This window comes from Meles meles, chromosome 4 (assembly GCF_922984935.1).
Source record: "Meles meles chromosome 4, mMelMel3.1 paternal haplotype, whole genome shotgun sequence".
Taxonomy (NCBI): domain Eukaryota; kingdom Metazoa; phylum Chordata; class Mammalia; order Carnivora; family Mustelidae; genus Meles; species Meles meles.
In genome coordinates, this window is record NC_060069.1 from 161,728,924 (window position 1) to 161,847,539 (window position 118,616).

Here is a 118,616-nt window from a genome sequence, read left to right on the forward strand (position 1 = left end):
CTCCAAGTTCAAGGCCCAGGACGACAAAGTGACAGGAAGGCATCAGCGCCCCCGCAGGAGCGCGGTTCCAGGAACAGATCCCATCCCCAACACTGTTATAAAACCACTGGTTTCACCAGGTGAGCTCCCAGGGGCCCTGCCTAAGCCACCTGGGTCTGGAGACTTTGAAGAGGTAAGTGCCTTTGGATGAAGGGCAAGACGAGGGCCCCCTTTCAACAGCTTACTTCGAAGTTGCTGTTCCCACCTGGGGCCTTCTGTCAAGAGGGTCGGGGCTTCAGTCAAAATCAGCACGAGGAGAGTCCTCGTTCCTCCCACACCTGGGGGCCCCACCTGGGTCTAGGACCTTCCCTCCCAGCGCCTTCATTCATTCTCTCGCGAGCATCCCCCACGGTTTCTGGAGCTGAGGCAGCCCCTTGCCGCCCACACAAGTTCTCACGGGAACATCCTTCCGACTATGTCCGGCTTTCCGCAGGTTCTGCTTTCTGCCCCAGCCAGGGGACAGGGGCGTCTGGTCTGTCCAGGCCCTTCACCGAACGCTGCACAGAGCGGCATCTCCACGGCCCCTGAACGCCACAGCAGAAGGCTAACTCCTGCCACTGCGGGGCAGGGAGCCTGGAATGTTCCGCAGCCACGGTCCTAGAGCCGGGAGCAGGGCAGCTCCCGCTGGGTACCCCTCCTCCTCACCTCTGCATCTGGGTGGCTGGGCCCTGAGATCCCAGCACCCCTGGCCGGCTCACCAAACGTCAGGGCACATGGATACGGGGCTTCCACGATTAAGCAATGGATAGTGGGTGACGGGAGCCAGCTTCCCGCTGTGGGAGCTGGGGCGGGTGCATGGGCAAGAGGAGGGGCCGGAAAGGTTATTCCGTGCAGTTACTAGCGGGTGAGAGTTGAAGATGCCGGTGTGATCACATCTGGCTACAGACACAGGGGTTGTGGGTCTGTGTCTACACTTGGGTCAGGACACACACATGTATTTTCTTGGTCTGTCAGCGCAGACAGCCCAGAAGCAATGAGCACAGCCAGCCCGGGACGGGGTCTCAGACCATCCCGCAGGCCAAGGCACCAGGGCTCCTGGGAAAAGGCCGATGCAGGAATTGGGCAGGAATTATGCAAGGCGAGCTGAGCCTCTTGTGGTACGGAAAGTGAGGAGAACGGAGAAGAGAGAGGGATGGAGGGAGAAAGGAGGAAAGGAAGGAAGGAAAGGAGGGAGGGAGACAAGGGGAGAGGGAGGGAGGGAGGAAAAGGGAGGAAGGGAGGAAAACGGAAAAGCTTGTGTAGAGAATGTCCAAGGGGCCCAGGAGCCTATTGAAAGAGCTGCCGGTGACCAAAACTGGAACAATTTGAGCAAGAAAATAAAGCAGCATTGGATTATAACCTACAAAATAGAGTGAATTATCCAGGAGTCCACACAGATGAGCATAAGTGGTTGAATAACCCTCCATGCAGCGGCGAAGAGACAAACTTCCCATGCAGAAGAATTCAGAGTGACGCACAGGGCACAGAGTGACATGTGGACGCACGGGGCGCATAGCCCACTCTCCTTCCTCGGGGACGGGCACAGTGACCTCCTCCCAAGGAGGATGCCAAGGGAGGGAAAGTGGGGTGTCTGACGGACACACCGCAGCCAGGGGACCGACTCCGCTGACGGTGACAGGGCGTGCGGACCTAAAGCGATCCAAATCGCCGGTCACCTCTGGCTGCCCTCCCCCAACCCGCACCCAGGCCACCCACGAGAAAAACATCAGACCGATCTCAGTTACGGGGCAAAACAGCTGGCCAGCCCTCCTCTGACCGGTCACGGTCACCGGAATCTGGGAAAGTCTGAGACACCATCCCAGCCAAGAGGTGCCTCCGGAGAAAGGTGACGGGATCTCCGGTGCCTTCCAGGGATCCCGGAGCAGATCAAGGATATCAGGAAAACGCGATAAAACAAAGTGAAACCAAAACACGACAATCCAGCCAGGCTCGAAGCTGCGTCAAGAACGTGCTGGATACTGGTTCTCTGACCACGACCAGGGCATCGTGCTGCAGGGGGGACACTGGTCATGTGGAGGCTGGCGTGGGCTGTGCAAGAATTCTGTGTACTGCCTTTGCCGAGTCTCTGGAAGCCTCAAAGAGTTCTGCCAGAAAGACTAATTTCTAAACTGTAATGAGCATATTAAGCTTGTGAGTCATGGATTGTCCTGCACGGCCGCGGCCAGTGACCCAGATCCTTCGGTCGGGGCACCCGGGTCCCACTGCGGTGACTCATGCTGGGTCGCGAGTGGCCTCTGGAGCCCGTGTCTCACCCAGTTCTGGGGGCCACCCTCCCCACGGGTCATGAGGCTGGCGGGACGTGAGCGGTGGGCCGCCAGCCAGCCGTGGCTCTGGCCGCGGAGCGGGAGGGGGCGTGGGGAGAGCCCGTAGGCGGAACAGGGACAGACAGACAGACAGACGCACATAGACTGCACCCCGGATCTATTTGCATCCACCCCTGGATGCTTAGTTATGAGTCAGCGCATTCCTTGTCTTCACACACGTTCCTCTGAGCTGAGATCCTGTCCCTTGCAAACGCCAGGGTCCTGGTCTGCTGCGGACGTCACGCTGTGCCCCCGACGCGACGTCTCAGCCTCTGCGAGGTCCTGAGCTTCAGAACGGGAAGAAATTGGGGCGCCACATCTTGCATCATCAAACAATGGAATTTTTTTTTCTAAAGATTTTATTTATTTATGTGACACAGAGAGAGAGAGACAGAGCACACAAGCAAGGGGACCGTCAGGCAGAGGGAGAGGGAGAAGCAGGCTCCCCACGGAGCAGGGAGCCTGACACGGGGCTCGATCTCAGGACGCAGGATCTTGTCCCGAGATGAAGGCAGATGCTTCACCTACGGAGACACCCCGGGCCCCAGACAACTGAAATTTTGGTGGAGCCCCTCCTAGATGAGAAGCCCAAACGTATTTCCTTCCAAAGCACCAAGCTTCCCTGCACCCAGCGGCGGAACACCCTTGCTCACACCCTGCTTGTCGCGCCCCCGAGGGCCCCCAGGAGACAGTGTGAGGCTCTGTGGGCTGCGGGATCTATTCAAGCGAGGGAGGGGGCGGTGAGTCTCTGTGCGAACGCCAGTGACACCCTAGGTGTGCTCTAGCCGGGCAGCGACAGAGTTACTCCCACGTGAATGTCACACAAGGGTGGCCCGCTGGTCTCCAGGGAGACAGCCTTGGGAAACGGCGGCCTTGCACGCACCCAGGCGTCCCTGCGGGTCTATGGCTGATGCGACAGAGGACCGGCTCCGGTCCAGAAAGGCGGAAGGCGTGGTGGAGATGGGAAGCCCATGCCAGGCCCCGGGGGGTTCCCACTGAAGACGGCAGCCAGGGACCGGGGGCGCCCCTCCCCTCCCGGCAGCCGGGCACGACTTGGGGGTCGTCTCCGGGACAACGCCGACGGCCCTAAAGGGGGAGCAGAAATTTTCCGTCGTGTTCAACGTGCTGTAAGGAGGCATCTTGAGCTGCTCTTGGACCTTGGCTCCGGAGAGGGGTTGGGGGGACCCACAACTGCCATGACAACAGCGACCCGTGCTTGTCGGACAGAAGACGAGCCTCCCAGAGCCTGTGCGCCGCGGGCTCGATTCTCCTCGTGCCTTCGGAAGCACGAAGCAGCAGGACGAGGGAGGAGAAAGGCATGGACGGGGTCGTGCTGCGTGTGACGGGGTGCTTTCCACACCTGTCCCCTCGAATCCTGGCAAAGGCCCTGTGAGCCCATTTTATAGACCAGTAAACTGAGGCTTAGGAAGCGTAAGCAACTTGTCCGGTGTTGCCCGGTGAGGAAGAGCTGGGTTCTGGCCCCAGCAGGCCAGTCCCCGGGACCCACTGGCCCAGCTGCTACATGGGTCAGCCCGGCCCCTGTGCACTCAGGTCGGCTTGTGTCCCCGTCACTCTGAGCGCTCCACAGCTTTTGCTCCTTCGGAGGCTTTCCTTGCACCAGGAATAAAATCCCCAGTTCCGCACCCTCAGCCTGCTCTATCCCTCCCTGCCTGTTCCTCTGCCCCCCACCACCTCCCCGCCCCAGCACGGGCTGCCTCTGCCTTTCCCAGCCGCTGCTCCCCTCCTTTCTGACAAGTCTCCTCCTTCACTTGATTCATGTCTCTGCTCAAATGTCATCTCCTCCGTGATGACTTCCCTGACCACGCATCTACAATAACAGCCCAAGGAATTCTCCGCCTTCTTTCTGCGCCTTTTTATTTTTTTCTTCTAATTTTACAGGTCTCATCTCTGCCCTGGCATTGTACGTTGATTTACATGACAGGCATAATGGTACTGTTTTCTCTTGTCTATCTCCTTACCAGAATATAAGTCCCACTTGGGGTATGTTTGGGGTATGTTTCCCCACCAGAATAGAAGTCTCAGGTTGGTAGAAATTTGCAAGTCTCATTAGAGCTTTCGGCAAGCCTCTCTGCAAACCTCCCTGGAGAGAGTTTATTGTGTGCCTATGTGCAGGACGAGGGTCGGGGAGAAGGAGTTGCTGCTCTGGCTTACGTATCTTCCTCGTCTGTCTTCCCATGAGCTCATTAGAGCACAGGGCTGGCCCCACAGATCTCTGCCCCAACCCCGCTCCAGACCCGCAGCTCCCGGCTCCTGGCCCCCAGCGTCACCCTGTCGCATGCACAGTGAGCTTTGTTTGCTCTCGGACCCAGAGGCTGGAAGGCCTGGTAGGTCCTGCCTGTCCACCTGCTTCATGGTTGGCCTTCGTGAAGCTCTGGTCAGAGACAGGCCATCTAAAGCTCATTTTTCCAAACGCTGGTAAACCCTTCTGATTCCCTCCGTCTCCCACCTCACCTAATTTCTCAGAAGGAGCGTCTGAAAATCTCCAGGCTCTTCCGGTCTACACTGATGAAGAAAAGTGCTCTCCTTCACTGACGAGTGTGACGGCGGAGGTGAGCATGGGCCAGACCCAGCAACAGACTCGAGGTCCTAGACAGAATGTCGAAGCCTCTCCCCAGTGGCCAGGGAAAGGAAAGCAGACGTCTAACGGCTGCTGGGTCCAACGGAGTTTGGGGGAGCCGATCAGAAGGAAGTGGGAGACCGAAGAGGCAGGACGAGTTCTGGGGTGTGATCAGCTTCCTCTGGCAGGGGTGACCCCAGCCCAGTCGCAGTTTGGGGAGTCACAGACCAGAGGACCTCCCTGAGGGAAGTGGCCAATGGCGCTGGGGTCCCTCACTGTCCCTGGGGTCTCCAAGCTTCACCCAAATCATTTAAATAAGCAAATACCAGCAAAGGCTCCACTGTTAAGGAAGAAGAAAGGGGCAGGATTTTCCCGAGACTCTCCGGGAGCCTCTGTGTTGGAGGGCGGGCTCCTGGGGTTAACCCACTTGCCTTCTGGGGAAGGTGTAGCAGAACTGGGCTGGAAGGAACCGCGTCCTCTCCCTGCTGGAGGGTCCAGAGGCCCCTCCCCTTTCAGCCTCACAAATCCCTGTTTTGGGCCACGTAAGAGGGAGAGGGCGGCTCTCAGGGGAACCTCCCTCTCGGAGCCGGCCGGCACTTAGGAGACTAATCCCAGACCTGCGAGAGGCACGGCCACGGTCGAACTCAGAGTTCACGGGAGGCTTTCCTCCACCAAAGTACGTACCAGCCCCGACCCCCCAAACTATTAGCACTGGGTATGTTTTTAACATATTCCAAGGTGTCGTGGAAGCCACCCAAAATGAAGAGGACAGGACTGTCCTCCCTAAGAACCATTAGGAGGAGTGCTGTTCCGCGGGACTGCCAGGATCCGCAAATCGAGGCCGGAGAGGAACAAGCAAGGACAGGTTTGCATCACAATGAGGCCTCCGTGCCCTGTTTCTGGAAATGACATCATCAGTCCACCGGGCTCCACTAGCCACGACACACTCACTACTGAGTTAGCGTGGGCCCAGACGTCACTTGGCTGCTCGATCAGCCTGGACCCTGACTTCAAATCCGCAGCCACCCCGCACAGTCCCCGTGGGAGCTGCTGGAGGCAGGGGCTGCTGAAGGCAGACTCAGATGCCCACCACACTCTCCCAGAACCTGCGCCGGGGCCCAACACAAAGAGACCTCCCCGCTGGGCTGGCATCCGTGGGCGGCCACCTCCCCTCCCTGCCCAAGGACCTCAGGGGATGGGGGAATGAGATGATGGCAGAAATGAGGGCTGGCTGGTCAGCGGAGACCTCCGGCAGGGACTGGGCCCCGAATACCAAGCCCTCACTCACCCCATGTCCACCCATCGAGAACCTCCTCCTGTTTTCGACTTTTCTGACGATGCTGGTCTCTGCTGTTCTCACGCAGTTAACGTCACTCTGTGAACCGGAATGAGCTCACCACTCTGCCCGCGACCCGATCGTGGAAACACAGTCTCGAGAGGGTCGGGATCATTCCCTTCCTAATGGGCTTGGAGGCCCCAACAGCGGGCACAGGGTGGTCACGCTCATACCAGAGCTCGGAGCCCCTCGAGGTGGACCCGCCTGAGGGACCGGCCGAGATCACTCAAAAGCATTACCAGGTGAAGGCCAGCAGGGGTTCGAAGGGTGGAGAGTGGCCACGGTCAGCACTGGCCCACGCAGCAGACCGGGAAAGTGAGGGGACACTTCAAGCCTCCACGGACAGCTGGAACGTCTGCCCAGCAACCCTGCGCGGGGGACAGGTGAGGGCGCCCTGACCAGCCCCTATGTTTGCCCTCCAGCTGAGCTGGCCCCCAAGCCGCCGGGCTCTGCACCTCTTGGCCGTGGTGTGTCTGGGGCTCCGGCCCGGCTGGATGGATGGGAACCAAGTTCACCGGCGACTGGAGGTGTAAGGCCTTCCGGGGTCAGCACGAGGCAGCCCTTTGCTCCCCAGAAAGGCCGCCGTCGCCCAAGGCGGCGGGCAGGGCACGGCTGGCTCTCACTGCTGTTTTAATGCCAATTAAGGCCTGTTCAAACTTCGGCACGGGCCACACGCAGCAGGAAGGTCGGCTGCTACATCCGGACGCATCCTTCATGGAACATTGTTTGACCGTCCCCTGGCTCCAGGTGGAGGGCCAGCCCCTGTCGGAAAGACCCCCGAGACTCAGTCTTTCCTTCCCAGGGTCGTGAACCAGCGGAGAAGTGGTAGGTCCAGGCGCCATACGAGCAGCAGCAAGGCCGCTCTCCCTAACAGGACAGCGGTGTGGCCCGCGCCCCTACTGCGCGCCAGGCCCCGGGTGGGCGGCTTCTCACAGCTTAGCCTGTGCTCCCAGGGAATCTCCAGGACGCGCTGAGTCGGTGCTGTCCCCCCCATTCGGTCAGGGAGGACGTGGAGGCTCAGGGCAGCACACGAATTGTTCAGGGCCCCACAGGGGATCCCAGACGAGTGCTGGGACTCAGGGCCCCCAGGGAGGTGCTCCCCACCCTGCTCCAGAGGTCGGGGGTTCAGGGACGCCGGCCCTGTGTAGGTGATCTTAATGGATCTTAAAAAAGAGGTGATCCGGGGAGGAGAGGGGAAGGGACAACCTTCTCAATGAGAAAAGGTGCAAAGTCACAGACGTGAGAGCGAGATCTGGTGTCTCCTCGGGGATGTGGACGGGGAGGGGCAGGGCAGACGGAAGATGCCGGGTGTGGCATCTGGGAGGTGAGAAAAGGTCCCCACGGAGGCCAGCAGGGGAAGTGGCAGCAGCAGAGTGGCCGGCAGGGAAGCTGCAGGGGCCATGAGCAGGGGAAAGAGGAGAGGGGCCAGGACCCCTGGCACGAGGCTGCTACATGGGCCACGAGGGAGGAAGCCCGGGGGCCCGGCTCCAGCCAGCTTCCCCCAGAGACCGTCACCGTCCGGGAGGCGGGGAAGCAGTGTAGCTCCACCCCACACTGTAAAACCACGGCTCCCAGCACGGTGTTTGCAAACCAGACACAGCCTCTCCTACAGCCCTTCTGAGAAAGTGGGGGAGCACTGATTGCCCACGCTCACCGGGCGTCACCTGAATGCCGGCTTCTCGTTTCCAATTTCATGGCAAAAGTAATAGTGTAGAATAAAAAAAAAAAAAAAAAAAAATGTTCTGAGAAAGAAAATGCCTAGAATCCTCCCCCACCCCCTCTCCAAACCAGCGCAGCCCTGTGGCGGTTTTCACAGCGCAAGCCTGGTGGGCCAGCTCTGAGCAGGAGAGGCTGGTTCCGACCACGCTGGCGTCCAGCTCCAGCCACACAGACGGGCCACAGGCAGGAACGAGCGCTCCGTGTGTGAATGTGGCTGTGTACTCTCTTGTGATCATCATTGCCGTGTCAGAATTTCCCCTCCCCCCACGAAGGCGCCACAATTACTTAGCCGGCACCGATCTTTGCAAATATAGGCCATTTCTTTCTTTATTTTAAAAAAAATTGCTTTATTATAAATGATGCTTCTTCTCTAAGCTGAGAGGAGACCCAGAGTGCCTACGGGAAGACTGGGGGGGGGCCTGATTGCATCAACGGGTCAGCGGAAGCCCCGTTATAAAGACACTGCGAGTAAAGTTGAAAGATGAGCCACTGACCTGGCGGAAATGCTTGTAAGGTATCTAGGGGACCGGGAGCTGCCCTCCTTTGCACGGAAGGAGCTGGAAAACATCAGCAATAAAAAAGATTTGGGGATGCCTGGGTGGCTCGGTCAGTGAAGCGTCCGCCTTGGGGTCAAGTTGGGATGGAGCCCCGCGCTGGGCTCCCCCGCTCAGTGCGGCGTGGGCTGAAGATTCCCTCTCTCCTCCCTCTGCCCTTCCTGCTTGAGCCTTCCCTCTCTCTCTTTCTCTCTCTTTCGAATAAATAAATAACCTTCTAAAAACATACAAGATGTTGCTTCTCTTTTTAGATTGGAAAATATAAACAGAATTAGGGCTATCTTGTTTTGTTTGCTCGCTGACGGTGGGTTGGGGGGAGACAAACCTTGGTATAACCGTCCAGAGGGCAGCTCGGCAAACTAAGAAATGTGAGTGTGCCCTGCCCCAGAAATCTCACTTCCGAGATCCAGGGCTACAGAATAAGGAGTCCCTACGAGTCCCCACGAGGACGGCCGGCACGCTGCTCACAACCGCACGACGCCGGGAGACCGCAACGCGCCCCCCACCCCGCACAGGGAGCCGGTAACAGGGAAGACTTTTGCGTGCGCACGGGGGCCACAGGGCGAGGATTCAGAACGGGGTGCATCACCGTGTCCCGATCTGGGCGGGACTCTGCCTTTCCCACCGCAGCGTTGGAAATACTTACAACTGGTCTTAATTTTGTAATTACCAAAGCCACAAAAAGAAACAAGTCCGCGTGGGTGTAAACCAGACCGCGATGGCTCCGGCCGCGCCCGGCTCCTCTCCCCCCCCCCCCGCCACAGCTGGGGGCAGATCCTTCCTCCAACTCTTGGTGCCTGTGGCAAGCAGCTTCCCCAGGGGTCGGAGCACCTTGTGGGGTGTCCCTTCGTGATGCGGGTATGAAACGGGCCGATCCCTGTGACAGGCAGCGTCAGAGCAGCTTACCGATTTTACCCCCGCGCCGGGGTCCAACCTCCCTTTATAAGACCCGCTGGGGGCCGTGTATACAGTTGGCTCTAACACTCTGTGCTTGTTGCATACGCTCCTGTTGTGCCCTCCGCCCCACCCCTGGTCGGGAAGAAGAATTGTCATAGGAAGAATTGTCACAGGGTCCTTCTCAGAGCTGTCACCGAGAGCACCAGGTCGACGGACGAGCGAGCAGGCGGAAGGATGCTCTCGGGACAGGAAAGGGTCAGCGGCAGGTGCAGGGAGCCCGCGCCAAGTGCCCGGCCGAGCCACTCTGGACACGCGTCTGCTTCTGCGGCTGGGTACGTCCTGGGCTTCCTGGCAGTGCCCTGACCTTCCCTCTGAAGCCCCGCCTCCGGCTGGAGGCCGCCCACCCTGCAGAGCCCCCAGGGCCCTGTCCTCCTCCTCTAGCGCCTTTGCAGCTCCAGGAGCTCCTTCCTCTCTTCCCCCTCCCCTATGAGGTTCAGGCGGGATCTCACACGCGGACGTCCCAGGCTCCCCGTGACCTCTCTGGGGGCTGCGTGAGCTCCGAATTCCCACAACCCTCTGGGGCCTCCTGTTCTGCCCAGGCTCCTCATCCTGCCCCCAGCCCCCAGCCCAGAGGCAGAGGCAGGCGTGTCTTTCCTTTTCGTCCTGATTCTGGGAACTTACGTGGGCCCCATTCCCGGTGGCCACGCCGGCGTCAGGAGTTCAGGTCAAGGACACCACGGAGCCCCTGACGGATCTGGTGCAGGGACAGGGAGAGCTGGCTCCCCAGATGGCACCCCGGGGGCTGTCCAGGTTGAAGGAGCCCGAGTTCAGACAGGACCACACGACCTGGGAAGGAAGAAGAGCAAACGGCGGAAATAACGTGAGCCTAAGCCAGGAGCAGAGGAAAGCTCTGAGAATCGGCCACGCTGAGTGCAGAATCCAGCCCCTTCACGCGGCTGTGGTCCAGCCCCCGGCTCTCTTGGGAAACGCCACTGCGGCAGTGTCCTCGTGGCTGTCCCTCCCACAGCCCTGCCACCCAGCAGCGGGATGATGCTGTCAAAACACCAGCACGGGGGGGGGGGGGGGGAGGCCCCATTCCTCCCCTGCTCCGCCACCCGTGGGGCTAACATCCAGGACAGTGACATTGGGTCACTCGCATGGTCCAGGCGGGGGCCTCCCTACCCCCACCTCACTCCCACGGCGGGCCCCCTCCCTCCCCTCCCCCTCCCCCCTCCAGCTGAACCAGCCCCCTGTGCCAGGGGCCTTGGCCTGCAGGTTCTTCACCGTTTGCTAGAAGGTTCTTTCCTTCTGGGCTCCTGTGTGCTCTGCCTGGTGGGCTCTTTCCTACGTCAGCTCCCCGCACGCCGCATTTGGGATCTCCTTCCCCGGTGACTTTTCTGCTTGGCACCCGTTATGAGCTAACACCCTACAGGCTACACGCACGCGTCCCATCTTGTCTGTCTCCCCGTGCAACGCCAGCCCCCAGCCCGAGATTCGGTGTGTTCTCCCCTGAGGCCCGGACACGCAGTAAGGATTGTGCCGCCGCCGAGGGCCAGAACCCCCGGCCCGCGCGGGGATGAGGCAAAGGCAGGTGCCCCGCTTTGGGGCAGCTGCCGAAGTCTCACAAACAGGATCTGCAGCCGTCCCCGTCCATCGCACACTCACGGGAGTGATGACTCTTCCGAGCAAGGAGGCCTGACCCTGGTGATCCCAGCCCCGCGTGCTCCCAAAAGGGGTGCGCAGCTCTGCAGAGCAGCACGCGGCGTGAGGACGCGGGGCCTGCCAGGGCGCCAGAAGGAGACGACTGGAGCGGGCCGTCAGATGCAGATGAAACGCGGGGAATAAGTAAGTCCCGGGCTAACGAGCCCTCTGCTGGGTGGTGAGACTTCCACGGCAGCCCGACTGATCCGTCACTGGCTTAGGCCCAAACATCAAAACCTTCGACAACAACATTCAACCCTAATCACTGCGGTCGCTCCAATTTTCTGGGGACACGTTATCACAGTTGTGAGTCAAGTGGCCGAGTATAACCATCCCAACTGAGGCTGCCCCCATCTCGAAGGTCCCCATGTCACTTCTTAAGCAAGTCTCTTGGTGCCCAGGCTCTGACGTGGCCCCTTCCCTGGGCTGGAGGGAGGGCAAAGCCATCGTCGTTCTTTGAGAGCTGACCCCCGCTCCCGGAGCAGGCTGTGGACATGACATGACACGCGCTGGACTGTCCAAAGGCCGAGGAAGGACTCGTCCCGTAAAGATGAGGAGGCCCGTCTTCCCCAGGGCTCCAGCCTGGCCGGTGCTCCCGGTGGCCTGGAGGACTCTGGAGAGCCTGGGCACCGGGGTGGGGGGAGGCCGGATGGCCAGGGAAGGGAAGGGCAATGACTGTCCTGGCCCGGGAGAGCTCAGAGGGAGGGAGGGAGGAGCCAGTGTGCACCAGGCGCTCTCTCAATACACAAAACCCAGACATTCAACAGATGGAAAGCAGTGGCTTGGAATTCACAGAGAATGGAACAATCAGCGCATTCTCTGGCTGGATGGACACTCGCTTCCAAAAGCAACAGGCACTTGGAGCCACTCAGCACTGACCAGCCCTCCCCCCCATCTTGTTCCCACTGGGAGATCCCAGAATCGGGAGCTGATGCGGAGCAGCCGGCACGGCAATCTACAGGTCACCAACGGCCTGAAATCCCTTCTTTCCCTCCTGCTTTTCCCATACTGCCTGCAGCAATTAACGAGGTGGGGGGAGGGTGGGCAGAGCCGGCTGAACCGAGCCAGAGCTGATGGCTGGGTAATCCTCTCTCCCGCTCCATTAAGGACAGAAATAAAATTGCCATTTCAGCTCTGGGTGCAGCTGGAAAGAGGCTGTCATTCCCAGAATGTACAGAAAACTTAGGGGAAGGATGCACATGAATGAGAAGCAACTTTTCCCATTTCCTAGTCAGATTAAAGGAGGATGGCCATCACGGCAGGGAGAGGCTGAGCCTCGGGGAGCTGTCTAATGCCCAGCGGTCCCGGATTTGGTTAACGACCCCCGACCCCCCGTAGCTCAGGGCCCCCAAGCGCCCCCCCCCCAGCTTGATTAGCCCCCTGGGGCAAAGGAGTCACGCTGAGCAACTGTCCTTGTGGGAAGGTGACCGGCCCGCAGCCAGACGGGGTCGCTCTGGGGATTTCTGGGCGGTGGGTGGGGAGGGGCGCGGACCAACTCGGCAGCCGGAGGGGTCCGTCGCTGCGGGCGCCTGCCCAGAGGTCACTTCGGATAGGCTTGACACTTGGCCCGGTCCCCCAGCGCCGGAGCCAAACGGAAGAGGGGGTGTGCCCTGGTGCGGGAAGGGAGGAGGGGGAAGAGGGAAGGGAGCGGAGGAGGGGGGAAGAGGAGGGACAGGGAGGGAGGGAGGGGCGGGAGGGCAACCGCGGCGGAGGGAGGCGGGCGGGGCCGCGCGGGGGGCGGAGCCGGGGGCCGCGCGGGGGGCGGAGCCGGCGGCCGCGCGCTCCAGAGGCGGCGGCCGGGCGCACGGGAGCGGCGGGGGGCGCTGGTTGGCTGGTCTCCGCCGTCCCCGCGCCGCCGCCCCCTCCCGCCTCCCACGGCCCGCCCTCCCCGCGGCGGCTGGCGTCGGGAAAGTCCGGCGAAAGTCCGAGCGCAGCGGCGGGGCGATGGGGTCCGGCTCGTCCAGCTACCGGCCCAAGGCCATCTACTTGGACATCGATGGGCGCATCCAGAAGGTAGCTCCTCCCCAGCCCCCGCACCGCGGCCGCCGGCCACCCCGCGTCCCCCCGCCCGGCGCCCGCGCCCTCCCCCGGCCCAGCCCCCGGTCCGCGCCGGACCCCCGCCGTGCGATCCCGCTGGGCGCCCCCTCCGGGGACGGCGCCGTTGGGGAGGGGGTCGCCGGGGCTGGGGGGGGGACCTGGCGGCGGGGGGCGGCCGGGGTGGGGGCCGTCGTCTGCGCGTCCGCGCGTCCCGGGTCCGGGCTGCAGCCTCCGGCAACTTCGGCTGGGGGCGGGGGGCTCTGCGGAGCTGCTGTCCCCGCGCGCCCCTCCCCCCGTGGGAAGGGGCGACCCGCAAGGGGGTATTTTTTGCCCTTCATGGGCAGAGCTCTCTGTAACAAATCTCATCAGGCCGAGTTTGTGTGTTCAGAGGCCGGTGCATGAAGCCCTTCATTTCCCTCTGACCGACCCCGCAGCGGGGTCCCCGGCTGCCCTGCTGGTCGGGGTCCCCCTCCCCCCCGCGGACACGGTGACCGAGGCTCGGAGGGGGACCAAGTCCGCCGCGCCGCCCCCACCCCTAGGCACTGACAGTACTTCCTGGCCAGCGGGGAGCAGGTGCGGGGGGCGGGGCTTGGGGAGAAGGGGCTGTGCCCCGCAGCACCCCTAGCCCCACCGCCCGTGTACCCCCTGGGCAGATGGTCAGCTCTGACCGCGGAGGGGGACCTCAAGGCTGCTCTGCCTCCTGGGCCCACAGACAGACTGAGGGACAGGCTGGCCCAGCCCTGGGCCCCTCTGCCCCTCTCTGGAGGCACGAATCCCTCCAGATGTCCACTGTCCCTAACCAGCTTGACTCTCATAGCAGGGGCCTCCGGAGCAGACCCCCTTTGTTCCCGTCCCCTCCCTTTCTGAGCCCCTGGCCTGAGTCCAGAGCGCCCTGGACCCAGGCTTCTGATTGGCAGAGAGGAACAATAAGAGAGCGGCTTGGAGGGGGCATTTAGCTCCTTCTGTACCTCCCCCCCCAGGAGAACAGCCATAGTGAGGCATCTCTCCCCGCTCCCTAACTTCAGCTGGACATTTCAGGGAAGCTCCCACCTCTCCCCTTGCTCTTCTCAAGGACCCCCCACCCCTTGCTGGGAAGCCAGGGAGGGATCCCCCAGCCAGTCACGGAGGAAGCTTGGGGTCAGAGGACGCTTGGGGTCGGGGTGGGGGGAGGCTCCAGAGATCTCTGGGGTGCCTCTGCTGGCCCATAGCCTTGCCAGAAGCCAGCCTCACTCTCGCCATCCCCGGCTCCATCCCAAGAAGTGAGAACCCCCTTCCCCCACCATCACTGGGTTAATAGAATCAGAGAGTGGGGAGCTGGCTGTCAAGCCTCTCCCTTCCTCAGGGCTGGGCAGTTGGTCAGCGGCAGATGGAGAACTGGACCCCGGTCCCCGGACTTCCAGGACTCGGCACCTGTGACCGAACTGGAATTTAACATCCCCTCAAAGGCAGGAAGGACCCTCCGTGCCATCCGTCCCGCACAGTGTACACACGCACGTACAAACGTGCCCACATGTGTGCACATGCGTGTTCACACACGACGCGTGCCTGAAATCGTGTGTGCACGCGTACACGCACAGAGGCACACACGCACACGAGACACACACACAGGCACAGGCCTGCCTCGTGCCAGCACACACATGCGTGCAAACGCGCACACACCCTCCTACCACACCGGAAGAGAGTCTCCAAGATTGGCCTTCGTCCCCCTTTTGAAAGAGGCGAGATGAGATGCCGCCACCGGGTCGGAAGCGACAGCTGCTTCCCGAGAACTTCCCCAAGGTCCCCCCGAGAAGCTGGATTGGAAGTGGGCAAGGAGCAGAAGAGAGGCACCAGAGGGCGGGAGGTGAGCGCCAGGCTGGGGTGTAGAAGGCGACACCCCTGAGGTTGGGGTGACCCTGGAAGAACGGCCCCGGAGGCGCACCTGCATTCGGGGCGGAGGCCGTGGCCTCGGGAGGGGCCACATCTCCTGCCAAGTGCTGGCGTCCCCATTCTCTGTGGTCTCGTGCAAGTCCCCGGGCGGCTCTGGGCTGGCCCCGTCATCTGTAAAGGGGGACGGCGGTCGCTGCTTTTATAGGTTGTCCTGAGAAGGACACGAGACCGTATGACCAGAGTGTGGGGGACACAGGGTGGGCATCGTGCACAAGTCCCTCTCTCTGTCCGCGAGTGGCCTTTTGCTGATACAGACGGCGGGGAGAGGGGTGCAGGTAGGCTGCGGTCTCGAAGCCTCGCCCATGGCCACAACACCCGCCAGTGGCTCTTGACCTTGCTCTGTGCCCTCCTTCTCTGCTGTTGACGCTGCTGGAGCCTCAGAGCTGGACTCTTCGCCCTGGCTGGGAGCCGAGGCGTCTGGGGTTTGCAGGCAGGGGCTGGAAAAGGACCGCGGGGCACGGACCTCACACCCAGCAGCGTGGTGGGGACCACAGATGTCTCCGCTGAGAGCATTCGCAGCATCGTGCTCTGTCGCCTGTCGCCGCACTTTCTTTCCTTAAGGTCCCGGGCACTGCTCTGTCTCCCTCTTATCCTTCCGAGCGCTTCTCCCAGGAGGGTCACAGACACAGACCCCTGTGGCTTCCGAGGGGCGGGCAGGCGCGCTGGGGCGGGGGAGGGGCTGAGCCCCCGCTTTGTCTCCCCTGCGCTCTGCCCCTCCAGGAACCCTGTTCTTGGGCACCCCACGCTCCCCCCACGAGGGCACAGGTTGGGGGGACAGTGACTGCTGCGGGTGTCTTGTGCTCCAGCCAAGCTTGGGGCAACGGTTCCGCGTCATCCGAGGGGAGGCGGCCAGCCCGGTCTGAGGACGTGCTTGGGGTGATGACACAGAGGCGTCCGGGGCCTTGGAGAAGCCACTGCAGCTGCCGGATAGTGAGTTCGCTGCTTTCAGACGGGAAGAAGACTCGAGACAACTCGCCGGCCAGCCCAGGGTGGCACAGTGCAGGACCGGCAGTGGGGTTTGGGGGATCCATCTCCCGCCTGCGGGCTTCCCTTCAGCGGCTTGCAGAGGGGGCCGGAGGGCAGAGGAGGCTTCCTGTCCGAGTCTGTGCCTCCCAGGGTCCCCACAAAGCAGCAGAGAGCTGTGCGGCTGCCCCCGTGGCCTGGGCGAGGTCCCCGGTCTCTGTGTAAGCTGGGGATGCCCTCAGTGCTTTCCGTCATAGAATCGGCTGGACAGGACCGTGTGAACGCGACACCCACGACTCTGTTCCACAGAGCGACGGGCTCACAGATAGCAAACCACGGCCATGGCAGGGCGTCCGGTGACGGACAGAAGGACACGGCAGGCCCCGCTGGTGGAGCAGGGCTGTGATGCCAGAAGTGGGGGGCTTGAGGAATAGGCTTCACTTTCCTTGGTGAAGACTGGCTTTGGGGGGCCCCGGGTGGGGGGAGGCTGGCCTCGGGGTGACCCAGGTAGGGAATTGCTGGATGGCCAAGGGGACAGTCTCACTCATCCCCACACACCTGTCCCCTTCATGCCTCCTCCCTTGCCCCTGTTGGAGGAGGAGGGAATGCGAGCCGGGGCCCCCAAAGCAGGATGGCTGGGGACCCCCCGCACCAGAAGCCTCTTCTCTAGAAGCTGCTGCTTCTCCTCTTTGCCCCAAAGGTTTGCTTTTTTCTGTCCTCCACTGGCCCTGGCCTCAGTGCCTCTCCTTTCTCCCGCTCGCCCATGGTACCTCCGGAAAGAGGATGCACTCAGCTGGGATGTCCCGGGGAGGCCAGGGCGATGCCCTAGGCCTTGGAGAGGTGGAGGGGCCCTGCCTGCTACCACGTCCAGGTGCGAGTTCGCCGTCTTTCCAGTGAAGAGGAGGGAGGGGTTTCACCTGACCTGGGCCTGGCTTTGGGCTGGGGCCGCGGAGAAGCCGCATCTGGGCGAGGACAGTCTCCCAGGGAGCCGGTGTCCACGCTGCCTGGGCCCGCTGAGCCGGGATTCCGGGCCCCTGGTTCCTCCCCAGGCTCCTGCAGGGCTCAGACCACGGTTTTCCTCTGTGGCCGGGCCCTCCCCTCTCCCCCACCCACCCTTGGAGTTCAGGCCTCTGCAGCCCAGCCAGCCGCCTCCCTCCCTCCCTCCCACCTGCCTCCCTCTGTCCCCGCCGGCTCCAGCCCTGAGCCCTCCCAGGGACTCCAGGCTCCTCTGCCTTCGTTGCTTTCCTTGGCGCAGACATGAGCTGCCCGCTCTTCTGTTTTCTGTTTTTGAAAGAAGGGGTACAGCTGCCCCTGTCTTGTCCCTTGTGGTCGGCATGGCAGGACCTTGAGTCCCCCCGAATCACAGGCACCTTTCCCCTCCCCGGAAAATACGTCTGTCCTGCCACCTGGCAAAGCCCGGTGACAATTTCCTTTCCCTTTAAGATGTGTGCACCTGCTCCATCCACGCTCCAAGCTGGCAGAGCCCGCCAGCGGGCGGGGCGGGGGGGCAGTCTCCCTGGGCTTGCGCAGGGCTGACCCCCTGGCCAGGCAGACTCATGGCACGTGCCCTGGGCTCGGGCGCTTCTGTTAACCCCGAGTCCCTGCCGGGCAACAGAGACTCCCCTCGGCCGTCCCCTCTGGTCCAGCACCTTCTGTGTGTCTTCCTTTAAGTGTTAGTGGCCTGAGATGTTCATGCGGGGACTGAAATGGTGACAGACGCTAATGGCAAGGCAGGGAGGTTTGGAGGGGGGAGTCATCCGACACCGTCTTGGTTTCCCGTGTAAAAGCAGAGGTGGTCTGTGGAGACGGGGAAGGCATTCTGCCCCCAGCCCCCAGCTCACCACGGCTCACTACGACCATCCGTCTGTCTCCTGCTGGGTCAGAGCTGGGAGGCGAGGCTCGACGGGAACTCGAACCCCATGTGTTCAGCCTCTTCCTCAACAGCAGATCAGCCCCACGGCCTGCGCGCGGGTGTCGTACAAACAGAAACCCTTGGAAACACAGCCTCTCCGAACTCTACCCGGCCCCGGGCGCTGAGAAGTCAGGGCCTGCCGGCCCAGTTCCCAACATCTGGAGGCCCCGGGAGGGGTGTGGCTGAACCCCACTGATGTCATCGGGATTCACAGATGACGACACGGAGGTCTCGCAGGCTGCACGCAGCTCCTGTCTTGGAGGGGTGGCCACGCGGAGTGGGGAGGGACAGACAGCCCCGCAGGTCCAGCTCTGTCCCTTGACAGCTCGGAGGCCCAAGGGAAGTCACCTTGTCCTCGGTAAAGTGGGGACGGCAGTGACGCCCCCATCGGGTGACCACAGACGTCGCTGACTATTGTGCAAAGTGCCCGGGGCGAGCCGGCGACGTGGGGGGCTGGGTCAGCACGTCGTGCGTGTAGGCCTTGCTCCCTGCCTCCCCTGGGACACTGTGGAGGGAGCTGAGGCAGCCCGTCCTGTCCCTGGTTCCCATCCTGCGAGCCCACTGCAAGCCGGAACTAAGGCCACAGGCCCCCAGGTCCCACTGTCCGGGACCCTTCGTCTCCAACTTGGCAGAGGCGGCTGGAAACAGGACCCCGGGAGCCCTGAGCCGGGAGGACCGGCAGCCTCCCCAGGGCTGCTGGGGGGTGCGGGCTGCCTGGCGTCAGACACGGGCAGAGTGCAGCTCTGGGCGTCAGGGAAGAGAAGCAAGAGCAGACGAAGGGCGCAGTGTCCCCGTCACACAGCTGACAGGAGCCGACCCCAGATGAAAGAGGAAACGCCCTCGGCAGAGCGGCTGACCGCAGAGCCAGACGCTGGGAGCCCGGGACGCGGCCCCGCGGTCAGACAGCGGGCCTGGGCGCACAGGGAGCCTTGGCCACGGAGGCTGGCCCCGTACCCCTGTCCCGGCTCTGCTGCCCCCGAGGCCCTTCCCACGGCAGAAGGCACAAGGCACAAGGCTGAGCCACTCAGTCCCCTGCTTCCGGGTCACAGACGGCCCAGCGGGTGGTGCTCCTGGGAACTGGAGGGGGTCTTGCGCTCGAAAGGATACGAGGGCACCCGGAGGACACGAAGGGACCCCCAGGCAGGCACCTGGGCAAGACAGCAGTAGCTCAACAGCAGGTCCCGCCCCAGGGAAGGACGCCCCCCTGCATCTTGGCTTCCCGCTCAGCCGCGCGGTGATGAAATGAGAGCTGGCCACCGAGCTGTCACGTCCCGGCCCAGCATCGCCCCCGTCCCTGGAAGCACGTGCCCCGGCCTGGGGAGACGGCCTGACGCTCGCTGCCCGGCTTCGGACGGGTGAGATGGGTCCGCCGGCCCTCGCTCAGCTCGCGGTCTGCTCTCCGTCTGGATGCTGAGTGTCTGCATCTCCAGGTTCTGACCCAGGAAAACATCCCCTACAATACGGTGCACAAAGACCCAGCCGCAAGACCGTGCAAAGCACATGCGTGTCTCCCTGGCGTGTGTGGTGCCCGGGCTGGCCGTGGGCCCGGTATGAGCGGCACTCAGCTTTCGGCTCGCTCCCTACAACCATCTCCACCGTCACCTCGACTGCCCCCAGCCCAGCCCACGCGTCCCCCCACCTCCGCCACGGCTCCCGTCTGCTCCCGGGACCCTGAGCCGAAGCCCACTGGGAGCCCCGGTCCGACAGGCACTCACAGCCCTGCTGAAAAGCCGCCCAAGAAGATTACGGTAGAGCCCGAACGTCTGTGCCCGTTGGACTTAGACAATGCCCGCGTAACTGTTTTTTAATCATAACAAAATACACATAAACGTTGTCGCCTTAACCCTTTCCAGGTTCCGTGGCGCTGAGCACCCTCCTTGTGCAGCCCCCACCGTGCATCCCGAGTCCGTCTTCTCGGACTGAAACTCTGTCCCCAGTCACCACGAGCTCCCCTGGCCCCTCCCCAGCGGCTGGCGCCCACAGGCTCCTCTCTGTCCCTGTGGGTCCCTCCCGTGAGTGGGTCCCACGGCGTTTGTCCTGTGGCTGGCGTATTTCACTGGGCGGGGTGTCCTCAAGCTTCGTCCACGTCGTGGCACGGGGTGGCTTCCTTTTTGAGCCTGAATCCTGCTCCATGGTGTGTCTTCTCCACGTTCTGTTTATCTGCCCACCCTCCGCGAACCCCTTCATCGTCGGGAAATCTCAGTCGTTCCCCGTCTTGTTTCCTCAGGGGCAAAGCCTGGGTCTAGGGCATCGGGTACGTTCCTGTGTTTTCGGAATAGCTCTCCTCTCCCTCGAGCCCTCCGCGGTTTCCTGGTCGCGGCCACATGAATCCAGGGACTCGGGTGTGGTGTGGCTTGGGAAGTGGGACACGTCCGGGCGGGACAGTGAACTGCTCAGGAAGGCGGCTGCCCCTCGGCTCCAGGGACCCCGCGGCCGCGAACCGGCAGCGGGACGTCACGGTCGAGAGCGCGGACTCGGGGGCAAGTGCGTCTGCCTTTGAGGCTGGTCTCATGTAGGCAAGTTCCTTACGCGCCTCAGTGACTCCGTCTGTGACGTGGGTGACGGGAGCACCTCCCCGATGCGGTCGTTCTCGCGAAATGTGTAAATGTGCCTCCAGTGCGGGAACAGGCCCGGTATGAGGCAAAAGCTGCCTGAAGTCCTTGGTATTTTTATCTTTTCGTTCATAATTGTTTATTCGCGTCGTGGCTACAAGGCAGTCAGAGCTCCGTGTCTTGTTGGGAGAGCCTGACGGAGACCCCCGGCTTGGCGCTCTGGGTGCAAGTGGCCCCGGGGCAGCCGGCCGTCGGTCCCGGCAGTGGCCCCGTGTCGAGGCACGCCCCGTGACACACAGGGCCACCCCAGCCGCCGGTGCTCCCCCTCTGTGATACCACACTCCCCCCGGGGTAGCCCCAGGTCCGCCCTCCTTCTCACGGGTGCTTCCATTTCTCCTCCGTTCCAGAGCTGCAGCCCTGGGGACCGCAGGGAGAGGGGCGGGCGGTGGGGTGTGGGTGAACCGGGACCACCAGCCCGGCCTGCACGCCCGCACTCCGTGCACGAGGGCCCCGCTGCAGACTCAGCTGTTCTGCTAGAGAGGGCGGTCGTGATGCCCATAGCTCCTAGCGCTGATTTTGCTGTCGGAGGGAGACATCCGGTGCAGTGTGTGGCGAGCCGCTATCCTCGTTGCCACGTTTGCCACTGGACTTCTGGCCGCACCCCCCGCAAAGATCCTTGGCCCCCGGGGTGCAGCCTCGGGGAGCTGCTCAGCCCTGGGGGAAACGGAGGGCTGGGTGCTTTGGGGAAACAAAGTCAGAGGCCTCCCGTGGAATGGCAGGAGGTGGCAGGAGTTCGCACAGACTCTCTCCGTTGAGCCCGATCGCGGCCGCCCTGCATCAGCAAAGGGAGGGGCCGGGTCGCCGTGATGGGAGTCCTGAGGGCTGGTCACACACCGGGCTGATGTGTTTTGCAAGCAGTTCATGGAGCCTGGTGATTCAGCCTCTTTATCCTTGTAGCTTCTGCCTTTAGGGAATGCTTTTTAAAAACTTGGATAGCCTTACAAATAACAGAGAAAGAGCCCCACGGCTGACATTATCATCTAGAGATCTTCAATGATGTTGATTTGCGTTTGCAACAGCAGGAGCCCGGGGCTTGCGTGGGGAAGGGCTGACCGTGGACCCGGGGCTGACCGTGGACCCGCCGTGGGGCGTGGCCACCGGCCAGGATGGAGCAGCCGTTTCGGGGGGGCGTGGGGAGCAGCCCGCGGACCGATTTCGCTCAGAGCTATGCTCTGTAAACGTCGCGCAGGGAAAAGTGGAGGGAAAAGTGAGCCCTGGTGGAAGGGGTGCATGACCTCTGAGACCGCTCACTGGGGCCTCCGCAGGCTGCCCCGTCCGGCCGGCACAATCACAGAGCGTCCGGAGGTCAGGGCAGACACCGGAGGGGCTGGAAGGGCGATCCCAGCCCTGGCCAATGAGGCCTGGCCCATTGGGAGCCCCTAAGACTCCACACTCTCTCGGGGCCGCCCAGATGCGTGACCGTGTATCCGATCCCATTTTGTGGGTGTCGTTTGGAAGGCTGTGTCCCAGATCGCGGAGGTGGGGGACGGCATCTGTCCCCAGCGGCAGAGCCGGCCTGGAGTGGTCCAAGGAGCCGGGGTCCAGGGTCCAGAGGGCCTCCCAGAGCACAGCAGTGCATGGGAAAGTGTAGGAGCTGAGAATTTCCCCCACGGGTAGTTCTGGAAGCCGGGCTGGGTGGTGCCGGGCGGAAAAGGTGAAGGAAATGGGTGCCAGCCTCGGGGAGCCACGTGGACATGAGCGGGTGGCGTCTGGACGTCGGCGGGGCGCACAGCCCTCACAGGAGGAGGCGCTGAGAATGACAGGTCCCTCCAGGGGTGGGGGACCCTGGCTCTCCTGGGTGCTGTGCGGAAGCCGTCGAGGCTGCAGGCTGGAGGCCAGGCCTCCCAGAGCACGCCACTCCCCCCGCCCCGCATCCCGGCCCCCTGCCCCCACCCCCCCGGGGCTGGATCTCTGATGCGGCCTCAGCCCCTGCAGTGAGCCCTCAGCTCAGTCCTCCCAAGGGACAGAGCTGGCGGCCGGAGAGGCCACTCTACAGCGGAGGCAGGTCCGGGCCCCAGAGGAGCCCTTCAAGGTGCCTCCCGCCCCCACCTGCCCCTCCTAAGGGGTCCAGGCTTGGCTTCTGGAGGAAAGAGCCAGGGGCAGATGGTTTCTGCCCACCGCTGTGAGCCCCAGGCATCAGACTAAAGAGCGAGCCCACACGCAGGTCTGGGCTCGGCATGGCTGGGGAGACACAGCCCCAATCTGAGGTTACATCCCGGTGACATGCCACCCCCGAAGTCCAACAGCCTTGAGCAGAACCCTGACCTTTGGAGGGACTGCGGCAGCTCTGCAGGAGGCCCGCGAGGCTTCAGCCTGGCGGGTAGAGGCCAGCCCCAAGGGACACGGTGCAGCATGCGGAGGCCACAGGGAGGCCACAGCAGCCGTCGCGGTGACAGGCACGCCGCCGACTTGGACTCCAGGCCCCCTCGCCCACACTCAGACACTTCTTTTCTGGCAGGAAACTCAGTTCCATTTTTCTAACAAAACTTCATGTCAATAAAAAGGAAAGGAAAAAGAGGCCGGGGAGGCAGGAAAGACAGACTTCTCCGCTCCCCGCAGCCCTGAACTGCCCACCTTCTCCCACGTCTCGGATTTCCATGTCCTCGGCTACGGGTCGCCAGGTGGCTGTGTGAGGACCACGGGCCTGCTGCCCACGCTGGCCCACGCTGGCCCACGCGCTGCCACCACCGTGTCCGTCCCCGGCCTGTGACTGCTGCAGGATGAGGTGTCCCTGTCCCAACCCCCAAACTTCTGGGGCTATCGCCGTCCTTTCAAAGGGCATCTAAGGTTACTGTACCGGGATGTGTCACGAGAGAGAACTTTGGATAAAAGCTTGCCCCTCCCCCCGCTTGCCTTGCTCATGCACTTGGCACAAAGCGGCCGTGGAAAGCGAGCAGTGCGGGGGGAGTGTTAATGGTCGCGGTAACAGGAGGGAGTGGGTTCACTTCCCAGGTCTGCGGCGGGGAGGTGGGCGGAAGGACATGGGAGCGTCACAGCTCGTCCCGGGCGCTCAGCTCGCGGTGTGGATCCGGGTTTCACGCGTGTGCAGACCCAGCGTGGGCCTCGAGAAGGTTGGGTGGTGAATGATTTCCAAGGTTACTTGAAGACGCTCGGACAAGGGGATAGTGCCGACGCGTGGTTGCCTCGGGGGAGAAGTCGCAGTCCCCTGTGTAATCCCGGGAAAGGAGGCTCAAGTGGGAAGATGCTCCAGCCTTCCCCAAAGCCTCGACGGCTTCTCCTGGAAGCGCCCCAAGGCCCAAGTTGCCCAGAATCCTCGGAGTCCAGCCCTCACCCAGCCTCAGGGCCAGCACCTGCCCATCAGCCAAGGCCTCTGCGGCCGCCCATTGGCCTGTACCAAGGACCCCCAGGAAGGACCAGCTCCTACCCCAGCCCTGCCTCAGCTGCACACTGGGGCTCCCCTGTGTCCTTCCTGCCGGGAAAAAGGACAGGAGCCGCGGTGCTCACTTTCCAAGGTGCCAGAGCTTGGGGTCTCCGCTGCAGAGGGTTTTCCTGCCTCCCAGGCTAGGTCTCCCCCAAGTCTCGTCACCCGCCATCACCCCTTTGGCCTTGCCCATCACAGCTGAGGGTTGCGTGCTGGGGTTTCCTGGGGGTGGTCCTCCCCAGCACGCCCTCCTCTCCGCGGCCGCTCCCCCCTGGGCATGAAGAAGCCTGGACCCTGGGACGGGCCTCAGTGGCCCACACTCGGCCCCTGGTAAAGGAGAGACCTTGGCGGGAGGGGCGCAGGGTAGAGGGGAGAGCCACGTGGGGGCCAACGCAGGGGGAAATGCAAGGGTCGCACATGGACAGCGGCCTCCAATTTGAGCGGGATCTCAAGAAGTAGACCCAGCCGAAACCAGAGAGACCCCTCCGGAGATGTCCTCGCTGGAAGCGGTCCTCGGAAGGGAGCACCACGTGCACGCACGTCTTACCCTTTCTGCGGTCCCCTCCTTGCATGTTCAGTCCCCTGCGATCCATCCTCTGTAACCAGGGAGAGTGACCTCAGACGGCAGAAGCAGAAAAACAACAGCGATCCAGAAGAGCGACAGGATCGGCCCTGACAAGCGGGATCCATGCGGGGGAGGCCTCGGACCGTCGCAGACGCAGGCACGGGCACATTGGCCCCAAGATGCCGTTGAGCTGGGGCAGCCCGGGGCCTGAGCTGGAGGGCTGTTTGCACAGTCTGCGTAGCTGTGTCCCGGGTGCTGCTAATGAGCGTGGCCAGCCGGGACGGGAACTCCCCTGCGTGGCCACACTGTTCTTCCCCAGCCTCCCTGCCCTCCCCCCCCCCCCCCCCGCTCTAGCCCAAGGCCACATCCGCTCTACAGGGGGACAAGGGGATGGGCCTCCCGTCCACGATCCATCCCCCCAGCCCCGCCCGGCGTGTGCTCCCGGCCGTAGACGCACTCCGTGCCTCACGCAAGTTCAAGGATTCCCGTCCCTGCGAAGAGCCCAGCCTGAGCGTAGAGGCCAGGGCTGCGTCCGTCCCCGGGCTGCCGCAGTGCATTCCCGCTCTCGGCACGACTGCAAACAGCACCGATGTACGCTCTCGAAGCTCTGGAGGCCAGAGTCCAGGATCCACTGAAACCAAGTGGTTGGCAAAGCCTCGCTGCCCTGGGGCTCCTGGGGGGCAGCCGTTTCTGGCTCTCTGGCTCCCGGGGCCCGTCTGCACACGCTGGCTCGTGGCCACACCGCTCAGGTGCCTTGTCTTCCGTGCCGCCATACGATCCTGTGACTTCATTAAGGCGCGCCCCGCCGCGATCGGGGCTCATCTCACCCCAGGATCCTTGATCTCATCAAGTCTGCAGAGACGTGGCCCCGTAAGGCAGAGAACGGTGTCATCCTGCAGGCTTCTGGCCTCACGTCCTGTCCCCAAGCCTCCTCCCGTACTGGCCAGCAGGATCGTGGGTCTGGAGCAGGGGTGCAGCACAGGGAGGGGACGGCCGCTTCCCTTCACCGGCAGTCCGGTGCACCTTGCTCTGCGGCCTTCCGTCCCCACAGGACGGGTCACTTCTGCCTTCGTTCGTGTGCACGCTGCTGCCACCGCACCCCCTGCCTGCCGGCGGCCACACACCACAAGCAGGGGCGTACCTGTCTCTCTCCTCCCACAACAGACCTCGCTGTTCGTCCAGATGGAGTGAGCTCCTGCCGTGCTGGGCGGCTGTGCCTCCCAGACCCTTTGGCCTCATAGACATTTGCCGAGGCGCTCCCGTGTGCCGGAGCGGACAGACAACGCCGTAGCTCGCTCGCCCCCCACGCCCTGCCCCGCCATCATCTCGTTGGCCCGGATGGGCAGCCGGGTTCGCGTCTGGCCCCGCTCTACGCCACTCATGTGACCCGATGCTCAGATTCCAGATCTGTGACTCAGGGTTAGCGCCAGCCCAGCAGACCTCCGGACGGTGCCCACGATGTCCCAGGTGCCGCTCTGAGGATTTTATGGGACGACCAGCGTCTGCCGCGTGTTGCAGGCACGGAGAGTGTGCGGCAAAGAATTTGCCCGCAGCCCCGGGCTGTGGGCACTCGAGCATTTCCAGTCTACAACAGGACTTCTCTTCTCGAAGATTTTACTTATTGACTTGAGAGAGAGAGCGCAAGCGCAGGCATGCGAGGGGGAGGGGCAGAGGGAGAGAAAGAATCCTCAAGCAGCTCCATGCCCACCGAGGAGCCCGATACGGGGCTCGATCTCACAACCTTGAGATTGTGACCTGAGCCGAAATCATGCATCTGGGGCTTCACCGACGGAGCCCGCTGGGCGCCCCCGGGGCTTCTCTTTGGAAGAATGTGTGCGGTGAGTCTGCCCGTAGTAAGCAATGGCGGCTTCTTCTATTATTTCATGTTCTTTCACACACTGACCAGAAAGATACCTCCTGACTCGGAAAGGGAAATGATGCCTAATGCAGAGTTTATCTGAGCGATCGCCTGCCTGGCGGTGAACTGTAGTCGTCCTGACTGTGGGGTTATCCTTCCCTGCTCTAGACAAGGAGCAGCACGGCGTGAGCCATATGCTCAGGCGTACGTGTCTGTGAAATTCAGAATAGAGGAGAACAGACACACTGCCGACACGCATAGGAGGAGAGCGACGTGGCCAGCCGACGGTCTTGGCCTTATTTAAGTCACGCGGTTATTTCCTCAGTATTTAAAAACATAAAAGGTGGGATTTTGGTCTTGCTCTCTGCTTAGCCTGTCTTCTGTATTAAACTTATAATTCTTGGGCACGGATAAGCCAACGGGAATTTGCCTTTCACTCCCCCAAAGACAGAAAAGTGACGGATCTGCGGATGCATTGTACGTTGGCCGTTCTCTGGGCTGACCGGGTTGAGTTCTAACTCCCGAAGCTGGAATGTGGGATCCAGGAGCCAGAGTGAAAATTCTCTGGTTTGTTTCCAGGGCAGACAAAGTCTTATACGAGCTTACAGAAGTATAGGTAAGACCTTGGTAGACTACAGAAGCTACAGAAGACGAATCACGGCTTGGTCAACAAAAGATAAGGAATTGGAACTGCTTATTTTCCTCTGGGAAGGGAGCCTAAGTCAATATCCGCTCCAAGTACGCCATCAGAAATATCAGCCATCGGAAAACAAGGCAAACAATGCATACGTCATTATGGGCAAGGGACCTGCCTCCCACGCGGACCTCCTGCAGCTCTCCTGGCGGCACAGCCTCCGTCTCTGGGCTTAGAGCCGGTGCGGGGGGGTCTGAGTTTACGTGTGGGTCCACACCGACCGGACCAGGCCAGCTTCTTCACTCTCTGCGACAGGAGTGATGGTGACACCAAGCTTATGAGGTTCTTATGAGGACCCTAGGTCACAGGGTTCGGAGGGCCTTTGGCTCAGGTTCTGTCTGGCCCAAGCGTAGACTCAGTCCTGTTAGGCGGCGGTGGTGGTGCGGTGATGCTGGCGATGGCGGAGATGGTGCTGCTGGTGGGGGAGGTCCCGGTGCAGGTCCCGGTGCAGGTCCCGGTGCAGGTCCGGTGCAGGTCCCGGTGCAGGTCCCGGTGCAGGTCCGGTGCAGGTCCGGTGCAGGTCCCGGTGCAGGTCCCGGTGCAGGTCCGGTGCAGGTCCCGGTGCAGGTCCGGTGCAGGTCCCGGTGCAGGTCCCGGTGCAGGTCCCGGTGCAGGTCCCGGTGCAGGTCCGGTGCAGGTCCCGGTGGAGGCGGTGATGGCGGCGCCGGCGTCTTAGCGTGACCTAAACCAGCAGACTTCAGCCTCAGCTCATGGGCGCGGGAGGATGTTTGGGCGCCGTCGCTCCCCCAATGGACAGATCCCGGGCTCCATGGGATGCAGAGGAACTGCCCAGAGTTCTGCCCGCGGGGCCTCCTCTTCCAAAGACTTCCTTCCACGTTTAACGGAAGAGAAAACTAACGCAGGGAAATCCCAGGGATCACTGGGTCTATCAAAGTATTTTTTTTAACTCCTACCTGCTGATTCTGGTAACTGATTAGTAGATATTTGAGTAGCTCCGACCCCATTTTTGTTGCAGTTTGGATGTAGCTGACTGTGGTTGATGACCAACACGGGGATATCGGTTAGAGCAATGGGGCTGCGTTGTGACAGCGTTCCCCAGATGACGCACCCTTCGGCTGTCCTCTACTGAAACAGGAATGCCGACGTGTTGGAGTCAGGGCTGGGTGCCCTCGATGCCTCTTGCTGGTGAAAACGGCCTTAAAGGGGTCGAGGAGGAGCCTCCCCATCTCCTTCCCCAGGGAAGGGTTTCAAGGAACCCGTCCCGTAACCAGAGGGGCTGCACAACTTCGCACGTCGTGCGCACCAGGCCCTCTGTGTCATTAACGAACCCTCTGAACACTCCACAGGCAAGGCGCCCTATTTCTCCTTTTGCAGGAGAATCAGAGCCTTGGAGCGGTTCAGCAATCTGCCCCAGGCTGAGCTGGTAAAAGGAGAGGCTGGAGGTGAACTCACATCTCTGACTCTTCCCTGCTCACCCCTCTGCCCTGCCCGTGCCTGGAGCAGTGCACAACACCAGAGGCCAGCCAGGGGTGACCCAGGGGTTGTGAGACAGCTGGAATGGCAGAGGCTCCAGACAAAGCAGGACCTGCCGATTCAGAAGGAGCCCGCTGAGAGCAGCCACTAACCCAGCTGTCTGTCCCCGTTGACAGCCCTCCTCTGCCCTATAGCCTGAAGAATTAGTGCTCTGATTTGCACCACGTGGGCAGCTGAACTCATTCCCCCCACGAAATCTCACGAGCAACCCTAATATGAGGTTAGATAAAGAGTTAGTGACGTGTTTGTTCTAGAAGTTCAGATCAATAGCGCCCACTGAAGAATTAACAGAAACGGGGAGGGTCCTTGCGTGAGCTCCACAGCTGGAACTGGGAGCTCGGAGTGGCAGCTGCCGGCTCATGGGCTCAGCCTCCGTTGGCTTCACTTCGGGTTTTGGTCCCCAGAAGGTTGCCTGGAGGCCAGGACTCGGTCTTAGGACAGCAGTCGTTGGGCAACCTCGCAGGTACCAGCCGAGCAGGCCTGACACCAAAGATAATGTATCCCCCCTCCAATCGCTGATTGGAGGTCATTAGACCTAAGAGTTTGCTTTGTAATGATGTCCAAAGGCATCTCAGCCAGGCTACTTAAAGGAGATCTGGGTCCCTGGGGACCAGGACCCTGTCCCAACCCCCTGCACTCCAGCATGGGCCCCTTCACAAGTCTGCCCTGGCTTCCCCACCTGAGCCGCCCTCAGCCCACCTGCTGGCCCAGACCCCTCGGGGCCCCTGCCCAGGCTCAGTGCAGCCTCCTGAGAGAGGGGCCCAGGCCCCCACACCCGGCCTGGTCACCAGAACCCTCAGTTCAGCAGGGTCTTGAGGATGGGTGGACCTGAGGGGCGTTCTCATCAGGTCTGGAGCTCGGAAATTCTTTGCCTGGAAATCCCGGCCCGTGGGGAGTGAGGCCTAGCGGCATGCGTCAGGCCCTCAGAGCACCTGTCAGGGAGGGACCCCCCTTCCCACCCTCTCCCTGTTGTTTGCCACTGCCAGTCCCCCCCGCCCCAGGGTCACGGTTAGGACTGGTGCACCCGTGGCCAGCCCAGAGGCCTGGACCCCCTCCCGCCCCGCTCCATCCCAGGAGGCACCGGGCCTCGTCTCTGCTCCGGATTCCTCCTCCGCCACCCCCACACTGTCTCTGCGACCCCCCACTTCCCTGATGTTCTCCTGGGGCCTCCCCCTTCCTCCCCAGCCCCCCACCCCTAGCTGAGTGCTATTTAAATTCTGGGTTTTGTCCTCTGGTTAATTTCCTCATCTGCTTGGCTTAACGCCAAAGAATATTCTTTCCGAACAAAAAATGGTAAATGTTTTCTCTCTCCACAAAGAATTTTATGTAAATGCCGCACAGCATGCTAGGAGGGAACAAACGTTCATCAGCCAGTTCTGTGATCAGGGACCGACCTCAGCCTCCAGATCCAGATAACGTCTCGTGCTTATGAAGGTCCTGCACATTCATTGTCGAATATTTTGAAAAATGCAGAGTACATAAAAAGAAAAAACAAAAAGAATCCAGGCATCTCGGGACCTCTCCTGCGTTCTGGTGTGTGCGCACACGTGCGTGCGTGTGTATGTGTGTGCCTGCGAGCAGCTCTCTTCTACATGATTTTTTATCCCGATCCTTTCACTCAGTGTCACGTCGGCAAGTACTTTCCAACGGAGCATTCGGGAGTCTTCAAAAACACGGTTTTAATGCCAGAATAATGTTCCATCATGGACACGTCCTAAGATGTAATCATTCCGCCGTTGGTAGGATGTTTAGCCTAATTCCATTCCTGCGCGATCAGTCCTACGAGAGGACCCTCCGGGCCACGCGTCTTTGCTTACGGAGTGGCGGCCGGGGTCAGGAAGGTGCCCGAGCGGAGTCTGCAATATCGTAAATGCTCGTATCATGTTCGGCGTTATTATTTCCTCACAGGCAGTTCCTGGAAATGGCATTCAGGGTCAGAGGGCACACCTTGCCTAACTGCCTTCCCCGGGGCCGTGTGGACACACAGTCCAGGCAGGGCACCCCTCGCCACCCCCAGCCGGAGCCCTTCCACGTAAACGCTTGGGGATCGTTGTAGAGTCCCGTGCCGTTCTGAGAAATAACGCAGAGACATCTAGGTACCCTTTACTCCGTGTCCCCCGCGGTAGCTTCTTGTGAAATTATGGTTCGGTATCACAACCAGGATTCTGACCTTGAGACAAGCCACCACCGTGCACGGATTTCCCCTGTTTTACTGCGGTTGTCCGAGTGCGTGTACCGAGTCTATACAATCCCATCCCACCAGCAGGTTCCCGCAGCCACGACCGAGGGCACAGGACGGACGGTTCCGCTCCCTTTAAGACCCGCTCACCTCCTTCCTCCACCCACCCCGTCCTTAACTGCAGGCTCACGCTAATGTCCTCTCCAGCTCTACAGTTACTCATTTCGGGAGCGTCCCCTAAACGGAATCCTACGGTATGGGAACTTTGGGGATTGGCTTTTATTCACTTCGCACAAACCGCTGGAGACCCATCCAGTCGTGTGCATCGATCGTTTACTTCTTTTGACGCCTGAGCGGTGTTCCGTGGCGCAGACGCACCCCGCGGCGCTATGTCTTCCCCCGCAGAAGGGCATCCAGGGGCGTCCAGACTTGGGCTGTCTACCCCTTTTCCGCGATTCGTCACTTTGCTTATTTCCTGCCGTTTCCTGAGAGGCCAGGATGGCCGTTTGCAGAAGTCAGCACCCTTGCTCTGGTTGGGTGGAGATTCCTCAAGTCCGTGCGACGTTTATAACCAAGAGGCGTCGTCAGCAGGGACAAGCGCATATACAAGGAGGATGAAACGTTCCCACCAAGTTTAAGAACGTCCAGGGGGCTGAGACGAGGCGCTGGTGCAGGGGCCAGGGAACGTCCCAGAAGCATCAGCTCCGATGAAGCAGAGGCCGGACGCAGAGCGGGTCCCCGCACAGAGGTCCCCACACAGAGGTCCCGAGCTCACTTGTTGCCCCGCCGGAAGGCGACTCGACGGTAGACAGCACCGTCATCCTCCCCCCCCCCCCCCCGCCCCGCCCGCGGTCCGCAACAGTGTGTCGTCTACACGGCTGGCTCTCCATCTTCGGCCGGAGCCCCGTCAGATCAGGCGGGGGGCAGCACTGTAGAGGAATCGTAGTGAGGGACAAGCTGCTGGAGCTCCGTTACCGTGGGTTCCAAGCAGCTCTGTGAAAATTGTTGCTAAGGCAGTTGAGTAAAAAATTCACAGGCGGCGTACACAGTAACAGCAAACAATGAACGTAAGCGCCTGTTTTCAAACAGCCCCAAACGCACGACGTGTCCGATGCAGATCGTTTTTTGTAATGACTTGGAGAGGTCCCACAGGCGTTTTCTGTGATTTCGTCAGCTGCCGAGGGCCCTCATGGCTTGCCAGCATCGGGAGATTGTCCCCCTGGTGATAAAGATGGCAGCCGGCCTCGCAGAGGAGCTCCCCAGGGACGCTCAGCCCCCTCAAGGGGGCACCTGCCCCGACCCGCACCCTGCCCGGTCCCTAGTCCCCTCCTGGGCGTATCCACACACCGATGTCGTCTTCTGCGAGAGTGCTGGCTTTTGTCGTTCCCGGCCTGCAAAACCCAACCCGAACCTAACTGCCAAGTGGTTCTCTCCTTGGTCCGGGATGGGGACCGGCTGGTGACGTAGCGCCCAGCATCTGAGCAGGAAGCCCAGTGGCTAGCGGCGGTTGACTTCGTGCCCAGGCATCAGTGCCGTTCCAGGCAGCAGCCAGGAGGCGCCTCCCACCCACCGCCTGGGCCGGGGGCTGCCCTCCCACGTAGGTGCCCAGAGCAAGGGCCCGGCGGCCACTCGCAGGCCTGGCACACTCGGCCCACTCTGCTCCGAGAGGCTCTCCTGCTCCTGCCTGAGCGGCCGAGGCCCCAAAAACGGAGTCACTTTCTTGGCAGACGGGTCCAGCCACAGCTGGGCTGTAAACGGGGAGGGAGCCACGAGTCATCTGTGTTTGCGACGCCCAGATGACAGACGGCTGTCACCGTGCTTCTGTGCGTCCTGCCCCACTGTCAGCCAATCAGCCCCGCAGCTGCCTGTCGTCCTCCCTTAAGGAGGGGAAGGGGAGAAACCACAGGAGGACAGAGAGTGGGTTTTAAGACCGGCTTTCTTTAAATGTTGCTTTGTCTGAGAATTCGCACGTGGACTCCAGGCCAGAAATGCACATTGGTAAATGCGCGCTCCAGGAATCGGGGCCAGTGGCAGGCAGACACGGAGTACCACAACCCCCCCCACCGCCCCCACCGCCCGGGGAGGCCAGGGTCCCCCGAGCAGCCGCCACTTGCAGGGCCCAGCCCGGGCTCCAGACTCCATGCAGCAAGACGCGACCTGCACGCGGGAAACACATTCTGGCAGCCACGGCTGCCCGTGGTCAGAGCCGGGGTGGACGTGGACGCCGTGGCTGGGCCTGCCCTGACCCCGTCCGGTGCCGAGCAGGGACAGGAGTGCGGGTCCGGGGGGCACACACCAGCCCCTCTGTCCCCCGGCTGGAGCGGGAGCTGCGTGAAGCTGTGTGCGACGCTGCCCAGGCTTGGTCACTGGAGGTATGTGGCCGGGCCAGGCCCTCCTTACTGTCCACTTAATACCACGCCTTTCAGATTCGCAGAGCGGGGGTGTGGTGAACCAGGAGAGGTCCCGGGTAGGAGGTCACAGCCTGAAGCTGGCGGGGGACACCAGGGAGCCCTGGCCGCTTGCCCCCGGCCGAGGGTGAGGAAGCCCGGATGCCGAGGCCATCTCCGTGGGTGGAAGAACCTTCTGGAAAAGGTGGAGCTCGGTGTTGGGGGGGCGCCCCAGTCTGCGGGTGAACGCCGTCCCCACTGCCGGTCTGGGGCCCCCACTGCACCCCCACGCTCCTGCCGGCCTCGGCGCACACCGGGGTCCTGTCTCTGCTCCAGAGCGAGCCGGCGGTCGGCCCTCACTCGGGTCTCCTCTCCGCTGGCGATGACGCCCTTCCACATCCTTCCCGAGCACTGCCGGCCCTTGAGCCCCCAGGACCCCGGTGGCTGTCGTGAGGCTGACGGTGTCAGTCTGCGCGTCAGAAGGGGGCGGCCGTGGCCAGCCCCGACCCGGGCGGCTGTCTCGGGGGCGGGAGCTCTGCCTTCACGACCGTTTCGGGCACAACAGACGGAAGGTGTCGCGGTCTGTACGGATGGACTCGGAGAAGAGACACCGGGTGGCATTCCCGCGCCGCGGGCTACAGACCTGCAGGTCGGTGGAGAGAAGTGCGATGGCGTCGCCATGGAAACCGCTTACCCCACTCCCCGCCCCGCGCGCCTCATGCCCTGCGGCTTGTGTCTTGCAGGTGGTCTTCAGCAAGTACTGTAACTCCAGTGACATCATGGACCTGTTCTGCATCGCCACCGGCCTGCCCCGGTGAGTGGCCCGGCCCGCCCCGCCCCCCAGAACGCCCCGCCCCCACCAGCAGGGCGCTGGCTCCCGGAGAGGACTGTGCCTGGGAGGGAGGGCGAGCCGCCGGTCCGAGTGGTGACAGGTGGGCCAGGGCCCCGTGGCTCACCTCGCACTTGGGGCCCCAATCAGTGAGTGAGACCCCGCAGGAGTGCGCGGCCGCCTGTCCCCCGCCTGTCCCCCGGCTATGCCTGCAGGAAACCGCCGGGCGGAATTAGACAGAAATCACCGTCTTATGAGGGTTTTTCCCCCTTTTTATTTATTTATTTGAAGAAAGGACCCAGGAGGGGGGTTGTGTTTGGCTTGAGTCCCCCAGCCCCAAATGATCCCGCGGGGGAGATTTTCTATCTGGGGGAGGCGGCTGATCGGCGGTGCCGCAGAGCACTGTTTGGGAAAGACAGGTTTTCAGAAAGTGGTTGAAAAGGCGGTAATTGCCTTATAGAATCGTCAGCATTCCTGGGTTATAGCCGCGGTGAACGGTCTGTTCACGTGCAGTTTCTGTCCTAACGTTCTGATTGTGAAGGGCGGTCGGGGTCACCTTCCACGTGGTCCCTGAGCCCGGAGCGGAGACCCAGGTGGAGGAAAGGGTCACAGGCAGGGGAGGACAGGCCGAGGCGTCGGCCGGACCTTACAGCAAACCGTAGATTGTAGTGGCAGAAACAGCCTGTGGCCAGGGCGTCTTCCAGCATCACGCTGGGAAACAGACACGTTCGGTTCTCACAAACGACCAGAGATTTGAGTGTCCCCCGCCCCGTGCAGGCGACCAGAGACCAGAGAGGCTTAAATCACATACCCGAGCCCCCCTCCCCCCACACACACCACTCAGCAGAGGCCCAGGGGACGAGCGGTTTAGGGGGTGGGGTGGAGACTCGGTTTCCCTGCCAGGAACTGCTTCCTAGGAGAGATCCCCGCCCCCGTGGCTCCCAGGGGCAGCAGAGCTGAGGACAGACGTCTCCCTGCCGACCCGCATCAACTCTCTGGTCTCATCGCTGCTCCGTAACTTAGACTTCCTCCCCTTCCCACTTGAAAGTCCGTAAAAACAGACAGAGCACTTGGAATTATGCACAGGCTCTGTCCTGCCCTGGGGCCAGGCCACTTGTCCCTTCGGACTCGGCGACACTGACGTGGTGTGTCTTCCAGGAACACGACCATCTCCCTGCTGACCGCGGACGACGCCATGGTGTCCATTGACCCCACCATGCCCGCCAATTCCGAACGGTAAGCTGCGGCTTCCGCCGCTCCATGCCCTCGTGGCCCCCCTGAGACGTCCCTGCACACGGGGAACTGGCCCCACGGTTGTCCTCTTAGCACACTGCTGTAGGAAACGCCAAGCTGAAACCAAAGATGGGGCAGGGCTGGGAGGGTCCTTTGCAGACCTGTCCCTTTCCAAGATAATCACGGGCACAGGCCAGCTCAGGGCCCTTGGGACGGCTCGCCCTCAACAAGGATCCTCAGAGGAGGCACGGAGGGGAAACTGAGGCCCTGAAGGCTGGTGAGGAGCAGAGGGGCAGAGGAGCCAGGCCCTGGGCTGTACGTCGACAACCCGGTCCTGTTCTGGAAGGTTCCCCGACCCTGCCCCTGGGGGTGTTGTGTTTGCCCCTGGGCCGGGTCCTGGTGCGGACCCGGGGCTGCCCGCCAGATGCCTCCACCCAGGACAGTGGGGACCCCGGGGGCCTGAGGAGCCAGACCCGGAGAGGCCTGGCAGGGGAAAGGGGGTTAGTGAAGGTACGAGAAGTCAGCAGCGCCCGCCGTGCGGCCGGAGGAAGGACAAGGCGTCGGAGCCGGAGCCCCTCCCCTCCCTGGGCGCCCCTGGGACAGCGGCCTGCCGAGTCCTGGGGGCCCCCACTTCACGTCTGCGGCTGCGCAAGGCCAGGGAGCAGGGCCCGTGGGGGGTACCCCATCAAGATCCCCTGTCAGTCGCTCCCGCTGGTCACTCAGTATCTGCTCTGAGGGACGTTTGTTAATGCAGCCACTGGGGCGTCCCAGGGGGCCCAGGCCTGTGGGTGGTTCAGGGCTGGAAGGAGACGGCATGTCCCGGGCAGACCCCGCCGGTGCCCCAGCGGCTGGAGGGCCCGTGGAGGACATGGGACCCCTGCGAGGGGGTGGTCCGAGACCCTCACTATAGGTCCCCAAAGGTCCCCCCAAGGTCTGTGCACCTGCTCTCCCTCCTGCTGGCCTATCAGCCACCCCCCCGGGCTGGTGCAGGACCCCCCCAGGCCCTGACAGGGGCACAGGACGGCCCCAGTGCAGACACTCATGCCTGAAACCGGGGGGCGGCGGGGGGGGGACCGAGGTCGATGTGCTCTTGCGCTCTCTCTTCACAGAGTTACTGGTTATCCGCTCAGAGGTCACCAGCCCCGACCCAGCTCCGCAGGAGGCCGCCCTCCTCCCTCCCTCCCTCTGCCCCCAGGTTCTGACGCTCTCTGTCTCCCTGGGCCTGGGCCCCAGAACTGGCTTTTCTCTGGGCGCCCAGGTGGTCGTGGTGATGCTGGGTGGGACCCATCTGCCCCTCAGCGGATGAGGCCTCCTCTCCCACCGCTGGCTTCCCAACCACCTCTGTCCGCTTCCCGCCCTCCGCCCCGGGGAGGCCGGTGCGCTCAGGGACGTCCTACTCGACCCCCCCGCAAGGGCCCATCTGCTCTGGCTCTCTCTGGTCCCTCTGCCTGGGGGTCCCACCATTCCAGTGTGACCAGTCCCGCCAACCCAGGGACTTTCGGCCCTGCCCAGGATTAAAACACCAGAAATCTTCACAAAGCCCCAGTGCCCAAAGCCCTGCTAGGACCCATCTAATGCGGAGTTTTGAGGGACTGCGTAGAGCTCACTGGGCGACTCCTCGTGCAGCCCCGGGCGAGCGCCGCTGGTGGAGAGTATGCAAAACGTAAGAAAGTGCTCGAACCCACACACATTCAAAACGAGGCGTGACCTGAGCTGCCAGAACCCAGACGTGTTACAACACCGTCCCTAGGGCGATGAACCCCTAGTTCCACGTAAGCGGCTTCCAGAAGACCTCCTGAAGCAGGGCCCTGTCCTGAGCGAGAGCGGGGCAGGCCCAGGGCGGAGGTGAACTCGCTTCTCGACACTGCCCCAGGAGGCCCCCTGCGGCGTGGTCCGCCCATCACCCAGGATCTGGGCCCTGCAGCTTTTATATTCGTGTTTTCAGCCTCAGAGTTTTCTGCGTGGCCCGGGGCTGCTGCCCCTGGGTGTGTCAGAGGCCCTCCGGGTTTCCTGGTGTGTTCTCTGCTGGTCCGTAGCAGCCCGGCCCCCTCCCAGACCCTCCCAGAGCCTCCCAGACCCTCCCAGACCCTCCCAGACCCTCAGGTCCACGCTTGCGCACGCATCTCCCTCCTCGACCACTGACGGACACTCCACGGCACAGCGAACAGATCCTCCCTGCCCTGCTGACCGGGGCCCGAGGAGTTCGAGAGCTTAGCCGTTCCGACAGTGCGGCGACACCCATCCCCTCGGTGTGAACTTGAACATGGACTGTCGGGTCCCTGAGGACAGGCGCGTTTCGTCCTGTCCACCATTCTGTCACCCGTCCCTGACCCAGAGACCGCTCGTGACAAACTGACCAACCAGGCCAATGACCGACGTGGACAAGTAACCTGTGGCGGGGTCCCATGGGCCCGTTTCATCCGATCCCCTTGTTCCTAAAGCCATGGGCTGAGTCGGAGGACTGCGTATCTTCCTGCTAACAGCCCTGCCAGGACACCTACCGCAGGACCGTGGCCGTGCGTGCTCCCGCCCGCGATGCCGTGGCACCTGTCTCCCTAGGCCCCTCCGGCCTGCCTGTTAGCAGGCTTGAGATTTCGCTTAACCCCTGGGTAAAAAACTGCACCTCTCTTGAGGAAGCTTTCTTAAAAACTGTTAACAGCAAGTGCATTTCCCTGAACCTCTTTCCCATGGTTGCCCTCCCCCTCGGCCATAGGTCCTTGGGTGTCAAGGACAAACATTCTCCCATCCCTTCTGGGCCTCGGGACGACCGGGGTGGCATCACCAAGGGCACGGTCAGCCGAGGGACGGACCCTGTCTTCCCTCATGCAGCTGGGAGATGGGGTTGCCATGGGCTCGAGCTGGGCGAGGACGGAGAGCCTCCCCGCATCCGTCGGGCGTCCGGGGGCACTCCGGCAGCCCTGGGGTCTCTGCCATTTGCAGCGGCCTTCCGCACCGGAGTAGCGACGGGACCGAACGCCAAATGTGTTCAGCTCACCAAACACGAACATCACAGAGGGAGTTCATCATTTAAATGCTGTATTTAAAGTATTTGGAATTCTTCCGAACAAGGAAGCTCAGAACAGCCAAAGAAACTAATTTCAGGAAGAAAAAAAAAAACCTAATCCGCTGAATTCTAATTTATCCCGAGCGGCTTATCTCCCACGGCAGACGCGCCGAGAACACCTTGAACGGCATCTCACGGCCGAACTGTCTCCTCTCTTGCAGCACCCCCTACAAAGTGAGACCCGTGGCCGTCAAGCAGCTGTCTGGTAAGGCCCTGCTATCATTTTTAAAATTAAAAGGAAAAAAGAAGGCTCCAGACTGCCCCTGTGATTGAGTGTATATTAGGTAAGCATCTGGATCCGAACCCCCGTGCGATGGCAGAACCCAAATCCCTATCTTAGACCCCCCCACCCCAGGCAGTCCCTCGGGAGCCTCCCTCCCCTGCTGTCCTACAGACTCAGCAGACACTAGGTGACATGCCCCCCCACCCCCTGCCCACGTCCTCCTGGACGCAGGGCCTGTCCCACTCACACAGACTGTGACCCGCAAAGGTGGGCCCTTTGCAGCCCCCCCACCCCGTCCCCAGGATGTTTTGTGTAGCCAGTGGTGCTGTTTTGCTAAAACCCAATTCCTTTGGGATCTTTTATTTCCCTTATTTGTGTATGAATCATGCGTTGTAAACTGTTCCCACTTACGTGTAGGCTCTCGTGAGCTTTGAAAAATTCATCTTGCTCGTCCCTGTGAACCAGAATCAAGACAGAGAACATTTCTATTACCTGACAGGGCTCTCCCGTGCCCCTTCCCACAGAACCCCTGACCCCCGCTCTCTGACCCCGTAGAGCCGTCTCTCCCAGAGCGTTGTATGAAACACATCGCTCAGGGCGTGCACTCCTTTCTGACTCAGCCTGTCGTCTTCGACGCCGGACTGTGTAGGGCGTCCCAGCGGCTCATTCCTTCTTATTGCTGGGAAGGCCTCGTGGTGTGGCCGGACGCAGCGTGACGATCCAGCCTCCTGTTAGAGGACACCCAGGTCACCTCCAGACCGGGGCCTTTATGAGCAAGGCGGCTATAAGCATGCAAGGGCGTGCCTCTCTGGGGACACATACTCTCATTTCTCTTGGAAGGAATGGGATTGTGCTTGTTTCAATTAAAAAAAAAAAATCCAGTCCATTTTTTCCAAAGTGGCGGCAACGTTTTGCCTTCCCACTCACGGCGTGTGGGCACTCCTCGCCTGCACTTGGAACTGTCTGCCCTTTTTATGTGACCCGTTCCGACGGCTGTGTGGTGACACTGTGCTGCGTTTGCATCTGTGTTTCCCGGTGACTCACGATGGAGAAAGCATTTACTAACCGGTCGTAAATCTTCTTCCGTGACCTGTCACAGTCGTCCAGACTCACTTCCCGTAGGTCGACGAGTGAGCGCTCCCGGTCGTTCCGACACACCCCGTTACTCAGACGTGTCCTGGGAATCGTTTCTCCCGCCTGACTCACTTGCGTTTTCCTGGTAGAGCCTTTCAGGGAGGAGAAATACCAGATTCTGCTCAGGTCTGGTTGATCCGTTGTGTTCTTCTATGGTTTTGCTTTGGGTGCCCGCTCTCCGAAATTGTAGTTCATCCCCTGCCCGTGGGGTCGTCGGCCGTGCATTCTCCTAAAAGTTTTATTTATTGATTTTTCTTTAGCTTGTACATTTCGGTCTGTGATCCGTTTCAGGTTGACGTCGGTGTATGGCCTAAACGTAAGCCAAACGTTGAGGCTTTCCTTTCTAAACTGTGAGGTTAATTTAATTTTTATTTTTATAAGATTGATTTTTGTAAGATTCTTTTTTAAAGATGTTGTTTATTTATTTGACAGAGGGAGCGAGGGAGCACAAGCAGGGGGAGGAGCAGAGGCAGAGGGGAAGCAGGCTCCCCGCTGAGCAGGGAGCCTGATGCGGGGCCGAACCCATGACCTGAGCCAAAGGCAAACACTTAACCAACTGAGCCACCCAGGCGCCCCAGGTTTTTTAGAAGATTCTGGAGAACAGAGTTCTGAAGCCACCGGTCAGGTGCTGGGCAGGGTGTGACGAGACACTGAGGCGTCTGGGACTTTTCTCGTCTTGAAAGTGACGCTGTTGACACGTGGGCGGGCACGGGTCACTTTGAATGTTCTTCAATGCCGAGTAGCTGTTCTGATAGTAGGTGCTAGAATACAGTAGTTCTAACTTTTTCTAGGATGAAAATTCCTCTTTAACATAAAAGGCACTCGAGCCCTTGATGTGTTAAGAAACGTGATTTTTACTTTTACATTGTTACTAAGTAGACCCCGTACTTTATTCGGATCTCGCCTGTTTCTGTCCTGAGGTCCCTTTTCTGCTCAGGCATCCCCACCGCACTCCAGCCCACCGCGCCCTCATCGCTGGGTCTTCTGGGTCGGCCCTGGTCTCGCAGGGGCTCACACTCCCTTGTTTGGTCCCAGAGCGTCTGTAGAATGTCCCCCAGGCCGGGTTTGTCGGATGTGTTCCCCGTGCGTGGCCCAGGGGTGTGGATGTGGGGAAAGAACGAGGGGGCCCAGGACACCCCCTTGACTCCCTGGCCTCTCCCGGGGAGGTTACTGCTTTTCCCTCCCTTCCTCTGTTCTTCAGAGGGTAGTGCTCCGTCTAGCCCACCTTCGGGTGGGGGAGAAAAGGATGGACGGTCATTCTCTCCGTGAGGACATCCACTTGCTCCAGAACGTTTGTTGGAAGGACAGTCCTTTCCCCCCGCGGAATGGTCGTGACATCCTCGTCCAAACTCACTTGTCCCTGTACAGGTGAGTCTCCTCTGGACTTGCCGTCCTGTCCCACCAGCCGAGTTCACGTCTGGGCTTCGGCCCCTGACACACCGTCTTACCACTGTGCATTCACAGTAAGTCCCGAAACCAGCAAACGCGAGTCGTCTGCTCGCTTTCTTCTTTTTCGAGAATGTTTTACTTATTCCAAGTTCCTTTTTTTTTTTTCCAAGTTCCTTTTATTTTCCAAACAAATTTTAGACTCTGTCTTCAGCTCAGGTCATAATCTCAGGGTCCTGGGATCAAGCCCCGCATCGGGCTCTCTGCTCAGTCGGAAGCCTGCTTCCCCCCTCTCTCTCTGCCGGCCTTTCTGCCTGCTTGTGATCTCTCTCTCTCTGTGTCAAATAAGTAAATGAAATCTTTAAAAAAAAGAAAAAAAAAGACTTACGATGATGATCTATAATGTTGAGTCTTCTGATTCCTGAATGTGGCTTCTATCGATTTATCTAGTTTTCTCTTAATATTTTGCGATATATTATAGCCGTCAGGGCAAAGTTCTTGAAGAGATGTTGATAAATTTATCATGAAGGATTTAGTCTTTGTAATGCTGTTGTCAGTGGATTTTTAGGTCAAGTCCCAGCAGCTTTCAGCTTCTAAAAATATGATGTGCTGTGGGGAGTGCTGTGGAGTGTGTGAGCCTGGTGAGTCACAGACCTGCACCCCTGGGGCAAATAATACACGATGTGTCAATAATAATTTTTAAAAATCAAAAAAACATATATAACGGGCTTTGTGTATTGACTTTGCTAAGTTCGCTTAGCAGATCAAGTGCCTTTTTGCAGGTTTCCTGTGACTTCTACGTCTGCAAACAGAGAACTGCTTCTTCCTTTTCGATCCGGACGTCTTTCGGTTCTTTTCATTTTCATTAGCTAGAGGGTTCTAGCGACAAGAGAACTGTAAGGTGTGAGAATGCAGGTTCTTAACTCTCATCCTAGAGAGAACGTGAGTGTTTTCACCATCAGTTACGATGTTGGCTGTCGGGGGTTTTAATAGATTCCCTTTACCAGGTTGAGGGCTTTGTTTTTCTTAATTCCTCCTTGGCTGAGGGTTTTAATCAGAAATTCGTGTTGGATTTTGTCAAATACTTTTCTGCCTCTCTGGAGACGATCATGCTTTTCACTCCTCTGTTCTGTTGGTGGTGGGTCTGTGGACTGATTTTAGAACATTAACCTTGAATCCCTCGTATAAATCCATCTGGCCGTGGCGTGGTATCTTTTCTGTTTCGAATTCAGTTCGCAGGTGTTTCGCGGAAGATTTTTGTATCAACAAGAGATCCGGTCTCATGTTCTCACAATATGTTTTTCTGGTTTGGGCTTTACGGTGATGTCGGCCTCGGGGTGAGTGGGGACGTGCAACGCCCTCCTGCCTTCTGGAAAAGTTCATGTACGGGTGGGATGTGTTTCATCGAATTCACCAGTAGGTCCGCCACGCTTGGACTTTCTTTGTGGGAAGGTTTTAAACTATGAACTCAGTGTCCTTAAGAGGAAGGTATGTCCGGGTTTTCTGTGTACTTGGGATTGACTTTGGGAAGCGGTGCCCGTTCTGGCGGAGCTTGGGAAGTTCTTGCCATCCCTTTTATGTCTGTGGGATTGGAGTGAGACCCACTCTTTCTTTCGGGATCCTAGAAATTTATATCTTCTAGAAATTTATATCTTCTCTCTTTTTAACCAGTGACTCAGTCTGATTTATACATTCTATTGATTTCTTTTTCTAAGAGCCAACTGCAAGCTTCATTGGTTTTCTCTATTGTGGGTCTGATTCCTATTTCAATGATTTCTCCTCTTACCCTTTTACTTCCTTCCTTCTGCCCACCCCACACCTAGTTTGCTCTTCTTTTTCTGGCTTCCAAAAGTAGAAGCTTCAGTCATTAATTTTAGATCTTTCTCTTTTTTACATAATAATTTGAAGCTAAAGATACCCCTCTCTGTACAGTTTAGCGGCATCTCGTGGGCTTTGACGTGCTATGTTTTCATTCTTACACCGTTCAAAGTGTTTTCTGATTTACCTTGTGCTTCCAGCTTGGATCCCCTTGTCATTTAGAAGAGTGTCGTTTAGTTTCCAAACGGTTGTGCATTTTCCTGTTATCTTTCTGTTACTGATTTCTAAGCTAACTCCATTGTGCTCAAAAGTGGAGCCTGTATGACTCGGATCTTTCCTAATTTATTGAGAGGCATGAGGTATCCTGGTGACTGCTCCAGAGACACCTGGAAAGGGTGTGTATCCTGCTGTTATTAGGTGGAATGTCCCATCAGGATCCCTTAGGTCAAGGTGACTGATAAGTAGCACAAGTTTCCTGTATCTCTGTTTTTCTGTCTGCTTGTTCTGTCACTTACTGAAAGACGGGTACAGAAATATCCAAGTCTCTTGCAATGTGGTCACTGCTTTTCTCAGTCTGTCAGGCTGTGCTTTATGCATTTCCAATTCCTGTTATTGGGTGCGTATTTATTTAAAACTTGTGTTGTCCTGATGGGCCAATCCCTTTATCCTCAGGAAAATCTGGCCTTTATCCTCGGTTCTATTCTTTGTTTGAATATCTTCCTTACCTCCTGTTAATACAGCTACTGGGGCTCTCTTGGGCTTAGTACTCACGGTATCCTCTTTCCATCCTTTTACTTTGAATATCTCTGTGTCTCTGTATTTGAGGCAGGTTTCTGATTGACACCATGTATCAATTTTGGCAATTTCAGCCTTTCAGTTGGAATTGTTAAATCATTTACAATAGGCATAATCATAGATACCGTTGGGTTAAATCTACTACTCATTTTGTTCATTTCATTCATTTTTTTTTTTTTTTACTTTTTTCTCTCTTTTCCTATATCTTTTAGATCCTGAGCATTTTCTCTCCACTGTCTCTGAGCTGTCCTTCACTTTATTTCTTCTTGGCTGCTCTGGGTTTCACAGACTGTATCACTAACACATCACAAATTCTACTATGCTGCCTTGATGCCACGGGGTCCTGGAGCAGAGTCCTGGCATTTCCCCCACCAGTGCTCTGTGTCGTACATTTTAGTTCTATGCTGCATATGTCTTAAGCCCCATAATCCGCTGTTAATCATTTTTTGCTTTCCACAGTCAGTTATATTTCTTCTGCATTTCTTCGTACAGACCCATAGGTGCATTTTTTGCTTATTGTTGATCATCTGGATTTCGTTTGCTCCCTTTAAAGAACGTAGCTCTGTCCTGGCAGGCACTTGAGCTATTTACAAATCAGTGTGATGTCTCTGAGACCCGTTTTTGGGCGTTGCTAGGACAGTTGTAGAGGACCCTTACTCCAGGGATAGTTCAGTCCTATTGCTAAGGTGCGATGCCTCTGGGATCTTGACTTTGGGACAATCGGGAGCCCATCATGTGGGACCTTGAAGGCCCATCGAGAGGCTACTGCTCTAATTCTATAGGCAGAGGAGAGTGTGGGGGCCGCGGGGGTGGTGAGGACTGCTCAGATTTTGGCATGTTCTGGGGAAGACCCCCGCTTATTTCCTGACTGAGCAGACATGGGGTGTGAAAGAAAGAGGAGTCAGAGAAGCCTCCAGGGTCACCAAAAAGGAACAGCACCTCCCACAAGGGAACCAGCTGAGGGTGTCCTGGCTGCCGGAGAAGGAAGCCCACTTTGGAACGTACTGGAACAAGGTGCCTGTGGGCACCAGTGTTGAGCTGATGTGTCTGGAGGAGGCTGATGTCCCTCTCCACGGTGAGTGTGTCATGGGACTGGTGACGGTGAGGACGATGGCCGTGTTTGCTGCCAGGGCTTGGTAAACCCCTCCCCGCCCCCCGAGACGAAGGGAGCTGGCAGGGGGGACCCAGGACGGAGCCCTGAGACCCAGCACTCGGGCACAGGATTCCATGGGAAGCCAGACACTGGCTTCTTGTCACCATCCAGAACAGCGCGGCCAGAAGAAGGAAGCCTTTGAGGAACAAAGAAGCCGAAGCAGGCAGAGCGTGGGGCAGACCAGACGGGAATGAGCTTCGGGGAGGAAGACTGGGGGACGGGGCAGCTGTGCACGGACATTTACGTGATGGTCACTGGAGGAAGAATGAAGAGGGATTTCTGCGTAACTTTGGGCCCAACGTGGACCAGCGGAGGTGGGTTTGTACCCCTTAAGGGAAAGAACTGAGCAAAAGCTGGAGCCGGTGTGAGTGCCCCTGGCTGTCTGTGGAACCCGGGAGCCAGGTTCTCTGCAGCTGTAAGAAGTGGATTTCCTCGAAAGGTGTGCCTTCCCCAGCACCCCCACTCTGTGCTCACTGACGGTCAGGCCAATCCCCCCCTTGCCCGGCTCTGGTGCGTGAGGACCCCTTCTCTTCCAAGGCACTGGCATTCCAGGTTTTTCCTTTGGGGACAGACCCCCCTGGCCTGAGTCTTCCTGAGACAAGCAAGGAAACGGAGCTCTGTCTTTCCTTCTGGAACTTTTTCTACGAATGTTAACTCCCGCTCTCTGCAGGGAAACACCCCTCCATCGCCCGTGCATCAGCGCCCAGCCCAGCCGCTTCCAGAGCCCTGAGTGTGGCTCAGAGTAGCCGCCGTGTCTGTGATTTCACAGGCCACACTCACAATGGCAGGAAAAAGCAGCTCGGGAGAGGACGTGGGAGCCTGGAGTCCAAACTTCCATGCAGCCGCTGAGGCCCCCAGCCCTGGGGTCCCTGTCCTTCCTGCTGACCCCACGTTTTAGTCAATTCCCCTAACTCGTCCTCGCAGAGCTGTTCAATGCAGAAATGCCCAGTCTTGCTGGCCTGTGACTTCGGTGTTCAGAAACAGGGAAGCGAGGAGTATTGTGGAAAACATGACTTTCCGTAGAAAAGAAGGGTCGAGGTCCTGGCCCGGGCCCCACCCCCGTGGCAAGTGCAGAGATGTGCTGGAGATCGAGGACACCCGCGGCAGAGAAGGATCGCGGAACAGGAAGCGTGACGTCCCCCCTACACAAGGAGCTTCTGTGTCTACCAAACACTTTGTCAGAAAGACACGCTCTTTGCCTCGGCAAGGGAGACAACCCCGTGGACAGACTGGTTCTCTCTTTTACAGGTAAAATAAATAGGAACCTCTAAGACCATGGGATGGAACTTAACGCATCTTCTCGGCAGAGGGGAGCTGAAACTTTCGAACAGCCTTGAGCTGCCGGTTGCTTTTGCTGGATCTGAGCGCTCAAGCCCAAACGGGTGTTTTCCAAATTATCAGACGTGTTATTTCAGTGTCCAGCCAGTTCCCGTGCGTGTGCCCGCCGGGGTGTCCTCTGCCTGCCGGAGCCGATGGAGGAGAGCATGGGAGGAACGGCGTCACCTTCGACCCAGCACCGCGATCAGAGCTAGAGGGGAAGCAGAGGCCTTGGAGCCCAGGCTGGGCTTCGCCGGGGCTGAGCCTCCCCGAGCAGGGTGTGTGCAAGGATCTGTCTGGGGCAGGTCCGCGTCAGGGATCATTTCTCTATTGACACAAGTGACCCAAGGCCGCCTCACTCGGTGCTTTCACCGGGAGGCCCCGTGGAGGCTGCCGCTGAGCCTGGCTCTGGTTTCTGTCACCCTGGGCAGAGGTCACGGGTGACTCGAGGCCTTTTCCTGCTTCAACAGCTTCATCGTCCTTGTCCCCAAGGACAGAAAATGAAAGCGAGCCAGAAGGACCCAGAAGGAGGCCATCACAGGGAGAGATGACAGGTGGCTGATCAGGAGTGACAGGGTGCCTGGCCGCACCTTGAACGTTGCCCAGAATCCCAGTGGGCCACAGGCGTCCCCATCCATGGGGCTCTGCCTGCCCTGTTCCTGCAGGAAGCTCAGAGCTCCAGGGCTGGGCCCCCCATCTCGAGGCTCAGGGAGGCCAGGCCGGAAGGGCCCGTCTGGATCCGGCCACGGGTGCCTGTCTGCTCGGGTCTCAGAGAAAGCGAGCCCCCCAGACCGGCTCCCCACCGCTCACGGAACAGAAGTCACGGAGAATGCCTGGGACTCGCCCTGGCTGACCGGCGGCTCCGTACAATGCCGACACCACGGGACATCGTGGGCGAAGGGGTTTCCAAGCAGTGAGCTGTTCTGGCAGGGGGGGACCGCGGTGGAGAAGGCCCGCACCGTCCAAACCTTGGTGCTCTAAGTGTAAAACACGCGGGACAATGAAGACCCCGCCAACGGGAAAGGATGTAAATCACCCGCTGATCAGTTTCTGGTTGGTTTCGTGTCTTCTCAGTGAGCTACGGTTCGCAAACACAAAATGCTCCGTGTTAAGGGGACAGTTCCAGGTTTTTAGTAACAGTCACTTCCTTGTGCAACAGGACAGGACCGCCACCACCGTCTAACTCCAGAGCATTCTCTCACCCGTAACTATCAGCGTTCAGTCGCCTTGCCTGCACGTCCTGGTCCCTGGCAACCGCCGTCGCCATGGAGATGCCCGTCTGGAGGTCCTCTTGTGCGTCTGGCCTCCTGCCCCGGGAGCACAGCGTGGACGGGGCCGCTCGGTACTGCGGCCGGTGTCAGCAGTCATTCCCGCTCATGAGCAACCACGTCCTGGCGCGGAGACGAGCCACCTTTTGCACACGCATGCACCCGCTGACGGCGTTTGGGTGGCTTCCCCTCTGCGCTGCCGTGAGTGATGCCGCAGGGATGTGGGTGTGCACAGTTTCGTGTGATACGTATTGAAGTATTTTGAGATCTACGGGGTCACATAAAACATTAAAGCATTTTCAGAGTCCAGGGGCACCTGGGTGGCTCAGTGGGTTAAAGCCTCTGCCTTCGGTTCAGGTCATGATCTCAGGGTCCTGGGATCGAGCCCCACATCGGGCTCTCTGCTCCGTGGGAGCCTGCTTTCTCCTCTCTCTCTGCCTGCCTCTCTGCCTAGTTGTGATTTCTCTCTGTCAAATAAATAAAAATATTAAAAAAAAAAAAACCATTTTCAGAGTCCGGCATGTGCTCAGGAGCACAGATCACAGGCTGTGGGTGCCACTGGCGGGCCAGCCTCCTCCAACCCGAGACCCCCTCCCCCCACTGCCTGCAGACCTCCCCTCCCGGGTGCAAGGCTCACCGCGTGGGAACAGCCCCTCTGAGAGAGAGAGAGATAACCCAGGGACAAATGCACCGTGTCCTTGCAGGTGCCGGACAGGTCTCTGAGGTCACCGACACATTGTTGCTCCGGGCCCCCCCAACCCGATGAGCTGCAGGTGGCCCCCGCCCCCCACGATAGCCCCACACCGACCCACCCTCTGCCGGCTCTCTGCCCTTGCTCGCCTCTGTCCTGCACTCTCCAGGGTTCCCCCAGGGTCCCTGCTGCACGCAGCTCCCCGTCCTTGGGAGAGCTGCCCCAGTCACTTGTCAGTTGGGTGACATGGCCTCGGGCCACCTTCCCACCACACCGCCCATCCATTTCCCTGCAGAGCCGGAAGTGGAAAGCATACCCCATGGGGTTCTTGCAAAGACAAATGAGGCAGTTGGTGCCAAATGCTTGGCCCGGCGCCTGCCCCTTGGTACGTGCTCAGTAAACTGTAGCTGTCGCCGGGAATGACCCAGAGCATGGCTTTGAGCCACTGAGGTCTCGCCGCCCTGGCCCTGCTGACCGCCAGCGGGACAGGAACGCCCTGAAGGTCGACAGCCGCACGGGGTGCTCGCTCTCGTCCCTCAGCAGCCAAGTGCGTGCGCGGAATGTGAGCACCAGTGCGTTGCGTACGCGAGATAACGATGCTCCTTAATAATGTTTCTGTTCTTGGTGCCGCCTCGCTGACAGCGGTGGTATAATCAGCCTCCATCATCCTGACTTGCACGATTTTTGAAACAGGGATGCGGTGGGCCGTGAAAGTGAGCCCTTCTCCTGGGTTGCCTCCGAGGGGCTCAGCGCATTCCCGCCGTCTTGTCTTTATGGATGGCGCGTCCTGTCCCCTTCAGGGTGGTCCCGCCAGCAAGGGCCACAGCAGCTAGCTGCCGCCGGCAGACACGTGGGTGCGCACAGTCTTCCGAGGCCTGGGGAATCTGTGTCCTGACCACAGAATTTGGTGACACGGGAATGGTGGCGCCGAAACATTTATTCGAGGACCTCAGCGGGGTGGCCGCTCACGCTGCTGTCTGCCTCTGGGCCCCCGGGAGGGCCCTGCGGAGCCACACACGCCTACGACCCATGCAGCTGTGGGACCCGTGCAGACCCGAAGCCTGAACACTCACACGCGAGTCACCACCTTCCCATCACAATGAAGAACGGCTTTGTCACCGGGAAAAGTCCCCCGGCCCTCCTTCCGAGTCCGTCCCCACGCGCCCCAAGAAGCCACAGCTCTGCTTGGGTGAGCACGGCCTGCTGGGTCCCGTCCCGGATCTCCTCGCCAGTGCAGGCCTCCCGTAGGGACGGTCTCGGCCTGGGTCCCGTGAGCAGCGTGTTTTCAGGACGCGTGCCCCTGGCTGACTCACGTCCACGCTGCTGAGCAGAATTCCAGTGCACGGGCAGGCACTGCAGGGTCCCTGCGTGTCCTGCGGGGCGACCTTGGGAGTCCCCTGTGCCAGTCCTGGTAAACGTCGTGCGGATCTTCCCGTGGCCGTACCTGTGGTTATCTCGGGTCATAACCCAGGAGTGATGTCACTGGTTCATAGGGTAAACGGATGCTTCCCTCTGTAAGAGGCCACCCACTGGTTCCCCAGCCGCTGTGCGGTTTACCCTCCCCCTGGCTGTGCGGGGGCGACCGGGGGCTCGACACACGGCCCAGCCCGACCGTCGCAGGTTTTCAAATTTTAGACACCAAGTAGGGAGGTCTTTCCTTATGGTCTTATTTTATCTATATTTCCTTATGGTCTAAATTTATATTTCTCAGACGACGTAATGATGGTTGAGCATGTTTTTAGGCGCTCACTGGCTCTCTGAGTATCTCATTTTGTGAAGAGTCTGTTCTCTGTGTTTGGCTCATTTTGTAAATGGGCTTGTTCTTTGTTTTTGTTTTTGTTTTTTAATCACTGGTTTGTAGGAAATTCCACGTACATCTGGATACAATTCATCGGCTAGACATACGTACGGCAAACATCTTTTCCCGTTTCGTGGCCCACCTTTTTCATTTCCTTAATGAGGGCTTTTGATGAGAAGTTTTTCAGGTGATCGAGTCCGAATTAACAAGTTATTCTTTTACGTATTGTATTTTCTGTGTCTTCTCCAAGAACCATGTGTCTACCCCCAGGTGGAAAGATAAGATACATTGTTAGAAGACCGGAAGCCATAGCTGTTATATTCTCGTCCACAATCCAATTTAAATTAATTTTGTGTGTGGCGTGAGGTAGGGGTTGACCATCATTTCTTGTATACAGGATTTGATTGTTATAACCCCGTTTGTTCAAAGGACTTCCCTTGCCTTGTCCCACTGAATCATGCAGACACCTCTCTCGAGAATCATTTGTCTACGTGTGGGCCTCCTTGTAGCGTTTCTGTTAGTCTCATTGATCTGTGCGCCCATCGCAACATCTGTAACACACTAGCTCAGTCGCTAGGCTTAAAATCAGGACGTTTTCCGTGTTTGTGCCTCTTTTGCCGTTATTTTGGCTATAGGAGTCTTTTTCTTTTCCCTGTGAATTTCAGAAGTAAGCGTCAACACATCAGTTCTCTTTAAAAAGCCTTCTGTGACTTCGATTGATTGCATCCAATTAAGAGATTAATTTGGGAATACTTCCATGGAGTCTCCCAGCCCACGAACGTGGTGCAGCCCTTCCCTTACTCGCGTCTTCCTCAAAGTCGCTCAGTAAAGTTTCATAGCATTCAAGGTAAAGGTCCCGCGTACCTTTTGTTACATTGTTCCTTGGCATTTTCGGTTTTCTGGTGTTACTGTCAAGGGGATCGGAATTGCCCAATTGTCTGCTGCTAGTTTGCAAAAATACAGCAGATTTGCGCTTATTGACGTAGTCTCTTCTGACACTGCTTAATTCATTGGGTAGTTTGGGTAGTTATTTTCTGGACTCCTAGGATTTCCCATCGGGACCATCATTATCTTCTGATCATAAAGACACTTCTGCTTCTAGCATTCCAGTCTTCCTGGTTTTCATGTCTTTCGCTTGTCGTATGGTCCTGGTTGAAACCCCAGTACTGCTAAGTAAAAGTGAGAGCAGGCACCCGACCTCACCCCAGGAGACGCGTTCTCTCTCACGCCGAGCGTGACGCGAGCCACAGCTGCGTTGTGCGTGCCCCTTCTCAGGCTGAGGGCGTCTTCTTCCCCTAGCTTGCCCAGTAGTGTTTTTTGTTTTTTGTTCTTTGACAAAATTCTTTGTTGAATTGCATCAGGTGTTTTTCTGTATCTGTTGAGATGGGTTGAGGTGATCTGCTTTTATTCCTAGATTGCTAGTGGTTTTTATCACAAACAGCTGTTGCTCTTCCTGCATTTACAGGGATGATCAGATGATTTTTCTCCTTTATTCTGTTCAGATGGGCAGTTGCAATGACTGGTTTTCAAATGTTAAAACAGCTTTGCTTTTCTGGGACAACCCCACTTGGATTCCTAGAAAAATACTAAGGAATGAGTTTTTAAAAGGGTACACAGGACCTCTACCCCGATGTAAGATGTATTCTCTTTTATATATTGCTAAATTTGGTTTCCTAATAATTATTAGGAATTTTTAAGAATCTTTGTGTCAGTGTTCAAGTGGGATACTGGTTTGTAACCTTTTTCTTGTAATGTCTTTGTCAGGCTTGTATGCTGAGGTTATGGAATTCGTATCCTTACAAAAGGGACCCCAAAAAGCACCCTTCCCCCTCTACCACCTGAGGATGCAGCGAGGAGACAGCTGTTCCATAAACCGGAAAGCCGGGCCTCCCCAAACAAGTCTGCTAGCGCCTTGGTCTTGGACTTCCAGCTGCCACAGCTATGAGAAATAAATCAACACCAGTTTGTGGTGTCCTGTTAGAGCAGACCGAACAGACCAAGTCCATCTACATACATTATAAACCCATGATACAATATTATCATTTTTGATTGAAACAACCAGTTGTCTTTTCAAGAAATTATGAAAAACAATTTTAAGATGATTTTTTAAAGTTTTTCTTTATTTAAGTGATCCCTACACTCAACAGAGGGCTCACACTCACGACCCCGAGATCAAGAGTCATATATTCCTCTAACTGAGCCAGCCAGTCGCCCCTAAGTGGAAATGTTTATAGTTCCCGACCTGTAGGTCATTTCTGGTGCTTTTATGTCCTCCTGTGGATCCCCACTTCTCACTGCTGCTACGTCCCTTCAGCCTGAAGAATTTCTTTTTCCTTTTAACATGTCTTGCGGTGCCGGACTGCTCGTGACTCAGTCTCTCAGCGTTTGCTTATCCAAACATGTTTTTATTTTGCCTTCGTGTTGAAAGATGGTTTCTCAGGGTATAGAATTCTGCATTTGTGGTTTGGTTTTGTTGTTGTATTTTGAAAGAAGTTTAAAGATGTTGAATCATTTTTTTTCTGCCTTCATCATTTCTGATGAGAAATCAGCTTTTACTTTATCCTTATTCCCCTGCAGAGATTTCTGCCTTTCTTCCCCCTTCTGGCCGCTTTCAAGGTGCTTTTCCTTTGTCTGGGGTTTGCAGCCGCGTGCTTCTGCTGTACCTGGTTCTGGTGTTCTTTTTGTTTGTCCTACTTGGTATTTATGGAGTTTCTGTGGGCGATAAACTCCTGTTTTCGCCAAATTTGTGAAACCTTCAGCTTTATTTCCTTAAATGTATTTCATGCAACATTCTGTCTCACTTTCCTTTCTGAAATTCTTTTCTTTTTTTTTTTTAAAGTCTTTTTTTTTTTTAAGATTTTATTTATTATTTGACAGAGAGAGATCACAAGTAGACAGAGAGGCAGGCAGAGAATGAGAGAGGGAAGCAGGCTCCCCGCTGAGCAGAGAGCCCGATGCGGGGCTCGATCCCAGGACCCTGAGATCATGACCTGAGCCGAAGGCAGCGGCTTAACCCACTGAGCCACCCAGGTGCCCCTGAAATTCTTTTCTTTTTCAATTTTAGTATAAGCTTTTATTTTTTCATTTAAATTCGGTTAATTAACAGATAGTGTTTTATTAGTTTCAGAGGTAGAGTTCAGTGATTCATCTGGGGTTTTTTCAAGATTTTATTTCTTTGCCAGAGAGCGTGCACAGAAGCAGGGGGAGCGGCAGGCAGAGGGAGGGAGAGAGAAACAGGCTCCCCACTGAGCAAGGAACCCTATGCGGGACTCGATCCCAGGACCCTGGGGTCATGACCTCAGTGGAAGGGAGACGCCTATCAGACTGGGCCACCCAGGTGTCCCCCATCAGACTTACAGAACACCTAGTGCCTGTTACGCGACATGCCCTCCTTACGTCTACCACCCAGTTGCCGCATCCCCCACCTTCCTTCTGAAATTCTAATGTCTATGTTAGAAGTTTGTCACTGTCCTTCAAGTGGTTGCTCTGTTATTTTTTAAATCTCTTTTCTTTTTGTTCTACAAATTGCATCATTTCTGTCCATCTGTCCTTGATTTTCCTGACTCTTCTGCTTATTCAAAACTGCTATTAGCCCATCTGTGAATGTTTTGAGATACACTTTTAAATTCTGCAATTTTGATTATTCATAGATTTCTGCCTCGTAACCCTCCATCTGTTTATTATTTACCAACATCCTTTTCCTTAGGTCCTCGAACACAACTGTGACTGTTTCAGGAAAGGTGTGGTCTGCTAATTTCAGCATCTGAGTCATCTAGGGTTTCTGTTGGGTGATTTTTTTGTTCTTGACTGCATGTCACATTGCCCTGTTACTTTGCCTGTCTCTTTCTTGGTGTAGACTTATGTTATGAATATTACGTTGCAAAGATTCTGGATTTTGTTACCATCCTCTGAAGAGTGTTGATTTTTTTGTTCTAGCTGGTCGTTAAATTACTGAGTGATCGCTTTGAACTTGTGGAGACCTGGTTTTTTGCTTCGTTAGGGTACATCTCTAAGTGTGGCCCTTCTGGGGCTTCAGTAGGAAGCCTGAGGGTTTGTCGAAGCCCTCTTTGTTGCCTGACTCGGACTTTGTCCCATGTGGTGGGCAGCACTGAAATCTCTGCTGAGCTCCATCGTCTTCATCGGCCCACATGCGGGTGCAATTCAGAGACGGATTCGGGGAGGAATAGGAGGGTTTTCATAGAACTTCCTCCTTTGGGCATTCTGCTTTTCATTTCCATCTTCTCTGACAACCCCAGACCCTGCCCTCTGAACCTGCAACCCAGTGAGCCTGCAGCGGTCTGCTTCAGTTCCAGCCCCCTCACGCTGTAGGCTCACTCCACAACAGAGCACGGAGATCTCCTTCCTTCCTTCTCTGGCAGCACAGCTTCATGGATGAACCATCGTTTATCCAATAGTCCCCCATGGGTATATCTTTACACTGTTCCCCATCTTTGGTCATTGCAGTCAGCCATTTTTTTATTCCTCTTGCTACTTGCAAAACTCCACAGATGGAGAGAAGCCTTTAGTTTGCAAAAAAGCCCCAGCCTTCAATAGATTTTTGCAAAAGTCCTATCCTTGGCACAATAATTGATGGGTGTATTGGCTGAGACTTTATCCTGACAGAATTCTTCCAGAAACTGCTCTCGTGGCGTCATCTTGACATACGCATATGGCGGACAGAGTCCCCCCAACGTGTACGATCCACTGCTGGTTGCCAAATACAACTATGCCCGGGGCATCCTTGCTAGAATATCTTACCCACATCCTTCTCCCTCAAAAATACACCACACCTCATTAGCCATGGGGGAGGGTGTTTCTGAGGGATGAGATGTGTGTGCGGAGTGCCCTTGCCCCATGGGAAAGTGCCACACAGTCTGGTCTTTGCAGCCCTGAGTGGGAATATGACTGGTCTGGCTGTGTCGTGACTCAACCTTCTGTCTTCATCAGACAGCCACATCGGGTCACTAGGAGGGCTCAATGACCCATCTGTACAAGCCGCTTAGAGAGGTGCCTGGACCGTAGTAAGAGCTCAGCAAAGATTGTTATGGTTGATGGTTACGGTTGTTGCAATCTATAAAACAATAAAGGAAAATTGCGCTGCTAGCTGTCCCCGAGGCAACTCCCCTTACCGGCATCTGTCTTGAAAAACTTGAAAAACAAGCCTCTGGAGAAGGGCAGAGGGAGAAATTGTATGCAGACATCTGGGATCAAATCAAACTACGCAGAATAGGAAATCCCCCTCTCCAAATCCGAAAGGGGGAAAGCTGCGCCCTACTCCTGCCTCCGAGGTGCCGTGAGTCTGTGATGACCCTGCCCATCCCCCAGCTAGACGGCTGCAAGACGTGCTCCAGAATTTCAGGTGTGGTCATCAGGGTGCTTCGGTCCACGTTGCTTTCTCTGCTACCTCTGAAAGCTAACAGGAGGAGAAAGCATGAGTCAAGGTCTCCACCAGCCACAGGGAAGCATCCTGTTGGCTGCTGATAAACGTGAGTGATTTCTCGGTAAGACGCGTCGTGGAAAGGGCACCTGTGCCTTTAAGAAGCAAGGTGAGGTCACAGCTAACCATGTAACTTTATTGTGCTCCCGGGTTATAAGAGAAACATCCTCGTTCTGCTCCTCCGTTTTATGTTTATGACATCCATAAACACCGAATTGCCGAATTGCCGTGACTGTGCCCTGGGCCAGAATGTCCTCTCCCAGCTAGAGGGGCCAAGAGAGCAAAAGTGGGGCAGAGGTGAGTTCACCCCTCCTGCTTCCCTGGAGAAGGGTGTTGGGGCCCCAAGAAGGAGGGAGGGGGCGGGGGCAGACAGGGTGTCCCCTTCCGCATCCCCCTAGGCAGAGCCCCAGACAAGAACGGTCATAAATAAACCTTTGGGGCCTCGGGGTATCCATCTGGCAGCTGGTAATGGGGATAACTTTCCCCACGGCAAAGTAAGACGCCCCTCTCTCTCGGTACGTGTTTGCGGAAGGACGCTCAGTATCTCACTGCATTGCTTCCGGGTGAGTCAGGGGAAACCCCGCTCGCCCAGGGTCACGTCCACAGGTGGGGCTCGGCCGTGATGTTGCACACCACGGGCCCACGGGTCAGAGAGGCAGACCCGCCGGGAGCTCCCGGGCCATGCACGTGTGCCCCAGGGGGTCAGGGGTCTGGGCTGAGGTCCCCCTGCCGCCTGCCCTCCCCGTGCAGGTTCGGGGCCCCCGTCTGACTAGGGCCTGTTTGCGTTCATTTGCTTAGGGGGAGAAGCAAGGGCGCGCCGGCCAGCGCAGGTGTCAGGACGGCAGGGACCGTCACCGCTGTCACTCAGCTCGGCACCGGGTGGAGAAGTGCCCGGCCGCGGGCTGGCCGGTCCAGTTAGTGCCTCGTGTAGACCACTCGTTAGGGCAGAATTTATAGGTTAGGCTGTCTTACTGATCGGGGGAACCAGATTTCCATACCCTTGCTGTGGGGGAGACGGGGGTCTGTCGAACAAGTGAACAGTTCCTAGAAGCGCTGGGAGAGGCGGAGGCGGGTTCCTTGAACCGTCCGGGCCTCGGGGCAGCAGCGGGAGCGGGACTCCCGGGTCCCTGGTGACAGCAGCTGGGTGAACGCTCTGGGGAGGGTGCCCGTCCTGCCCCTGCGCCCCAGGAGTCCCCTTGGCTCTGTCCCCGGGGCCAGGTCCTGGGGCCCCTGAGGGCGCATCCGTGGCGCGAAGCTGGACTGATGTGGCGGTGTCCCAGCAGCTGGACCCAGCCCCCGCCAGACGCGGAGATGACCTGAGCTACAGGAACCTCTGCTGTGTGAGCGACTCCGCTGGCGGGAGCATTTACCCTCCCGTGCCCGCCGCCTGAGCAGCCAGGGACAAGCGCCCCCAACGCCCTGACGGCAGCCAGTCTGGGGACAAGAGGCAGATGGCGAGCCTGCCGAAGTCCCCGTCCTCAGGACTGGTCGTTTGGGCGGCCGACCCGTTGCCCATCTTGGAGCCCTGGGTGCTGAGGACTGAGTCCCAGTGAGCTCAGAGCGGCGTGCTTGAGGTCCCCCACCGTGCCTGGGGTGGGGACCCTTCCAGATGGTCAGGTGGCCGCTCGGCTGGAACAGGTTTCTCTGGAGAGCATGCAGGTTGCCCGTGGCCGTCGGCTGGCTCTCCCGCACCCCCATCGGTGCGTCACTGACTTCCTGTGCCCTTGGACCCTGCGTCCTGCCCTCCCCATTTCCCAGCCCCGGAGAGCCTCCCTCGTCCCAGTGGGTTGTTCTTAAAGCAATGAAGAAATGCTCAAAGCAAGATGCCTGAATATGCACTAGTTTTTAAAAATGCGGTATATGCCGTCCAGCGTGTAGAGGAAAAGCATGGTTTCCTGCGTTATGTCAGATTTTTCTGGCAAGGTGTGCCAGGAAGACTAACATTTGTGACGGGAAACTGCTCGCTGCCCCCACAGCCAGGGCTTTAGGGCTGTCCGAGGGTCCCAGATTTCAGCTCGGTGCGGGCAGGACGTGGCCCCCGGAGCCTGGCCTGTTCCCCGGGGGCTGGGACTCCCCGGGACAGGCACGGAAGGAGGATAGGGCGTCCCAGAGGACCTGTGGCCATCCAGGCCGGCAGCAGCAATGGCGAACACAGGCCGCATTCACACGCATGAAATCGCAGTTCGTTTTCAGTTCCGAAATCCGCTGGGAGGAAACAGTAACCCGTGGCAGGAATTCCAGAGAGCCAGGCTGGGGAGGGGGAGGCACCCACTTCCTGACCAGGCTCTGTTTATGGATGTGCGGGTGTGGTTGGCCTTTGTGCACACAAGCATTTTTGCCCCGTCTCCTGGCGAAAAAACAGATTGTGCCATTCTTAAAGCGCTCGGGAGCCCGGGTGCTGTCCCGGGTGCTGTTCCGGGCAGGGCGTCCGGTGTGTGCACTGCAACCCGGGTGACAGCGCCCGGCGGCTGCTCTCACGGGGGGTTCAGCCGCCTGCTGGGCCCCTCCTGGGAACCGCAGAAATGCTGCCGGAGTTGGGCTGCGGCGTGGCTGTCACACGGACCAGAGCACAAATGTCCACCCCTTGGACTGAGCCAGAGGCAGAGAAGGCACCAGAGGAAGGGTTGGAAAGCATTACTGCTGCGGGGGCTGGGAATTAAACATTGGTGTGAAAATCCTGGGATGCCTAAAGGATCTTGCCTCTAGAGTCCAAAGGAAAAAGGAGAATCCATCCTATCTATACAATTTTTTATTGCGCTTTTTATTTTAAAATACTTACAGAATAATACACAGTGGTAAGGAAGAACACAGTGAGAGCCCACGTCCCCTTTGCCCCTCCCCCGCCATGGTGACATCTTTCCGAAGGTGGTACGAAGCCGTGCCAGGCCGCGCACGCTGGTGCGGTGTGGACGCCGACGCGGCATTCCATCCCCACGACGCTCTTCCCGCCCGAACCCCTGGCGGTCGCTGGGTCCTCTGCGTCTGTCACTTGGCCATTCCAGGAGCAAGCGACCAATGTGGCCAGACCGTGCGCACACTTGGGGACTAGAGTCTTTTCCTCAGTGCGTGTCCCTGGAACTCCAGCTACGTTGTCGTGTTGCTCCCGCACTAGTTTGGCTCTTTCTGTAACTGAGTGTTTCGCGCTGTGGACAGACCACTGTTTCTGCAGCCTGTCATCCACCCCAGAGCTCCCGGGTTGAGTCCAGTTCAGGGCGATCACCAAGAAAGTTGCCCCGAGCATCCTGGGCCTGTTTTCCTCTCCCTGCCCTGGGGTGCAGTTGCTAAGCCGACGTTCCCACCAGCACAGGGTAGGTCGTCCAGTTTCTCCACATCGTCGCCAGCATTGGGGGTTGTCATCATTTTTGTTTTTTTCTGTTTTAGCCTTTCTGAGAAGTGTGCTGTGATAGTTCGGTGTGGTTTTAGCTGGCGTTTCCTCACGGCCCGCGATACACAGCGTCTTTTCATGCACTCATCTGCTAGCATCTCTTGCCCCTTTTCAAATGGGCTGTTTTGTGTTTTACCGTTGAGGGGTTCCAGGCAGGGGGGACTTTGTATCTGCGAAGGGTATTTCACAGAGTTTTACTGTTGAGTGTGGACGGCTCTTTCCATGCCCCGTATTCGAGCCTCTGTTGGATGCGGTTTCCAAGCATCTCCTCCCTGACTGTGACTTGTCCTTTCGTCCTCCAGCCTGACCTCTGCAGAGCGACAGCTTTACTTCTGAGGAAATTCAGTCCATCGTTTTCCCTGTCACGGGTCGTGTTTGTGATGTCGAGTCTAAGAGCCCTGCCTAGCCCAAAACCTGGAGATTTTCTCCTTTTTTTTTTCCCCTAAAAGCCTTCTAGTTTTGTATTTTATATCTATGGTCCATTTTGGGTTAATTTTCATAGCAACTGTGAGGTCTAGGTCAAGTTTTATTTTTCTGCCTGTGACCGTTCACTTGCTTCAGCACTATTTGCTGAAAAGACGGCCTTTCCTGCGTTGAATCACCTTCAGACACTGGTCAAAGATCAGTTGGGCATATCAGTATGGGTGTGATTGTGGTTCTCTGTTCTGTTCCGTGGACATCTGTGTCTGCCCTCCACTAACACCCCACAGTCCTGATTATTATAGCTGTATGTGGGCTCACCTTGTTTTATGGTGCTTGAAGATACTGCATTTTTTTACAAATTGATGGTTTCTGGTAAACCTGCACCAAGCAGGCCTGTCGGCACGGTGTTTCCAGAAGCCTTGCCTAGCTGTCTCCGTGTCTCATTTGGGTCTTCTTGGACTAGCTCAAACTTTTTCATTATTATCATATTTGAATTGCTGCAATTTCATGATAAAATTTTAACAGATGAGCAGTTGCTTCTCATGGATGAGCAAAGACAGTGGTTCCTTTTTTTTTTTTTATTAAAGATTTTATTTATTTATTTATTTATTTGAGAGAGTGAGCAAGCACGAGCCAGGGGAGGGGCAGAGAGAGAGGGAGAAGCCGTCGCCCCACTGAGCAGGGAGCCCAACGACTCGGGGCTCAATCCCAGGACCCTGAGATGCTGACCTGAGCTGAAGGCAGACACTTAACGGACTGAGCCTCCCAGGCACCCCAGAGAAGTGGTTTCTTGAGATGACGTCTGTTCTTGGTAAAGATGTGAAGACTGTTGAGTGACAACGCAGGATTTGGAAAACACGTAAACTTGGCTGATAAAGCAGGGGCAGAGTTTCAGAGGCTTGACTCCGGTTTCAAAAGGAGTTCTGCTGCGGGCACGGTGCCGCCAAACTGCTTCGCATGCTGCGGAGAAATCGTTCCCGAAAGGACGGGTCTGGGTGCGGTGAAGCTCACGCGGCCTCATTTCTTTTATTTTTTTAAAGATTATTTATTTATTTATTTGACAGAGAGAGAGGGAACAAGCAGGGGGAGTGGGAAGGGAGAAGTAGGCTCCCCACTGAGCAGGGAGCCTAATGCGGGGCTTGATCCCAGGACCCACCTTATTGCTTCTCAAAGGCAGACGCTTAACGACGGAGCCACCCAGGGGCCCCACCTGTGGTCTTATTTTAAGAAATTGAAACGACCACCCCAGGCTTCAGCAACCACAGCCTCATCAGTCAGCAGCCCTCTCTACGGAGGCAGGACCCTCCACCAGCAAAAGGATTGGGACTCAGTTAACATTTTTTAATGATAAATTATTTTTTTAATTGGAGTATTAATTGCACACTTAATACACTGCATGTAGTGTAAACAGAAATTTCATACACACTGGGAAGCCAAACAATTCATTTTGACTCAGTTTTTTGTGATATTTGAATTCATTGAGGCGGTCTGAACCCAAACCCAAGATATCACCAACGTGTGCCTGTAAATAGGTCTTCAAATCAGATAGACTGATTCAACCCACACTTACCTTCCTTTTTCAAGTTGTTTTAGCTATTCTCGTTCCTCTGCATTTCCATATAAAAGTTAGAATAGTTGCACCCATTTCTACAAAAGTCTGGCTGGAATTTTGATAGGAATTATGTTAAACCCATAGATCACTTTGGGGAAGAACTGACATCTTTCTATGACATCTTCATATGTGAATTTACTTTACTATGTAAGGCCTTCCAAACCATGAACATGGTATGTCTCTTCATTTATTCCATCTTTTTTTTTAATCTCTTTCATCAGGGTTTTGTAGTTTTCAGCTTACAGCTTATGTGTATGTTTTGTTATATTTACCCCTAAGTTTGAGGGTTTTTTGGGGTTTTTTTTTTTTTGGTTTTTGGTTTTTGGGATTTTTTTTAGTGTTTGTATGGTGGTATTGTGATTTTAGTTTCAGTGTGTACATGGCCACTTTGCTAATATATGTAAATACAATCAATTTTGTATATTTATCTTGTATCCTGTGACCTTGCTGAACTCATTTTTTAGTTCTAGGAGAGTTTTTGTAAATGCCTTGGAATTTTTGTGTAGAGAGTCATGGCATCAGCAAACAGAGTTTTATTTCTTCCTTTCTCATCATCATTTCTTGCCTTGTTGCACTGGCTAGGACTTCTAGCACAATGTTTAATGAAGACAGTGAGAGCAGACATCCCTGCCTTGTCACTGGTTAAGCAAGAAGGATTCAATCTTTCACCAAGCTGTAGGTTTTTGGTAGACGTTCTTTGTCCACATGAAGAAGTTCTTCTCTATTCCTGCTTTTCTGAGAGTTTATGACATGAACAGGTGTTAAGTTCTTTCAAATGTTTTTGAATTGATATGGTCATCTGTTTTTTTTCTTTAGCTGTTAATATAGGAGATTACACTCATTGATTTTCAAAGATTGAACCAGCCTTGCATCCCTGGAATTAACCCCACTTGACATTGACATATAATCATTTTCATATTTTGCTGAATTCGAAGCGCTAATATTGTGTTAAGGATTTTTGCATCTGTATTCAAGAGGAATAATGGTCTGTTGTGTTTGTCTGGATTTGGTGTCAAGTTTTTTGTTGTGTTTGTCTGGATTTGGTATCAAGTTAATACTGGCTTCATAAAATTAATTGGAAAGTGTTTCCTCCTCTTCTGTTTTCTGGAAGAAATTGATTAGAAATGTGTTAATTCTTCTTTAAATGTTTAGTAGAATTCTCCAGTGAAACCATTTGCACCTGGAAATTTCTTCTGGGGAGATTTAAAATCAGAAATTCAATTTCCCTAATAGTTTAAGGCTGTTCAAATTACCTATTTCGTATTGGGTGAGTTTGGTAGTTCACACTTTTCTAGGAATTGCTCTTTTTCCTCTAGGATTTCAGATTTCTGTGTATAGAGTTCTATGTAATGTTCCTTTATTATCTTCCAGGGTTTGTAGTCATATCCCCCCTTCATTCCTAATACTGCAACTCTGTGTCTTCTTTCTATGGTATTTTTGCCAGTCTTTCTAGAGATTTGCCAATTTACTAATATTTTTAAATAACTAGCTTTTGGCTTCACTGATTTGCTGCATTGTTTTACTATTTTCTTTTTCCTCAATTTCTGTTCTTTATTACTTCCTTCCTTACTTCTGCTCTTGTGGGTTTATTTCACTCTTCGTTTTCTAGGCTCTTGGATTATCAAGTTGAGTTTCTCCTCTCTTCTACTGTAAGCCTTTAGTGCTATAACTCTTCCTCTCAGTACTGCATTAGCCATGTCTACAGCTAAGTTTGGGTGTATTCTGTTTTCATTTTCACTCAGTTCAGGGTCCATTTTTATTTCTTTTGAAATTGCCTCTTTGACTCATGAATTACTTAGGGGTGTATTATTTAACTTCCAAGATTCTCCTAAGATCTTTCTGTTACTGATTTCCTGTTGGATTCTCTTATGGCCAGAGACCGTAATCTACATGGTTTCATTTCTTTTAAATTTGTTGAGATCTTCTTTGTGGTCCAGGATATGGTGTGTCTTGGTCTGTGCTTCCTACGCATCTGAAAGGAATACATGTTCTGCTGTTCTTAAGTGGAGTGGTCTCTTGCTCGTTTGATGGGCTTCTCAATTTATGTTAAGGCTTCAAGGTCATCAACTCTCAAAGGTCATGTGATACATTACTTCCCCCAAGAATTTCAGAATAAGTGATCTAAAATCTGGCTGAGTTCCCCCAAGGAAGCCTGTGAAACTTTCTTGCTATTGGCTCTTATTAGAGTCACCGTTTCTCTCTCCTGGTGTAGGTGGAGACCTCCCTGAGTGATAGGGTCTTGGGTCAGCCAGCAGCTCCACACAGGGCTCCATGAAAATTTTACTCTTACGGTTTCGGGACCTACAACAAGACATCGTTTTTCTTCTTCTCATCCAGTCTTAGAATTCTAAAGCTAGAGGGAACCTTGGGTCATCACCCGTTCATGTGGCAAGTGAAGGGATGAGAGGTTCCAAGAGGCTAATTTAGATTGATCGTTTTTTAAATACTCCTCATGAAATTAACATATATTCATTATAGAAGTGTATTAGATATAGAAAAACAAAAATAAGGGAGAAGTGTATATAGAACCAAATGTGTATATATATATATATATATATAATCTTACAACCAAAAAATAACTACTATTATGATTTCGGAGTGTATCTTCCCAATGTCTTCAAAAATGAGATCACACAGTATTACTGTCTTACGATCTCTTTTTTTTTTTTTTTTAATTTTTATTTATTTATTTGACAGAGAGAGAGATCACAAGTAGGCAGAGAGGCAGGCAGAGAGAGAGGAGGAAGCAGGCTCCCCGCGGAGCAGAGAGCCCGATGCGGGGCTCGATCCCAGGACCCTGAGATCATGACCTGAGCCGAAGGCAGTGGCCTAATCCACTGAGCCACCCAGGCGCCCCACGATCTCTTTTTTTTTTAACTTTAACAATAGACATGAACATTTTCCAAAATATTATTTCTGATGGCAGAATATATTTCTGCAGGCCAGAGGCACCCTCATTTATTCAATGTCCATCTCATAGACACTTGGGCTGTTACGGTCTTCACTGGGTTAAATAACCCCGAGATGAACATCTTCTATGTGCATACCGAATGGAGGCATTACAGCAGAACACGGCAAGGTTTTGTTGCTCTTAAGCCCCATCACCATACTGGATAATTGAGATTTTTTGTTTGGGCAGATTTCGTTTGGTTTTCATTTGTTTTGGTTTTAGCAGAGGGCTAGGCATACAGCCAGCAGAGATTACATGACTCAGGAGCAGGTCCCGTGCAGGTTCTCGGTGTTTTAGGGCACGAATGAACAGCCAGCCACCTGGAGCCAGGACTTGCTCTGTCCCTTCCCAGGAGCAGGGAGTGCAGAAAAGAACAGTGCTATGAGCGTCTGTGCCTTCCTATGAAGCCTCTGGCATGGGGCCCAGCCAGGAAACAGGAAAACTGGCAGGTTATATTCAGCCTGGGACCTGAACCTTGTAAAGCCACCACCCAGCCCAGGGTTACGTGCCAGGCAACAAAGGGACAAACTCGCTCAGCCCAGCCTGCTTCCTCTCTTCAGGACCTGCCATGAGAACACTGTGTTTTACATTTGAAATATGCCTTGAACTCACCTTGTCCTGTAATTACCCGCCATAAAGTGGAGCAGGGCACTAAGTGAAAACTTCTCTATTTAGAGACCCAGTCCTGCCTGCTTTTTATGGCTGGTGCAGACTAGGGGAGGACCAGAGTCCAGCCACGCTGCCAAGAGACCACCGAGATGGGCTGGTGGGGGCAGGCCAGGTGGGAAAGAGCCTCTGAAGGTGGGCGGGGAAACTCCACGGCCTGGAGCGGCTCTGGCTGCTGGCGGTGGGCACGAGGGTCTCCCCAAGGTCTCTCCACCATGGCGTGGGCGCCGCCTGCCTCCAACATCCCAATTTGGGCCACGGTGATCCACAGACTTTTCCCCTTCTCCATCTGTCTTTCTTTTTTTGGTCCATAGAGAAAGAAGAATTGATCCAGAGCGTGCTGACCCAGGTGGCAGAGCAGTTCTCCAGGTACAGAACCTTCTAGATGCATAGTCCCTAGACAGCAGGTGCTCAGCGCCCCGATGTGGGGAGGTAAACACACCCGCCAGCCTTCCGTCATGGAACACGGGCGCTGGAGATGGTTTGAGGGTGTGTCTTTCCTCCCCGCCCCTCGGAGGCCCGGAGCACCTTAAAAGCAATCCCCTGCGTCCTGTGTCCCCTACGGGGGTGGCGCCCACCGGAGGCCTCGCCCAGGGCAGGGGGCAGCAGAGTTTTGCCACGCCCCTTTCAACTTTGACGATTTTAAGAGGGATGACTTTTTTTTCTGTTCCCAGAGCATTTAAAATCAACGAACTGAAAGCTGAAGTCGCGAATCACTTGGCCGAGCTAGAGAAGCGAGTGGACTGTGAGTGACGCTTCTGTCTCCTTTCTCCTTGTCTTTTAACCTCTGTTTACATTAGCTGCGTCGTTCCCCCACCTCCCCCCGAACCCCTGGTGGTGAGTGAAGCCTGGAGGTAAGCAGGAATGTCTTGTCTTTGTAAAATGTTCAAAAATTACCTTTTTTTTTTTAAGATTTTATTTATTTGTTTGACAGAGATCACAAATAGGCAGAGAGGCAGACAGAGAGAGAGGGGGAAGCAGGCTCCCCGCTGAGCAGAGAGCCCGATGCGGGACTCGATCCCAGGACCCTGAGATCACGACCTGAGCCGAAGGCAGAGGCTTAATTAACCCACTGAGCCACCCAGGCAACCCCAAAAATTACCTTTGATGCTAGCAGAGGCAAAAACTGTGAGGGTCTGTTCATAAGTGAAAGTCGCTGGTGACCCATGACGTCACCACACAGGGCAGTGGGGGGAGTTGGGGGGTGGAGGGAGCTGGGGGTACACTTGGCGGCAAGTGGAGGAGGTAAGCTCCTTCGGTGCAGAAGACGATGGAATGAAAACGTGAAACCCCCGAAGCAGCCCCCTTGGGAGAGGACCTCCTGCTGAACATCTTCGTGTCTCCTTTCACAACTCGCCTGCACGACTGTTTCTGGGATATGCCTGCCAAATCGCTAGCTCTTGGCTCCCTGTCAGCACCGAGGCCAGCAGAGGAACTTCCAGCCAGCACAGGGGAGTCGGTTCGGGTCCGGACTCGGGGACCAAACAGCTGAATCTGGGAGGGGACAGCCTCCGCATCTCTCCCTCGGTGTCCCCGTCCATAAAATAAGGAGCCGTGCTTGAATTCTCGTGCTTCATGATTCCCCATCCAACTCCCACATCTTTGTCAGTGTTAAGGCAAAGGACAGTCCAGTTAATAAGCTCAGAGATGACGAGAAGAAATCCCAGCCTGAGGCCGGCAGGGCTGTGGCTTCCCCAGATGGTGTCTGGCTGATTCGCATTCGCAGGACTCCATGAAGGTCGCTTTTCGTATTTCGTATGAATTGCTTGGACTTTTTTCAAGAATATTCCGGATCATGCAAAAACCTATTCCCCGTAATAACTCAAAGTGTGACTTACCTGGTCCCCCTTCCCAGAGTATGTTGACGTTTAGGAAATCCGTTTGGTGTTTGTCTCCAAAACCGATTTATCTTCCCCGTGGATGATGGAGAAGCCACAGAGAGATTAAGTGACCCGCTGAAGCTCGGCCAGCAGATTGGACAAGTAAATAAGCCCGGACGGCTCCCGCCACGCAGGACCCCTTGGCACCTGGGCGGGCAGGTCGGGAAGCCGCCACGCAGGCCGGTTGGGCTCCTTCAGCGGAAAAGGGGCTTCATCCTGAAGGATGCTGGGGAGCTCCCAGGTGGCTGGGGGGCCTCGACAGCCAGCCCGCTCGGTGGTTCTGCAGATCCCAAACACTCATGCAGAGCCGACGCCGTGAAGATGCCGCACCTGAGCCCCAGACGCACGCTGTCTGTCTCCCCGGCACCCGGAGCCCCAGGTCCGGGCCTCGCGGCCCCTGCTGCAGACTCAGGTTGCTCGCTCATACCCTGGCCGCAGATCCGAGTCTGGACGGAGCTGGACCGGGTGCCCACGCCGTGTCTGCAGGGGAGCAGGGTGGTTTCTGCAGCTCTCTCGGTGGAGAACCACCAGCGGGGAAGCTTCAAGCAACAGAAACGGGTCATCTCACAGCTGTGGAGGCGGGAGCCCAGACCAGGAGGTCGGGTGGGAAGCAGTGGGGCCGGGTCCTTCCGGAGGCTCTGAGGGAGCGTCCGCTCCAGCCCCTTCCAGCTGCGGGCAACCCTTGGCATGTGGTCCCACCACCCAGACCCCCTCATCTTCACGCGGCCCCTCCTGGCGTGTCTGCGTCTCAGGCCCTGGAAGGACACCCGTCTGCGGATGTAGGGCCCACCTCAGCCAGGATGATCCCATCCGGAGAACCTTCCTCGATCATATCCGGAGGAACCTTTCTCTAAGGTCACACTCGTGAGGTCTGGGGGTCGGGATCTGAGCACATCCCTTTCGGGGGACACAGCTCACCCACTAGAGGGAGCGTTTGCAGCGGGAGGCAAGCTCAGCCTCCCACTGAGCCCCGAAAGGTAGGGAATTCTCCAGATGCTGTGGGAAGGGGTTCAGCCAAGGGACACAAGAAGCATTTGCTGCTGATTCGATGTTTACAGAAGCGCAGAGTCACCCAGACGCACCCGGGGGGCCGGGGTGGGGGGGCAAGTGCCCCCCTCTTGGCCTCCCCTAGTCCCGCGCCGGCTTCTCCCCGCCCCCGCTCCTCTCCCAGCAGCCAGCTTTAGCTCCTGCGGGCCGTTGCAAACAGGAAAGCCGAGGAGGCCATTAATGAATTTTCAAACCTCCCGCAGAACATTGTGTTGACTTCAGCTGGTGAGGCTTCCGGTCTCTGGCCGTGGAGACCACGATCGGGCCGAGCAGTGTTTTGATTCTGCCTCTAAGCGGTGTGTGAACCGAGGACGACAGGCACCTCTGACCATCTGCCCTGCCTGGCCTGGCCCCGAATCCCCCAGAACTCCTCTCTCTGGAGGCCCTCGTGTAAATCGTGCAAATGCACACAGGTTGCCTGGCGGGCGCGACACCCCTGCACAGGCTGGGCTCAGGCAGGCAGCCCGCGCGGCCGTCAGCCGTCATTAGCCCTGCTGACTCCCAGCGCCAGAGACCCTCCACCGCAGCAGCGGGCGCAGGGAGCAGGAAGGAAGGAGAGGCGTCTACGAGCGGTGGGCTGAGCTAGCGACTTGGCAGTGGTCAGGCACGGGCAGGAGCAGGGGGTCCTCCCACAGCCCAGCATCCCCACCGCCTGGCTGCCCCCTCCCAGCAGGAACACCCCCCAGGACACGCCCATGACTCCCGACAAGCTCTCGTCCTCCTTGAACTCCGGCAGGCTTCGGGCGTGTCCTGTCCTGGCCCTTCTGGCTGGCCCCTTCCCAGCCTCCAAGTCCTCCCTCCCTGCCCCCTAGCACAGAGGGGGCGGGGTGCCTCACCTGGGCTGAGTCCCAGGGGCCGTGAGCTCCAGAAAGCCACCGAACACAGCAGTGCATGAACATGCAGAGACGGGCGCGGCTGCTGAGTTTGCACGCGAGCTCCCGCCGTGTGAACACGCGCACGAACGTGCGGAGACACTTGCTTCCACCCCTGTGGCCAGGACCCGTCGTGTCCAAGCCGCATGACGCTGGTCTGACTTGCTTTAGTGGAATTCCCTGCCCTTTTTTTTTTTTTCACCTTCTCAAACGTAATTCCTCTGAATCAAATACAAATATCTGAATTTCTCTTACTTCACTTCAGAAGCTTCTCTTCCTTTTCATGTAAGTCGTTTTCCTTCTTCGAGTCCGGTCACGGGACCCCCGGATCCTCAGAAACCCCACGGGGGCTCCTCTTCCTTCCTTGTTTGCGGACGTGACCGTGGCCCTGGACCCAGGCCTGGACCAGACCCCAAACACCGGCAGGGCTGGCCCGCGGGACAGCGGGGAATGCCAGGTCACACAAACCCACGCTTTGCTCTGAGCCCCTCGGGACATGAGGCTTAGACACATTCTCTGCCGAAGCCTCTGGAGGAGGAAGTGTTGCAAACACGGCCGTAGCCGTCCGTGTCTTTAACCAGCGTCCGTGGCTCTGCGGCTGAAGGACGGCTTGCGGCTGCGGTGGCCTCCCGGGGGAGCCCAGCGAGGCGGACAAGAGGAGGGCGCAGAGCCCCTCCGTGGCCTATGCGGTTGCCTCTGCCCCCTGAGCGCCTTCCCCGAAGCCGCACCCGTCTTCCAGAATCATTCCCTTCGGGGTGACCTGGGACTTGCAGAGCGCCCCCTGGAGGGGACCCCCGGCTCGTGGTGGAGGGTGCTCCTCGTCGGGGGCTCCAGCATCCTCCAGGGCTCTAGTTCCTGGTCCCGTGTGCCGGGCCCTCTCCCTCCTGTGGGACGGGCGAAGGTGAGCTGTGGAATCTTCCAGAGGCGTCCTGGAAGGGACGGGAGCCACAGCGGCGGGCGGGCGTGTGGTGCTCCAGCTGCCCCCCCCCCCCCCGCAACCAGGCTCCCCAGCCCCTCCCCCCGTGTTCCACCTTTAATCCTGTGACATGTTCTTTCTCTCCGTTGATTAATGCCCGCTTTGCCATCTTCTTACTCAACTCTCCATTTCCTTGGCAACCAGGCCCTTCATAAGCGTAATCGCCGTCAATTCTGAATCTCTGGGATTCGGATTAGTGACACTGTGCCGTGTCGCCCAAAAGGCTTAATGTGAGCATCAGCCGCAGTAGATGGCCCAGGAATCTGGTCTACGGGAACCGAGATCGAATAATCCAACACCATACGCCCACCCAAAGCCCCCAGCCGGGAGGCGGCTGCGAACTCGGGCGTGTCCTTCATTCACTGATGACGGTAAGAAGCCGTGAGAAAACAAGCAGCAGGATCCCAATTTTGTCTTTTTTAAAACTCCGGCTGGACAGAGAGTTATTTCGAGCGCGCGGGGGTGGGAGAGAAACGCCGGGAAAGATCCACACCACTGCCCGTAATAAATGCGTTGTTCTCTGGGCTAATAGGACCAGAGATAAACCGTAGAACGTTCTTCTTGGAGATGCTCTGAATTTCCTGCACATGTGGAAAACAGTGATTGCAGCCTGGACTTCAGCAGGGCACAGCCACCCGGCGTGGACTCTACACGCATGTCTGTTTGCTCTGAGGATCAAAGTCTACACCACACACCACAACTCTTCTCCCCATCGGCTTGCTTTCTGGAAACGTCTGCCCTTCACGCGTCAGCAAGACCGAGCTCCTTCCCGTGGACGTCGCTTCCGCCGTGGGCTGAGGTCAGCGTCCGAGTGGGAGACGCAGCTGGAGCTGGGGCTCTCCCGCGGGCCGGCCTCCTGCAGTGTGGCCCCGGGCCTGGACACGGCCCTCTGGGGGCGCCGAAGCAGAAGGAGAGCGAGCTGGCGTGCTTTCCTCCAAGGAGGACCTGTGGTCCGAAGGACCACCTGGCTGGTCCCAACCCCTTGTACTGACAGCCCCGGGCTTTGGTCCCGCGTCCTGGTCTGGGACCTTCGGCACAACATCCCCGGCGCGGCACGGAAGCAAGTCACCAGGACCACTTCCCAGTATCAGATCCTCCAGATTCCCGCGACTCTGGGCAGAAAGAAGCAATATTTTCAGTAGCCCTGCCCGCCCCCTCGGGCCCTGACTCTGGAAATGCTTAGAAAGCTGCCCTGGGGCTTGGGGTTCAGGCAGGCTGCCGGGCACTTCCGCTCTGCCTTCCGTGGCAGGGCATGGTTTTTCCGGGAGAAATCATTCACGTCGTATTGTTAGGGATCAGACCACGTTTGAGGGAAAGGGGCTAGAGGAGCATCGCGGGAAAGTCTCTTTTTGCCTAAAACTCACGGTGTGATCGCAGAGTAGCACAGCGACCCTCTCCTGTTTCCTAAAAACTGACTCGAACCTGAAGGCCTCTCAGAAACCGGTGTTTTGCTCAGTAGCAGTATTTTGGGGTGAGGAGTGCACCCCCAGAGTGAGGGTCTCGAAGCTGAGGGCTGGTTGGGAGGCATGGGCTCCCTGCGTTCCTGGGGGGACGGTGTGTCCGGACTCCGCCAGGCCTCCTCTGTAGTGGGGCTTCAAGAATGCGAGTGAGCCGGGCTCGCCCCTGAGCGAGCCTGTTCGAGTCCCCCCCGCCCCCATGAGGTCCCCCCACACCTTCTCCCGGTTAACCGCTCCAGCGGGCCCTTAACATGCGAACGTTTTGTCGCAATATGAGCTCATCCTTTCCGGGAAGGCTGGGGCTCCCCCACCCTGGGCTTCTCCCCCTTGGGCTTCTCGTCTTGTTTTCATGCAAGGTGGCCTTGTTCCCACCTCTTCTTCCTGGGAGAAGAGATTTCTCTGTCCCGTGTCCTCAGCTGCTGCTTAGAGGCCTGGAGAGAGAAAGTGGGGTGTGGTGCCGGACTCTGGATTGGGGGGAGGGGAGCAGGGGCTCTGCCCTGCGGAAACCACAGGGAGGGGTGCGGTGGTTTGTCCTGGCCCTGGGCCAAGACTGGCCCACCAGGCCAGAGTCCCTGTCCCTGGGCTGCCAGCACCCTCGGCAGCGGGGACCCGGGCTGGAGCCCCGAGCCAGGTTTCCTCCCGGGAAGGACCCAGTTAGCAGCCTCTCAAGGGCCTCCGCATGTCTCCATGGTAACCCCCTTGTTCTTTGTCCCAGTGGAAGGCCTGAAAGTGCTGGAGATCGAGAAATGCAAGAGTGACATCAAAAAGATGCGGGACGAGCTGGCGGCCAGAAGCAGCAGGTAAGGCCAGGCCTGGGAGGGGGCGTGGGGCTGCTCTCCCCGGAGCGCTGCAGCTCAGCCAGAGCCGGTCCTGGCGGGGGAGCGCAGGGCACGGGCGGCCGGGCTCCGGCTGGGATCTGCTTGTCAACCCCGCAGCCTTCGTACCGCTGAAGAGAGTCTAGGGGCTGCGGAGGCGAGGAGCCCGGCTTCACTTGAAGGGGGAGTGACCGTCCCGCAGATCAAAGCGCTAGGACTCACTTACCCAGCTCGAGAGACGAGAGACGTTGGCATGCATTTCTTTAAAAAGGGCCCAATAAGAGGAAACGGCGTTTGGTGCGTGGGGGAGGGTGTCCCGGTGCCCGGAGGCCGTGCTCCGGTGTGGATGTGCCCAGAGCTCGGAGCAGCCGGTCCCAGGAGAGATCCCACGGGGCCTCCGACCGCTCTCCGCACAGAGGTCACGTGTCGGGCAGAACCTGAGGCTCTCCCCCAGGAACCCAAAATTCACGGGGAAAGCACCCCAGGCTTCCTGATGCCCGCTCCAACGTGGGTGTTGGCACAGCAGGACCGTCTGCCGAAACTGTGGTCCCAGCAAGCGCTCAGGGCGACCGTGGAGGTGACGAGGGAGGGGGCGCGCACGGAGCCCATGCACCGTGGGGAGCGCGCACCTGCCGCTCGGCGGGATCCCCCCAGCCCCCCGCCCACACGGCTGCGCACCCAGGAGGACACGGGTACAATGGGGCCCCACCAGGCAGCCCTGAGGGCAGAGCGCGGGCTCGGGGAGTTTAGTGGGGACGAGGAACCCAAGAACAGCCCTGCGCTCGCCCACTTTCGTCTTCGAAAGCTCAGCTGCTGGTTTGAAGATCATTCCCGGATCTTAAAAGTCTGAGGGTGACCAGCGTAGGGAGGGAGGGAGGCCGCAGGAAAGGCCCTTGGAAGGCGGGAGGGGAAGCTGACGGCCCCGTGCGGCGCTGAGGGCCTGGCTGGCCTCGGGTGGGCTCGAAGCCACCTGAGTGTGGTCTCACAGGGACCACGCCACGTTTAATCACGCCCACATGGCCCGTGACGTGGATTTGGGGAGGTCTCCTCCCATGGGACTTGGGGAAGGCAGGCAAAGGAGTTTGTGAAAATTCGCAGAAAATTGCAAGTGAGTAACTCATCCCGGACATCCCCCTAGTGCGAGGCTCCTTGGGGGCGGAGACGGAGCCCCTTGTGGGATGGGGTACAGGAGCTGGAGTCGGCTGGGGCAGGCGGCCGGGCCCAGCTCAGGCCCTCCGCGGCTGTGGTCACCCTCTGGCTGACACGTATGTCGCCCAAAAGGGGGTCTCCCAGGCTGGGGTGGGGTCCCTCCCTGCCTTTGTGGGCATCCCCTCACCCACAAACGTGCCGACCCACGGAGCCCACAGAGGCCCCGTGGGAGGGTTTTTAGAAGGCAGCCTCTCGTCCCTTCCCGAATGACTAAGGCCTACCACCTGCCCGAAGCCACCAAGCGTGAGTCATGAGCCCTGCACCCTCGCCAGCTTTGTCCCCTGCTGTGTCCCGGGCCGGGCACCCTCCTCCATCCAGGAAAGGGGGCGTGTGCTGTCCCGGCGTGGCTGCCGACCCTGCTCCTGCCGCTGGGGCTGCAGAGGGAAAATCTCCCCCGGCCTGGGTAACCCCAGCGGCCCGAGGCAGCCAAAGTAGCACCAAGGTCGGGGCCGGAAGCCGGAGATCCAGGTGTCCATAAGGCCACGCCCCGTCGGGAGCTCCAGGGAGGATCTACCCCAGCCCCTCCCAAAGCTTCGGACGGTTGTCCCCGGGGGGCTCCTGGCGGGTCCGTGCTTCCTCCATCTCGGTCTTCACCTCCCCCCACCCCGTGCGCCTCTGTGTCCAGATGTCCCTTTCTAAAAGGACACCAGTCCTCTCGGTGCCCCAGCGTGGCCACATGTGAAGTCATCACACCTGCGATGACCTTCCTTCCAAAGGACGTCACGTGCCAGGTCCTGGGGGTTTTCTCGCTTTGAGGGACATAATTCGCCCCACAGAACAGCACGGGGGAAGGACACTCCCGATTTTAGAGCACAGGAAAGCAGCCCCGCGGGAGCCGAGAGGCAAACCGTGACCCGCGGGCGCCCGTCTGGCACAGTGGGCAGAGCCGAGGCGTGGCGGGTGCCGGGCCCAGGCACGGGCTGAAGCGCTCCTCCTCGCCGCCCAGAAAGTCCATTTTTAGAGCTCCTGGTGCCGCGATCCAAAAAGAAGCCTTCCCTGGGCCCTGACTGCTTCTAGAGGCGATATTCTTGGCAGACGGTTTTCACAGCCTCCCACGGAGGTGAGAGACGGTAGATGGGACTCTTCAGGCACAAACAGAACGGGGTAAAACTCTCCAACGTGGCTGACACGTTCGGGAAAAAGAATCCCAGTAGCCTGGGGCCTGGTCTAACCCACAGCCCGGCCCCCCACCCCAGGCCCTGCTCTGGGAGCCTGGCAGCCCCTTCTGGCCCCCCACAAACGGCCCTCCCCTTGCTCTGTGGAGACGTGAACCCTGATGGCAAACGGGGCTGCCGCGTGCCCCCCTTCTGTGTGTTGTCTGTAAGGTTCCGTTTCCATCACGCAGGGACATCGTGTGCATGTTCGTGCCCCTGGGACTTGGTGGGGAGAGACGGGCACCCCACACTTCCTGGCGAGAGCAACCCAGCTGGGCGGCCGTCGGCCTGTCTGGGAGGACAGACGGGGGCCTGTGCCCACACAGATGGCGAACGGGCCTGAAGGGCAGCCCCACACTCACCCACACACGAGCCCCAGCCAGCGGGGTCTCCGCGCAAGGCGCCTTCCCACCCTGGGGACAGCGGCGGATGGGAGTCGTGCGGTTCCTCCTGGTCCGGTGTCCCGCTCACGTTCAGGGCAGGGCCAGGCCTAGCTGGGCACGGGCGGAGCTGGCCGCTTGACCCTGGACAGGGAGGGCTCCTGAGGGCTCCGCTTCCATCCCAAACAAGTGGCCTTGTCCACTGGACAAGCCACGGGGGTGGGGGAGCTGGGAGCCCAGGAAATGAAAGTCAAAATCAGCCCCAAATAGAATGAAAAGAAAAGGCACCGTGCCAGCCGCTCCGTCGCTGGAGGATGTGGGTTCCCGTGGCAACGGGGTACAGCGGGAGCAGGCGGGGGCGCCTGGCCGGGGGGGCTGCCTGGCGGGAGTCCCCAGGCCCCCGGCAGATGCTCCCGACACCGGGATTTTGAAGGAAGCAGCTGGCTTCCAGCAGACAAACCATCTTGCTTTGTGCAAGCTTCCCGCCCTGCCGGGAATTTCACGCGTGCACGGAGGAGGCTGAGCGCGGGAGGATGGGGCGACCGTGAGCACAGACCAGGCTGGTCGCTGCTCAGAAAGCTGCGGGCTGGGACTTCTCATTCGTAGGGCCGCGATGGAAGGCACCTGGTTCGTGCCCTTTAGCGGTTCCTTGGTTCCTCTTTCGCTGAATCTGCGCTGAAATCGCCTCCACACACGAAGCGTGATGAGTTTTGCAAGCATCGCGCTGAGGGAAAGAACAGTGGGAGCCCCAGACAACCGGACTGGAGGCCCCTTTATCAGAAAGGAAACAGAGCTGTTACTCTGAGTTTGCAGGTAGCGTGGCCCCCGGGGTTAAACCTCCAGACGATACGGATGGGGGGTGGGGGGTGAGCCCCACAGAAATCCGGCTGCCGAGCTGATACAAACGTGCTTCGCATATGGAGATTTTGAAAAGAAATACCGCGTTATGGTCTTTTTTTTTTTTTTTTGGTTACAATACTGTGAGCTATAAACGGATCGACGTGGAACCAACGTCCGGCCCCTCCATCGTTCTGGGAGGGCACAGGGCACGTGCATCTCAGCCCACCAAACGTGTCCTTTCCTCCTCATACCTTGCTAGATTTTTTTTTTTTTTTGCATTGCCTTTCAGTCTATCCTGTGTGCAATATTTCTTCTTCCCCTTTCCCCAAAAACCTTCGTACGTCCCATAATTCTCATCATTATCTTAACTCACAACCGTCCATCTTGTTGGATGGACCCTAGGGGTGTAAATCCCTTCTCGCTTGGTGACAGCGAGGTGGTTTCCGGTTTCTTGTTGCGTTTTTACAACAACAGGGGACGTTGCCGGGAATGCCTTCGTGCACGGAGGGTTTGCTTGCATCTGGTTCTTTTCTTAAAATGCATTCGCAGTGTAGACGCAGGCTCACAGGCTTACAGGGTAGGGATGTGTTGTGGCTCTGAGGTCTTAGAGTTCTCCCAGGGGATAGGATGTGATCTACAAAGTGTGTAACGTCCAAGGATGGAGAGTAGGTTCCCTTCCAGGAAGGTAGGGTCCCCGGGTAGGGAGGGGGCCACATCCAGCCCCCGGGTACCACCAAGGTCAGCACACTCTCCCCCTGATGCCGGACGGTGGCTTCCCTCCAGAGCACGCCTGGCTGGATGTGGTCTGACCTTATTGGGGGGCAGGTGCCTTGATATTAAGAAGTGAAGGAAAACAGGAGCCCGATAGCAAATTCATCTCTCAAAGGTAGTTTCCAGGGGAAACTGGAAACATCCTAAAAGTCCGTGGTGGGAACCGGATGGGCAGCACGGCACCCCCCCACCCGGGGAGCACCCCAGAAGGACGTGCTTTCATGTGCCGCTGAGCTCCGGGGGCATCAAGCAGAGAGTTTGCCGGGAGCAAGGTGGAAACGCAGTAGCGGAAGAGTGAGTTTGGGACACTTCCATTTTTGTTAAAAATCCAAGGCATTGTCCCTGCGTGTCTGGCCCAAGAAAATTCTGGAAGGATACCCCGAACTTAACAGAAGTATCTCCAGGGTGTGAGATTGAGAGGAAAGAAGTAGGTAACGTGGGGGGCTTTTTTTTTTTTTTTAATTTGCCGACTTCCTTCTAGTTTGAGTTTTTTAGAATAAAAGTGTTTTACTTCCCTTGTTAAAAGATTTTTTAGGAATTTGCCTGCAGTGGAGCTGACGTGTTTTCCGAGAGAGCAGTGTGCCTGGGTCCAGGCAGGGTCCCTGGCGGGTTCACCACGACAGGCCACGGGCTTGCCGACTTACGCTCCCATAACAAACGAGGACACGGGGCCCGTGGGGTCTGGGCTTGGCTGGGGCTTCTTTGGTGTCGCTCCGCGGAGGGGGGCCCGCCGGACACCCTGTCCGCAGCTAATTCTGGCTGTTCCCCACAGGACCAGCTGTCCCTGTAGGTACAGTTTTGTGGACAAGAAGCTGAGCCCTCCGCGTGATGTCCCCACGTACCCCAAGGTGAGAGGAGGTTCTGGCTCTGGAAAAGCAGTCTGTGCCCCCAGCCGGGCCCCCGACCCTCGGCCACCCTGGCTTCCTGGCCAGGCCCCATCTGTCCGCACGTCTGCGAACGCAGCTCCCGCCATGGCCCCGGCTGTGGGACCCCCACCCCCTGCTGTTCTCAGGCCCAATGCTTTTTCTCTCTAGCCTAGCCCTAGCCCGCGGGGGTCCCCAGGCCAGCGGTTCACGGCCCCTCCCCGCTGTCCGCCCCTTGCCCACTTGGTGAAGGTGTTTATACTCAGATGGTACTGTAAGGAGCTTCCTTTTTTTTTTTTTTACAGTTTTTATTTATTTGACACAGAGACAGAGATCACAAATAGGCAGAGCAATAGGCAGGGGACAGGGGGAAGCAGGCTCCCCACTGATCAGGGAGCCCGATGCGGGACTCGAACCCAGGACCCTGAGATCATGACCTGAGCCAAAGGCAGAGGCTTAACCCACTTAGCCACCCAGGAGCTTCCATTTTTTAAAGTTACCTAACGTCCGCCTCCTTGGGTCTCCTGGCCCGAGCTGTCTGTAGTTACCATGAGAAGTTTCGCTTTTCCGCCTCTAGAATTTTCTCCATTGCGAGAGCCCAGGCCCTGGCGGAGGGCCCAGTGACCAGGGAGTTGGGGGCTGGGGGCTCCAAACCACCACAGAGCAGGGTCTTGTGATGTCGGTGACCATCCCGGCCGTGCCTTCAGCCGAGCAAGCAGGACCCTGGCCTGGCAGACTGTCCCCTCGGGCTTGCACCAAGAGTCAGGGTCTGCATGCTGGCACGGGGACAGGCGTCGCAGGCCCGGCGTAGGGCAGACCCCCCACCACCGCCCACGGTCCTTGCGGGGACAGAGAGCCTCCCGGAGCCGCCCTGTGAGGGGGTTCCCCCAACCCAGTTCCAAACGCGTGTGGCATATCGCCCGAGGAATTCACATGGGCACTGGGACCTCTTCTCACGGGAACACATGACCGGCCTCTCCCGATCCTGCCCCAGAGGCCCAGCCGACGGCCAGAATGAAAGGTGTCCGTCTTCCATCCTCCGTCCTCTGTCCTCCGTAGAAATTCCTTACAAGAAACCAAACGGGCGCCCGGGTGGCTCTTGGCTTCAGCTCAGGGTCCTGGGATCGAGCCCCGCGTCGGGCTCCGAGCTCAGCAGGGAGCCTGCTCGGGATTCTCGCTCCTCTGCCCCTCCCCCTGCTCTCTCTCTCTCTGAGTAATAATAATAGTAATAAATGAAGGAAACACCAAGCCAACCAAAGACCTCGGGGAAGATCCCATCCCATCCCCGAGCGCCGTGACGGTCTTACGTCTGAGGTCACAGCCTGTTCCCCGTGACAGTTTGACCTGAACTCTGGTGCTCCCCGATCCGCAGCCCCCCAGCCCTGCCGGCTGTGCCGTGTTAGCCGGCAGGCGAAGGCAGACACTCCGAGTCGATTCCTGGCCGGTATTTGAATCGAGGCCAAGTTCATTCTTCTTCCTTGACTTCACTCTACTGTGTTTTTCCCGTCGGGTTTACGGAGAGGCAGTTCACCCAGAGTCACCCGGAGTTTGTCTCCGCAACTTTAGAGAGACTTAGGCAGCCGTTGAGTGGGGGACATCTGTCACCCCACGGCCCTGCGTCTGGCCACGGACAGAAGGTCTGAGCCTGGCCCTCGCAGAATCCTTGTAGAGTGTGGCCTTGGAGTCCGTGCGCAGGTGACTGGGGGGGCAGGAGGACGTGGAGCAAACGTCCCCTGGCTGCGCGAGGTCACCGGCCTTCGTCCCAGCCCAGAGCCTAACCAGCCCCCTGTCCTTCCAGTATCTGCTCTCTCCGGAGACCATCGAAGCTCTCAGGAAACCCACCTTCGACGTCTGGCTCTGGGAGCCCAACGAGGTGAGTGAGCGGCCCAGTGCCAGCATCACGGGGACCCGCTGGGGCCCCCCCGCAGCTCCGCCTGCTGAAGGCCTCAGGTCCCCAGGCGCTCCCTCAGTCTGACTCTGGCTGGGCTCAGGAGGGCGCAGACGCGGGACGCACGCAGGGGGTGTCAGAGCAGAGGCGCGGGCAGGCCGGTGCACCCCCAGCCCGCACCCCCTCCGGGGCGCCGCGTCCCCCAGGGGGAGACCCGGGACTCCCGCAGCCGGCCCGTTCTCCCGGTGTCCCCTTTTGCTGAGAAAATGCTAACATGGAGATTCCCGTCTGTTCGGTGTAATGTAATAACATCAGTCCTCCTCCTCCATTCCCGATCCCCAAAAACACATGTCCCTCGTGTTGGACGCGACGCCCACCAAATCTGCGACTCCTCCGGCTTTCTGGTAACACAGACCCACAGAAAGGCCGCCCCTGGCCAGCTCGCCGCAGGGGGCAGACTAGGAGGGCTCTGTGCCCTGCGCGGGCACGTCTCGCCGGCCAGACCTGGGGTCACTGAAGTCCCGGCTCTCGTGCTTTCGTTCCTGCACCGAGAGAGGCTTCCACCCGACTGCAGGCCGGCCCGCGTCCCGGGAATCGTCCCACCGCACACGCCTGGCCAGACTCGTGTGCCCCAATTCATCCAGCCACCCGGGAGCGTGCAGGACTGGAAAGGGTGGGAGGCGGCGTGACCGGGAGAAGCGGGAGGTCAGTCCTTGAAGACAAGACCTAGGACCAATGTCCAAGCAGGGGACCCAGGCGGGGAAGGCCAGCGCGTGGGCGAGAGGACACCCAGGATGGCTCGGCGCCCACAGACTCCTGCTTCCGGCGGGTGCACGGACACCGCTGCTGGGAATCGCTCTGGCTTCCGCACGGGGAGTGAGGGCAGAGCCTAGTCCCAAAGGGCAGAGCGCCTGCCTGGAAACGGGCCCTCGCTGCCCGCTCCATCTGCATCTCCCATGGAGTCCTGCCGTGGCCGGAGAGGCTGAAGGAGTCACGCAGCCACGAGAGGCAGGCTGCCTGCCCATGGCGTCGGGGCTGCGGTGAAGCCCGCAGGTGGGGCCGGCCTCTGGGTGGGCCCCTCAGTGCCCGGGGCAGGCTGCTCAGCGGTCTCGGGGTTTCCAGAAATGTTCTGCCGGCAGGCGGCAGGCACGCGGCCAGGAGCCAGAGGTGCCCAAAGACAGGAGCCCCGGCCTCTGGCCAATCTGGGAATGCCGTGGATTTGGAACTGTGGACAGTGAAGGCCCCCAGAGCTGCTTCTGGCCTCCCACAAAGCAGCTCACGTCCGGGAACGTGTCTTCCTTCGTGTGGGGCTGTCGCTGTGCCCAGCAGCCCCGGCCCTGGCCAGGGTCCTCGGGATCACGAAACAGAGGGAATGGCTTCCTGACGTGCCAGAGCTCTTCCCAGGACGGCCACCAGCCCAGAGCGTGGGGCTTGCAGGCCGCAGGGCTACAGTCTCTGGCGAGTGCCTGTAGCCACCTGCACGCGGCCACCCGGCCGGGACCGTCCAGTGTCCACGGGAACAGGTGCCCAAGAACTGTCGTACACGTCCCAGGGTGGGACAACATGGTCCCGTCTGCTGGTCACCTCCAGCTGTGGACTCCCGACCTCACCACCACCGCCAGGGCTCGCGGGGCCTGCAGGAGTTGTGCGCGCACGTGGGGTGGGGAGCAGAGGGGCTGCGGGGCCGTGGCCCAAGCGCCGGCGTCCGGGATAGTGGACACCAGCACCCCAGCCACACGGCAGGGCCCGGACCCCTCCCCAGAGCCTGGCGGCCTGCCCATGACACAGTCTGCGCCCGTCCTGTCCCCTCGAGGACGACCCATCTGTGACATCGTAGGCTCCCACCTGTGCCCGCGTGGGGGGACTTCCCATCCCCCCACTGAACTCTTGCCAATGCCACAGGTCTCTGCTCCGTGGCGTTTCCTTCACAGCCATCTTGTGGACGCTCCGGAGAGGCACGGGGCTGGACCCGCAGAGCCCATGCTCCCCGTGCTCCCAGCTGTCCCGGTGCCGTGTAACGAGGACGGGTGTCTGGTGACGAGCCCACGTGACGACGACGGGTGTCTGGTGACGCGCCCGTGTGACAAGGACGGGTGTCTGGTGACATGCCCATGTGACGAGGACAGGTCTCTGGTGATAAGGATGGATGTCTCGTGACGCGCCCGTGTGACGAAGACGGGTCTCTGGTGACGTGCCCGTGTGACTGAGGACGGGTGTCTGGTGACATGCCCGTGTGACGAGGACAGGTCTCTGGTGATAAGGACGGGTGTCTCGTGACACGCCTGTGTGACGAGAACGGGTCTCTGGTGATGCGCCCGTGTGACGAGGACGGGTATCTGGTGACGTGCGCGTGTGACGAGGACGGGTCTCTGGTGACGAGGACGGGTGTCTGGTGACGTGCCCTGCAGTCCTGAGCTGAAGCAGCCGCGACACACACGACGGGCCAAGAACATGTTCTCTTGCTCCTGGAGGCCCGAGGCCAGGCCTCTCCCCCGGTGTGTAGACGCCGCCTTCCGTGTCCTCACGTGGTCGTCCCCGCATGCGTGTCTGTTCTGGCCTCCTTTCCTCATGGGGACACCAGTCCTAATGGGCCAGGGCCACCCCGATGACCTCATTGGACCTTAACGAGGTTTAAAGCCTTCTGTCTACAGTCGCGTCAGGGGTTAGAGCTTAAACAGGCTGATTTGGGCGCCGCGGTTCCATCCATAACACACCTTTTTGGGAAGAGAAGGTCACACGGTGACCAGGGGCATTCTGGGAGTGTGGCCGCGCAGGCCCCAGGGAGCTGGCGGACGGGACGGGGCAGGACCACATGCCTAGCCGGGGACCGTGGGCTGGTGTCATGCCCCGTGCCACCAGGTGGTGCCTAGCGGTCCCCGCCTCGCGGGTCTCCGGTCTCCCGGGGTCTGCATCCGAGACCTGCTTCCCAGAAAGCGGAGCCCACGTTCTCAGACGCTCACGTTTTAATCATCATTCGGTCCTTCCGCCCTGGATTAATTAGCTCCGCGGTCCCGAGCGGCGTTTAACTAGATCGCAACGACGACGATCATTCCTCTTTGGGACTGGAGACATAGTCTATTTTAACCTGAGCAAGAATTCTGCAGACGACGGCTCCGTGACGGGAACATGGCTTACCTCGCAGACCACACGAGCAGCACCTTACAGTGTGTGTCTGGTCCCCACAGGCCCCTCGGGGCGCACGAAGCGTGCTGGCGACGGAGGCTATTGAGTCGCACCAAGCACAGGGCGTCAAGACACCTGCTCTCAGGCGCGCGTCCCGTGGAGCCGAGTCCCAGCACCTCCGCCTGGCTTCCTGTGCGGCCAAGTTCAGCGTCACTTCTGACGCGGTCCCTCCCAACCGCTGTCCCTTCTCCCCTGCAGCCCCCTTGACTTCTCAGCCCAAGTGCTCTTTCAGGCCCCACGTCCCTGCTAGGGGTCCCGAGACCCCCTCCCCCAGTCAACATGGCTTCGCCCTCGGGGCCCCTGAGACGGAGGCTCACCCTCTAGGGACCGCCGGGCCCTGCAGGCATCAGCTGGGTTGGGTGGCCGCGCGGGCCCCGCCCCTGCCATCGACCCGCCCCTGCCGCTCTGTCCGCAGATGCTGAGCTGCTTGGAGCACATGTACCATGACCTGGGCCTGGTCAGAGACTTCTCCATCAACCCCATCACGCTCCGGAGGTGGCTGGTAAGGGCGGGCCCCCCGTGTCCTCGAGGACAGTGTCGTCTGGTTGCTCAGCAGCGGAGCATCCGCGCACCTTCCGGTGGCACTGGGCCTCCCACACGCGGAGGGACGTGCCCATAGGCGGTCCGTGAGGACGTGCAGCCTGTGTCCGTCCGTCTCCCGCCAGAGCACGCGGGGCCCCTCGGCTGCTGCTCTGGGGCGCGAGAAGATAGGGAGAACTGGGAGGGACCGGCGAAGCGAGCGTGCGGGTGCGGACGCGTGTGTGAGGGGTCGTCGACGTGCGCGCGTGCGTGGACGTCAGCGTGTGTGCGGGGAGTGCAGGACCGTGTGCGTGCGGGTGGGGCACGTGTGGGACTGTGTGTGTGTTTAGCCCCAAATCACTCTAAATAAAATGCTGCTTGGAACCAAGCATGGACAGCTTAGATGTTAAATACTAAACTAGGAAGAGGTGTGAGGAGGGCCGGGACCCACAGCCACTCCGACAGTCGACAGCTGTCCCCAGGGCATCCCATCCCCACGTGGCTCCTCGTGTCCCTGAGCCCCGGGGACAGCCTGTCGCCCCCTGCCCTTGGCCACAGGGTGGCTCCCCCAGGGCCGCCTCGCCCCTACCCCCAGCAAACCCAGGAGTGCCGCTGGGCTCTGGGAGAGCGCCCCGAATCACCAGCCGCCAGCCGGCCCGCAGTGGGTGGGTGGGGGAATAGGCCTGGGGCAGCTGGGGGGTGCGGGCCGTGGCCATGGGCGTCTGGCCTCCGTCTCGCGCAGCTCTGCGTGCAGGACAACTACAGGAACAACCCCTTCCACAACTTCCGGCACTGCTTCTGCGTGGCCCAGATGATGTACAGCATGGTCTGCCTCTGCGGGCTCCAGGTGCGTCCCTTCCGGGGGGCGGGCGCCTCGCTCGGAACACGGCCCCCACCCCCGCCCGCCCTGGTCGGCGCCCTCGTGGGGCTGCTGCTCTGCGAGAGGGGCCGGCCCCCCAACCCGCCCCGGGGGCCTCCCTCCTCCTCCCCCTACACCACCTCTCCCCCCCACCCCCGCGCCCCACCCCCACTCAACCGCTGCCTCCCTGTCTCTGCAGGAGAAGTTTTCCCAAATGGACATCTTGATTCTAATGACCGCCGCCATCTGCCACGACCTGGACCACCCGGGATACAACAACACGTACGTACACGATCTTTCTTTTTTGCCTTTAAAGGGCTCTGGTTGTCAGAGTGGTTTCCAGCTTACCACGCAGGCCGGAGGCAGGTTGGAGCTGTGGGCCGAGGCCTCAGCAGCCCCCAGCACCCCCCTCCGCAGGACACAGCTCCCACTCTGGGGCTGGCTGGGTCCAGGGTCTCAGCCTCCTGGGACAAACACTCCAGCTTCCTAAGCCCCCAGGGGCTGCCATGCTGCTCTGTGGCCCCCGCAGCGGCGTGTGATCTGCTCAGGCAGACCCGGGCCCTGCGGTGCCAGACCTCCCCTCCACCCGAAGCAGGCGCGATGCCTGCCCCTGACGCCCTCGTTCTCCGGATCCCCCTCCCCAGCCCGTCTGCAGCAGCACCCAGGCCGAGAGGGAGTGCAGAGGGGCAGCGGGTGGGAGGGGTCCCAGGCGGACAGGTCAGGTCCACAGAACAGCGATCCGGCCCCACTTCTGGGGGACACCCGCATGGCTGCCGGGCCGTGTGGCCCGGAGACGCAGGCGCTCGAGCCGGTGAGTGGCCGAGAGCTCACCGTCCCGTCTGACGGCAGGCCCCCACGGTGCGGGCGCCCGAGCCCCTCTGACGAGGGGGCTCCATGCACGTCCACTCCCTCCCTTCACACGGGAGACCACGTGCGAAGCCCCGTCCAGCCCAGGGTCGTAGCCGCGGCCACACCCTGGTGCTCCTCCCCCCGCCCAACACCTGCCCTTTGCACGGAGCGACGATGTGGCGAGTGGCCCAGACGCAAGGGCTGAGCGCCTTCGGGGCACCGTCCCTGGAGCCAGGGAGCGCTGCGGGGGCGTCCAGCTGGCAGGGCTGTTAGACCTCGAGGGCGTCTGGGCAAAGGGGCGGCAGGCGCAGGAGAGCCCGGGGGAGCGCGTCCCCGCGGGTGCCCAAGGCTCCGTGTGCTCTCTCCTCCGATGGCAGGTACCAGATCAACGCGCGCACGGAGCTGGCCGTCCGCTACAACGACATCTCGCCCCTGGAGAACCACCACTGCGCCGTGGCCTTTCAGATCCTCGCCAGGTCCGAGTGCAACATCTTCGCCAACGTGCAGCCCGACGGGTTCAAGCAGATCCGACAGGTGTGCAGGGCTCCCTGTTGGCACGGGGTGGGGGGGACGATGAGCACAGCCCCAGGGCAGGACCCCTCGCTCCAGCGGCAGAGGGCTACTCTCCCGGCCCCAGCCCTCCCCGACCAAGGCCAGCGGCACCCCCGGGAGAGGCGAGCCCTCCGCACGTGTGCACGGGACCCCGCGGGCCTGCACCTCACCGAATCCCGTGAGATCCGTCCTTTCTCAGCCCGCAGCCCGGGAGAGTGAGGGTTCCAGAGGCTGGTCAGTCACCGGAGGGCCGCCGTGAGTTCGTGCAGGCCCCGGACAGACCTACCAGAAACTGGCTTCTTCCCGAACCCTCCCTCGACCCAGTCAGCCGCACCGCACGTTCAGACAAGGGATGCTGGGGGAGGGGACGCCGCCCTCCGGTCCTGAGACACGTCCCCACTCCTGGGGAAGCGATGCCCCCTTCCACGCAGGGGGCCCCGCCGGACACAGCTCTGGGTGCTGCTGCCTCCGATGTTTCCAGGGGAGGGAAGAGACCAGAAGGACCCCTTAGAGGAGTGTGTGGGTTGAACCGTGGCCCCCTTCCACCAAAGACATTGCCCTGGACCCCGTGAATGTGACTGGGCTTGGGGAGAGTCCTTGCTGGTGCCGAGTTAGACCTCTGGAGGGGATTAGCTTGGGTTATCCGGGTGGTCCCTAAATCCGATGACAAGTGTCCTCAGAAGAGACCGAAGGGCAGACCTGCGTGGAGAGGAATGCCGTGTAACCCGGAGGCGGAGGCGTGGACCCGAGTCAGGGAGCGCCGGGGCCGCCGGGAGCAGGAAAAGTCAGGAAGGACATTTCCCGGAGCTTTGGGACTTCTGGCCTCCGGACTGTGAGAGGGAGCCTTCCTGTGGGTCCCCGTCACCCAGCGAGTGGCATGCGTGCGGCAGCCTCAGGACACACGTGCCGGGGGCCATCTCCACGTGGAGGAGCCAGGCTCTGCGGTCCCTCGGATGAGACCCTCGCCCGCTCCACGCCTCAGGGCCTGGCTTCAAGGTGCACGGATAAGACAGGGAGTCGGGGCTCTCCCTCCCGAAGATCTGATGGCTTCCCTCCATCGAGAACCGCAGCCTCGTAAACCAGGGTCACCCGTCGGCCCTGCTTCCGGGAGCTCAGTGCGCAGGGCAGTGCCGAAGGTCAGTCACCGTTGAGTACCAATTCCCGGCACAGCTGTGTCCCCTTCATCTGGGGCCTTTCCCGCCTCTCTCCCCGGCTCTGGAGCCTCCCGGCCGGGGCGCCACAAGAGTTAGGATGAGCCGAGAAGGGGCAGGTCACGGAGAGCCCCCGACCCCGCAGCCCAGGGAGGAGCTCCTGCAGGGACCGGCCTGGACCCGCCCAGCCGCCGGGTCCCCGTCATGCGCCACCCACCCCTGGGGGGACCATCAGAGCATGACCCGACTCCTCACGCCGCCCGCCAGCGGGACACAGGAGGCTTGACCTGCCTCCGACACGGGACTAACAGGAAATTGAGATTTTCTGAGCATAAAATCAGTTGTTCCAACTTCATTTATAGATTTTATCTATTTATTTAGAGAGAGAAACCCCGAGCGGGGGGACGAGCAGAGGGAGGGGGATGGGCAGAAGCCGTGCCAAGCGTGGGGCCCGATATCGTGATCCTGAGATCATGACCTGACCTGGAGGCAGACGCTTCGCCGGCAGAACCCCCCAGGCGCCCCTGATTTCAGTTCCACACTGGACGCTGCAGCTGTTTTCTGGGGAAAGTTCAGCCCCCGTACAGCACAGAGGTGTGTCCTCACATGTTTTTGGGGTGCACGGAGGGTCACGGCTTCAAATCCTGTTACTTCTGCTAACAAGGTAATAAAATATTTGTATTTAAAAAACCACATCCTTGAAGCGTCTGAGTGGCTCAGTCGGTTGAGGTCCGAGTCTTGATCTCAGGGTCGTGAGTTCAAGCCCGCGTTGGGCTCCATCTGAGCCTGGAGGCTACTTAAAGAAAAAAATTAAGGAATCATGGCATCGTCATTCACAACTGTGTTAGTGGAACAGCGCCGACCAGTACAACCGGACTCAGATGGCTCCCAAGCAGCGAAGGCACAGAGTAGATAACGGAAAAAGTCTCCCGGAAAATCGTTCTTGACTCGACGACGCGATGGGAAAGGAACAGCCATATTCCTGGATTCCTGGATTGAAGGGAAGCCTTTGTCCTTGCCTGAAAGCCGCCGTCACAAGGAAGCCTGGGGCTGAGCCTCCCACCTCCAAGCAAGCAGGCCCGGCCGGGCTGCCTCCTCCCTGACTCGGCATTCGGGGCTCGCTCACGGCGCCTGGGTTTCAACCCCCACCTCCACTCGCCAGCCGTGGCCTGGGAGGCTCCCAGCCTCCTCCAGACTCCGCTTCCTCATCCTGAAAATGAGGACGCAGACCCTCGGAGACACACGTCGAGTGGGCACGGGGACCAGCCGGGACCCCCCGGAACAGAGGGCTCAGCCCGCAGCCGGTGCTCACGGAGGGATGCTGGGCCGGTCCCCGGGATTAACGTTCTGCTTTCGCTTTTCAGGGGATGATCACGTTAATTTTAGCCACTGACATGGCAAGACATGCAGAAATTATGGATTCTTTCAAAGAAACGATGGAGAACTTTGACTACAGCAACGAGGAGCACATGACCCTCGTAAGTAGCTTGTCTGAGCTCATTCGGGGCTGGTGCGGGAGTCCCACCCTCCGGCCCAGGCTGGGAACCGAGGAACCCCAACCCTCGCTTGGCCCTGGAGCGAGGCGTGACTGACGTGGGCGCCCGGTCCCAGGCTTGCCTGGAAAGCCCCAGCGAGCCCGTGTCCCGGTGAGAGGCGGCATGTCTGATGCCCGCATCTCGTTCTCACTTGAAGGTGGTGAGAAGGCAACCCTTCTTGCTCTGGTTTGCTGAGAACAAAGCCCGCCCCCCACGAAGGCACCGCCCCAGAAAGCCCTCTGCACGCCAGCTTCCGGGCAGGCAGGTCAGGGATCCCCAGGGCCCCTTTCCGGCTCACCCCTCCCTGAGCAGGGCCCGGCGTCCAGAAGGGGAGCTCTCCCGTGGGGATGGCCCACCTGCGTCTGCACCGTGCCTGCCCTTTAGAGAAAAGCACACGGAAACGTCCTTCCCAGCCTTCAGGGAAGGGGCGACGCTGAGCCTGGTCTGGGCGTGAGGCCTGCGCTCCAGCATCACTGGTGGTCCCCTTCCGTCCCTAGAAGCTGACGAACAGGACAGCCCTCTGAGATCGGGCTGCCCTGACCACCCCGTCCCCAAACCGGAATTCTAGCTAACACAGAGACTGTGCGGGCAAGGACCTCACCTCTTCCATAAGTAACAGCAGGAGAAAGTGTCCCCGCGAGCTTCCCTTCATGGGGCTGGACACAGGGAGACGTGGTCATGTTGGAGGGACGGCCTTGCTCCTGAAAAGCCAGCGGGGTGTGGGAGGTGCTGTCCCCCACGGCAAGGTGAGGAGGAAGAGTGAGCAGGCCATGCCCCTTCGGGGCCTCCGTGTTCCCTGTGACGTGTGAGGAAAGGCCCTCGGGGGCGGGAGGCCAGAGGTCGAGCCTTCAGGACGATGAGCCACACGGAGCGACCATCCCTCCTTTACTGCCTCCCTCCGGCTGTTCACACAAGGAGGGAGCAGGGTGCCCTCTGCCCCCTCACAGAGCATTGGCCAGGAGCCCCCCAAGAAGCACCCACTTCTTGGTGGACTGGGGGGCTGGCAGCGGAAGGGGGAAGGCCCCAGAGTGGAAAGAGTCAAAATGGATAGAGGGCCTCCGCCGACACCCCCAGCAGCAGGCCTGGGTGCTGTGCCCCGTGTGGCTGGGGCCCAAGGTCCCAGCACGGCTCCCTCCAGGACGCAGCACCCAGGCTGTGCCCCCGGCCCCGGGCGAGCTCCCCTGAGGCCTGCTGAGCAGGGCCCTGTCACGGCCTGAGCTCTGGAGCCACCTCACAGAGCCAGGGACCGACTCCCGAGCTCGATAAGGAAGGGGGGTGCCCAGGGACAGGGGAAAGGGCCACTGGTCACCCTGGGGTTCAGCTAGGGGCCCGGCCAGACGCTGAGCTGAGCAGAGAGGTGCGTTGCCGGGTCAGGCTTCCCGGTGGCCTCCCAGAAGACCGGGTGCATAGAGCTCAGGGCCCACAAGCCGTCGCTGGTGTGTCTGGGGGGACTTCCTGCTGGGTCACCTTCAGACCCCGACCGGGGCCCACGCTCTGTCCTGGGACGTCGGTGACCCCTGGGGACCGTCGCGTGCTGGAGTAAGGCCAGGCCGCACCGAGCCAGCCTTCCGGCCAGTCCTGAAGGCACTCACCTTCGGGCTTAGTGGACACGCTCCGGACACGACCGGTCATGCTAAAAGGCCCACGTCGGGCCCGAACCTCAGCAGGCTCGGAGGGCCAGTCTCCTGGGATGAAAGTCACCCCCCGGCGAGGAAGTGGCAGCAGGCGGCCGAGCTGGGGGACACTATCTGGCGCCGAGGGGCAGCCAGGAAGCTGGAAGGAGGGGCCAGAGGAGCAGGACCTGGAAGGGGACGGCTGGGGGGAGGCGCAGGACCAGGAGAAGGAGGGCGGCTGGGGGCAGGGAAGGCTTCTCCGGAGTGGCGGCTCGAGCAGAAAGGGCAGGGGTGCCGGGCAGAGAGCGGGGGTTCCCAGGGGAGACACGGGCCCGGGAGCAGAGGGCAGAAGCCCACACTGCCTTCTCCTGGGGGCGGCGAGTCCGGACCCGGACAGCAGCAGCGAGACCGGCTCTGTGCCGCGCACCTGATCCCAGATCTCTCCTCCAGCTGAAGATGATTTTGATCAAATGCTGCGACATCTCCAACGAGGTCCGCCCGATGGAAGTCGCGGAGCCCTGGGTGGACTGCCTGTTGGAGGAGTACTTCATGCAGGTAAGAGCGACCCCCACCCTCCAGACCCCCGGCCGCTCGGCTTGGCCCTTTCCAGGCTCTGCGTTAGAAGAGCAATGGGAGGTGCCCAAGGGGACGAGTGGAGCGGGTCCCAGACGGTTCCCCAGCCTCCAGGAAGCCCTCACGGCAGGTGCACGCCCGAGAGGACCGGGTACACCCTGGCACGGGAAAGACGGGGGCAGCCAGGGAAAGCGACCACGGGAACCCGCCACCCGTGACCAGTAACTGAGCGGCTCGTGGGGCAGACAGGTCCAGCGAGTGGCCCGAAAGAGAAGCGGCAGAGGCAGGAGGGGGCCCCGGGGGTGGGTGACACCAAGCAGGTCGGCGGTCACTGCCAGCCCTGGGGAGGCCCTCAGAGAACCCAGCCAGCACACATGGGCCGTGCCAGCCGGCCAGCGAGGCGGACCCCAGAAGGAGGTCGGGGGCCTGCAGGCCGCCTCTGCCATGCAGCAGCCGGGTGTCACCCTGCACGGGCCTGTCCCCGTGCCCCGTCCCCACAGCTGCCCCACACGCCCTCTGAACGGTCCAGTGGCCCCAACAGATCCCACCTCCCTCCCTGTTGCTAGTTTGGCCCCTCAGCAGAGCAGTCCGGTTGGGTGAGGCCCGGGAACGCGCCCCGAGCCCTGAGTCCCCAGAGTCCACGGTGTTTCTCTCTAACGCTGCGGCCGGCCCCCTGCACCCCCGCAGAGCGACCGCGAGAAGTCCGAGGGCCTTCCCGTGGCCCCGTTCATGGACCGGGACAAAGTGACCAAAGCCACGGCCCAAATTGGGTTCATCAAGTTTGTCCTGATCCCGATGTTCGAAATGGTGACCAAGGTGAGTGACTGTCACCGCGTGCTGAGGACGCCATGCTGAGAGATACACGCGTGTGCGCACATGTTCCCACGCACGCCCGTGGGCGATCTAAGGTGGGACCCCAGGCCCCTCCACCAGCATCCCCGGAGCCCGCACCCTCTGGCCTCCCCAGCTCGCGCCCCCCAGCCTTCCGATCTCCGTGTCCCCTGGAGCCATGGCCGGGCCCTCCACTCCCAGGGCCCCTTTGCCTTCAGAAGACCCTCCTATCTGGCCCCACTCCGCCCGGCACACGTCCGTCCCCAGGCGGATTTCGGCAAGGAGACCGTCTCTGCCCCCCCTGAACGTTCCATGGCTCCCTATGCCCCCGACACGGGGAGAGCTTCCCCCTCATCGCACACAGTCCCCGCCGCCAACCGCACGCCTCTTGCAGGACGGTCCTCGCCTTTCTTCACACCTCCGCCCCGGAAAGCGCCCATTTGGTGGCCTCGGCCCCACAACCCCGCAGCCTTGCCGAACCACCTCAGTACGGCCTCCTGTAAACCCCAATCTCTGGGGACCTGCCTCCCCATAAGTTCCTTCCCTGGACTTCCGGGCCTTTATCACGGCCAGCGGGTGCAGGGGCGCAGGACTGCCACATGGGCACGGCCCTCCCTGCTGCAGCAGGACCAGGGTGTGACCAGGGACACAGGGAAGCCATTCCGGGGCTGAGAGCTGCGTCCACAGGCTTCCACGGGGCAGGGATGGCAGGGCGGTCGAGGCCACGCCACGGGAAGGGTCTGGTTCCTCCAGCCACGGGCTGTCAGGAGACTAGCGGCAAGACTGGCATCTGGACAGCGTCGGGGACAGGCAGGCCGTGGGCAGGTCCGTGGAAGTGAGAGGACAGAAAGAGAGCGGGACCCGGAGGCGGGCGGGCAAGGGGCAGGCCTGCGGGTCTCCAGGAGCCACGGACCGGACAGACTCAGAACCGCAGCCACCGGGGACCCCGCAGCAGGTGGCGGCCGCTGTGTGGTCCCGACCCCCGGTGTCCTAGAGGCTTTCTGCCGCCCTGAGAGCGACGGACCGTGACCCCGTGTGTGTCTCCCAGCTCTTCCCTGTGGTGGAGGAACTCATGCTCCAGCCCCTGTGGGAATCCAGAGATCGCTACGAGGAGCTGAAGCAGCTGGACGACGCGGCCAAGGAGGTGACACGGGCCGCGTGGGAAGGGTGGCGTTCCTCGTGGCGGGAGGAGAGAACCACTCCACGCCCCGGGCGCCGCGGTGGGGGCGCCCCCGGACCGGAGCTCATTTCCATTCCCCCAAAACCCGGACCCCAGAAAACCAGGAAATTTGTACCGTCCCTGAGACCAAACTCCCCTGACACCCCGCGGCCCTTGGAGGGGTCACGCCGCCCCAGTCATCATGCTGTAACCAGAGGGGCCGGGATCTCTCCGCGTCTCAGGCCCCCTCAGAGCAGCAGCCCGGCCCCGTATGTGTCCCTGTCCTCCCTCTGCCCCAGGCTGACCCTGCTCAGGGACAGGACAGCGGGGCAAGGTGCTCCCCGCAGGACAGAAGCCACCATCCGCACCCTGGAGCTCACACGCGGCGGCTCGGCCGCTCAGGGTCAGGGTGCCGTGAGGTCCGGGGCTGTGTCCGGGAAGGTCAGCTTACATGCTCAGAGCCGGTGCAGAGGCGGCTGCAATCCCGGGCCTCGGTGTGTGCCCGTCTCTCCTCGGGGACCCCTGCTTCCTGAGGCCCGTGGGGACACCCCCCACCGGATGTCCAGCCACCTGCGGTGTGCCTGCGTTGGTCCGCCGCTGCCCCTCTCCCCCGGGGCCTGATGCAGCCCGAGCACTGTCCCCACTGCCCCACACTTGTCCTGGTCCGGCCTCGGCCGCGCCGCACACCCCACCACATACGGTCTCTGCCACTCCCTTCCGTCAGGGCTCCCGGTTATGGGGCCCCCGGCCTTGCTGCTGGGAGCCCCCGTGCCCCGCTGAGCACCGGGGGGTCTCCCAAGCACCCTGTGTCGCTCTCGTCCCCCAAACTGCTGTGTGTACAACGCGTCATCAGGAACCACCTGCTGGTCGATGGGCAATCCAGACCCGCAGCCGGTTTCTCGAGTCAGGTCCCTCCACCAGAAGGTCGCAGAGAGGTCCTGAGACTCCAAAGCAAACGGTACAGACAGCGACGTCTGAGCAGGTGTTCCTGGCAAGGCCCCCGGCAGGATTGCTAAAGCACCTTGGCGTTCCTCTCCCCGCCCGAGAGCCCTCACTATAAAGGTCCCTCGGACCCCAGGATGCTTTCCGAGCCCCAGAAAGGACAGACCCACAAAGGAGAAAGGGTTGTGGCCTCCGTGCTCACCCCTGCCTGCCAGTCCACGGGGCTCTGCAGCCGGGCGACCTAGCAGTCCACGCTCCGGACCGTGGCCGAGTCGGCGAGGCCTCCCGCGGCAGGGGCGGTGGGCGCGCAGATGGCTGCCGACATCCATCTCGGTGACACTATCAGCATTTCAGTCAGCGGGAAACTCTTCAGCAGATAAGGGGGCACTCGCGGGCTCCCGGAACCTGATCGCCCCCTGCTCTGTCCTGCTTCCAGAAGACGGAGGGCCTGACGTCGTCCGGGGACAGCGACGCGCCCAGGGAGGGAAGCCGAGACGGGAGGGAAAGCGCAGAGAGGGCCATCCTCAACTGATATCTTGGTGCTTCCGGTAACTCGGCGGGACACGGGCGGCAGGGACGGTCTGTGGGGCGGTGGGGAGGACAGAGGAGGGAGGGCAGAAAACGCGAGGGGCTGGTGGCATTGAAATAAGCGAGACTTTCACTCCTTGCCTGTAGCTCACAGACCCCGGCTCTGAAGGAAGGGACACGCTTTGGCTCACAGCACAGGATCGGTCAGAATATTCGGGCCACGTTCAAGGAAAAGCACGTGAAAGCTTCCCAGAAACGCCGTGTCACTTACACGGCTGTGAGCGTACGCCATGCCCCTGACGTTGGCCGCTCACTTGGCCCATGTCAGAGCAAACCAGTCCCTCCGGTCTGACGGGTCACTGGAGAGAGTCTCGTGCCAGGCACAGGGCATGGGACTCGGGGTCCGACTTTGTATGGAGGGGCAGGGACAGGCACGGGCCCCCGACAGGCCCTGCTGAGCTTAGGACAAGCAGAGTGACCTGCACAACTCTCTCCACCTGTCTGAGCCCTAGAGCCGGACTCTCTCCTCCAGCGGGAATAATCTCGTTACTATGGTTTTGTCCACTGAACGAGCAGAACGCGGGGACATCTCCCGTGCTTGTAAACACTGGTGTTTCGTCTCCCGGGCACATCGTACTTTCCAGGGGTTCAGAAGAGAGATCAAAATTGTTTTATTTGGCCTAAATGTGCTCGACGGCGTGTGCGGTGTGTACGCACTGTCTGCAGTGCCTGTGACGTCTGAGAGCGCCTGCCCGTTTTCAGTCCCAACCGAAGCTTCTCCCTCTTCCTTTTCCAAGCAGGCGGAGCCTGAAGAAGGCATTTCGGTCCCGGGTGGCGGTTCCGGACCAGGCCGGCTGAGCCTCGTGGGAGCCAACAGAGCAGGGGGAGCGAACTCTGAGGGCCTGACCCCACAAGACCGTGTTTTCTAAGAACTGTTTTGTTCACTGATACAAAAAAAAAGGAAATTCATGATGCTGTACAGAATTTTTATTTTTAAACTGTCTTTTAAATAATATATTCTTATATGGAAATGGGTATTGTACTTTTTCTTTGGTAGCGCTCTGCATCCCGGGGCTGCTTCCAGCAGTCCCCGGAGCCCCCCGAGCCCCCAGCCCCCGCGGAGACGAGGAACTGTGCCCCCCCACACGTGTATCCCAGACCGGCGGTCCCGCGTCGCGTGGTGCCCCGTCCCATGTAAATTCACGATTAAACCTCAGGCGGTGCCCAGAGCGTGTCCTGTTTGTGAGCAGCGAGGGGTGCCGGCGGCCAAGTGCGGGGAGGCGTGGGGCTGAGGCGGCTGTGGGACACGGGTGTGAACCCACCACCAGGCTGACGCCCGCGTACGGGGAGGTGGGCACTGACCACGTCCAACCGCAGATTGTGCTCAGCCCGTTTCAGGGTCTCAGGGGAGGAGAGCCGTCCCTCTTCCTGCCTTTGTTTTGGGGACAAGCACTGGGGACAGTCAGGGTGACCTTGTGATCATAAAGGGAGACTCGACCCCCGCTGAATGGCAGTCAGGCTCTGAGTGGCCATGTGCCCCCGAGCCCTCCCGGTGCCCCGCGTGCACTCAGCCTTGGTGCGTCCCGGGCCCCGCACGCCCCCCTGCCCCCTCCCCGGACGGAGGAGGCTCCGCGCGGAGAAGTCTGGAAAGGCCGGCATGTTCTGAGCTCTGTGGGCACCGGCGTAACTAGTGTCCTCCACACGTTCACTCCCTCTCAGCAAACTCCGCACCCGGCTCCCTTCCCCGGGTTTCATTTCTGCTGTGACATTTTGTGACATTTTGCGTCACTTCTTGAATCCAGGATGGTACGAGCGGGGCCTTGGGCTCTCTCTCCTCACGGTCTTGCGTCTCATTTCCATCCGGCTAAAGCCAGTGCGGGGGCAGCTCCGGCGACGGTACGCGACCCCAGCAGGCGGCCCGCCGCACGCCGCTCCCCCAGCGAAAGCCTCTCCGACCAGTGCCCCCCACCTGCTGGGTGGTGCCCAGGGCCCACCTCGCCACACTCCGCCCCTCGTGGAACGTCACCCAGTGATGGCTGGAGTCCCTACTCTGCCTGCACACGGTCACACATGCACAACCATGTGCACACGCGTGTGTACACACGCACACACGTCCGTGCACCTACACACAGTCACACACACTCTCCAACGCACTTTGTCTGCATGACGGGGCTGAGGTTCTACAAGTCCTGGAACGGGGAGCTGGGCGTCTCGGAGGCGTGGGTAAGGACAGCACCTCTGTGACAGTCCCCACCCCCGCTGGCGGCCGGTTTCCATCCCAGAGGCCTCACATCAGCTCCCTGCAAAGTGCTTCCTCCAACCCTCCTGCCTCCAGAAAGTCTCTGTACTGGGGTCATGTGCACCCAGTTAGCTGAGCCCGTGGGGACGCCGCCCCAGCCTGAGTCACTGGCCGTATGGGCACGGCCCCTCTCTACACCACCGGCCAGCCTCTGTCACACGGGCCAGCCCCGGAGGGACGGGGCCACCCGGCTCAGCCTGCTCACCCAGAGCCCGGGACAGCCCTGCCCCAGGAGACCCCACACACGGTGGCCAAGTCAGGGACGGCTTCGGTATTGGAGGCTGGGGGTCAGATGCGGCCAAACGTCAAGTTGGCTTGAAGGACAAAAGGTCCAGAGCTGCGCTGCCCATCAAGAGAGACACACGATGCCCTGAGCTTTCCAGAACCTGACAGAGCCGCCTGCTGCCACGGTCCAGGACCACGTCTCAGGGAGACACCCGCACCTTCCTGCAAACCGGCCACGCCTCCGTCCCCGTGTTCACCCAAGGGGACAAGAACAGGCTGTTCTCCGTTGCTTCTCTCCCCCCAGATTTCTAGCAATTGAAGGAGGGATGCGCGTGTCCAGAACGGAACAGGACAGAGCGCACATGTCGCGCACGTGCCGGCTGGGCACTGGACAGGGGCCGCCTTGGGAATGCAGCTCCCAGTGCCCCACGCAGCTCCCAGTGCCCCACGCCCCGTGTCTCCGCCAAGCAGAGGCCAGCACGCCCTCCGCGGCTCCAGCACTGACCTCGAGGGTAAGGAGCGACGGAAGGAGAAACCTCTGTCACTCCCACCTGGGATGGGGACCCCCAAGCCCGATGTCCCCACGACACCCACCCCACACGGCCTGTCCTGTGTCCGACCACTGGCACCTTCTGCAGCTTCCCCCCCCGCCCATACTATCCAAAGCCGACGTCACTGTCTCCGCTTCTGGCATCTTTAACCAGGTCATGTCGGAAAACCAGTGCCTGAATGAGCACTAAACACAGAAAACACTTAATCTCCGGCGAACAGCCATTGGCTCGCGGCTGCTGCACGCTGCCAAGGGCCACGGAGTGGCCCAGCTGGTCCCCCCGCAGGAGTGGCCCGACTCCGTCCTGGCTCCAGGCGCCACCGTGGCCCCCAGCCTGGGAAGGGCTGACAAGGGACAGCGCGCCGGGCAGACACGCTGGACAAGAGGCTTCACTCCGGGTTGGGCTTTTCCAGTATCCACTGCCTGGGAGAGTTTTAAAGCTAAAATCACAAGAATTTACTGTGGTCTAGGGGACAGATAAAACCGTCGCTCTGGATTTTGGGTGCTGTTCGCAATCAGCAGCCGACAGGAGCCAGGTGAGGATGTCAGGGACTCACCCAGCGTCCCCTGTGTCCTCAGCCTCACCACCGGCCCTGTGTCCTGTCGGGTGGGGAACGCCAGGCGCCTGGTGAAGATCCGGCGGGCCGGCATCCACACCGGGGCCTCGGTGGGACAGGGGCCCCGCAGCCGGGACAAGCAGCGGGCTTGTGAAGCTGGGGTGCGCGGGGAGGGCTGCCAGAGAGAGCGGCAAGACGGGGGGTGGGGCCTGGGCTGCCAGCCTTCTGGAACTTGTCTGCGCAAAGCGGTTACACAGAGATGCCAAAGGCCAGAGAAGGAGACTCCCCGTGTCATCAGGGAAAGAGGGAGACGGGCTTCAAGGGGTCACTGAGGCGGTCACTTATGAGAACAAGGAAGGGCGCCCACCTGCAGTCACCACCGAGTGGGCTTGACCAGGGGTGACTGGGCCCTGCTGTGCACTGGCCTTCCCTGGCCCAGACGCACGGGAGGAGCCTGGCTCCCGGTGACGTCCCAAAGGCCCAGAAGCTGGGTCGGGGTGACTCAAGCTGTTGATAAAGACAGACATCCTATGCGAATGATCTCCAGGACCCCATGCACCGTAGGGACAGCGCTGGTGACGTACGTTCCAGGAACTCGGGCAGCAACCAGCTGAGTGAGTGGGTCTGAGTGTGTGGTCGCTAACCTGAAGAATCACCCTGCAAAGTGCGTGTGTCTGTGTGTGTGTGCGTGTGCGCACTCACGGGGGGCATTTTTGCAGGGGTGTGTAGTTGTGCGAGGGTGTGCGTGTGCACGTTTGTGAGCATACGAGCGCCTCTCGCGCACCTGGCGCTGCTGCCAGCGGAGAGAGGATGTTGAAACGATGGTGAGCTGCGAGTTTTTGTGCCTGGCTCTGTTTGCAGACCCGGTGCTCAAGGAACACTTGGGCTACGTCCCGGGACAAGGGACAGGTGTGGAGGAGAGGGACGCTCGGAAGGACCCTGGGGCATCCAGCGATTAGTCCTGCCGGTGAGAACTCCGGACTGATCGCAGCTGTTCTCCTTAAAAGTTGTTTTATAGAGGGGCGCTGGGTGGCTCAGTGGGTTAAGTCTCTGCCTTCGGCTCAGGTCATGATCTCAGGGTCCTGGGATCGAGCCCCACATCGGGCTCTCTGCTCAGCGGAGAGCCTGTTTCCACCCCCCTCTCTGCGCCTCTCTGCCTACTTGTGATCTCTTTCTCTCTGTCAAATTAAAAAAAAAAAAAAGGTTGTTTTATAGAAAACTCAAAACGCATGGGGCGTGCTGACTGGACCATCACAGAAGGACGTGCCAACCTCCCGGGCCGGCTGCCCGGCGTGCGTGTTCTCGGTGCTGCCGGTGGAGGCCCGGAGACGCCGGCTGAATGACCAATGCATGCCCGCTTGCCGCCGGCGGGATGTGTGCCGTGCACCGGCCACGGGCTCCCCGTGTGGAAGGAACCACACGCAACTGTTCTGTGTCTATCCCGGCCGCCCCCTCGGACAGGCCCGTCCACCCTGAGTGGAAATCCGAGAGGCCACGCCTTCCCTCCTGTGCTACCATCCAGGGGCCGCCTGTTCCGCGAAGAATCTGGCAAGCCTGGTCTCCGACGCTTCTGGGTTTCGCTAGCGGCCACCTGCGAGCACGCCCCACCTTCTGCATGAGTGTCCCTCGGCGGCCACCAGCATAAGCAGTGGGCATTCCTTCACAGCTCAGGAGGGGAAGGCCCCAAACTGCGGTATGGGCTGGGCTGCGCTCTGGGTCCTCCCAACCCCCTTCCTGACTCTGGAGGCCACCAGCAGCCCTTGGCCGTCCTGGGCGTGTGGCCACATTGCCCCCATCTCCGCCTCTGTGGTCACGTGGTCTCCCCCGCAGGTCTCTGTGCCCAAACGTCCTCCTTCTGTGGGGACCCCAGTCCCTGGGTCCTGGCCCAGCCCAGCTCCGGGCGACCTCATCCTCGTGTTATTAAACCTGCAATGACCCTATTTCCAAACAAGTTCACATTCGCAGGTGTAAGTGGTCATGATCCCTGTGGTGGGACACAGTTCAGCCCCCCCGACACTGTCCCAGTCAGCCTTCCCGTCTCTCTCTGCCTCTCCCGTCGTTCAGTTCCCGCACCCGCCAGGAGCCTGCCTCTCCCCCCACGGCCACTGCTGTCGCATGCCCCCACCCCCCGCCCCATCCAGGGCAGGGTCGAGGCTCAGCTCTCTGGGGAGGTTCTCTCTCATCGGTCTTCCTCAAACAAGCCAGGATCCGAGGGAGGCACGGGGCAGATGCCGCGAGGTGGGAGGGCGGCCGACTTGGGCCGGCAGGGTCTCTCTGGGAGGGCCGGAGGGACTCCCGGGGACAGCCGGCAGAAAGGGAAGGCTGGCAGGAAGGCACAGTCCAGGAAGACACAGCGTGGCAGCTGCTCTTGCAAACGCCGACCTGCAGTGTTGGCTGCCTTCCAGCACCTGGCCGGGAACGGGGAGCGTCTCAGCTCCTGCCGCGTAACGAAACCCCCCGAAGCTTAGCGACCTGAAATGTCACGTTACTTCTCATGCGTTTGCAGGCGGACTGGGCAGGACTCTTGGTCTGGCCTGCTCGGCTGGAGCTGGTTGGTCTACACGGCGTTGGCCACGTGTCTGGAGTAGCTTGATGTCCACCGGGTGCATATCTGTCACCGTGGCAGCTAATGTGGTTCCTGCTCGTGGTGGCGACGTGGCCCCAGAGGCACGAGAGCGTGGGCCCCAATGCTCGGACACTTGTCACGCCTCAGCATCCACACAGCTACCACACTACGTGCCACGGGCCACAGCGAATCACTCGGTCAAGCCCAGGTCCAAGGAGGGGCAGGGACGGACCCCACCTCACAACAGAGGGATGCGCGCGTGGCCATCTATTGGAGTGAGGAGGCCCACGGTCTAAACACACCACGGGCAGCCTTTCCCAGGGTCCTCTGGCTGCCTGTTTTAACCCCTCCTCCTCTCCCGCACGAACTCAGGACTAAAGGCACGTGCAACCCCCATGGGCAGCAGCCGAACCGCTTCTCCGACATTCCGTTGCTGGGATCCCCCCACTCCCACGGAAGGGGCTCAGCTCTGACGCTCTCGAAAGCTTCCGTGTGGCCCTCGAGGGCTGCCAGACGTGCCTCGTGGGCTGTCACCAGCTTTCCCGCCGGCTCTGGGCGACATCTGTCCCACCACGAGAGGTCGGGGACAGCATCCTGCAGAGCCACGCCGAGCAGGCAGAAGGCACCTTCCTCTCCTCCGGCGCTGTCGCCGAGTCTACGCACGGTGACACACAGTACCGAGCTCGCAGAGGTACCTCACGAGGCCTAATCTTGAGCCACTGCCCCTGCAGCGACCGCGTACAACCACGGGATTCTCCACGCCGGGCCACGGCTGCATTCTGAGCCTCGGAGAGCTCACGGAAAGTGGCGTGTCTTTCCAGCAGGGGACAGCGGGGCCCCTCTGCCTTCTGAGACGTTCAGGGGAGGTCGGAGTTTTCGGGCAGCTCGGAGGAAGGTGGGGACCACCACGGCCGAAGCAGTCGATGTGTGTTTCAAGGGTATTTCATGTCACTGAAAAGTGTTCGTTACGTGACGCCGGATGGGGCGCCTGGGTGGCACCGTCACTTAACTGTCCAACCTTGGTTTCGGCTTAGGTCACGGTCTCGAGGTCGGGCTCCATGCTCAGCAGGGAGCCTGCTTCTCCCTCTCCCTCTGTCCCTCCCACACGGGCTCGCTCGCTCTCTCTCTCTCTCTCATAAATCGATCTTAAAAACAAAGAGAAAAAAGGTAATGCTACATTGGATGAAGTGGATGCAGAACGGCTTGTAGAGTCTGTGTAAGCAGAAGGTGTAACCGAGAGCAATATTCTGTTTTCCCGGGGAGCCTCACCAAAGGCCCGAGGGTCAGAGGTCGGACCAGGTCCCAGACGAGAGGTTGCAAATCCCACACTCAGCTCCTGTGCACGGCGCCGGCGCCGGGCAAGGACAATGAGACTCCACACCTCCGGTGGGGCGGTAAAGAGATTTTTCTTTACACTTACTGTCCGAGAGACCCCCGCCCGCCCCCAGAAAGGTAAGGGCAGCCCCACTCTGAGGCTGCTCGCAGCCCAGCTGGGCCCTGGGCCCTCTGAAATCCTGATGTTTCTCTCTGCACCGGAGACGCCTACAAATCAGAAGTGAGCGCAGGCGGCGGCTCCCGCACATTAGACCAGCCGGCTCTGCGAGAAGTCCACAAAGTCCCTTGTGGAAAAGCGTCCGTATTACCGTTTTTAAGATATTCATTTATGTAAGAGAAAGAGAGAGAGTGCACAAGCCGGGGCAGGGCAGAGAGCGAGGGAGAAGCGGATCCCCGCTCAGCAGGGACCCCCCCCCCGCCCCGCGACAATCATGACCTGAGCCAAAAGCAGACGCTTAGGCCACTGAGCCACCCACGTGCCCCCTCTGCCGTATTATCTTGATTCGCTGTGACGGGCCACCGTCTGCCATTTCCGCTAAGTAGATGCTCAACTTGTCCTCGGAAAAAGCATCGGCTCTCGTCGGGAAATGAAAGCACGTAGAGGAGGACGTGAGGGGAGAATGCCAGCGCTACTCCGGGGGGGGGGGGGTCTTTTCTCCTGGTCATAACGGGTCACCTGCAGGGCAAAAGGAGGCAAAAGTACCGTCAGCAGTGGAGAAGCCACGGTGGGGACAAGGGAACAGGACAGAGACTCGCAGCCACAAAGCTGGTTTGGCTGGGTCCACGCCACGTGGGGCCTCCTGCCTCCCCCCACAACAGCCTGACGCGCCAGGGGCTGGTGGGGTCGCACAGCCCCTTGGGGGAGATGAGCAGTGAAGCCAACCCGTGAGGTCTCCGCACCGTCGCGGAGCAGCGGTGTCATCCTCGACGACCGAAGCCCGCTCAGTGAGTCACCATCACCACCGGCTGTGTCCGCAAGGTGCAACTCACCACTTCTAACCGGCACTGCGTCCTGGGGAGCCAGAGCCCCCCACTCCGGGTGACACGCCGGGTCTGTCCTCCCTGGGTTGTTTCTTGCTGTGACTCTGGGCACGAGCCTGGATCCCCTTGGAGCATCCGTGGCGGCGGCCAAGCCCCCACCATGCCCTCCAGCGGGATCCTCTGTGGTTCTCGTAAATTCCCCAAAGGACAGTCCATGCTGACTTGGGCACAAGAGACCCTCCTCAGCAAGGCTGGGGGCTCAGGGACCAACACGTCCACAGACTGAGTCCCACAGACTCCCTCCCAGCTCACAGGCTGTCCCCACCGTCCCCAAATCTTGGGAAACACATGGAAGCCAAGTGAACTATATTCTCTGCAGTGTCCCCGCTGCACTCCGGTTCCCAGGGTCCAGCCCGACTCCTGCTTGAACCGCTGAGGGCAGGACCGGATCAGCAGGTGCCTGGCGCGGGAGAGGGATTCAGCGGTGGTTTCAGCATCCGCACGGCACCGGGATGCTTGGGAAACATGCAGAAGTCTAATGCGTTAACTTCTCTTCGACATGTCTCATTAGAGCCGAGAAAATGATCTCTTTTACTTTAAACTTTCCATTTTGAGATGACTGTAGGTCCCCATGCAGCCGGAAGAAAGACGGCAGAGCGATCCCACGTGCCCTCTGCCCAGACCCCCAGCGGCGACACCTTGCAGAGCTCTAGCGTGGGGTCACGTCCAGGATGGTGCTGCTGACACCGTGCAGGTACAGAGCACCCCACTCCCACGGGGTCCCTCCCGCCGCCCGCCTCCTTAAGGCCTCACCCCTGTCTTTCCACCAATGCCAGCAATCACTAATCTCTTCTCCATCTCTGTAGTTTTGTGACTTCCCGAATGTTATATAAATGGGGTCACGGAGTGTGTGACCTTTGGGGGTGGCTCTTCCCATGGAGCCGTTGTCTGGACATTCATCCGGGCTGCTGCGTGTCTCAGGAACATGTTCCCTTTTGTCACTGAGGTCGTGGTGTGTTTAACCTTCACTGGCTGAAGGACACAGGGGCTGCCTCCAGCTTGGTTCTACGATGAGCAGAGCTGCTGTGCACACCCGTCAACAGCTTGCGTGTGCACGGGACTTCCCGTCTCTCTGGGATGGACGCCGGGAGGCGATCACTAGTCACGGGGCAACTGCATGTTTACTCTTTCAAGACACTGTCAAATCTGGGGGCCCTGGGGGGCTCGGTAGGTTGAGCGTCTGCCTTCGGCTCGGGTCGTGATCCTGGGGTCCTGGGATCGAGCCCCGCATCGGGTTCCGGGCTCAGTGGAGAGCCTGCTTCTCCCTCTCCCTCTGCTGCTCCCTGCTGCTTGTGCTCTCTCCCTCTCTCTGATAAATAAAGTCTTTTAAAAAAGAAACTGTCAAATCACTTTCCAGAATGGCCCACTTTCCTGTCCCCAAAGCGATGCCGTTTCTCCGTGTGTCTGTTAGTTCCTGGGGCTGTCACTTCGATTTTAGCCGTTCCGACAGGCGTGAAACACAAGCCCAGGAGAGCTTTGATCTGCGTCTCCGTGAGAGCTGAGATGTTGAACCTGCAGAGAAGTAAATCCTCGTGGGGGAAACGTGTCTTCTCTTTCGCCCACTCTCAAATCTGGGGGCTGCTGGGAGGGTTTTCTCACAGTTTTCACTGTCGACTTTTGAGAGAGCTTTGTGTATCCTGAATACAACTCTCTGTCCCTCCCATGTGTGGTCTGCAAAGGTTTCCCCCAGTCTCTAACCTATTCTTTTAGCCTCCGCCCAGCATTTTCCAAAGAGCAGATATTTCTTTCGTTCAGTTGATCTTTCGGTGTTCCCTCTTGCCAACCTGCTTTGGCGTCAGGCCCAAGAACTGTGTGCCTGACTCTGGGTCCCGCAGCTCTTCTGTGGGATTCTTCTAGAAGTCTTACAGTTTTGCTTTTGAAGCCACAATCCAACTTCTGTGTAAGTGTGAGGCTGCGGTTGAGGTTGGTGTCTTTGTCTCTGGATGCCCCAGCCTCTAGTGCTCCTTGGGGACAAGTCTGTCCCCTCCTCCTGGGAACTGGTTCTGCACCATTCCTGACGGTCGGCTGGCCACCCTTGTGTGGGCCTCCGTCTGGGTCTTCTGGGGTCCCACTGGCCTCTGTCTGTTCCTCTGGCAATGTCACACAGACTTCACTGCAGTCACTGTAACAATGACTCTTAAAACCAGACAGGCTGAATCTTCTCCTGTTGTCTGCATTTTCTAAAGTGTTTAGCTCTTCCAGTTTCTTTCATTGCCATACAAATGCAACAGTACTCTTGTCGGGACCCAGGACATCTTGCTGGGTCTCTGACAGGGGCGGCATTAAATGTGTATTTCGAGGAAGTTGGGGGAAATTGGAAGGGGAGGTGAACCATGAGAGACTACAGACTCTGAGAAACAATCTGAGGGTTTTGGAGGGGAGGGGGTGGGAGTTTGGGTGAGCCTGGTGATGGGTATTGTGGAGGGCATGTATTGCATGGAGCACTGGGTGTGGTGCATAAACAATGAATTCTGGGACACTGAAAAGAAATTAAAAAAAAATTTTTTTTAAATATGTATTTCGATTTGGGAAGAACTAGCGGCACCTTCCCATCCATGAACATGGTACATCCCTCCCTTAGGTCTCCGAATGTCCTCCAGCCGTGCTTCATCCTTCTGAGGACATAAGTTCTGTTTGGTGAGATGGCACCAAAGTACTTCTTTTTGGTTTTTGCGTGATTGTCAATGGTACTGCATTTTTAATTCCAGCGTTCATGTGTTGCTGTTAGTCTACAAAAATACAATCGTTTTTTATGTATTAATCTTGTACCCTATGACCTTGACTAATTCCCATACTAGTTCTAGGCCATTTTTATCGATTTCTTAGGATTTTCCCTATAGACAACCAAGTCATCAGCAAACAGAGGCAGATTAATTTTTTTCTTCCTTTCTGAACTGTATGCCTTTTGTTTGTTTTGGGGGGCGTTGAAGATTTTTATTTATTTATAAAAGAAAGAGAGTATGACTGAGAGACAGCATGAGAAGGGGGAGGGTGAGACGGAGAAGCAGGCTCCCCACTGATCAGAGAGCCCGATGTGGAACTTGATCCCAGGACCCCTGGATCATGACCTGAGCCGAAGGCAGATGCTTAGCCCACTGAACCACCCAGATGCCCTGTTTTTTTTGTGTTTAAAAACAACCTTTATTGAACATGGCGCTGGGTCTTTTTTTGTAGAAAAAGGTATTAAATGCACATAAGCATCTACGAAGTAAAGCAACTCCTGTTTTCTTGGATCGGTAAAATCGCACAGTGCCTCCAAGTTAGGATTTTGATCTTTGTCAAAACCGGCAAGTTCAGTAGGAGGCTGAGTGGGAGGGGAGCCTGCCGAGTTTTATGCTTCTGTCTCAAGGACAAGTGTGCAGACACAGCTCCTCAAGGTGCCCCTGCCTCTCCACACGTCGCTCCAGACATACCCCGCGGGCCGGGGTTCAAGTTGTACTGTCAAGTTCTTTGTGTCCCAGCTTCACGGAGAAGAAAATAGCTTCATTTGCACAAAGGAGTTCTGTGTGCACGTATTTGTGATTTGAGGGCTTTTCTTTTCATTGTTAGTTGGCTTTTGTCTGTCAGTTTTATATCAATAATTCAGGCAAACAGCCACGTTGGGAGGGAGTGCATTTTGGAGGCTCAGGGCTAGGGGCAGGAGGGGCAGCGCTAGGGGCGGCACGGAGCTCATCAGGGGTGAGGCAGGGACTGGGGGGTTGGCGTGGCCAGAGCCCTCTGAGGTAAGGTGTCAGTGGCGGTGACAGCAGGGCCCCTGGGTGTAGGAGGCCCAAGGGCTTGCTGGCAGGGCCCAGGGTCAGGCTCTGGATGGAGGCCCCTCAGGGTGAGATCACGGGACAGAGCTCACGCTCACCTGCCTTGGCCTGCTGGGGCTTGGGTGGGAGGCAGCAAGGTGGCAGGTGCTGGGCTCTGCAGGTGTGCTCATGGGTGTCAAGCTCGAGCACTCTCGTAGGTGCCCATGGTCATCGGGTCAGAGTTGAACACTCAGTGATCTTAGACTTGGTACGCTGCACCTTGGCTCACTCCCAGGCCGGGTCAGCTCTGCAGAAGGAGCCCTGCTGTCTGTCCTTTGTTGTGTCCCAGGAGACGCCAGCACAGTAGCTGCCACTGGGTCCACGGTACGCCGCTCGGAAGTGAGGGTCCCTCTTTCGTGTTCTTGCCTTATTGCACTACCGCGAATGTCCAAACCTACGTTGAGTAACAGTGGTGAGAAAAGACATCCTTGCCTTTTTTCAGATCTTAGGGAAAAGCAGTCTTCCGGCATTAAGGGTAATTTCTGCAGATATTCTTAATTAGCTTGAGAAAGTTCCTCTCTATTCCTCTTCCTCGGAGAGCTGTGATCAAGAATGGCTGTTAGAGTTTGTCAAATACTTCTGCCACATCCGTTGATACGATCACGATTCTTTTCTTCTGTAGTCTGTTAAAGTGGTGGATTATATTGATTAGTTTTGGAATACTAAACCAGCCTTGCATCCCTGGAATAAAATCCACTTGGTTGTGGTGATTAATGCTTTTTATATATTGCTGGATTATATTTGCTAATGGTTTGTTAGGAACTTTTGCATCTGAATTTTTTTTTTTTTTTTTTTTAGATTTTATTTATTTATTTGACAGAGAGAGATCACAAGTAGGCAGAGAGGCAGGCAGAGAGCGTGAGAGGGAAGCAGGCTCCCTGCCAAGCAGAGAGCCCGATGCGGGACTCGATCCCAGGACCCTGAGATCATGACCTGAGCCGAAGGCAGCGGCTTAAACCACTGAGCCACCCAGGCGCCCCTGCATCTGAATTTTTAAGGGATGTTGGTCTGTCGTTTTCCTGTTTTGTGCTGTCTGTCTGGTTTTTGTTGTCAGGGTGACACTAACTTCATAAAATGAACTGGGAAGAGCTTCCTTCTTGTCTATTTTCTGCTGGGGAGCATGTAGAACTGGTGTTCACCCTTCTTTAAAAGCCTGGAAGAATTCTTCAATGAAAACATCTGGGTCTGGGAATTTGGGTGGGGAAGATACTTTAATACTGATTCAATTTCCTTAATAGTTACAGAGCTATTCAAAGTATATATTTCATAATGGAGGAGTTTGCTAGTTTGTGTTTTTCAGAGAAGTGGTCCATTTCATACAAGTTGTGAAACTGCGTGGAATGGTTTGAAGTGTTGCCTTATTATCCTTCTCATGTCCACGGGGTCTGTAGTGATGTCACCACTTCTGTCCCGGACTCTGCTGTGTCTTCTCTCCTTGTGTCATTGTCAGTCTCGCTAGAGGTTTTGTGATCTCTTTTAAAGGACCGGCTTTGTTCTGTTGACCTTCTCTATTGTTTGATTTCAGTTTCACTGATTTCTTCTCTTTATTGTCTCCTTCCTTCTGCTTGTTTCGGGTTTATTTTGCTCTTCTCTCTGTTGAGGGTGGAGTCCAGACTACTGGGATTTTCCCTCTCTTCTAATGTAAGGATTTAGTGCCGTAAATTTCCCTTCCTGACCCTGCTTTGATGTGTTGTATTTTCACTTTCATTCAGTCCAATGTCTCTCTTATTTCCCTTGAGACTTCTGTGACCCACGTGTTCTTCGGCGGTGCACTGGTTCATTCCAATTGTCTGGAGATTCTCCCATTGGCTTTCTGTCGCTGATGCCGCATTTGATTGTGCCGTGGCTCAAGAACACACTCTGTTCTAATTTTAGCTCTTATTTGTTCTAATTTGTTGAGTTGTGTTTAATGGCTCATGATGTCATCTACCTTGGGGAATGTCCCATGAATATTTGAGAAGCGTGTGTTCTGTGCTGTTGGTTGGGGGAAGCGGTCTGTGAATGCTGACTGGGTCGTCTTGGTTGGTAGTAGAGTTGAGTTCTATATCCTCCCTTGTTTAATGTCTAGCCTCCAACTGGCGGAGATCTTTCATGGAGGACCACAGCTGCTGCCAGTCCTCTCCATGTGGCTACACCCTGGAGCCCAGAAAGTTCCCTCCCTCATCCTGGCAGACCTTACCCTTCCAGATGCCACAGCATCTTCTTGTGAGCCCTAGGATACCGGGTTCTCTAATCCTGCCCCCCGCATTGTCACTTTCCTCCGTGACCCAGTTTTCCATGCCATCTGTTCCCTGCTGTGGCCTTGTGATAGGATCCATATCTCAGAGGGATACTGCAATTACCCTGGATTCCTACAGCGGAAATTCCCACCAAAAATGAACTCAGAGAGTGAAATAGTTAGCTTTGGGCTCCAATAAAGCACATAAGAGACTTACATTTCCACTCAGAATGCCAAAGCTGCACAGAACACTCCTCCCACGCTGGCAACGGTCAAAGTCAGATGATGAGTCACAAAGGAACAAAGTAAACTGAATTCCGAAAAGGAACGAGGGCCTTCAAGGAGAGAGAGAGAAAGGGCAGGAACCATTTCATCTTTGATGGGACACAGAAGAAAGATGTGACCAGCCCACAGATGGACAAGAAAGATTCAGGTAAATTTTGAGGCATCCTAACGAGCGGATCCGTATGACCGTTGGCAAGAGATGGGAGTCCCATACAGAGAGACCCCTGGGTGACACAGGCGCGCATGGAGTGACCAGTCGCTCCTCAGGCCCCACGGGCTTCCCAGACTCTGACAGGCAAAAGCCTTTAGCAGAGGGAAAGGCATCAAACAGTCACACCCCCGGGGCATAGGCAGACCGCCGGGGGTCTCAGGAGACGTGAGAGCCTCAAGAGGGACCTCCCCTCCATGGGTCCATCCTATAGGGACGGCTAAAAGCTGAGGGGTCCACGAGCCCTGAGAAAGACTGTCCCCTCCAGCACCACACCCCAGTATAACTGGGAGGCCCCTGCCGCCGGGAGATGTGACCTCTTTACGGAGAACAGTGATGCCCTCCACCAAAGAGGGGGCTTCTGTTCAAGGTGAAAAGGAGTATGGACACTGGCCAGGCGGTCAGCAACCTCTTTCTCGGATGGAAAGATTCTTCAGATGGAAAAGGGGGAGGGATAGATTTCTAAGAATATATTCTTCAGTAAGAAAGTTTTTATGACTACTCTTCCAATAAAGAACCGGCTGATGAGAACTCTTTATACCCAACATTATATGCAGAAAACGTGCTTCCCGGCACCTTCCCAACCCCGACCCCGACCCCCGGCCCTGTCCCTCCATCTCCAGCGCACCGAGGCAGAGGCCAAAGGGAGCAGTCTGAAGATGGGGTATGAGCGTGCACTGAAACCTGCTCGGCCAAGGCGAGTCATTTCCAGTTGACAGTAAAGCAGGGAGTCGGTCGCCTGGCCAACGGGCTTCTCAGAGAGTTGGCGTTTAGTGGCCGCCCAAGTGCAAAGCCGTTCCAGCAGAAGCACACCTGGACGGGGTGGGCGTGTCCATGAAGACCCTGGGGGCTTCCGAGCGGGGATGGTGGCTTCTCCACCAGACTCAGGCCGGTCCCGGGAATACTCGTGCCCGGAAAGTGCGGAGTTACATCCCCCGGAAAGGAGGAAATGAAAGCCACGCGGGAAGATCACGGAGATCGGGAGAGAGGGTGTTCTCCGTTCTCCGGAAATGCACGGACGCAGGAGACCAGAAGTGCTGTCGGGACAGGGCCCCTCAGCAGCCAGGGCAGAGCAGGAGTCTTGCTGGGGAGACACTCGTGTGGCAGGAAGGAGCAAACACGGGGGCTTCAAAGGCCCCCCGGAGCTCTGAGGCCCTTCCCCAATGCATCCGAGTTCTCAGGAACTGAGAAGGCTGCCGTGTGCGTTTCCTCCCAGAACGGGTCCAGACATTGCAAACAGGCACGCAGGTGTGCATATGTGCATGCCTACACACACGCAGGTGCACACACGTGTGCACACCCATGCAGGCACACGACCGTGCGGGTGCACGCCCAGGCACACGTGTGCGCACGCACATCGGCACACGCGCTTGCACGAGCACACGCTCACCCCGCTTGCCCTTCCTTGCCGGGGCTCTAGGTTTTCTCCGCGGCCGGCCGGGTGAGAAGGCGCCTCCCACCCCAGCTCTGGAGGGCCGGCTCCGCACGGCCTGCAGCCGGCCCCCCACAAATGAAGGGCCACCCCCACCCGACCCGGGGTTCTCCCAGCCAGGGGTGCCTCCCAATGCACACGGGAAAAACTGAAAGCTTCTCTAATCCCTTCCAGGAGAGAGCAAGTGAAAAGCCCGGGGCGTGGTCGGGGGGGCAGGGCAAGGGCATCGCGGATCCTGCTTTCACTGCACAGTCAGAAGCAAGAACACGTGGAAGGAAGAACAGGAAATCATCAGACTGGAAACTTTCTCGCGGCTAAGAAGAAATGGAAGTTGGCGCATCGTTGACACATCAATGGGGTCCTCTGATGGCGGCTGCGGCTGGAAAGGGCTTCTCAGGAGACAGATCCCGTCATCCCGCCGCCTCGGGAAGGGCCTGGAAATGGGCTTCTTCACATGCCCTTGAAATGACCTCCTTGGGACACTGCTGGCTCCCAGTGGGAAGGGGTCTGGGGAGAGGGGATGAGGGGGAAGGGCTCCCTGGTGCAGCCACAGGACAAATTCAGGGCCATCCTTTGCTGGCTGACCTCCTGGGCTTCAGCTGTAGGGCTTGAAAGAGGAGTAAGAATCGCAAGCGGCCGTCCTTGAGGGGTGGGGGTGAATCACCGATGGCCCATGATTTAATCAACAGGGCCTTAGCACTGACGCCTCCGTAAAAACCCTAGCTGAAGTTCAGAGACCTTCCAGGTTGCTGACTGCAGGCCCCCCGCCAGGCGGCCGGCGCACCCCGACACCGGGGACGCCCTGCTGGAGGGCAGTCCCGTGGGGCCAAGCCCGGGCCAGTGCCGGCCTTGAACTCAACTGTGGGACGTGCCCCGGCATCAAGCCTAGAGAGTGGTTTGCTGTGGCCTCAGAAGCGAGGATGAGTGAGTCCAGCAGAAGCTGACTTCCACGCAGAGACAGAAAGCAGACCGGCGGGGGCCAGGGCGCGGGGAGGGGACCAGAGCGACTGCTGAGCGGGTGCGGGTTTCCTTTCGGGGCGATGGAAACATTCTGGAGTTAGTAGGGAGGGACGTACAACAAGATGAACACACTAAAAATGACTGAACGTACACACGTTACCACGGTGAATTTTATGTAAGTTTTATCTCATGAGGAAACATGACAGCAATATAGAAATTATTAATGATATTTTACATTCTTTTCTCCACACTGAGTTTTCAAAACCCAGTGTGTACCTGATGTTTCCCACACACTCACGCACCAGCCCGATGCTGTATGTTCGAACGCCGCTCCGGGCAGTCTTTGTGGGATGATTTATATAAATACACTTTTTAAATATGTCTCTGCTTTCAAGACTCAGTCTCGTTGAGAAGAAAACACAGAGACTCATGACACAGCTTTTGTCATTGCAGGAGGCAGAGGGGATCAATGCCACGTCCACCCCGTCTCCAGCTGTGGCCTCAGTGCCCGCCGCCTTGCCTAACACCAGCAGAGAACAGAGCATCCGCTTGTCCCGGAGACCACAGACCCCCATCATGTCTAGTCCCAAAACAGGAGAACAGAGCATCCGCTAGGCCCGGAGACCACAGACCCCCATTATGTCTAGTCCCAAAACAGGAGGAGAACAGAGCATCCATTTTGCTCGGAGACCGCAGACCCCCATCATGTCTAGTCCCAAAACAGGAGGAGAACAGAGCATCCTCTGGGCCCAGGGGAAATGGACACCCATCACCAGTCCTAAGTCCGCAGGAGAACAGAACATGCTCTGAGCCCAGTACAAACGAACCCCCGTCACCAGTCCTAAGTCTGCAGGAGAACAGAGCATCCTGTGAGCCCGGGACAAACGGACTCCCGTCACTGGTCCTAAGTCTGCAGGAGAACAGAGCAGCCTGTGAGCCCGGGACAAACGGACTCCCATCACTGGTTCTAAGTCTGCAGAACAGAGCAGCAGCCTGTGAGCCCGGGACAAACGGACTCCCGTCACTGGTTCTAAGTCTGCAGGAGAACAGAGCATCCTGTGAGCCTGGGACAAACGGACTCCCGTCACTGGTTCTAAGTCTGCAGGAGAACAGAGCATCCTGTGAGCCCGGGACAAACGGACTCCCATCACTGGTCCTAAGTCTGCAGGAGAACAGAGCATCCTGTGAGCCCGGGACAAACGGACCCCCGTCACTGGTCCTAAGTCTGCAGAACAGAGCATCCTGTGAGCCCGGGACAAACGGACTCCCGTCACTGGTTCTAAGTCTGCAGGAGAACAGAGCAGCCTGTGAGCCCGGGACAAACGGACCCCCGTCACTGGTCCTAAGTCTGCAGAACAGAGCATCCTGTGAGCCCGGGACAAACGGACTCCCGTCACTGGTCCTAAGTCTGCAGAACAGAGCATCCTGTGAGCCCGGGACAAACGGACTCCCGTCACTGGTCCTAAGTCTGCAGAACAGAGCATCCTGTGAGCCCGGGACAAACGGACTCCCGTCACTGGTTCTAAGTCTGCAGGAGAACAGAGCAGCCTGTGAGCCCGGGACAAACGGACTCCCGTCACTGGTCCTAAGTCTGCAGAACAGAGCATCCTGTGAGCCCGGGACAAACGGACTCCCGTCACTGGTCCTAAGTCTGCAGGAGAACAGAGCATCCTGTGAGCCCGGGACAAACGGACCCCCGTCACTGGTCCTAAGTCTGCAGGAGAACAGAGCAGCCTGTGAGCCCGGGACAAACGGACCCCCGTCACTGGTCCTAAGTCTATAAGAAGACAGAGCATTTGCCGGTCCAACACCCACAGACCCTCAAAGCTCTTCCCACCACCACCTCACGGGGGGCTTTCTCTACGTGTCCTTCTCTCATTTTCTGAATTAAAAGTTTTTTCTCTTCCATCTGTCTACTCTTTGAGAGTCATACCCTTGTCCTCTCCCTAGTTTCCCATGGGACCACGAACATTTTCAACTGTCTGCTTAGATTCTGCACGTGCGACGTCACGAGCTCGCCGTCCTGCAGCCCACGAACAGCTCGGGGCCTTTGCCCTGGTCCTACAGTCCACACGTTCCTACACACCCACTCCCCTTTGCACCGCAGCTCGCTCGCTCCGGCTTCACCGCTCCTGTCTTGCCGAGCCCCCTCCGCTTTTGCTTCTTCGAAAACGTCTGTATTTCACTCACAATCACTGAGCCACGTCGATGAACCCTCGGTTCTCACCTCGATCACTGCACCACATCCCCACCGTCCTCACGGCCCCCGAGACGCCAGCTGCCAGTCCACAGCTGAGACGACATTCAGCTTTGCTCTCTGTGTGCTTTTAGGATCTTATTTTTGTCCCCCAACTGGTAAGTGGAAGCAGGGGGCACGCGGAGCTTCAGGCAGATATCAGGCAAGAGAAGAAATGGGAGACGAACGTAAGGATAAGACGGACTCACATTCCCCATCTAAAGAAGAGCTGGTGTGGAAAGGTGGAGAAAGAAGGCGGTGCGGGCAGAGAATGGGCGGTGGGGGGCGGTGTGCACCTGCCTCCACCTGCCAGGCTCTTCTCTGTAGCTCAGCGAGGTACTTGAGGCTGGGAGGAAGTGGTCCAGAGAACAGCAGACCCCATAGTAAGATACACATATTTATGCTTTTTTTTTTTTTAAGCAGGCACAACGTGGTGCTTGAACTCACAACCCTGAGCTGAGGTCAGGAGTTGGATGCTTAACCAACTAGCCACCTAGGGGGCCCAAATACATATTTATTAAATAAGCGTCTTCCTGCTCTGCCATCCTGTGCAGTGCCTCATGGGCCAAGATGGCTGCTGGAGCACCAGCCATAGCACCACATGCCAGGAAGGAAGGGAGAACACATTTCCTCTCATGTTTGGAGAATGCAGTCCCCGAGCTGGGCAGCACTGTGCCTGGTTTGAAAGCAAGATTCCACCACCAAGAATAAACATGCAGGGCGCCTGATGGCTCAGTCTGTGAAGCATCTGCCTTCGGCTCAGGTCAGGATCTGGGAAACTGGGATCAAGTCCCACATCAGGCCCCCTGCTGGGCAGGAAGCTGCTTCTCCCTCTACCTGCCGCTCCCCCTGCTTGTGCACTCACACGCCCGCGCTTGCTCTCTGACAAAAATACCTTTTTTAAAACAAGTGAATTCACCACTTTATCAGGACCTGGCCTCTGAGCCATTTCTCCCCCAGGAAGATGATGCTGGAGCAACGATCACGTGCGCCCGTCCACACCCACGCACTCCCACCCTCTCCGCAGACAAGCCCACGCCATCCCCCCCCTCGTCCAGCTTCCAAGGCCGACTCCAGGGGAGGCAGAATATCGATTTCCACGTCCATGTCATGCAGAGGGGCGTGCCCGGTGGGAGAGGTTTGCTGAGGCTGAGCCTGGCCCCACGCGTCCATCCCATTTTCCCAGGGCTTACGTGGGGCGGTGGTCACCCCAGGCTCAGGGTGATGGAGTGATCACTCACGTCCAGGAAGACCTTGCTAGCCTGCTACGGTCTCCGTCTCTAACAGACGTCCTCTGTTTCACCAGACTGCGGCGCTGAGAGGAGAAGTCGAATATGAACGGCAGAACAGGGAGGCAGAGCTCAAGGGAGCTGGGGGAGCACCATCCCCGGGAAGTGGGGGGCGGGAGGAGGCGCCCACGGCCTGGGATACAGCCAACAGAAAACACAGACAAGAGGGGTCAAGTTGGGGCTGGCAGACCAGTAATCACAGTTCAGAGAACCGTACTTGGCTCATCAAGGGCAAGACCGATGTCTTAAGAAGAAACTGCAGCCACTGGCCATTTCCAGGAGATGCACCTAAAACGTAAGGAAGCGAGGAGTAAGGAGGGGGGGCGGGATACAGGACAGGGTGATGCGGCAACTGTGAGACCAGGTCAAGCTGCCTTGGGGGCAAAGAGCCTTACTGGGGATCATGATTGCCTCAGTCGTAGCAAAAGGAACAGTTCCTAGGAATGACACACACAGTCTGAGCCTGTGAACGGCTCGGTGATATTTTCAAAAAAGCATGTAAAGCCAAAATACGAGAAGGAATTAACAGACCCTCATCATTTCCTTCCCTCCCTGAACTGTCCATCAGGAAGCGGGAGCAGGCAGGGCTGGGGCAGAGCCCGGGGCGCTCGGCAGCCTGTCCCCAACCTACGGAACCAGTCTCCCTGGAGAGACACGGACGCTAGGGCTTGGGCAGGGGAGGCAGCAGATAAGCCTGAGATCTCCGTGTGGGGACAGCAGGAGAGTGCTCAGAGTGACGGGAGGAGTCAGAAGCGAATCGATAAAAAGAACCAGGCTCTCTCCGGGGCCCACACTTAACTTTTTCGAGCGGCCATCCTAACCAGGTGAGGTGGTACCTTACCGTGGGTGTGATCTGCATTTCGCTAATGATGAGTGATGGGGCGTCTTTTCATGTGCTGAGGGATGTCTGTGTGTCTGCCCTGGACACACGTCTGTTCAAGACCTTCGTCCATTTTTTAATTGGGCCGTTCTATAGGAATCCCTTATCAGATATTTGATTTGCAAATGTTCTCCCATTGTAGTAGTTGTCTTTTTACTCTGTTGATAGTGTCTTTTGACACAAATTTTTTTTTTAATTTTCATGAACTTCGATTTGCCTGTTTGTCCTTTTGTTGCCAATGCCTTTAACACCACATCCAAGAAATCACCGCCAAGTCCAAGATCATGAAATCTTACCCCTAATGTCTTCTTCTAAGAGCATTATTGTTTTAGGTCTTACTTCCTGGTCTTGAATCCATATTGACTTAATTTCAGGATATGGTGTGAGATAGGGGTCCAGCTTCCTTCTTTTGCACATGGATGTCCAATTTCCCAGCACCATTTGTGGAAAAGACTGTCCTTTCCCCATTGAATGGACTTGGCACCCTAATCAGAAATCATCTGACCATAAATGCAAGGGTCATTTCTGGTGAAAGTAATTTCTGGGCTCTTCACTCTATGCCATTGGTCTGTGTGCCTGTCTTTATGCCAATACCACAGCGTTTTGATTACTGCGGCTTTATAATAAGTTTTGGAATCACGGAGTGTGAGTCCTCTGGCTCCGTTGCTTCTCAACATTGTTTTGCCTAGCAAGGGTCCCCCAAGATTCCATATGAATTTTACAATCAGCTTTTCTGTTCCTGCAAAAAAATGTCCTTGGGATTTTGATACTTACTGTGCTGGGTTCTGCAGACGAGACGTATTAACATGTTCCGATCTGGGGCGCATGGGTGGCTCAGTGGATTAAGCCGCTGCCTTCGGCTCAGGTCATGATCTCAGGGTCCTGGGATCGAGCCCCGCATCAGGCTCTCTGCTCCGCGGGGGGCCTGCTTCCCCCTCTCTCTGCCTGCCTCTCTGCCTACTTGTGATCTCTCTCTGTCAAATAAATAAATAAAATCTTTTTAAAAAAAAAAAGAATCAACTCTGCTAACCTTAAAAAAAAAAACATGTTCCGATCCATGATCATGGACACTGTTCCCAATTATTCACGTCTTCTTTAATTTCCTCCAAAAATAAATGTTCAAATGATGAAAATGTTCTTTTCAAAAATGCTTCATTGTCCAAGTCTCTCCCTCTCCGGGTTACAATCCTAAGTATTTTACTCTTTTTGATGCTGTTGTAACTGGTATTGCCTTTTTATCTTCCTTTTCAGGCTGCTCACTGTAAGTGTATAGAAATGCACCTGACTTGTGTGTGCTGACCTTCTATCTCACTACATTGCTGACTTCATTTCTTTTGTTCCCACAGTTGTTTTTTGTTTTTGTTTTTTTGTGGAAACTTTGGGGTTTTTTACATATAACACCACACATCAGTGAACTGAGATAATTTTATTTCTTTTCCAACTTTTATTCCAATACTTTTTATTTCTTTTTCTTGCCTAACTGCTCCAGTTAGAATTTCCAGTATTAGTTGAATAAAAGAGGCAAAAGCAGGTCTCCTTGCCTGATCCTGGTCTTCGAGGAAAAGCTTTAATCTTTCCCCATTCAGTACGATGTTCACTGTGGGTTTTTCGCAGATGGCCTTTGTGGTGTTGAGGGGTTCCCTTCTATCCCCAGTTTGTTGAGTGTTTTATTATAAAAGGGTGTCGAATTCTGTCACGTTTTTTCCACACTGGGATAATCATGTGGGGGTTTTTTCCTTCATTCAATAGTTTATAACATGATCAATTTTCATGTTAAAGCTTCTTGCATCCCAGGATTAAATCACACTTGGTCATGGTGTATAATCCTCTCACGATGAGTTTGGTTTGTTGGTGTTTTGTTGAGGATTTTGCATCTACGTTCACAAGGGATACTGGTTTGTAGTTTTTTTCCCCACAGTGTCTGGCTTTGGTATCTGGGGGATACTGGCCACACAGAACCGGCCGGGGGATACTGGCCTCACAGAACGTGTGAGGATTTGTTCTCACCTCATCAATTGTCTGAAAATGTCTTTAGTAGTTTGGTAGAATTTACCACAGAAGACCTCAGGGTCCATGGCTTTTCTGCGTTGGGAGACTTTTTTATTATTATTACTGCTTCGATATCCTTACGAGTTATAGTTCTGTTCAGATTTTCTATTTCTTTGTGATTTTGTCTTAGGAGGTTTTGTGTTTCTAGGAATTTGCCCATCTACGTGGCCAGTTCATTGGTGCACAGCTGTTCGTGGCACTCTCTTATAATCCCTTTTGTTTTTCGTGGACTCAGCAGCAAAGCCCCTACTTTCATTTCTGCTTTGACAGTTGAGTCTTTTTTTCTCCGTCTGTCCGGCTAAAATGGCGTCGTTAGTTTTCTCTGCTGGTTTTCTATTCCCCATTTCACTTGTCACCGCTCTAATCTTTATTACTTTCTTCCCTCTGGCAGCTTTGCGTTTACCTTCTTTTTCTTCTAGAAACTTAGATTGTTGATTTGAGATGCTTAGGCTTTTTTTAAAGATTTTATTTATTCATTTGAAAGAGAGAGGAGAAAGAGAGAGAGGGAGCACAAGCAGGCTCCCGCTGAGCAAGGAGCCCGATGCGGCGCTGGATCCCAGGACCCCGGGATCATGACCTGAGCCGAAGGCAGACGCTTAACCCACTGAGCCCCCCAGGCGCCCCAATCTTTGGTGTTCAATGCAGGTACTGAGAGCTACAAACGCCCCCTCAGCAGCACTGTCGCTGCATCTTATAAGTATTCTCATTTTCATTCGTCCCTGACTATTTTCTAATTCCCCTTCTCATTTCTTCTCTGATGCAATGATGGTTCGGGAACATGTTGTGCAAGTTCCGCAGTTCTGTGAGTCTTCCGGTCCCTCTGTCAGGAACGTCTAACGTCATCCCAGTGCAGAGACGACTCTTCGCAGCACGTCGGTCTTGTTACATCTGTTGAGACGTATGTCCTACCGCGTGGTTCATCTGGAGCACGTCCGTGTGCACGAGAGAAGGACATGTGAGCAGTTGCTGGGGAGCGTTCCGCATGTGCCTGCTGGGATGGTCGCTGTACCTCGCTGCGTGCGTCCTGCCCTCACTGTGAGTGCACACTGGAGTCTCCCACTGGCAGTGGACAAGCGCTTCTTTAATTCTCTCAGTTTTTGCTTTACGTATTTTGATTCTCTGTCATTGGTGGGTAAATGTTTACAATTGTTGTATCTTCTTGCTGTACTAAACTCTTCATTAACCTAGGACATCCTTCTCACGTCTTCTAACCTTTTCTGATTTAAAGTCTATTTTGGCTGATACGAGCAGCCCGTCCCGCTCTCTCTTGATCACCATTCGCACGGACCATCTTTGTGACTTTGGACCATCTTTTGACTTGTGGACCGTGGGTAGTTGGCTGCCTTTTTTATCTACTCTGCCAATCTCTGTCTTTTGATTGGAGAGTTTAATCCATTTACATTTAAAGTAATTATTGATAAAGAGGGACTTCTGCCATTCTGGTATTGTTTTCTATATGCCTTATAGCTTTTTGCTAAATTCCCACAACACCCTCTTGTGTTTGATTGACTTTTTTTGGTCCCAGTGTATTTAAATTCTTCTCTCGTTTTCTTTTGTGTATATTTTATAGCTAATTTCTTTGTGGTTACCATGGAGATGGCACTTCCCATCCTAAAGTTGTAACCCCTAATTTGAATTTATAACAGGTTAACTTCCAGTCATACACAAAAATCCCTGCTCCTTTATGGCTCTCTCAGTGCCTAGATGCCACAAAATTGTATTTGAGCATTCTATGGTCCATGTCCCGTAGGCTCTGTCCACTTTTCTTCAATCTTTTTTCCTTCTGTTTGTCAGACTGGATTATTTCAATGGTCTTTTTTTAAAAGATTTTTTTATTCACTTATTTGACAAAGACACAAAGAGGGAACACAAGCAGGGGCAGAGGGAGAGGGAGAAGTAGGCTTCCCGCCAAGCAGGGAGCCTGA

General features: G+C 58.0%; 1 protein-coding gene and 1 long non-coding RNA gene across 7 annotated transcripts; one reads left to right on the top strand and one right to left on the bottom strand.

Annotated features, from left to right (window-relative positions):
- Positions 1-12,944: 12,944 nt before the first annotated feature.
- Positions 12,945-93,798, top strand: PDE9A (phosphodiesterase 9A). Of its 6 annotated transcripts, none has more exons than XM_046003190.1 (19): positions 12,949-13,140; positions 33,883-33,953; positions 35,127-35,204; positions 38,427-38,470; positions 64,636-64,690; positions 64,996-65,066; positions 71,269-71,353; positions 76,495-76,570; positions 78,384-78,458; positions 82,072-82,158; positions 82,918-83,022; positions 83,234-83,316; positions 84,261-84,417; positions 86,951-87,064; positions 89,185-89,289; positions 89,995-90,123; positions 91,187-91,282; positions 92,676-92,787; positions 92,915-93,798. In XM_046003190.1, exons 1-18 carry the CDS (start codon positions 13,072-13,074, stop codon positions 92,769-92,771), a joined length of 1,596 nt encoding a protein of 531 aa, XP_045859146.1. In that variant the 5' UTR covers positions 12,949-13,071; the 3' UTR covers positions 92,772-92,787; positions 92,915-93,798. The 6 variants fall into 6 exon arrangements, with proteins under 6 accessions (XP_045859142.1, XP_045859146.1, XP_045859144.1 ...); XM_046003188.1 differs by having other exon boundaries at positions 93,565-93,798; XM_046003189.1 differs by having other exon boundaries at positions 93,568-93,798.
- On the bottom strand, positions 38,312-40,097 carry LOC123940403. Its single transcript, XR_006818072.1, has 3 exons — positions 39,037-40,097; positions 38,900-38,942; positions 38,312-38,432 (listed from the first exon to the last, which is right to left on the bottom strand). It is a non-coding gene; the product is annotated as an uncharacterized LOC123940403 (long non-coding RNA).
- Positions 93,799-118,616: the final 24,818 nt, after the last annotated feature.

Bases quoted from the DNA above. Each gene is read 5' to 3' on its own strand.
- PDE9A (XM_046003186.1), top strand. From the start codon at position 13,072: ATGGGGTCCGGCTCGTCCAGCTACCGGCCCAAGGCCATCTACTTGGAC. The intron at 78,459-82,071 runs GTGAGTGAGCGG...CTCTGTCCGCAG, and splicing joins GGCTCTGGGAGCCCAACGAG to ATGCTGAGCTGCTTGGAGCA. The intron at 90,124-91,186 runs GTGAGTGACTGT...TGTGTCTCCCAG, and splicing joins TGTTCGAAATGGTGACCAAG to CTCTTCCCTGTGGTGGAGGA.